This window comes from Oncorhynchus kisutch, linkage group LG4, assembly GCF_002021735.2.
Source record: "Oncorhynchus kisutch isolate 150728-3 linkage group LG4, Okis_V2, whole genome shotgun sequence".
Taxonomy (NCBI): Eukaryota; Metazoa; Chordata; class Actinopteri; order Salmoniformes; family Salmonidae; genus Oncorhynchus; species Oncorhynchus kisutch.
The window spans coordinates 24388734-24491346 of NC_034177.2; the positions used below are offsets into that span (position 1 = coordinate 24388734).

At 41.4% G+C, this 102613-nt stretch overlaps 3 protein-coding genes across 7 annotated transcripts; 1 reads left to right on the forward strand and 2 right to left on the reverse strand.

Annotated features, from left to right (window-relative positions):
- Window positions 1-667: 667 nt before the first annotated feature.
- Window positions 668-20459, forward strand: LOC109889294 (1-phosphatidylinositol 4,5-bisphosphate phosphodiesterase gamma-2). The gene is made up of 32 exons (XM_020480622.2): window positions 668-1049; window positions 8244-8441; window positions 8617-8766; window positions 8928-9021; window positions 9136-9183; window positions 9320-9404; window positions 10101-10181; window positions 10457-10500; window positions 10635-10707; window positions 10849-10950; window positions 11044-11162; window positions 12517-12602; window positions 12724-12841; window positions 12982-13150; window positions 13759-13854; window positions 14058-14138; window positions 14281-14450; window positions 14545-14745; window positions 14863-15163; window positions 15339-15407; window positions 15558-15667; window positions 15752-15848; window positions 15998-16064; window positions 16424-16599; window positions 17322-17424; window positions 17672-17875; window positions 18757-18896; window positions 19013-19124; window positions 19246-19413; window positions 19494-19582; window positions 19671-19867; window positions 20019-20459. The coding sequence occupies exons 2-32, from the start codon at window positions 8252-8254 to the stop codon at window positions 20059-20061; spliced, it is 3783 nt and encodes a 1260-aa protein (XP_020336211.1). The 5' UTR covers window positions 668-1049; window positions 8244-8251; the 3' UTR covers window positions 20062-20459.
- Window positions 20460-20551: 92 nt separating this feature from the next.
- Window positions 20552-61900, reverse strand: LOC109888562 (C-Maf-inducing protein). Its single transcript, XM_031822696.1, has 21 exons — window positions 60896-61900; window positions 40275-40400; window positions 40134-40184; window positions 39392-39553; window positions 39037-39078; window positions 38227-38289; window positions 37344-37424; window positions 37079-37182; window positions 36679-36783; window positions 35765-36166; window positions 32032-32097; window positions 29706-29732; window positions 29542-29590; window positions 29347-29454; window positions 29137-29253; window positions 28882-29022; window positions 28462-28509; window positions 28098-28244; window positions 26327-26432; window positions 25554-25624; window positions 20552-25454 (listed from the first exon to the last, which is right to left on the reverse strand). The coding sequence occupies exons 1-21, from the start codon at window positions 61220-61222 to the stop codon at window positions 25401-25403; spliced, it is 2397 nt and encodes a 798-aa protein (XP_031678556.1). The 5' UTR covers window positions 61223-61900; the 3' UTR covers window positions 20552-25400.
- Window positions 61901-68200: 6300 nt separating this feature from the next.
- LOC109889295 (gigaxonin-like) lies at window positions 68201-90687 on the reverse strand. Of its 5 annotated transcripts, XM_031822697.1 has the most exons (18): window positions 90096-90687; window positions 89483-89533; window positions 88937-88981; window positions 88794-88852; window positions 88471-88678; window positions 88309-88369; window positions 86270-88109; window positions 85713-85910; window positions 85442-85556; window positions 84813-85163; window positions 84195-84415; window positions 82481-82602; window positions 82195-82307; window positions 81660-81809; window positions 81407-81543; window positions 69462-69596; window positions 69163-69272; window positions 68201-68959 (listed from the first exon to the last, which is right to left on the reverse strand). In XM_031822697.1, exons 8-18 carry the CDS (start codon window positions 85901-85903, stop codon window positions 68778-68780), a joined length of 1827 nt encoding a protein of 608 aa, XP_031678557.1. In that variant the 5' UTR covers window positions 85904-85910; window positions 86270-88109; window positions 88309-88369; window positions 88471-88678; window positions 88794-88852; window positions 88937-88981; window positions 89483-89533; window positions 90096-90687; the 3' UTR covers window positions 68201-68777. The 5 variants fall into 5 exon arrangements, with proteins under 5 accessions (XP_031678557.1, XP_020336212.2, XP_031678558.1 ...); XM_020480623.2 differs by lacking the exon at window positions 89483-89533 and having other exon boundaries at window positions 88937-88962; XM_031822698.1 differs by lacking the exon at window positions 88309-88369 and having other exon boundaries at window positions 88621-88678.
- Window positions 90688-102613: the final 11926 nt, after the last annotated feature.

A 102613-nucleotide genomic window follows, 5' to 3' on the forward strand; every position in this document is an offset into this window, starting at 1 on the left:
AAGCAAGGGGAAATAATGTGCGAGTTGAGATGAATACAAAATATTATTCGGACAGCAACATGAACATGATATTCTTATAGAGGTGCATTGATCATTTCACATGGAACTTTCAGCAGGCATCGAGTTCCTGTGATGGCAAATACAGCTTGGAACGCTGCTAGTCCAATTAGCATCCGGGATCCAAACAACCATTTTATCATTCAAAATACATGTGCTGAAGTCATTTTAATTCTTTTTTTCAAATTTCCTAAAAATAGCAACCTTGATTGACACTGGAAATATGATAGATAATGACAATCTTACAATTTAAATGTGGCCTATTTAGACACTTGTACTAACAGTGTTGACATCAAATGTCATGCATGTACACCAAACAGCGTCGTATTTTGATATTGTACTAAATATAGTACAATGACGTGAATGGGTTAATAGTAATGGTTCATTAGTAAATAATATACATTACAATTATCAACAGATTAAACAAACTGTAGTCGACATCTCTCAAATTATCAGCGGAGTGCGATGCAGCGCTGCTGCTCTAAAATATACTCGCTCTCCTGCTTCTCAACAAGCACAGTAGATGGTTTAGATCTTTTCAGCCTATCACTGTAACCAGGAAGGCTGCTTTCACTTAAGAAATAGAGTTTGAGAGAAACATTGCCACCAGTGACCATTATATATATTTACAACAATTTGCCGATGTATAGACAGTCAAAGGACTTTCTATAACTACTTTACAATAGGCCAATAATTTGATTTCACCAAAAAGCTGAAACCTTTCAATGCAGCTGTGTCGCCAAATACTCTTGCGTCCAAGGGGAATTTGCATAGATATGCGTACTTCCGGATCTTTTTATTACTGCTATGCCTATAACGCAAATTAACTTTACTTCCTTATACACATAGAATTGAGGAACTGACCATTTCGCGGCTGGGTTAGGACTGTTTTAAAGACTGTATCATTTTTAGAATCTCAAGCCTAAAAACCATGAATTAATTTATACAAGAGGCTACTTTACAGCTATAACATTGATTGTTTCATTTATTGGGTAAGTCTTAAAACTTTTCCGTTTTTTTTGTGGGTGTGCAAATGTAGAGCAAAGTGAGAGCAGAGTGACAATGGGGAAATCCGCTTTTAGTTTCAAGTGGAGCGTTGATGGTGATGGATCTTCTGCGCCCGTAATGGTCTGTGGCAGGGGTCTTGTGGGGTGTGATTGTGTGAACCTTCCTAATATAATTTTTAGTCTAGACAGAACACCTGTTGTGCATCCAAATGTCGATCTAATTTTCACCAATCCATTAGAATATGCATTTCCAAAGAACCCGTTATGTTATAGACCCTCCATTCATTTTAACACTTGGAGTAACTGTCCAGCAAACGGTATCTATTTTCATGATAATTAAATTGTGGATAGTAAACACCATTAACCTAAAAAAAAGTGGGGATTTGAATCTATTATGTGCCTAATGTAACCAGGGTTACTTTACATCATGTTTTGACATACCCGTATTGCATTGTCTCTCATATGGTACATCAAGACCTGGGGAGTGCCACAGTGTTGATTGGTTTCACATTTGGTTTACGCTACAATGGATACATCTTTTACAGAAGGAAGTAGTGGACCATCAGTTATGCTTATAATTTATGTGTGTGTTATTGACTATGTTCTTGTGGTGTACCAGGAAACTAATTTGTGTACATTTTGTGGATAGCCCTTTAAGGGGACGGCACCGGTTGAGAGCAAAGGTTTCCTCAGGAAAGATATTGAAATAGTTCTGGGTTAATACTTCACTTCTCTCTCTGGGTCCATCCATCCACTGCGCCTGCTGCTCATTTGCAATGTAAATAATGAGTGCTACATGGAATCAGGTCTGACACACTCATATAATATTACCCCTCAGTATTCCTGCACAAAGTTTGCTTCCATTTGTACACAACCACCATACCATGAAGCCTAAAAACGTAGAGGTGCAAATAACTTTCCCTCCCTCACACTCAGAGACCGCCGGGTTAACAGAAAAAAGAAAAAGATTGGTTGTTTAATGTTGTGGTTTGGAAAGTAGACCACATAGCTGTTAGAGCTGTTGCTCTTGGTTGAAATGTACAGTGCATTCGGAAAGTATTCAGACCCCTTCCTTTTTTCCACATTTTGTTACATTACAGCCTTATTCTAAAATGGATTTAAAAATAAATAAATCCTCATCAATCTACACACAATACACCATAATGACAAAGCAGGTTTTTTGACATTTTTACAAATTTATTAAAAAGATGAAACAGAAATACCTTATTTACATGAGACTCAAAATTGAGCTCAGGTGCATCCTGTTTCCATTGATCATCCTTGAGATGTTTCTACAACTTGATTGGAATCTGTCTGTGGTACATTCAATTGATTGGACATGATTTAGAAAGTCACACACTTGTCTATATAAGGTCCCACAGTTGAAAGTGCATGTCAAAGCAAAAACTAAGCCATGAGGTCAAAGGAATTGTCCGTAGAGCTCAGTGAAAGGATTGTGTCGAGGCACAGATCTGGGGAAGGGTACCAAAGCATTTCTGCAGCATTGAAGGTCAACAAGAGTGCACTGACCTCCATCATTCTTAAATGGAGAAGTTTGGAACCACCAAGACTCTTCCTAGAGCTGGCCACCCGGCCAAACTGAGCAATCGGGGGAGGTGACCAAGAATCCAACGGTCACTCTGACAGAGCTCCAGAGTTCCTCTGTGGAGATGGGAGAACCTTCCAGAAGGACAACCATCTCTGCAGCATTCCACCAATCAGGCCTTTATGGTAGAGTGGCCAGATGGAAGCCACTTCTCAGTAAAAGGCACATGACAGCCTGCTTGGAGTTTCCCAAAAGGCACCGAAAGGACTCTCAGACCTTGAGAAACAAGATTCTCTCATCTGATGAAACAAAGATTGAACACTTTGGCCTGAATTCCAAGCGTCACGTCTGGAGGAAACCAGGCACAATCCCTACAGTGAAGCATGGTTGTGGCAGCGTCATACTGTGGGGATGTTTTTCAGCGGCAGGGACCTGGAGGCTAGTCAGGATCGAGGGAAAGATGAGCAGAGTACAGAGAGATCCTTGAAGAAAACCTCCTCCAGAGAGCTCAGGACCTCAGACTGGGGCCAAGGTTCACCTTCCAACAGGACAACAACCCTAAGCACACAGCCAAGACAATGCAGGAGTGGCTTCAGGACAAGTCTCTGAATGTCCTTGAGCGGCGAGAGACCTGAAAATAGCTGTGCAGCGACACTCCCCATCCAACCTGACAGAGCTTGAGAGGCTCTGCAGAGACGAATGGGAGAAACTCCCCAAATACAGGTGTGCCAAGCTTGTAGCGTCATACCCAAGAAGACTTGAGGTAGTAATCGCTGCCAAAGGTACTTCAACAAAGTACTGAGTAAAGGGTCTGAATACTTATGTAAATGTGATATTTCAGTTTTTTTTATACATGTGCAAAAATGTTTTTTTTTAAACTGTTTTTACTTTGTCATTATGGGGTATTGTTTCTAGATTTGATGAGGGAAAAAAAACTATTTAATACATTCTAGAAGATGGCTGTAACAGCATTTTGAAATAAGTAAAGGGGTCTTGAGTACTTTCTGAATGCACTGTAGGTGTATTGATTAAACCTCTACAGGTTTAATCAACGCATGTTTTTCTTTCAAATGGTATCAATAATATGCATGTCCTTGCTTCAGGTCCTAAGCTACTGTCAGGTAGATTTGGGTATGTAATTTTAGGTGAAAATTGAAAGGCACAAGAGGCAGTGCTGTATCATGAATACAGTCACAGGTAACACAGTTGGGTCATTCCTACTGGCTTTCAGAAAAACATATTAGTCAAGCTCAGGCAATTATATATATTTTTTAATGTACATATTCCAACCTGTTATGTGCATAATCCTAACAGGTCAGAACCTAACAGCGTGGAAATTTGGAGCCTAAATTAGCCAGAGCTCTGTGAGTGAGAAAGATTGAGCTAGCATAATGGTGAACACTTGAACAGGATTTTAACTTCTCTTTAAAACATATTTTAACTAAATGAAATGTGGTTTATTTTCTCTATAATTTAGCCTAACAGGGTGGACATTTATGCATGGGACATACCGACTGACAAGATGAAACATGGAAAAATAGATACAATGGAGTGTTTATACACTGAACTAAAATATAAATGCAACATGTAAAGCGTTGGTTTCATGAGCTGAAATAAATGATCCCAGAAATGTTCCAAAAAGCTTATTTCTCTCAAATTGTGTGCACAAATTTGTTTACATCCCTGTTAGCATTCCGCCTTTGCCAAAATAACATGACAGGTGTGTCAAATCAAGAAGCTGATTAAACAGCATGATCATTACACAGGTGCACCTTGTGCTGGGTACAATAAAAGGCCACTCTAAAATGTGCAATTTTGTCACTCAACACAATGCCACAGGTTTTGAGGGAGTGGGCAATTGGCATGCTGACTGCAGGAATGTCCACCAGGTCTGTTGCCAGAGAATTTAATGTTCATATCTCTACCATAAGCCACCTCCAACATAATTTTAAAGAATTTGGCAGTATGTCCAACTGACCTCACAAATGCAGACCAAATATATGGCGTGGTGTGGGCGAGCAGTTTGCTGATGTCAACATTGTGAACAGAGTTCCCCATGGTGGCAGTGGGGTTATGGTATGGGCAGGCATAAGCTACTGACAATGAACACAATTGTGTTTTATCGATGGCAATTTGAATTCATAGAGATACTGTAACGAGTCCCAATGACTTGCCATTGTCGTGCCTTTTTTTTAAGGTATCTGTGACCAACAGATGCATATCTTTATTTCCAGATGTGAAATCCATAGATTAGGACCTAATTTATTTATTTCAATTGACTGATTTCACTAACTGTAACTCAGTAAATTCTTTGAAATTGTTGCATGTTGCATTTATATTTTTGCTTGGTACAGTATATTTTTTACAGTTGAACCATTGTTTTCCAACCAAAGAAGTTATGACATTTCCTGAATGTGGTGTCATTTTAGAAAGGGGTGGTTTTCTTAAATGGAGAATTACAACAAACTAACAGGATGGAAAGTGATATCAGGGACACACAGAACATCTTAAATTAAATAACAATAAATACGATAATCATAAAAACAACATTATGATGAGAGAGAATTTAGCTAGGACTATAAAATAATGAAGAAAGATAATACATTTTTTATTATTTTAAGCCTTATATTTGTCATGGAGGTTGAGGAATAACAACTGGGACATAGCAATAATGTCGACATTCACATCATTTTTTGTCTACAAAATGCATAGAATTCCCTTTCAAGATCAATATTTTTATGCTTTTAGGGTAAATTACACTTTATCATATATGTAAAGCTGTTTGGAATCCACATTTTACACAAAATAAGAAGTGATATATCCTGGGGACAGATAAGGCACTGCACAGTTGGAATGACCCAGTCAACCCATTTACCTGTGGCTGTATTCATGATACAGCATTGCCTCAGTGTGCCTTATTGCTTTTTTATACAAAGATTGGGTCTAATCCTGGATGCTGATTGGTTAAAACCGCAATCCAGCAGGTGTCTATTCCACAAGTTACCATCGGCTAACTGTGATGTTGAAATGGCTCTTTAAACTGTTCCATCTCACTGCACAATCCACTGTCTCATCAGCCCAGCCAGGCAATTTATAAACTTGATCTCCACTATAAAAAGCATCTAGACATTATCTCCCATTTCCTTTAGACTAGCATTTGGTTTTCAACTGCAGAGATTTGTATAAACTCTGTCTGTCTCCGACATTTGCAACATTGTTTCAATATTGAAATTCGATCTCCACTGTCCCATAGAAATTAATGTGTCGGGACGATGCAGACAGCTTTTCTCAGCCGGTCGAAATCATGAATCAGCTGGCATTATTTTTATGGATATATACAAAGAAATGTCAATAGAAAACAGGTAAAACTAGCTTCAGTTTGAAGTGATTGTGTTAGATGTGTTGTTGGCTCGCTCCTCTGAATAATAGTGTCCTGACGAGAGAGCACATTTTTAATGCCAGGTGAAATCGTACATCATTCGCTCATTGTTATGGATGTATCCAAATAAATGTCACTAGAAAACAGCTTAAACACATGCAAATGCAGCTATTTTTCTGTCGGCTGCACTGTTTGACGTGACTGTAAGTTAGCCATAGTTGGCTAGCTAGCGAGCAAGGGATAAGAACATTGCCAGCCAGTTGGGCAATGGAACATTTAGAGAGAACGACTGTCCATAGATACAATATTATTTTAATTAAAATATGTCAATGATTATTTGAATATGTTGGTAACCCGTTGTTTTAAATCCCTCAAAGCTGGTGTTTGGAGGGTATATCGACTTTGTCTCGGGCCTATCAACCCTTTGTGCCAATATATCCTCCAAACACCGGTTTCTCTGGCATTATCACTTAAATACAGTGGTGTAAAAATACTTTTAAGTACTGAAGTCGTTTTTGGGGGTATCTGTCCTTTACTATTTATATTTTTGACTACTTTTACTTCACTACATTCCTAAAGAAAATGATGTACTTTTTACTCCAAACATTTTCCCTGACACCCAAAAGTACTAGTTACAATTTGAATGCTTAGCAGTACAGGAAAAAGATCAAATACACACACTTATCAAGAAAACGTCCCTGGTCATCCCTACTGCCTCTGATCTGGTGTACTCACTAAATGCACTACATAAATGCTTCCCTTGTAAATTATGTTGGAGTGTTGGAGTGTACCCTTGGCTGTCAAAAAAAGTTATAAAAAAGGAAATTGTGCCGTCAGGTTTGCTAAATATAAAGAATTTGATGTATAGCATTTACTTCTACTTTGTACTTTGACTCAAGTAAGACAATTTAGTGTTTTTTCCACCACTGTACATTTAAAATCTGATCCTTTTACTCAAGTAATATTTTACTGGGTTACTTTCACTTTTACTTGAGTCATTTTATATTAAGGTACCTTTACTTTTACTCAAGTATGACAATTGAGTACTTTTTCCATCTCTGCTTAAATAGAACTGTTACCAACATATTAAAATAACAATGAATTACATATTTTCATTAAAACATTATTTTGATAAGTCAATTAATACAATGTCATTCTTCCACCAGAAGATAGGCTATAGTCCGGACAAAAATCTGGTTGTTAGTTATTTTGTTCATGTTGCTAAAGGACCCAACCCAGTCATTAATAATTGTTGGTTAGTAGCTATGTGAAAGGACTGGTCGTCAGTTCTTAACAAACGGGTTGCTTTCCAGGCTGGAAAGTTTTCTTGTCACTTGCTAGGTAGCAAGCCAAGTTCAGCTAACTCCGTGACGTCATACATTGAACCTGATTACAATACACGAGCTACATTTCCGTTTGTTTGAGCTTTTTTCTATTGGCATTTACTTGTATATGTCCATGATAATGACGTTGATGCGGGATTTCGACTGGCTCAGAAAAAGTTGTCTCGTATGGGCACATTATACTTTATGTATGGTAGTACTAGAGATTGAAATTCACAGGTGAAACATTGTTTCCGATGTTGAACAGACAGACAGCAAGGTTTATATTAACCCCCGCTGTACCAAAGTAAATGCTAGGCTGGAAGCAAAGGGAAACAATTTGAGATTAGATAAAGAAATATATGAGATAAATATAAGACATGATTCGGACACCAACTTGAACATGATATTCTTATGGAGGCACAGTGATAATTTTCAGATAGAAATGTTAGCAGACATCGGTGTGTCTGTTTCCCGCCAAGACAGCATGGCTTGGAACACTGCTCGTCCAATCAGCATCCACGATCCAAACAACCAGTTTTATAATTGAAAATAAATAAGCTAATATACAATGCAAAGTAGAGTTGTTATAAGTTACATATCTGTTATCAAGCAAATAAAATAAAACATGTTTCCATGTTATAAACCTAGACATTCCTAAAAAGTCATCAATGCAAATGAACATAATATACTGCCACTGTACACTATGCACCTCCTGAAATATTTAAAGTGGTCAAATAAAAGCATGCTTTATAACTGTGCAGGCCTGTAGTTGCTTCCTCGTCCTTTGTTTGACATGATGAAACCATGAATCCTGAAACAGCTTTATGGAGAGGCTATGAGGTAGGGGTTTAATGAGTCACTTAACAAAACCGTGGACCTAGTGAACCATTGCATCCCTACTATAAGTAGAGTATGGGCCCATTCCACAGGGCCAGAAATGGCGGGGCCGGGGCGAAGCCAGCAGGGAGAGCTGACGGAGTACAAGAAGAGTCTGATCAAGAGGGACCTGGAGATGGGCATCGTCATGACTGTGTTCCGCCAGAAGGTAGAGCGCCTTACTGTGCAGGTCATCATGGAGACCAGGCAGGTGGCCTGGACCCGAACAGCAGACAAGAATGATGGTGTCTGTGAGTATACCTGAATCTAAGTCTAATTCAAATCCAACCCTAACACTGAAACAATGAGAAGAGAAGGGCTGTGAGTACATTAAGAGATGTGGTGTGTGGATAGGGTGTGTGAGGGAAAGTGTAAAAGCTGTTGAGTATGTGAGAGAGTGAGTAACAATGATGAGTACGGTTTCAGTGGATCTGTCTGAGATACGGGAGATTCGCCCAGGGAGGAACTCAAAAGACTTTGAGAGGTTCAGAGATGGCAGGGACAAACATGATGACAATACCTGCTTCACCATCTTCTATGGGTCCCAATTTGTTCTTAACACCATAAGCCTTGGCGGTAAGTGTGTGTGGGAGGGTGCAGAGTATGTCCACTTTTCTGTGTTTATTTGATGCCATACAACCACATTTAGTTGATGATAGCCTACTGATTAAATATGGATGGTTTATCTTAGGTTATATTGGATAATATAGCTTGTAATAGTCTGTGTTGATTGACAGCTGACACTGTGGATGATGCGGATAAATGGCTGACAGGCCTGGAGTTACTGAGACAGGAGACACTGGTGGCCCCCACACCAGACATCATAGAGAGGTGAACACACACACACACACGTGAAAAGACCACAAACCTAAACCCATATACTGTACACACACATTATATGGACGATAACTGACAATTACAGATCATATTGTTTGTTGTTTCCAGCTGGTTGAGGAAACAGATGTATTCTATCAATCAGACTAAAAAGAACCGGTAAGAACAGTTTCAACCCTCAAAAATGTATTTAATCCTCAACTTAATTATACCACTTTTTGTGCCAAATTCCCATTCTGCCCCTTTAGTAATTTCCACAATTCAATCCATTGATCTTTTAATTTGTTCTCCTCAGTATCACCTTGAAGGAGGTGAAGTCTCTTCTGCCACAGCTCAACTACAAGGTCCCCGGCACACGTTCCCTGAAGGAAAAGTTCTCGGTACTCATCCCCTTTTCATCCATATTCACACCCTCATCCTCACTGCTGCCAAAACTTTAATGAGTTGTAGAACCAAGGAGCTGAAGTTTCTCTCCCTCCTTGGCCAAATAAAAACTTGGGCAGTAGAATTAATTCTATTCATGAGTTATTTTAGATGATAATAAGTGGTCTTGGGCACTCAAGTGATTTCTCAATTGTAATAGAATTGAACTATGTATGTAATAAAATAAATTGTAGTATTCTGAACCAAGGGCACTACAGACCCGGGTTTGATACCAGGCTGTGTCACAGCCGGCCGTGACCGGGAGACCCAAGAGGCGGCTCACAATTGGCCCAGTGTCGTCCGGGTTAGGGGAGGGTTTGGCGGCCAGGATTTCCTTGTCCCATCACGCTCTAGCAACTCCTTGTGGTTGGCCGGGCGCCTGCAAGCTGACACCGACACATTGGTGCGGCTTCCTTCCGGGTTAAGCGAGCAGTGTGTCAAGAAGCAGTGAGGCTTGGCAGGGTCATGTTTCGGAGGACGCATGGCTCTTGATCTTCGCCTCTCCCGAGTCTGTAGGGGAGTTGCAGTCATGGGACAAGACTGTAACTACCAATTGGATATCACGAATTTGGGGAGAAAAAGGGGGTAAACAAATAACAAATATAAAAAACTTTTCTGAACCAAACATTGTCCATCTCCTTCTTTTGTTCCAGGAAATTGGAGCAAGGAAAGATGTCTTGAACTTTGAGCAGTTTCATAAATTCTACAATATTCTAATGTTTGATCAGAAAGATGTGAGTCATAATTTTACTGCACTACTACACTCTCTAAGTAGAAAATGCTGAACAGATACCATAAATTACCGATAATTTAACTTCTCTTACAGTATGTATTGATATGTGTGTTTACATCGGAAGTGTTAGCTAGCATATCACATTTAGCATGTTAAATATGATTAGACAGACACTGGCTGTCAACCAGTGTGTGTGTGTGTGTGTGTGTGTGTGTGTGTGTGTGTGACTGTGACTATGTATTGACTTGTAACTGGTGTGTGGATATGTTTCATCAGATTCTCGAGGAGTTCAAAAGGGAGTCATGTGCTTTCATCATGGGGTGGGTCTTTCTCTTTCATTGAAAGATGTAGTTCAACAATCACAAATAATCATTTACTCAGCTTTATTATACCGGTAAACTTGAATTCTTGTTGACGGTATGTTGGTGGGTGATGTGGTTTTTCCCTACTGTAGTAGTACAGATAAACCTGATGCTTCTGCAGTTCTTCTCCATGATTTCCAACGATTTCTTCTGTACCAGCAGAAGGTATGATCAAGCTATCTATCAATTATGAAATTGGTAAAACTGGGTCTGTATCTGTCAGTGTTTAACCTGCTACCTGTTATCATTACCTTTATTGTAATTTGTATCTATATTTTCCTCACTCTCTACGTTTCTCCTTCTCAGGAGTCATGGGCCAATGACCTGAACCAGGTTCGAGAGCTGATGACCACCTTTATAGATGACACCATGAGGAAGACCAACGATCCAGAGTTCACCGTCAGCGAGGTGGGACACAGTGTTTGATGTGTGTGTGAATGGGGAGTGGAGAACAATGTTTTATGTTTGTCAAAGCGCTCTCTCTCTCTTCTCTCACTTTAGTTCCTCAGTTTCCTCTTCTCTAAGGAGAACTCGATTTGGGATGAGAAATACTCAGAGATGTGCAACCTGGATATGAACAACCCATTGTCCCACTACTGGATCAATTCCTCACACAACACGTCAGTACCGCCACATAACACAAAAATACAACACAGCACTATGAAATGAACACTACTTAACTTTTTTAAATGAAATATATCGATGCAATGCGTTTAAAAAAGTGTCAAGGTGCTGCTTTTTAGACAGATTTGCCTCATGATTTGTCAACTCCCGTACAATTTCGCTGTCCATCAAATCGGAGTGCTGCTGCAGGCTCTTTGCACGTCTTGACCAATCAGATTTGCGGAAATCGCAGGTCGCGTGGGCGGGGCGCAAAGCACAAAGCTCAAAGCGGGATCTCCAATTTCCTCCTGTATTTACTAAGCAACCGTGATAGCACATCACTCCCAATAGACACGAGCAAAAGCTCTTACATAAATGCAGCAGCCTATAGAGCTAAACATTAGCGATAAGACTTGCTGTATTGCATGGAAACGAGACTATTTTTCAGTCTGATCAATTGTAGGCTACTAACAACAGCAGCTGAATAGTCTTAGCCTATGTGCTCTTGTCACTCTGGCCAGGGTAAACAAAAATGATATGTGTATTTATAGCCCATTTGTTTGTGAGAAAATTTGAATGGGATAAAATGTGGTTTATATTCAAACTTGGGCTGACTAGGCTACCTAGACTTTGTCAAACCAAAACTGGAATTAATCAATAGGCCTAAACACAATAGCTGACATAGACTGTGAGTACATGTTTTATTAGGCCTACAATTGCATAGGGCCAGAACTACACGATGCAAACCTGCATAAAGCAAGCTCAGCCCAGTTAGTTTTATTGTCCAATCATGTTGCTTTCTCCGTGTCTGTGTATAGGAAACACCTCTAGTCCTTAAAATATAATGAATATGAACAATTAATCCTCAATAATCGAGTTATTGTCCAAATGATCCAATTATTAGTTGTCTGCTGCTACTACAGTTAGCTAGTAACGTTAGCAAACCTGTTGTTGAGTTTTTGAAGCCCAAAAAATAATGCCTATTGCTAGGAACTTGATTTTCCAGAGTGGTTTGGTTAAATAAAATATAATTAATATGAACAAGTACAGGGTTGAGGCAATTTGATAGGATTTTCATCCTCACCAAGACCAGGAGTTTTTCCATAATAAAAAAAAAACGTGACCCATATTAAACCTTTTTACAACAGATTAATCACATCATACCGTATACGGTCTGGAGTTTTACCTGGTTAGTTTACCACATCAGGAAAAGCTACGGACCCAGAATGTTTTTTCACCAGACCGCTCTGGGATCTGTGGTGCCACCTCTGAATAGGCTATGACTCATATAATAATAAACACACAAATGCTCTTTATGACTTGTTTGCATGTTGTATTTCTTGTTATGATGTTGTTATGTGTTTCCATCAGGTACTTGACTGGAGACCAGCTGCGGAGCGAGTCGTCCACCGAGGCCTACATTCGCTGCCTGCGTCTGGGATGCCGCTGTGTTGAGTGTTAGTTGTACACCTTAAACCTCACTGAAACAGTCCCTGACATATTTTACTTTGCCCTCGTTACATTATCCATTTACTTCTATAGTTGGGAAGGATTATTTTGTGTTGTGTGGCCCTGTAGTGGACTGCTGGGAAGGGCCAGGTGAGCCCATCATATACCATGGCTGGACCAGGACCACCAAGATCAAGTTTGAGGACGTGGTGAAGGCCATCAATGACCATGCCTTTGTCACATCTGAGTGAGTCTGAATCTGTCTGAGAAAACTTACCCAAACTAATAAACATACCCACACCTGAGGTGCTTTACAACTGAGGATTGTAACTGTTTCTAGAACATTCTGCCTGTGTTGACTGAGCATTGTGGTTCTGTTGTTGTCAGATACCCTGTGGTTCTCTCCATTGAGGAGCACTGTCCCATAGAGCAACAGAGGCAGATGGCTCGTATCTTCAGAGAAGTATTCCAGGACAAGCTGCTGATGGAGCCTGTGGAGCTGATGGCTGAACAGCTGCCATCCCCCACACAGCTCAAGGGCAAGATCATCCTCAAGGTGAGGGCCAGTCCAGAGGATACAATGGGGAAGGTGGTATGATATCATCCTCAAGGTGAGGGCTAGCCCAGAGGATACAATGGGGGTGGTGGTATGATATCATCCTCAAGGTGAGGGCCAGCCCAGAGGATACAATGGGGGTGGTGGTATGATATCATCCTCAAGGTGAGGGCCAGCCCAGAGGATACAATGGGGGTGGTGGTATGATATCATCCTCAAGGTGAGGGCCAGCCCAGAGGATACAATGGGGGTGGTGGTATGATATCATCCTCAAGGTGAGGGCCAGCCCAGAGGATACAATGGGGGTGGTGGTATGATATCATCCTCAAGGTGAGGGCCAGCCCAGAGGATACAATGGGGGTGGTGGTATGATATCATCCTCAAGGTGAGGGCCAGCCCAGAGGATACAATGAGCATGGTGGTGGGAGGGAATAATGTGAAGAATTGGGTCACAGGGCAAAACGGTTTCCGATGTAGTATGTGGTACAGCATGTTATAGTAAAGTGATTCATCATCATGATATGATGGGCTTTTCAGATGACAGTCAGTTATTACCTGCGTGGTGCGTCTGTGGTGGTCCAACACCCCTCCCCTCCTCTCCCCTACAGCACAAGAAACTGAGTGTGGAGGGAGGCATCAGCGGAAAGGACTTCCGGAAGGGAGAGAAGCAAGGAGACCTGCATATCTGGGATCCAGTGGACCAGGTAACTTAGAGACCACCTGTCCTGTTAACATGATATGGTTCCAAGCTAGTTCCTTAGAAGTCTGTAGGCCTATTTGGTTCAGGAAGTGTGTTGTATATTATTGTATTTGTTTCATAGTCATAGCATTGTTAGTGTATATTTTGTTGTTGTGATGGTTGCCGCTGTCAACTATTCTGACATTGTGCCTGTTTGTCTGCCTGTAGCGATGGAACAAGCACTACTGTGTGATTTCAGATGACACGCTCTATTACGCAGAGGAGGAGGAGGAGGATGAGCTCAGGAAGGTAAACGACAGAGAATAGTTCATTTATAATTGTAGGAGAAACAAATGACCATTGTCACAGTATTTAATTATTACATAATTCTGACTGTTTTTTACCGCCCTGCCTCCCTGCCTGCCTCCGTCCCCCTCCCTCTATGCTGTAGTCCCCAGAGCTCCACACGTCTGAGCCTTGGTTCCATGGGAGGATGAGTGAAGGGAGGCAGACAGCAGAGAGGCTGCTTCAGGAGTTCTGTGCTGAGTCGGGAGGCAGGGATGGCACCTTCCTGGTCCGAGAAAGTGACACCTTTGTGACAGACTTCACCCTCTCGTTCTGGTACGCCAGCTTGTCTTCAGCTCTACTGCCAGTACGTGTCCTGTGTTTAGATCTCTGCTGTGCTGATGCCTGTTTTCTGTGTGTTATACTGTAGGCGCAGTGGGAGGGTCCAGCACTGTCGTATCCGCTCTGGCTCAGAGGGAGGACATACTTTCTACTTCCTGACTGACAACTTGCACTTCCCCAGTGTGTACTCACTGATTCAGCACTATCGCGACATGCCCCTCCGCTGCCACGACTTTGACCTGCGCCTCACTGAGGCTGTGCCTCGACCCAACCCACACCTACTGGAAGGGTGAGTTACATAGGGTCATCTGACATAGAGTATGTCTGAATTTAAACATGCACACAGGTACGCAAGAATGCACACACTTAACACGTAGATTCCCTCTCTGTGTGCTGTGGTGGTCAGGTGGTTCTATAGTAACCTGAGCAGGGGGGAGGCAGAGGACTATCTGTTGAGAATCCCCCGGGACGGAGCCTTCCTCATCAGACAGAGAGAGGAGAGCGACTCCTACGCTATCACCTTCAGAGGTGATGGCAAGGTGAAGCACTGTCGGATCCAGAAGGATGGCTCTATGTACGTGCTGGGAACCACCACTGAGTTCGAGAGCCTGGTGGAGCTGGTCAACTACTTCCGTAAGAAGCCTCTGTATCGCAAGATCAAACTACGCTACCCTGTCACACTGGAACTGGTCAGCCGCTTCAGCACGGTAAGAGAGAGGGACGGGAGAGACTGGAGGCAGAAAAGAAAGGATGGGAGAGAGATATAATGGGGATGAGAGGAGGGCAGAGGGAGGGAGAAGGGGGGGCAGAGACTGGACTGCTGGGAGAGGAAAGGTTAAGTACTGTTTACTGATAAGTGTTTTCAATGGTTTGTCTGTGTAGGAGACAGACTGCGCCTCACTCTATGATATTAAGATGTATGTGGAGCCAAATGAAATCGAGCCGTCACTGGTATGTTCACATATTATGTTAACTTGTTTCCCTTCATTGAAATTATGTTTATAGATTTTCTCAGGCAATGTCAATGTAGTGTGTGTATCTATGTTTGTATGTGTATTAATGTATGTACCTGTTGATGTACTGTATATTTAACCCCATCAGCCGAAGAGTACTGTTAAAGCTCTGTACGACTACAGACCCATGAGACCGGATGAACTGAACTTCTGCAAGGGGGCTCTGATCCACAGTGTGTCAAAAGACAGCGATGGATGGTGAGGCCTCAGAACACAGACACACACAATTTGATCCCAGGTCAGATTAGGAACATACTAACCTCTCTCTGCTGCTCCCTATAGGTGGAAAGGGGACTATGGGGGAAAGCTGCAGCTATTTTTCCCTGCCAACTATGTTGAGGAAGTGTCCAACAATATCAAAGCTGAGTCACAGGATCAGGTAGGAGGAGTGATTAGTATTTTGCATGGTGTTACTGTATTACTGGTGTGGGGTCAGTCTGTCAATGACATTGTGCATTTGTGCTGTATATTTCTTGTGTGGTAAGAGTGCATTTTTAGAGATCTACAGTGTACACATTTGTCTCACAGGTCATGGAGGACAATCCTCTGGGGGATATGTGTAAAGGAGTTGTTGACATTTCCAAGTGTAATGTTGGTGAGTACAGTCATTCTGTTACATCTGTTTTACATGCTGTCCAAACATACTATCGTCACATGATTAACACACTAAATACCAAACCCCCAGTCCTTCCACACAGCACATGCTCATTAGACCGACTGCTCTTAAAACATACCCCATATCAACAGTACACACAACTACATACATTTCTAAATGGATCGTTTTAGACCATGACACCTTACACAGGATAAATATACAATTGACGGTACATAACGTGTAGACACAGTCTAGTTCTGTACCCAAACACAACAGTGTATTATATATACAGTACATTACACGTAATAAATATTTGACATTCTCTTCCCCATGCTCCCTCCATCCCGCTCTCTTCTCAGTGAGATCTGCAAAGAATGGGAAGTCCCATGTCATGACACTTCAGATGAGTGATTATGACAGTAAGATTCATTTTGACTTTGCGGCAGAGTCACTGGAAGATCTGTTTGAGTGGTACCAGGTGGCCTGGGACATCACCCAGAGAGAGATCACCAAGCAGCACAACAAGCAGTTAGAGGCTAGTATCATGATATAATTCCATTTATAAACTGAGTGGTTCGAGCCCTGAATGCTGATTGGCTGACAGCCGTGGTATATCAGACCGTATACCACAGGTATGACAAAATATTTATTTTTACTGAGCTAATTAACAAGTTTACAATAGCAATAAGGCACATCGGGGTTTGTGGTACACGGCTACGGGCTGTGTCCAGGCACCCCGCGATACGTTGTGCATAAGAACAGCCCTTAACTATGGTATATAGGCCATATACCACACCCCTTCGTGCCTTATTTCTTAAATAACCCAACGGCATCTATACGTAAGAGGCTAGTATGATATCTTTATATCTACCACTCCAAAGATGTATAGCCCAAAGTATATTTTGATGTCATGCTGAGAGGAAGCTGCTACACAGCCAGGCGTCTTTAGTGATATCATACTGATAAATCAAATCAAATTGTATTTTTCACATGCGTAGAATACAACAACCTTACCTTGAAATGCTTGAAATGCTTACTAACAAGCCCTTAACCAACAATGCCGTTTTCAGAAAATAAAGTTATTTACTAAATAAAATATCAATAATGAGGCTATATACAGGGGGTACCGGTACTGAGTCAATGTGCGGGGCACAGATTAGGGACAGGAAGCTGTCTTCAATGATGTCATGCTGACAGGAAGCTGTCTTCAGTGATGTCATGCTGACAGGAAGCTGCTGTGTGTTTTCTGTCCTCCAGATCAAGCAGCAGGAGGAGGTGGAGAAGAGTGAAGAGGTTGCCATGGAGATGTCTGACCTGGTGGTGTACTGCCAGCCTCGCAGCAAGGAGAAGGACCGCTTTGGTATGATCCCCAGCCCTACCACCCTTAACACCCACATAAGGCATTCATCCTATGACATGCACTGCAATACACATTAGAGATTTCAACTGTGGGTTTTCAAATTAAATTCAATCCACCCTTTACTCACACTCATATTATTACTACCAGAATATGTCACCCTCCACCACAGTCAGATGTGGTAGACTCTCTCCTCTCAGTATTGTTCTGATCAAACTTAGTCTGCCCATTACCAATCATGCCCCCACAGTGAACTACTGCTACAAAGAGATCCGCTCCTTTGTGGAGAACAAGATCCCGGCCAAGAACAAAACTCCAGACTTCCTGAAGTACAACCGCAAGTCCCTGAGCCGCACCTACCCCAAGGGCCAACGTGTAGACTCATCAAACTACGACCCTTACCCTCTGTGGGCCTGTGGCTGCCACATGGTGGCGCTCAACTTCCAGACTGCAGGTGGGTTTGATGAGCATGTGTTAAAGATGGAGGCGGAATGAAAATCTGTCCATGTGCCCAGTGGTGTAAAGTACTTAAGTAAAACTACTTTAAGGTACTACTTAAGTAGTTTTTTAGGGTATCAGTACTTTACTTTACTATTTATATTTTTGACTACTTTTGCTTTTACTTCACTACATTCCTTAAGAAAATAATGTATTTTTTACTCCATGCATTTTCCCTGATACCCAAAAGTACTCTTTACATTTTGAATGCTTAGCAGAACAGAAAATGGTCCAGTTCACACATATCATCCCTACTGCCTCTGATCTGGCGGACTCACAAAACACAAATGCTTCATTTGTACATTATGTCTGAGTGTTGGAGTGTGCCCCTGGCTATCCGTACATTTTTTTAAATAAGAAAATTGTGCCCACTGGTCCTTAATATAAGGAATTTTAAAGGATTCATACTTTTACTTTTGATACTTAAGAGGTTTTAAAGTATATTTAAAACCAAATACTTTTCCTCAAGTAGTATTTTACTGGGTGGCTTTCACTTTTCACTCCTTTCCTATTAAGGTATCTATACTTTTACGATTCAATCCTTTTTCCACGTGCCCTTGGTAGAGCAAGACACAACATTTTAGGATGTGCATACATTTTTATACTTTTTAAGTACTGATCCCACATGAGAACCCACAACCCAGGTGTTGCAAGAACCATGTTTTACCAACTGAGCTACACTAATTTGCACCAGACACTCTACTACTATGGCTGATCTTGTCAAACAACACATTTCACTGCACCTATCCAGTGTATGTGACAACAAAAACATGTGTTCACAGAGATTAGGAAATTGCTCGGTGTCCAAGTGATGTTCATGTTTGTTTATGTCCCCAGATAAGTACACTCAACTCAACAGTGCCCTCTTCAGCCTTAACGGACATACAGGCTACGTGCTACAGCCAGAGATGATGCGCTCAGACAGCTATGATCCACATCTGGAGAAGAGGAAAGTCAAGTTCACACTTACTGTCAGGGTATGGTTCTGCTCATTGTCCAAATGTATTTATTTACACTGACATTTCCCTGCTAATCTTTCATATGGTAAACTGGTTACTGTTGAGCACTGAGTTTGCTGTGCTTCCCCCTGTAGGTGATTGCTGCCAGACACCTGCCTAAGCCAGGCCGTAGCATTGCTAGCCCTTTTGTGGAGACGGAGCTGTGTGGACACACAGAAGATAACAAGTTTAAGACCGTCGTCTATCGTAAGGAGTGGATAGAATTACATTCTTCCCACAATGCCGTCCAGCTAATTAAAGAATATCAGCTTGTGTGTGTTGTTTTAAAGATGGGAGGATGTTGGTAATGGGGCTTATATTTGTTCAGGTGACAATGGGCTGAACCCGGTGTGGAAGGCTCCTCCAGAGCCGGTGACGTTCCCAGTCCATGAGCCAGAACTCACCTTCCTGCGCTTTGTGGTGAATGAGGAGGACATGTTCTCAGACCCTAACTTCCTGGCTCAGGCTACCTTCCCTGTGAAGGGCATCCGCTCAGGTAGGACACACAACCACGAATATGTGGTGCATGAACCCTTAAGCCCCTCATTTACACACTTCTACACTGTTTCATCTTAGGGTACCGTTCTGTTCCTCTGAAAAATGGCTTCAATGAGAGCATAGAGCTGGCGTCTTTACTGGTCTACATCGATGTGCAGCAGGTGGAGGTGAGACACGCTGCATGTTGACAGCCTTTGGTGTTAGTGGTGGTGTTTGTGCATCTGGATGGTGAGCATGTGTCTGTCTGCTAATCAGAAAGCAGAGGAGGAGCTGTACTCGTCGTCCAACCAACTGCGGAGGCGGCAGGCTGAGATAAACAACGAGATCTTCCTGTACGACACCCACACCAGCCTGCAGCGTTCCGCCCCCCCACAGCTCCGTGACGACCTCATGAGAGAGTTCAGCACCAATGAGACACAGTTACAGAAGATCCAAGATACCTGCAAACAGAAGTAAGCTGGAGTTGTGCAACCAATAAATCAACATTTATTGGTTGCGTACACAGATTTGCAGATGTTATCACAGGTGCAGCGAAATGCTTATATGAAAATTGTGAACAGAAATGTCATGATGATACATTCATTTTATCTTATCTGGTCCTAGGATAAAGGAAAAGAAAATCAACAACAGTAAATTTTATTCCTGAGGGCAGCTCATCCTGAGCCTGCGTGGTTGCATCCCAAACTTCAGTCTTACAAAGCCAAGGCCAACAGAGAGAAAATGTGTGATGTGTTTAACATTAGCATAATTTGGAGTGTTAATGGGTTATTAAGATGAAAGGTGCACTTAGCAGCATCATACTGATAATTTCTCTGGAGTTTTTGAAGAATACATTAAGTCATGTTACCAGTGTATTGCTTGTTTCTTTTTTGTTCTCAACAAATGCATTCTTTAACTACTGATATATTGTAGACATACAGGGCTATTTGCAGGTGAAACTGTTGCTTAGAGCACATTGTTGCTTTGATAATCCTTCTGTTTATATTTTCTTTTATGGTTCCTCTGCGTAATTTCAGTCAATAAAACATGACCTCTTCTGCTGACTATCTTCGCTTCATTTGATCAGATTAAACTACGGCATTTGAAAACAGTGAAACTTACACAGAACGTATAAATAACTATGCAGCACTCACATTTTAAACATATTCACAGACAGTTTATTTTGATTGAAATGATTTCACATCATAGTATTTTATTTTCCCGTAGAAGGTCTTGTATTTGTATTACAACAGCCACAGAGCAGTAGTAGCCCAGCTGTAGAAGCAGATAACGCAGATGAGAGGAAATGAGGGGAACATAAACTAGATTTATGTCCATCACTGCGTTAGCAGGGGTGCTACAGCAGCAGGCGCCCCGCTGTCAACCACATTAAGACTCAAGCCGCGGTCACAATTCAAATTATAGAAATCTTTACAAATTCAGAAAAATGAGTACAGGTTGTAATATGACCTCTGAAAAGAGAGGAATGAGGAGAGAAGAGAGAGTTCGAGGAGACATAAACCAAAGCAAAGCACAGTGAGCTCCACAGGAAAGTGATATAACAAATGGATTTGTTTTTGTCACAATTTCCTCTACAGTACTAAAACCCTCCACATTCCAACCTCTGTCTCCCTCTTTAGCCAGCTGCAGATATACATTTCAATGTTAAAAACTAGAGGAACATCAGGGCTACAAAAGAAATCCTCAGGTCAGGTTCCCACATACATACATACTATGTTCATATCATTACACACAGTATGTCACCAGTGTACAACCGGTACAGTAACCAGTACACTCACTGGCATACATACTATGTTCATATCATTACACAGTATTTTGTGCACGAGCTAATGTGTCCAGCAATACAAAGGTCTGTAATCACACACCAAGGTGATTAAATCGCTGGTTTATGACATGTACTGCTTATCATTGAGCTTCGATCAGAACATTGTGGTAACCCATGGACAAAGGGTGTAGGTTGACTTCAGAGCTAGTGATCTGACCCTTTTCATATTCAAATCTTTAAAATAAAGTTACAAAATAAAAAAAACATCAGCTGATGCAAAATGTACATGCCAAAAAAAAGTCAGGTGACAAACTGATAACGTGATCAAATCAAATAAACAGTTGACAAACAAATCATTAAAAGATACTAACCATGAAAACACGACAGATTACAGTGCACTTTGTGTGAAAATAAAAAGTTAATGACCACACGCACATGTCCTTAAGATGAAGGCAATGACAGCCTCCCTAACAGGGAGACTAAGAAGCACAGAGGGAAGGGAGACAGAAAATGATATACACGTACGTACGCGTGTGTGTGATATATATATATATATATATATATATATATATATATATATATATATATATATATATATATATATATACACACACACACACACAGGAAGTGACAGCATGAGGTCCTAAGCCAGACCAAAGATGCCCATACACAATGAAATGTAGTGCCAGTAACCGTAATGGCACTCAAAATAAACATAGCATTGAACTCTTATTGGACGGTGTCCAACTCTGTGTTCTTTAAGTTCTGCCAAAACTGAAAAAACAAGAAGTGGATGGGACCAGAGAAGGGCAGTCAAAAGAAGGATCTGATTGTGTAAGACACCCTGAAAGGGCACAGAGAAGGGACAGATTGATCAAAGCCACCTACAGCAGAAGAGAAGCGACACAGAGGACAACACTGTTCTGCTGTTTGTGTGGGCAAAGTCACATACCTGAATGCTGAAATAACATTCCTTGGTAACAACATGGCAAATCAATTCAAAACAGGTGGTTTTAAAAAAATGGACTTGTCCACAGAAAGTGTTCTTAGGATTTCAAATAAAGATTGAATGCAAAACATTTTAACTGAGATACATGTACTACTTTCATGGGCGAGGATGCTCCAAACAGTGCCCTCTCTCCATGCTTGATGGGGATGATTAGCACATTAGAATCCACCGTTATGTCACGTTTAAGACAGTACTGATGTTTGATGCAATAGTTTCTTTTTTGAAGTACAGTATGGCAAACAATTGTGAATTAAAATCTTAGTCTAGACACTTTGGGCAGTTAATGTGCCCCTTTTTTAAAATCAGGGTCATCTACACACCATGCTGTTGCCTTTACGGAGCCTCTTCACTCCTGACAATGACAAAATATTCCTATCCGATTAAGGATGTCCATGGCCTGTATATCTACATCCACTAGCAAAAAGTGTCTAATATTCATCTCTATAAAAACATGCCCCATCATGCCAAAAAGGCAACATTGAGAGGTTGATGCAAGGTGCACATGGGGCCTCTGTTGAAGCCACAACATGGATTATGGATAAATTGCCTAGAAAGTGAAAAAAAAAGTATATGACAAAATTAGGTGAGGCAGAAAAACGGGATATGAAGAGAGAAATCATAAATACAAGGCAGTCCCAGACCACCTACTGCACAACCATTCTATTAAAAATGGGAGTTATGTACAAACATGTTTTCCTTTTAATGGATGTTGCAACCGCAGAGCAGAGCTCCTGAAATGTCTGCTTTTAAAATGTCAACAGGGAATATATATATATAAATAAATAAAACATACATACATACACACAGTACCAGTCAGAAATTGACACACCTACTCAAAGGTTTTTCTTTATTTTTACTATTTTCTACATTGTATAATAATAGTGAAGACATCAAAACTATGAAATAACACATATGGAATCATGTATTAACCAAAAAAAAGTGTTAAACAAATCAAAATATTTTTTTGATTCTTGAAAGTAGCCACCATTTACCTTGACAGCTTTGCACACGTTTGGCATTCTCTCAACCAACTTCATGAGGTTGTCACCTGGAATGCATTTCAATTAACAGGTGTGCCTTGTCAAAAGTTATTTGTGGAATTTCTTTCCTTCTTAATGCGTTTTAGCCAATCAGTTGTGTTGTGACAAGGTAGGGGTGGTATACAGAAGATAGACCAAGTCCATATTATGGCAAGTAAGCAAAGAGAAAAGACAGTCCATCATTACTTTAAGACATGAAGGTCAGTCAATCCGTAAAATTTCAAGAACTTTGAAAGTTTCTTCAAGAGCAGTCGCAAAAACCATCAAGCGCTATGATGAAACTGGCTCTCATGAGGACCGCCACAGGAAAGGAAGACCCAGAGTTACCTCTGCTGCAGAGGACAAATTCATTAGAGTTACCAGCCACAGAAATTGCAGCCCAAATAAATGCATCACAGAGTTCAAGTAACGGACACATCTCAACATCAACTGTTCAGAGGAGACTGCGTGAATCAGGCCTTTGTGGTCAAATTGCTACAAAGAAACCACTACTAAAGGACACCAATAAGAAGACACTTGCTTGGGCCAAGAAACATCGATCAACAGACATTAGACCGGTGGAAATATGTCCCTTGGTCTGATGAGTCCAAATTTGAGATTTGTGGTTGCAAACGCCGTGTCTTTGTGAGACGCAGAGTAGGTGAACAGATGATCTCCGAATGTGTGGTTCCCACTGTGATGCATGGAGGAGGTGCGATGGTGCTTTGCTGGTGACACTGTCAGTGATTTATTTAGAATTCAAGGCACACTTAACCAGCATGGCTACCACAGCATTCTTCAGAGATAGTCCCACTAACTGCAAACCAGATGGGATATCATTTGTTTTACAACAGGAGAACGACGCAACTCACCTCCAGGTTGTGTAAGGGCTATTTGACCCAGAAGGAGAGTGATGGCAGTGCTGCATCAGATGACCTGGCCTCCACAATCACCCGGCCTGAACCCAAATGATATGGTTTAGGATGAGTTGGACTGCAGAGTGAACGAAAAGCAGCCAACAAATGCTCAGTATATGTGGGAATTCCTTCAAGACTGTTGGAAAATAATTCCAGGTGAAGCTGGTTGAGAGAGTGTGCAAAATCGTGCAAAGCTGTCATCAAGGCAAAGGGTGGCTACTTTGAAGAAATCTAAAAAATATTTTGATTTGATAACACTTTTTTGGTTACTACATGATTCCATATGTGTTATTTCATCATTTTTATGTCTTCACTATTACTCTACAATGTAGACAATAGTAAAAATAAAGAAAAAGCCCTGAAAGAGTAGGTGAGTCCAAACTTTTGCCTGGTACTGTGTGATATATATATATATATATATATAAACAATATGTGAAAGCAGAGATATCTGGAAAAATACGTTCATTCAAGTTGATAAAAATTGATTGAGAGTGAACGTGTTATACAAGGCATTAGGCACAGTCTTGCAACTTTTATTTTTTTGAGGTAGCACCTCATTCCCAATGAAGGACTGGAAAGGCCCGACTCTTAACCTGAAAGAACCCAAACAAAACAACAAGACCAAAATGACAGTTGAATAGTCTTTTAAAGCTACATTTGGATTGACTAGAGGCAATATCAAAAAAAATGTACTGGAATGTGACCTGGTTATCCAGCCTTCATCAGACAAGGGTAGAATAGCTCCCAGTAAATGGAGGGAAGAGAGGTAATTTAAACTCAAAGGTCCTTAGAGAGAGCAGGAGAGGGATAGGGGGGAAAGGGGCAAGATCCACCATTTGTTAACTTTGTTCTGTGTACATATGACACAACACAGAGGAAATCTATGACGAGTCTATTGAGGGCAAATAGGATGTGGACAGGGACTGAGTGAGCAACAACACATGAGAGAGAATGAGAGCAAGAGAGGGTCCCTTATGTCACAAGAAAGTGGGTCCTTGCATTTTGATGATGTCACTAAAAAGGAGGTCCTTGCATGTTGATTTCACAAGAAAGAACAGGTCCTTGCATTTTGATGATGTCACTAGAAAGATAGTAATTTTCCATGGACATGTTACTAGAGAGGTCGTGGCGTTTTGATGTCATCTCCAGATAAAAGTGTCCTCATCTAGAGATGGGAAAGGATCCCCTTATTGTTGATGTAAGAGAGGCTATGTGTTCCGATGATGTTTCGATGATGTGGGAGTTGGTGTTCTAGTGATGTCATACAGGATGTGTTCACCAGGCCTCGGTGTAGCGGACGTCCACCTCCTTCAGATTGGGGAGTTTTGCCTGACAGGGACAGAAAGAAGATAAGAGACCAAAACAAATATGATATTTGTTGATATACTAACATGGTCTTGTCAGAGAGGGAATGAAGGTTCATCTTACCTTTAAGTCATCATATGTGTCTGCTGTGAGCTTGGTGCTGTTCATGTTCAAACTGCACAGGCTCTTCATGGCTGGAAGAGACACGCATAAATAAGTCACCGTTCAGGCACTGAGTCTACAAAATATTAGGAACAGTTTCCTAATATTGAGTTGCACCCCCCTTTTGCCCTCAGAACTGCCTCAATTTGTCGAAGCATGGACTCTACAAGGTGTTGAAACGTTCCACAGGGATGTTGGCCCACGTTGACTCCAATGATTACCACAGTTGTGTTAAGTTGGGTATATGTCCTTTGGGTGGTGGACCATTCTTGATACACACGGGAAACTGTTAAGCGTGAAAAACCCTGCAGTATGAGAGTTCTAGACAAAAAAAGTGTGCCTGGCACCTACTACAATACCCCGTTCAAAGGCATCTTTTGTTTTTTGACCATTCACCCTCTGAATGGCACACATACGCAATCCATGCCTCAATTGTCTCGAAGGCCCAAAAAAATCCTTCATTAACAGGTCTCCTCCCCTTCATCTACACTGACTGAAGTGAATTTAGCAGTTGACCTCAATAAGGGATCATAGCTTTCACCTGGATTCACCTGGTCAGTTTGTCATGGAAAGAGTTAGTGTTCCTAATGTTTTGTTTTATATAGAGTTAGAATATAGAGTTAGAATATTGTGTGGGAAGCCTGATCTATACTGAATGCATGAGGTCGTGTGGCAGGCCAGAAGTATACGGTATGCGAGAAGTATATAGTTAAATGATTGAGACAAGTTCTTACAGCTGAGGGACAGCAGGCCGGCGTCAGTCACGGGTGTCTCACACAGATTTAACACCTGCAGACACGCCAAGTGTTCAGACAGCAACCGCAATCCTGTATCTCCAAACTGAAGAAAAGACAACAGGAAGAATGTCTTTCAAAATCATGCACAGTATTACTTATCCAATTCAAATAACAACTAAATGTGTCGCTGGTTCGAATCCTTGAGCAGACAAGGTGAAAAATCTGCCGATGTGTCCTTGAGCAAGGTACACAATCTTAATTGCTCCTGAAAGTTGCTCTGGATAAGAGCGTCTGCTAAATGGCTAAAATGTTAAATATAAACTGAACAAAAATATAAATGCAACATGTAAAGTGTTGGTTCCATGAGCTGAAATAAGATATGCACAAAAAGATTATTTAAAAAAACACACATTTGTTTACATCCCTGTTAGTGAGCATTTCTCCTTTGCCAAGATAATCCATCTACCTGACAAGTGTGGCATATCAAGAAGCTGATTTAACAGGATGATCATTACAAGGTGCACCTTGTGCTGGTGACAATAAAAGGCCACTCCACTATACTTACACATGCAATGCCACAATGCCACAGACATCTCAAGTTAAGGGAGCGTCCGTTCAATTGGCATGCTGACTGCAGGAATGTCCACCAGAGCTTTTGCCAGATAATTGAATGTTTATTTCTGTACCATAAGCCCCCTCCAACGGTATTTTAGAGAATTTAGCAGCACGTCCAACTGACCTCATGACTGCAGACCGTGTGTGTGAGTGACCACGCCAGCCCAGGACATCCACATCCGGCTTCTTTACCTGAGGGATCGTCTGAGACCAGCCACCCAGACAGCTGATGAAACTGTGGGTTTGCACAACCAAAGAATTTCTGCACAAACTGTCAGAAACCATCTCAGGGAAGCTCATCTGAGTGTTTGCCGTCCTCACGGACTGCAGTCCGACATCGTAACAGACTTCAGTGATCAAATACTCATATTCGATGGTCACTGGCACGCTGGACAAGTGTGCTCTTAACGGATGAATCCCGGTTTTAACTGTACCGGCGTGTATGGCGTCATGTGGGTTAGCAGTTTGCTGATGTCAACATAGTGCCCCATGGTGGCGGTGGGGTTATGGTATGGGCAGGCATAAGCTACAGACAACAAACACAATTGCATTTTATTGATGGCAATTTGAATGCACACATACCATGACAGGACCTGATTGTCGTGACATTCATCCGCCTGCCATCACCTCATGTTTCAGCATGATAATGCACGGCCCATGTCGCAAGGATCTGTACACAATTCCTGGAAGCTGAAAATGACCCAGTTCTTCCATGGCCTGCATAGCACCAGACATATCACCCATTGAGCATGTTAGGGATGCTCTGGATCGAAGTGTGCGACAGCGTGTTCCAGTTCCCACCAATATACAGCAACTTTGCACAGCTATTGAAGAGGAGTGGGACAATATTCTACTGGGGAGATGGAGATGTGTCGCACTGTATAAAGCAAATGGTGGTCACACCAGATACTGACTGGTTTTCTGATCCACACCCCTACTATTTTTTTTAAAGGTATCTGTGACCAACAGATGCATATCTGTATTCCCAGTCATGTGAAATCCATAGATTAGGGTCTAATGAATGTATTTCAATTGATTGATTTCCTTATATGAACTGCAACACAGTAAAATCTTTGAAATTGTTGTTGCAGTTTATATTTTTGTTCAATGTACGTGTGTGTGAATACTTGCGATTGTGAGTGTGTGTTCTGACCTGGGTGGACCACAGGTTGAGCTGTTTGAGAGAGGGCAGCTTGATGAGCTGTTCAGCACAGGCACTGGTGACGTTGGTAAAGGCAAGACTCAGGTTCTCCAGGTTCCCAAAGGAGCCAGAGCTCAGTAGCCTTGCAAGGTCTGCATCCTACAGAGAGACAGAAAGACATGGTCGGATACAGAGGCAGCGAGAGACATAATAAATCTGTTTGAGTTTAATTGAAACGGAGGGTCTGGGAGAGACATGAAGAAAAAAGAAACCAAATCCTACCAAATTTGAACATTTAGTTAATCATATGTTCATATGAAAGAAAAACAAAGAACCTTTAAGGGAATGGAAGTAGCATAATAAAAGCCAATCTCACCGTAGACTTGGAGGGCAGAGTAAGTCGGGTTGGGCCTCCTTTTCTTTGCTGAGGGAGAAAGGGAAACAAAAATGTTGACTGATTACAGCAGGCATTGCAGTTCCTCATTCAGACAGCAGGTGGTGTCTGTGAACAATGTGCCACCGATGACATATATGAGGTATTTTAAATTAGATAACGGGTTAATATTTCCATGAAGTAACAGAGAAAGATTAGGTAACACAGAAGAATGAATAGATATCTCTAGCTGTGTCGACGGTGTAGAGTAGTAACAGTTTTAACTGAGCAGATACCACAGCTGTCCTCTGATGAACCAGATATCTAGTTTATTTTGCAGAAACATTGCAGACTAATTGTGAACGCGGTGCGAGGTTGAGCGTGTGGTGTTTGAGCCTTTGTTGGTTTACAGTAGTAACTCACCAGCTCTTTGAGCTCCCTCTGCCTGTCACACAGCTGCTCGTACATGTGAAGGCCCACCGGAGTGCTCTCCAGGGTGGAGATGATCTGCAGCTGGGTGTCCTTGTTCTCCATGATGTTGTACTCCAGCATCAGACACAGGATCTGAAACACACACACTTGGGTCACTTCTCCTTCCTGTACACTTATACCTCTCTGCCACACACTCACACACTAATAAAAACCGGTCAGCTCTGTGCTACGGGTGCACACACACACCTCAACCATGGTTTGGTTCCCACGCAGAGCCAGGAGCATGCAGGGTCCAAGCTTGTTTTCAGCCAGGGACAGGAGGAACTTCTTCGTTTTGTAGCAGGAACCCATAAGGATGTGGACCTGGAGGAGAGGATCAAAGGTCAAGTCCAGCCTATTAGAACAGAAGGTGGCATGAAGGTTAGGATTATTAGGGTAAGAACACCAAACACTCACCATGCTGGCAAAGAGCTCCCCATCATCATCACAGGCCACACCCCCTGGACTGTAGAGCTGGAACCAACCGTCCTTTCCAGAGCGCACACTGAGCAGACAGGAGTGGACCTGCAACAAGCACACAACCATGAGTACCACACACCCCAACCTAGCACAGAACAAGTGTGAAACAGTGATTAATAGAGCCACACTCACTTCCTGTCTGGGGTCTTCTGCAAACCTCTGAATAACATATTTCAGCTCTCTGTTCAAACAAACAGACAGGTCAGGCACAATCCTCAAGCTTTCCTTACAGATTCATCTGGACGGTAACTGAATGTAACATTTGTTAAATAAACGTAATGGCTGTAGATACTTACTTTGTGAACTTGGCATGTGCAAGGGCCCTAAAGAGGAGAGAGGTAAGAATAATCATTAAAACATGTAATACACTAATGAAAAATAACACATTTAAACACTTCTACCATGTTTACACTCAAACATACAGTAAGGTGTTGAACAGATAGCAACTGGATTGCATAGGAAATACAGACCGTTTTTGTTGTTGGTTTGAACGTATCTTCAAAACACACAAATAAATACATGTCCATGTGAAGCTCTTAGGGTGTGTGTGGGGGTTCTGTCTGACTCATTCATTCTGGGAGTTGTGTCGGAGTGTTTTGCCCTTTCTAACGACGCCTGAATGCTTAGATTAGGCTCTGGTGCGCAGGTGAGCAGCAGGTGAGTCTCCCGGCTGTGACAACAACAGTCCTCTTTAGGTGAGTGGTAATGAGGGCCAGGGCTGAGGAGCCAATTACAGCAGCAAGCCCAGAGCCCATCCCATCCCCCAGCAGGGCCCCTCAGCAGCACACCCACGTCAACACCAATCCCAGGATCCTACACCTCAGAGAGAGGCTGGGACTGTGGGTGAGGGCGAACTTATGGGCGATTCACAATATATACTGTGTATAATTTTTATCTAAATAAGTTTTGTTGTACAATTCAGGGGCAATCGCCATACCCTAGCTCAAGACCAAAAATGTAAAAGGCCATTAAAAAAAGAAGTACGCTATAAAAATTGTTGACAAAAAAAAGTTGACTAAAATCATTCCAATCACAATTAAAATGCAACAACAGTTAAGCGTATTGTGAGCTGCCTTTAGGACCATGCGGAGTGTCGCTCTGAGAAGCTGCCAGCCTACATGCTTTTCTCTCACTAAGAAAGTAGAAACTGTGTCAGACAGTTTGCTTTGCCGGTCTGCCGTTAAGGCAGTGCGCCGATGGCTCTGAATTTAATGTCGGCATTTGAACTAGGCCTTGGAAGTCTCACGGCCAGCTGTTTTATTCACCGGTTACTTTCACATTGATGTCAACATAGGCGATAGGCTTGGGGAAGTTAAGCTTCACAAAAATTGCTATATAAAATGACTTGTGCATATACATAAAAATACAAATGAAAAATACTACACCAAAGAAGATCATTAGCATGTTTTAAAACGAGCCTACCAGATAACTGATTGTTGTGTTGCAGCGGTCAATGGAAAACCGTTAAATATGCCTAGGCAAATTACAATATTTAAAAATACAATTGTAGGAAAAACAGCTTAGAAAGCAATGGCTATTAATGAAATGAGAAAACAAAGAAAAGACTAAATCTGTTTCCAGTTATCAAAATGATCAACTCCCAATGAAGCAAACAGTAGCCTATCTTATTGGAACCAGCGGAGAGCATGGGCCATATCGATATCGCTGACCTCAACAAACACCTTTGGGATGAATTGTGACGCCTACTGCGAACCAGACCTAATCGGCCAATATCAGTGCCCGACCTCACTAATGTTTGTGTCTGAACCGAAGCAAGTCCCCGCAGCAACGTTCCAACATCTAGTGGAAAGCCTTTCCAGAAGAGTGGAGGCTGTTATAGCAGCAAAGGGGGGACCAACTTCATATTAATGCCCAAGATTTTGGTATGAGATATTCAACGAGCTGGTGTCATACTTTTAGCCATGTAGTGTATATAACGTCATATTGGTTGCAAGAATTCTGTATAATAATTTAAATTACACTGAGTATCAGTTCATAAACCAAGTGCAATGGAGTCGGTACATCGAAAATCTCTTCCCAACTATTTTGGCATCTGTATGGCACAGCTGTCAATTTTTGGATCCTTAAAATAAACTGGTATACTTTTTTATTCATTACAATTTTCTTCAACCAATTTTGGTCTTTAATGCTGGGCCAACAGACAAGTTCCTTACTTTCTCCCCCTTCGATGTTTGCAGTAATGCTGCAATTAGTTGGTTGTAATTTTGGAAAGAGCAGACATGTACATATTATTTTGCTAGCTGCATGTGTGATACAACTCCACCAGTCATAATTATGACATAATTTACAAAGATTATACTTTTCATTTGATCAATTAGTATATTTGAGTTTAACCATAATATTTGTTCTGTCTTTTCTGGTTAAACTGAAATTGCAACCAACTTTCTTGTTTTAAAAATAGCGATATTGTGGAGATGATTTCATTTTCAAATAACTGAAAGTGAGAGGTTGTAATCTGAATGAAGGGAAAAAGGTCATGGTTGAACACAGGGTCAGCAATTCTTATTAATCTGCTAGAGAACAAGTTTGGATTTAAGTTTAGCTTCTGTATGACTGAAGAATTTAGTGAGAGGTCTAATGCTTTAAGGGCAGTATGCTTACTCTTTGGGGAAGGGGATGGGCTGCAGCAGACTGGCCAGGGCTGGTCTCCAGTCATCGTAGTCAGACCTGAATGGTTGGAGAGAGAAAGTGAATGATAGAAAGAGGTACACAACAGAAAGGGGTACACCGAATGAGAGCAAAGGGCTGGTCACCAAGGGAATCACAAGAGATAACCTGAGTATAGTCCCATGATTCCAAAAAATCCATTAATTCAAATGGTACGAGGATCAGATTCATGTCTGTTAAGTAACAGTGTCATTGTTACAGACACACTATTTAGTTCATTCCCCCTATTCCCACACACATAATATAACATCTTGCTCGACAGCGTCACATCCATATCATCCATCCATTCAGAGAGACACACTAAGCAGCACTCCCTCCTTTTGAATTATTCCCCAGTAGGACAGAGGCAGCAGCTGTGTCCAGCTGCTCAGCACAGCCCACACAGATAGCACCACATATTCATTCTTGTTTACACTTAGGGCTTTTTCACAAAATTTTGTTTGCAGGGATTTTTCTGATATTGAAATCCTTGGACGGGCAGGGCCTATGCATTTTCTTTGGGCCACATATGCTCATAACAGTGACAAATAGAGAGAGAAAAATAAATATATTTATATATACAGTGCCCTCTATAATTATTGGGACAGTGAAACCTTTTCTCTTTTTTTGGCTCTATACTTAACTTGATTTGGAATCAAACAATGACTATAACGGTAAATTGCAAACTGTCAGCTTTAATTTGAGTGTATTTCCATCCATATCGGGTGAATTGTTAAGAAATTACAGTACTTATTGTACATCCATATTAGGGGAGAAAAAGTATTGGGACAAATTCACTTGCATATTAAAGTATTAAAAAGTGATGTATTTGGTCCTATATTCATAGCACTCAATGACTACGTCAAGTTTGTTACTTTCTGTAATAAACTGTATACATGTATTAAATACATTATCGGGATCGAAAAATGCTTTCAGTGTCAATTTAAAAGACTAAAAGAGAAAGTATGTAGGGAAGATAATGGGCCTACAATACCAGTCAAAAGTTTGGACACAGCCACTCATTCCAGGTTCTTTTTGGGCTCCCGAGTGGCGCAGTGGTCTAAGGCACTACATCTCAGTGCTAGAGACGTCACTACAGACACCCTGGTTCGAATCCAGGCTGTATCACAACCGGCCATGATTGCTAATCCCATAGGGCGGCACACAATAGCTGTAAAACAAAATGTTGAGTAAGTCAAGGGGTATGAATACTTTCTAAAGGGACTCTACATTGTAGGAAAACAGCAAAAATGTCTTGGCTCCTTGGAGAAATGTGTACAATTGCAGGAAAATGGTCTGCAAGTCTTAAGTGCCTTCTGGAAGGTTCTCCCATCTCTTCAGAGGAGCTCTGTCAGAGTCACCATGTGGTCACCTCCCTGACCAAGGCCCTTCTCCCCCAATGCTCAGTTTGGCCAGGCGGACAGCTCTAGGAAAAGTCTGGTTCCATACTTCTTCTATTTAAGTTAAGAATGATGGAGGCCATTGTGTTCCTGGGGACCTTCAATGCTTTGGTACCCTTCTCCAGATCTGTAACTCAACAAAATCCTGTCTCGGAGCTCTATGGACAATTCCTTCGACTTCATGGCTTGGTTTTTGCTCTGACATGCACTGTCAACTGTGGGACCTTATATAGACAAGAGTGTGCCTTTCCAAATCATGTCCAATCAATTGAATTTATCACAGGTGGACTCCAATCAAGTTGTAAAAACATCTCAAGGATGATCAATGGAAACAGGATAAATCGGAGCTACATTTTGAGTCCTATAGCAAAAGGTTTGAATACTTATGTAAATAAGGTATTTCTGCTTTTTATATTAAATACATTTGCAAAAAATTCTAAAAACCTGCTTTCAATTTGTCATTATGGGTTATTGTGTGTAGATTGCTGAGGATTGTATTTTTTAAAATCCATTTAGAATAAGGCTGTAACATAACAAAATGTGGAAAAAGTCAAAGGGTCTGAATATTTCCCGAAGGCACTGTAGGCCTATCAGACTGGTCTACCATAAAAGACAATGGAGAAAATGCCTCCCATAACATTTTAACATGGAAATAAATGTTCTACCATTTAGCCTACAGTAGCAGCCAATGTGTGGTGTTCAATGTAGGACTACATTCAATGAGACTTGAGAAAAAAAAACATGTAGGGATTGACATTAACCTGTTTATCCACTTGTCCTTCAGACAAATGAGGTGACTGAAAATGTTGTGTTGTTTGATGCAAGAAACCAGTTTACAAAATGTAATTAATTATTCCCATAAAATTATAACAGCTAATCAGACACATTATGCTACTCTCTGCCTATTGGCTACTTAGCTAATTTAAGCCTGTATGAAAATACAACAATGCCCCTTTCAGACAGAAAAAAAATGCTCTTTTCCTGACTCGCTTTCAAAGATATCTAGTAATGTACATGTTTTGTGCTCTTGTAGGAAGCAATCACTCCCCCATTGCTAATAACTCACTTACTAGGAAAGAATATGAAGAAATGTACACACCTGGCTACATGCAGCTCTTGCTTTGATCTCAAAACAAGTGCATCTACTCGCCACCAGTCATGCTGTAAACACAGTCCAGTTCAAAGTGAATGGCACAGATCCATATATGGCAATGGTCTATTTGCTTATAGGTATACTGCAGCTCTGATTGGTTATGGTGCACCAGTCTGTGTATAGGCCTGATTATTGCCTGTCAATGCAATAGAATCCTACTCCAATGCACTCTGCCGACAAGAAAATATTTTGCTTAGTTTGTTTTGTTTTCGATATGTTACATTGAAAGTGTCTAATATTGAGTTTATTCGATCACAAGTCACACAAAGGGAAACATTGATAGTGTTAACTAAAGGGGAAAACTAGAAAGATGAGAAGTTCAATCTCGCACTTCTCTGCGCGGTTTGATACTTCTGCGTGGCAGTCCTGGGGGAGCTGCATGCCCGCGCGCAGCTTAGAGGGAACATTGGCCCCAACCTTCATATTACTTCCGCTTTGTAACATGTGTGAGGAAACTGTGACATGCAGCCAACAAAGGAGACATGACTCTGCATCAGATGCGCTCATAAATGCACACCGCTAATCACAAAACGTTTCAGAGATATCAAGTTACAATATTGCATGCATTTAATCAAATGCTCGCAGTCAAACAACCGATAATACTGCGCACCTCTGATTCTTTTCCTGTGTTTAGACCAGACTATGTTTTCACCTGCAGCGAACTGCACCACAGAATGGAATGGGACCGAGACCACCCTATTTGAACAAACCACAGTGTGTTGTCACCAGAGTGCAGATTGTGTTCTGTCCAAACAAACCGAATGTAGTGGGTAATAGTACCAGAGTAAGAAAAAAACCCTGCTTAAAACAAACTTGGTGTGAAAGCCCCCTTAGACACACACAGACATAGTAAGGCAGGCAGTAAGGGAGAAGCATTACAGGGCCGAGACGATACTCGTTAATATCAGGCAAGGAAACAAAACATGAAGCAGATTTAACTTCTTTAGAAAAAGCCCTGATGTTGGAAACAGAGTCACATGTATTTATTTTCCAAGCTATAGCACAATATTTTACATACAGCAGGTTTTTAAAGGACCAAAAAGTTTGTTCTGCTTTGTGTTTTCATTTTTTCCAAGGAAAAAGTATTGCGATACTGGTATCGTCACAGCCCTAAGTAACAGTGGTGGTAACTCACAGCATTTTGAGGATGAGTGCGAAGCAGCCCAACACGCGGTCGGCCTGGGCAGGCAGCTGGATTGACAGGGCGTTGAGGGCGGGGCTGACCAGCAAACAGTCGATCAGGTTGGGCTCACTGTCGCTTCCCGCTGGGCCCTTCCGCCTGGCGTTGGCAGTGTTGTTGTTGCGTTCCAACTCCACCAGGATCTCACTGGAGTTGACGATGGAGGGCGGGGGAGAGAGGGGCAGTGTGGGAGAAGGGGAGAGGGGAGCTGAGGGGGGAGGGGAGAGGGGCAGCAGGGACGTTGGTGGAGGTGTGGGGGGCTCTGGGCGCAGAAGGCGGAGGGGCAGGGGGGGTTTACGCTCATTCTGTTGCTGGCAGCCGTTCCTGATCTCCTTCAGACTTGGGGAGTTGTCCCGGCTAGACAGCGAGAGAGTGGGCAAGAGGAGAGAGAGATATTGATGGAGAGTGGGCAAGAGGAGAGAGAGATATTGATGGAGAGGGGGCAATATTGTGTAAGAGAGGAATGGAGAAAGTCACTGTATCACACATTGAATAGTAATTTCAAGACTACAACATTGAGGTCCATAGTAAGAATGCATGTCATTCTGTTGGGGTTGTATGTCTCTGTTACAACCCCTGTGTATTTAGAGGGAGAGTGAGGAGAGCCATGTATCCGAGCGATGATTCTCTGGGGTGACAATGTCACGGAAATTTAGCAAATGTCCTCTCACAGGGGCTGAGGACCCAGTGGCTCAGGGTGATGATGTTATGATAACCAATTAGATGACTCATTACTCAAGTCAACATCTAATTTAAAATGTTTAAAGGAGAGGAGAATAGCCTATGCTAACCTGGGAGGTTTATTTGGCCATTGAGTCTAGTCTGTGTGGAGGTTCTACAGAACACTACAGTAACAGTACATCACTCACCTGTTGATTAACTCCTCGTAGCAGGAGTAGATGGCAGCCAGGCACACTGCCACCAGGTTGGGCAGGACGCGGGGGTGAGGGCATTGCCCGGAGGGACCATGCATGCTGAAACACAGCCACACACACAATTAGCATTCAATACCCTAAACACCCTCCATCGAACGTGGAGAAAACACAAAATAAACAAGGGGGTGCTGTTGATATATCTAGGTCCTGAGTTTTGGGTTGGTGGAGAAAACACAAAATAAACAAGGGGGTGCTGTTGATATATCTAGGTCCTGAGTTTTGGGTTGGTGGAGAAAACACAAAATAAACAAGGGGGTGCTGTTGATATATCTAGGTCCTGAGTTGAGTTGGTGGAGAAAATTCCAGTCCTAAAAACATGTTGTCACTGACTCACCTGTGAATGAATTTCTTCACAACCTCCATCCCAGCGTTGAGCTCATTTAGAGCTAAGATGTACTCTTGAGTGAAGAGACGCAGTCTGGGGCATTTCCCAAAGTCCTGACAGAGAGAGGAGGCAGAGAAATAAACATGGGGATAGAGAGGACAAGAGGCAGTATAGTGAGCTTTGACTCACTCCAATATATGACCACAGAAGAAAACAGACATAAACAAACTGAGCGTGACCCTTGACAGGAAATAAGATGGAAAACTCAGCTCACCATGTTGTGTTTAAGGATTCTCTGGACCACAGGGGTGAACACTTCAATCACAACCATCGACCGCGGACGCTCCCGACAGTGCTGCACAAACACACAAACACCATTTAACAGTAGCTAGATGTCCATCCAATTTGCGACAAATTCTCATGTCAATATTCTAAAATCCACATAAACAAAAATATGCACATTTTCCCATCATAAGTTTTAATCTAAAACCTAATAAACTGCATGGTTTCCCAAGTCGTACTGGGAGGACCACACATTCCATGTCATCGCGTGACTCCAATTTTACTTCGATATGATGGTTATTATATCAATATTTGCACATAAAGGCGTTTCGACCGCCATTTCTCGGGTAATTGATTTTACTGGCATAAAAAGATCACACCATATCAAACTAACAAATGATCTGTCGGCATTTATAAAATTGTACCGAAACGCAGTTTCCATCTCAGCCGTCTAAATGTTCTATTAACTAGGCCCGGAAAAACTAACTGTGCTGTTAATGATAGCCATGGTTGTAAAGAGTTTAAATCCTCTGCTCCAACAATGGCCCTAGGGTGAGGGACGTCAGTGTGTTTGATTCCTCAAGTCCTACCGGGCCTAGATCTCGGATCCTCTGTCTCGCAAAAACACACAAGACCGCCCTCTTGACAATGCCTAAAGGCCTCTACACACTTCATGCAAACTACGCTCCGTCGCTCTGTTTGCATAGGGTGTAGGGCCCTTCAGCCAGCTACGCCCCCGAAAAGCTAGCAATTGTATGGGGCGGGTGGAGGCATTTCAAGCTGAATAGTGAGATTACCACTAGCACTAACTAAGGGCCAAGACAGTTATGATTTTGACAACAGGTTGAGGTGAAATGTTTGGGCCCCATCTTTACCTTGCAGAAGAACTCACACAGGTCCGGTGGTGGGTGGTTCTTTTCCAGGAGAGGAGCAATGGCCTAGGGACACACAGAGATACCAGAGACAGGACTGATCAATACAACTTCACAATTTCCCCAGCCATGCTATCTTGTATTTACAATGGCCCCTTGCCAGCAACCTGTCATGGGCCAATAAACTCTGCTATCCTAGTATAATTCCCAAGAGTTACTGCAGAAGTCAACTTAAAAGTACACAGCTGTCTCTATTATCCTCTAGGGCTGTATTATCTTAGCTCTCAATTCGCCTCAAGACAGGTAAATAAGGTGAGCAGCTGTTCGTATGCAACAAGTGTAGATTTAACTGTATCGCGTGTGCTGCAACAGTTTAATAATGCAATCATCCTATGATTCAAGTGGCCAGGGTCCATGGGGGTATGGACACAAACACATCCAGATGAATACACCATTACACTGTAACAATAGTAAGTGGGCATAATCTGACTAGCATCCACACGAACACCAGTGGGTGCCGCTGCTAAGGAGTAGCTGTCCATCATCAAAGCTGCTATCCAGGGGCCTATTGCTAACCTGCTCGACACGCCTTCTGAGCTGCAATAATAGGCAAAAAAATGTGCAGTCTCAGCAGTTTGACCAGGTTTTACCTGTCGAACAGATCACTTTCACTAAACTTCGCCATTGCTAAACTACAAAATTGTTTCTGTCCAGTCATTGACGTAATAATATGAACAAAGAAAGCATGGCTATTTACAGTTACAGGAAGCTGGCGTTCTAGAAGCTAGTGCTTCCATTCCCCTTTAAACTCACCACAATGATGTTCTCATGGTCCTGAGAGCTGAGGTTGGTGTTCTGGGGAGGCAGAGGGGACAACAGAAGTGGGACAGGTATGATCAGAGAGCGAAAGCAGACAAACAAATTGAATAGAGCCACTCCCAAACTGAAGAACAGTTCTGACTCTGCCAAACAGCAGGCATCTGTGTGTTTTGAGCTGAGCTCCCAGCAGCAGGTGTGTGTATTGTAGTGTGTGTATTGTAGTGTGTGTGTGTGTGTGTGTGTGTGTGTGTGTGTGTGTGTGTGTGTGTGTGTGTGTGTGTGTGTGTGTGTGTGTGTGTGTGTGTGTGTGTGATGACTGCGGGCGTGCGAGGCCAGCAGATGGGCATACCTCGGCCAGCAGGGTGGAGATGATTTGCAGCGGGGCCTGGTGAATGGACTCGTCCTGCAGGGGAGAGGTCAAGGCCATGTCCACCAGTGATCTGATCTCCTTCAGAACCACCTCCCAGCGACTCGGGTTGTTCAGAACCTTACGGTACTTATAGATCTTTTTCTGGTTAGAAAATAGAGGCACACGCATAACCACATACAGATTAACTACAATAGGCTTCAAGCCTTTGGGACACAATATGTTGCTTTATAGGCTTATCAAACCAATGCAAAGATACATGAGGGAAATGCATGCATTACAGGACGAATGCATCAGAGGCCCATGGGCATCGACCTCCGAGGGTGCCCCAAATAAGAAAACAATTATTTGAATTAATAATATTTAAATAAAAAGTAACTTTCAAAACATTTGTGCAGTTTTATAATGCTATTCTACACATTTTGTAATGAGGCCAAGAGAAAAATGTTTCAGTTTTAAGGCAAGTTTCCTGCTATTCTACACATTTAGCCAAGAAGTTATGAGAACATTTTGGAATTGTAAAGCAGATTTGCTTTAATTCTACACATTTTCCTATCATATGCTATTTGGGGAGCCTCCGACCTCCAGTGGGACCCCTTCCCACGTGCCCTGCCCATGCAGCTCTCTGTGTAGCCTACAAATAAAATCTCGGTGCAAAGTACTGTGAGTCTTGTTGAACCCCCATGAACACAAACCAATGAATACTTCATCATAGTAATCCTACCTTCCACTGCAGGGAATGAAACCACTGGTCCCGAAGATAGCTGTTGGCTGCCTGTTAGGGCACACAGAACATCAGGTAACAGATCGAAAGCACACATGCATGTCATGTTACATGAAGAGGGAGAGAGGGTACAGGGCATACCTGCAGGAAGACGGTGCCCCCGGGGAAGCTGAGCTGCACACAATATTTGGGGGCATTATCCCAGGAGAGCAGCTGCAGGTCCTCTATGGTACTGTAGGACAGGGCAGCCTCCATGTACCCCGTGGGCTAGAGACCATGAGAGAAATAATGTCAACCACTCATTCGTACATGCTACACACGCAGGCTGCACATTTGTATAGACAAATACAAGGCCAACAGACAGGCTATCACAGTGTTCCAAACAATTTCTCATTGGGAAGTCATAATGATCACTGTACTGATGACCAATGTTTCCTCAAAGCTGCGCACAGAAGAAATATCAGAGCGGGCAGAGAAGCACGAGATTGAGCGTCACTCAACTTTATTGAGGTTTCCACTCTTAACACTATCAACCTTTCTCTTTACTGTGGGAATTGTGATCGAATCAACACAATATTAGCCATTTTCAATGCAACATACCAAAACAAAACAAACTACTATGCAAGGCTTAATATGTAAAACAAATTATGTAAGAGATTTTGTTGTGGGCAGAACGCACGTAGGATTCTATCTTTGAAAAGCGAGTCAGGTAAAGAGCTTTTTTTAATGTAAGGGGCAGTTGGGTTTTGAGACAGGCTTGAATAAGCTAAGTAGCCAATAGCCATAATGGTAATGTAATAATGATGCATTCAAACTGTTTTTTTTGCATCAAACACCACAACAACATTTTTAGTCACCTTGTCTGAAGGACAAGTGGATGAACAGGTTAATGTCCAGCCCTGCATGTTTTTTTCAAAAAAGTCTATTGGAATGTAATCCTACATCGAACACAACACACAGGCTGAACAATAGAACAGCTATTGCCATGTTAAAATGTTATTGGATGCATTTTCTTCATTGTTTTTGATGGTAGGCTACTCTGTTAGGACTACATTATGATCAAATAGCCCCAGAAGCCTACTTGACCACTGTTAAAACTAACTTAAAGCAGGTACAGCCTCAGTGTTCACAGTAAACGTGCGTCGGAAGTTGCACAGAATTTTCACAACATTCAAGTTTGCGCTCAGCAGACCTGAAATTTGCCCAGTGATGGAAATAATTAGAAGAGGCATTGCTGACGACACCCAACATAGCTGTCCATAGAGCACAGGGATGGGCAACTTTGATGGGGGTGGGGGCATATTTTTATGTTCAAACGTTTAAAAAAAATAAGTGTTTTAACATTTAACGTCAATTATCTAAAAACACGTCAACTCTGATTTATTTCATATTTTCACATATATGTTGTAGCTTAAATCCTAATTTCCATCATCTGAGGTTTTTGTGTTGTGCCCACCATCGGTTGAGACACAACATGCTCTTGAATACAGGGTGGGTGTCATTTCAGTCAAACAAAGAAATGGACCGATCACTAAAAAAACACTGCAATTTAGTTGGTACAGGTACACTATTGAAATTTATTTTAAATTTTTACTTCTAATTACTACTACAAATATGGCCCACGGTCCACCCACTGCTGAATGTCAACTTAAAAGTGGTCATGACTATTCTATTATATATATATTTCTGTGATTTCAATGGGTTTCCTATGGAAGATTGAAAGCATAATTTAAAAGAGATATTCCCATTCAAGTCAACATTCTCTGATGTACATTTACTAGACAAAAAATGACACCCACCCTGTATTTAAAACCATGTTGTGTCTCTAAAGTAGGGTCTAAGCTAGAACATATACACAAATCTTTCTATCTATATAGTAACAGTCAAAGGTTCAGACAAGCCTACACTTTCAAGGGTTTTTCTTAATTTTTTACTATTTTCTACATTGTAGAATAATAGTGAAGACATCAAAACTATGAAATAACACATGAAATCATGTCATAACCAAAACAGTGTTATCAAATCAAAATATATTTTATATTTGAGATTCTTCAAATAGCCACCCTTTGCCTTGATGACAGCTTTGCACACTCTCTCAACCAGCTTAATGAGGGGGTCACCTGGAATGCATTTCAATTAACAGGTATACCTTGTTAATTTGTGGAATTAGAACAGCTCAAATAAGCAAAGAGAAACAACAGTCCATCATTACTTTCAGACATGAAGGTCAGTCAATACGGAGAATTTGAAGAACTTTGAAAGTTTCTTCAAGTGCAGCCGCAAAAACCATCAAGCACTATGATGAAACTGGCTCTCATGAGGACCGCCACAGGAAAGGAAGACCCATAGTTATCGCTGCTGCAGAGGACAAATTCATTAGTTACCATCTACAGAAATTGCAGCCCAAATAAATGCTTCAAAGCTCAAGTAACAGACACATCTGAACATCAACTGTTCAGAGGAGTGAGTGAATCAGGCTTTCATGGTCAAATTGCTGCAAAGAAACCACTACTAAAGGACACCAATAAGAACAGATTCTTCCTTTGGCCAAGAAACACGATCAATGGATATTAAACTTGTGGAAATTTGTCCTTTGGTCTGGAGTCAAAATGTGACATTTTTGGCTCCAACCTCTGTGTCTTTGTGAGATGCGGTGTGGGTGAACGGATGATCTCCACATGTGTATTTCCCACCGTAAAGTATGGAGGAGGAAGTGTTATGGTGTGGGGATGCTTTGCTAGTGACACGGTCTGTGATTTATTTAGAATTCAAGGCAAACTTAACCAGCATGGCTACCACAGCAATACTCCATCCCATCAGGGTTGGGCTTAGTGAGACTATCATTTGTTTCTCAACAGGACAATGACCCAACACACATCTAGGCTGTGTAAGGGCTATTTTACCAAGAAGGAGAGTAATGGAGTGCTGCGTCAGATGACCTGGCCTCCACAATCCCCCGACCTCAAGCAATTTGAAATGGTTTGGGATGAGTCGGACCGCAGAGTGAAGGAAAAGCAGCAAACAAGTGCTCAGAATATGTGGGAACTCCTTCAAGACTGTTGGAACGCTGCTGAGGGGACTTGCTTCCATTCAGCCACAAAGGCATTAGTGAGGTCAGGCACGGATGTTGGGCGATTAGGCCTGGCTCGCAGTCTGCATCACAATTCATCCCAAAAGTGTTTGTTGGGGTTGAGGTCAGGGCTCTGTGCAGGCCAGTCAAGTTATTCCAGACCGATCTCGACAAACCATTTCTGTATGGACCTTGCTTTGTGCACGGGTGCATTGTCATGCTGATACAGGAAAGGGTCTTCCCCAAACTGTTGGAAGCACAGAATAGTCTAGAATGTTATTGTATGCTGCAGTTTAAAGATTTCCCTTCACTGCAACTAAAGATCCTGAACCATGAAAAAACAGCCCCAGACCATTATTCCACCTCCACCAGACTTTACAGTTGGCACTATGCATTGGAGCACGTAACTTTCTCCTGGCATCCGCCAAACCCAGATTCGTCCATCAGACTGCCAGATGGTGAAGCGTGATTCATTACGACTGGACTGCCGACGTGATCACACGATTTGGTGTCAACAGGCTATTCTGTTACGATGTCACCGAAGAACCATCTGCTAGCCCCAGCCCACTAGCTTTCTGAACGCTGTGTCCCCTGCTCACCTAGCGTAATAGTGACTACCGAACGGCACCCTGACTCACCTATTGCTGCTCTTTTGACCCAATGATCACTCGGCTACACAGCTGATGCCCCCTGGACGGTTTCAATAACACGGTACTTCATTTTGGTTACATGTCTGCCCCAGCCTCGAACTCAAGTCCTGTATGTACATAACTGACCCGCTTTGCCCATTTATCGCCATTTACCCGTTGTTGTCTTAGCTCTCCTGAACAACACCTGTGATTACTTATTGCCTCTCTCTAATGTCAATATGCCTTGTCTACTGCTGTCTTGGCTAGTTCTTATTGTTTAATTTCACTGTAGAGCCCTCAGTCCTGCTCAACATGCATTAGAGATCTCTTTTGTCCCACCCCACACACATGCAGAGACCTCACCTGGCTTAACTGGTTCCTCAAGAGACTAAACCTCTCTTATCTTCACTCAACGCATAGGTTTACCTCCACTGTACTCACATCCTACCATACCCATACATTGTGCCCTGAATCTATTCTACCACGCCCAGAAATCTGCTCCTTTTACTCTCTGTTCCCAATGCAGTTGACAACCAGTTCTTATAGCCTTTAGCTGCACTCTTATCCTACTCCTCTGTTCATCTGGTGATGTAGAGGTTAACCCAGGCCCTGTAGCCCCCAGATCCACTCCTATTCCCTAGGCGCTATCATTTGTTGACTTCTGTAACTGTAAAAGCAATGGTTTCATGCATGTTAACATCAGAAGCCTCCTCCCTAAGTTTGTTTTATTCACTGCTTTAGCACACTCCGCCAACCCTGATGTCCTAGGCGTGTCTGAATCCTGGCTTAGGAAGGCCACAAAAAAATCTGAAATTTCCATCCCCAACTACAACATTTTCTGTCAAGATAGAACTGCCAAAGGGGGTGGAGTTGCAATCTACTGCATGCTACCCAGGTCTGTGCCCAAACAGTTTGAGCTTCTACATTTACAAATCCACCTTTCCAGAAATAAGTCTCTCACTGTTGGCACTTGTTATAGACCCCCTCAGCCCCCAGCTGTGCCCTGGACACCATATGTGAATTAATTGCCCCCCATTTATCTTCAGAGTTCGTACTGTTTGGTGATCTAAACTGGGATATGCTTAACACCCCGGTTGTCATACAATCAAAGTTAGATGCCCTCAATCTCTCACACAAATTATCAAGGAACCTGCCAGGTACAATCCTAAATCCGTAAACACGGGTACCCTCATATATATCATCGTGACCATCCTGCCCTCTAAATACACCTCCGCAGTCTTCAACCAGGATCTCAGCGATCACTGCCTTATTGCCTGCATCCAATATGGGTCTGCGGTCAAACGACCACCCCTCATCACTGTCAAACGCTCCCTAAAACACTTCAGCGAGCAGGCCTTTCTAAATCGACCTATATCGACCATTCCGTCAGTAGAGGATGCCTGGTTATTCTTTAAAAAGTGTTTTCCTCACCATCTTAAATAAGCATGCGCCATTCAAAAAATCTAGAACTAAGAACAGACATAGCCCTTGGTTCACTCCAGACCTGACTGCCCTTGACCAGCACAAAAACATCCTGTGGTGTACTGCATTAGCACCGAATAGCCCCCGCGAAGTTGAGAACCAATATACACTGTCAGTTAGGAAAGCAAAGGCTAGCTTTTTCACAGAAATTTGCATCATATAGCACAAACTCCAAAAAGTTCTGGGACACTGTAAAATCCATGGAGAATAAGAGCACCTCCTCCCAGCTGCCCACTGCACTAAGGCTAGGAAACACACCAATAAATCTATGATAATCGAGAATTTCAATAAGCATTTCTCTACAGCTGGCCATGCCTTCCACCTGGCTACCCCTACACCGGTCAACAGCTCTGCACCCCCCACAGCAACTTGCCCAAGCCTCTCCCACTTCTCCTTCACCCAAATAGCTGATGTTCTGAAAGAGCTGCAAAATCTGGAACCCAACAAATCAGCTGGGCTAGACAATCTGGACCTTTCTTTCAAAAATTATCTGCTGCAATTGTTGCAACCCTTATTACTAACCTGTTCAACCTCTCTTTCGTATCGTCTGAAATCCCTAAAGATTTGAAAGCTTCACTGGTCATCCCCCTCTAGAAAGGCAGGGTAGAATAGATATAGGTCTGGAACAGTTTGGGTCTAAAGTCTTTGAAAGCCAAGTTAACAAAACAGATCCCCAACCATTTCGAATCCCACCGTACACTCTCCACTATGCAATCTGATTTCCGAGCTTGTCATGGGTGCACCTCAGCCATGCTCATGAACGATACCATAACCACCATCGATAAAAGACAGTACTGGGCAACCGGCTTCATCGACCTGGCCAAGGCTTTTGACTCTGTCAATCACCACATTCTTATTGGCAGACTCAACAGCCTTGGTTTCTCAAATGACTGCCTTGCCTGGTTCACCAACTACTTCTCAGATAGAGTTCAGCATGTCAAATCGGAGGGCCTGTTGTCCAGACCTCTGGCAGCTTCTATGGGGGTGCCTCAGGGTTCAATTCTCAGGCCGACTCTTTTCTCTGCATACATCAATGAGGTTGCTCTTGCCACCTCTACGCAGACGACACCATTCTGTATACTTCTGGCACATCTTTGGACACTGTGTTAACCAACCTCCAGATGAGCTTCAATGCCGTACAACACTAATTCCGTGGCCTCCAACTGCTCTTAAATGCTAGTAAAACTAAATGCATGCTCTTCAACCGATCGCTGCACGCAACCGCCTGCCCGACTAGCATCACTACTCTGGACGGTCCTGACTTAGAATATGAGGACAACTACAAATACCTAGGTGTCTGGTTAGACTGTAAACTCTCCTTCCAGAATCACATTAAGCATCTCCAATCAAAAATGAAATATACTATTGGCTTCCTATTTTGCAACAAAGCCTCCTTCACTCATGATGCTAAACATACCCTTGTAAAACTGACTATCCTACCGATCCTTGACTTCGGCGATGTCATTTACAAAATAGCCTCCAACACTCTACTCACCAAACTGGATGCAGTCTATCACAGTGTCATCCGTTTTGTCACCAAAGCCCCATATACAGTAGGCCCAAAAAGTATTTAGTCAGCCACCAATTGTGCAAATTCTCCCACTTAAAAAGATGAGAGGCATGTAATTTTCATCATAGTTGAAGTGTACCTATGACAGACAAGATTAGAAAAAAAAAAAAAAAAGAAAATCACATTGTAGGATTTTTTATGAATTTATTTGCAAATTATTGTGGAAAACAAGTATTTGGTCAATAACAAAAGTTTCTCAATACTTTGTTATATACCCTTTGTTGGCCATGACAGAGGTCAAACGTTTTCTGTAAGTCTTCACAAGGTTTTCACACACTGTTGCTGGTATTTTGGCCCATTCCACCATGCAGATATCCTCTAGAGCAGTGATGTTTTGGGGCTGTTGCTGGGCAACATGGACTTTCAACTCTCTCCAAAGATGTTCTATGGGGTTAAAGATCTGGAGACTGGCTAGGCCAATCCAGGACCTTGAAATGCTTCTTACGAAGCCACTCCTTCCTTGCCCGGGCAGTGTGTTTGGGATCATTGTCATGCTGAAAGACCCAGCCACGTTTCATCTTCAATGCCCTTGCTGATGGAAGGAGGTTTTCACTCAAAATCTCACGATACATGGCCCCATTCGTTCTTTCCTTTACACGGATCAGTCGTCCTGGTCCCTTTTCAGAAAAACAGCCCCAAAACATGATGTTTCCATCCCCATGCTTCACAGTAGGTATGGTGTTCTTTGGATGCAACTCAGCATTCTTTGTCCTCCAAACACAACGAGTTGAGTTTTTACCGAAGAGTTATATTTTGGTTTCATCTGACCATATGACATTCTCCCAATCTTCTTCTGGATCATCCAAATTCTCTCTAGCAAACTTCAGACGGGCCTGGACATGTACTGGCTTAAGCAGGGCGACACGTCTGGCACTGCAGGATTTGAGTCCCTGGCGGCGTAGTGTGTTACTGATGGTAGGCTTTGTTACTTTGGTCCCAGCTCTCTGCAGGTCATTCACTAGGTCCCCCCGTGTGGTTCTGGGATTTTTGCTCACCGTTCTTGTGATCAGTTTGACCCCACGGGGTGAGATCTTGCGTGGAGCCCCAGATCGAGGGAGATTATCAGTGGTCTTGTATGTCTTCCATTTCCTAATAATTGCTCCCACAGTTGATTTCTTCAAACCAAGCTGCTTACCTATTGCAGATTCAGTCTTCCCAGCCTGGTGCAGGTCTACAATTTTGTTTCTGGTGTCCTTTGACAGCTCTTTGGTCTTGGCCATAGTGGAGTTTGGAGTGTGACTGTTTGAGGTTGTGGACAGGTGTCTTTTATACTGATAACAAGTTCAAACAGGTTCCATTAATACAGGTAACGAGTGGAAGACAGAGGAGCTGTGAGAGCCAGAAACGTTTGACCCAAGTTAAACAATTTATAGGCAATGCTACCAAATACTAATTGAGTGTATGTAAACTTCGGACCCACTGAAAATGTGATGAAAGAAATAAAAGCTGAAATATATCATTCCTTCTACTATTATTCTGACACTTCACATTCTTAAAATAAAGTGGTGATCTAACAGACCTAAGACAGGGAATTTTTACTCTGATTAAATGTCAGGAATTGTGAAAAACTGAGTTTAAATGTATTTGGCTAACGTGTAAACTTCCTACTTCAACTGTATATTTTCTATTGTGTTATTGACTGTGTTTGTTTATCCCAAGTGTAACTCTGTGTTGTTTGTGTCGCACTGCTTTGCTTTACCTTGGCCAGGTCGCAGTTGTAAATGAGAACTTGTTCTCAACTGACCTACCTGGTTAAATGAAGATGAAATAAAATAAACTCCAGGGAACGTGTTTCCACTGCTCCAGAGTCCAATGACAGGGAGCTTTACACCACTTCAGCCAACGCTTGGCATTGCGCATGGTGATCTTAGGTTTGCGTGCCCTGCTCGGCTATGGAAACCTATTTCATGAAGCTCCGGACGAACAGTTCTTGTGCTGACGTTGCTTCCAGAGACAGTTTTGAACTTGGTAGTGAGTGTGGCAACCGAGGACGCGCTACAGCACTCGGTGGTCGCATTCTGTGAGCTTGTGTGGCCAATCACTTTGTGGCTGAGCTGTTGTTGCTCCTAGAAGTTTCCTCTTCACAATAACAGCACTTACAGTTGACCGGGGCAGCTCTAGCAGGGCAGAAATTTGATTAACTGACTTGTTGGAAAGGTGGCATCCTATCCCATTATTTTTATTTCTACTTTGCACATTCTTCCACTGCAAATCTACCATTCCAGTGTTTTACTTGCTATATTGTATTTACTTTGCCACCATGGCCTTTTTTTACCTTTACCTCCCTTATCTCACCTCATTTGCTCACATAGTATATAGACTTGTTTATACTGTATGTTTGTTTTACTCCATGTGTAACTCTGTGTCGAACTGCTTTGCTTTATCTTGGCCATGTCGCAATTGTAAATGAGAACTTGTTCTCAACTTGCCTACCTGGTTAAATAAAGGTGAAATAAAAATATATTTAAAAAATGACGTTACCACATTGAAAGTCACTAAGCTCTTCAGTACAGGACATTCTACTACCAATGTTTATCTATGGAGATTGCATGGGTGTGTGCTTGATTTAATACACCTGTCAGTGGATTCTGCTATTTCAGCCACACCCGTTGCTAATTTGAAGGGGTGTCCACATACTTTTGTATATACACAAAAAAAAAAATGTATGCATTTTTTGATCTTAGACATTAAAAGGTTAAAAAAATATTTTTATTTAAAAAATGTTATACAAAATTAAATACATTTCACAACCCTGTTTGTAATAGAATGGGCATTTGAAATAGTTTCACTATTTTTAATAATAACATGATATTTATTTAGGTATCCAGGTCGTTGGGGCGGCAGGTAGCCTCGTGGTTAGAGCATTGTGCCAGCAACCGAAATCCGAGCTAACAAAAACATGTGTCGGTCATTGTAAATAAGAATTTGTTCTGACATGACAAGTTAAATAAAGGCTACACTTTTTTTTTTAACTGTCTTAAATAGTAGAAAACACGTTTTTTTTTTACTTCAAATGGAGTCTCCCAGCCGAAACAGTTCGGAAGAGTTCGTGCATATATTATGACAACTTTTGTGAAGTTTTGGACATCCGGCTGTTCGGACACACCTTTTTTTTCTTGAGGTCGCTGGAGTCGACGCCCCTTCGTCGGTGTTTGGTCAACAGTAGAGATTCTTCAATCAAATCTGTTGTCATTCAACGAGAACTCCTATTCATGCAAAATATTTTAAATGAAAATATTGCACTAAACATCTTAGATGTAAAATTGCGCGACTAATAAACATGAAAGATTTCTAGAGTTCTTAGATTTCTTAGATTAATTCGGACTATTTTGAGGAAGTGTATACTGGATACAGCACTATTGCCGCCTTTGTCAATACTTTTTCCTAACAAAAAGCTATTTTGGGAGTTTGCGAGCACACTCCTTCGGTTCGCCGCCCGCCGAACTGAAGTAAGCAGACGCCTTTACTCACGAGACTCAAGAGCGAGGGTGCGGGCGAGGGAGGCGCAGCGACCAGTGTGTGTGACAGTCCGTGTGGAAAGGAGCGAGAGAGCGATAGACAAACTTGGTATGATAAATAGCATATGGCTGCAACATCTGGTCGTGCCTGTCTTGACTGCATCAATTTGTTGTAAAGAAGCTAGCTAAAAGTATTAAGGCACTGTCTATTTTGCTGCGCTCCCTGTATGTCTACAACAACTCCATTCATATGAAACAGCCTATAGTACCTGTTCGTCGATCATTGTAACATACTCCTAATTTAGCCAATTTAATTCCGTAATTTTCATTATTTTGCGTTGACTAGAAATGGAGCCTGGGACAGTTGAGCAGCTTTGATTGACGGACAATAAACAATGTGTGTGTGTAACGTGTATAGACTAGTAGTGCGTCTTTTTGTATGGGTAGCTCATAACTTGTTTTATAAAAATGTAGAATGTAATGGTCTATCCTTGTAGTCTATGTAGCAACGTTACATAGATCATTTACTTTGACAAAGCTTTATTATTATTTTTCTTCTCGGAAATGAATACGCTTCCAAGTAATCGAATACTACCATCCGTTCGGGTTATTTGAATAACCATGCCCATCCCTAGTTTAAGCTTTTAAAATGATATATTTTCCAGTGATTAAGACATGTCTTATGGTCTGATGGGGTTTGCAAAATAGGTTAACTTTGAGCACCTTTATCTCTTGAATGTTTTACCATTCAGATCCACTTTCTGAGCTACAATGGGCACATATGTATGGAAGGTTGTATGGTAAAAAAAAAAAAGTGTTGTCAAAAAGTGATTTGATTCAAATGGATTTACAGTTAGACTTAGACATCTATCCTTGGATATTTGGGAATTGATACTGGTAAAGTAAATGGTATACACAGAAAGCAATAAACTACTGGTAATAGACGTTTTTCAGCTGCATGACTGACTGTTTATGGTCACATGGCCCAAAAAGTCAACAGGCTGTGCTGTGTCTTCATCTCTCTACAATATAGGAGACCAGAGCTGTTCTGTTTTGTGTGACACCCTCCCATCAGTCAAACCAACAGGCTCTTCCTTTTACTTCTGATACCCTCCCTTTGCATTAACACACCGGAGCCATCTCTTTATTTGTGACGTTTTTCCTTGTAAATTCAAACACAGTTCCTTATTTAATGTCGCCCTCAGTCAAGCCAACAGGTTGTTCCTTTATTTGCATCTCTCCCACTCCCCTGTGTGATAGAACAAACAAGCAGTTGCTCCATGTGTCTCCCTCCCCCTGCAAAAGAACAAACAGGCAATTCCTTTATTTAAATCTCCCTCCCTGGTTGATAGAGCAAACTGGCGGTTCAACGTCTCCCTCGCTCTGAGATAGAGATCAAATCAAATTGTCACATGCGCCGAATACAAGGTGTAGACCTTAACGTGAAATGCTTACTTACAAGCCCTTAACCAACAGTGCAGTTCAAGAAGAGTTAAGAAAATATTTACCAAATAAAGTAAAAAATAATAAAATGTAACAACGAGGCTATATACAAGGGGTACCGAGTCAGTGTGTGGGGGTACAGGTTAGAGGTAATTTGTCCATGTAGGTAGGGGTGAAGTGACTATGCATAGATAATAAAACAGTGAGTAGCAGCAGTGTACAAAACAAATGGAGGGGGGAGGTTAATGTAATAGTCCAGTGGCCATTTGATTAGTTGTTCAGCAGTCTTATGGCTTGGGGGTAGAAGCTGTTAAGGAGCCTTTTGGTCCTAGACTTGGCACTCCGGTACTGCTTGCCGTGTTGTAGCAGAGAGAACAGTCCATGACTAGGGTGACTGGAGTCTGACAATTTTATGGGCTTTCCTCTGACACCACCTATTATATTGATCCTGGATTGCAGGAAGCTTGGCCCCAGTGATGTACTGGGCCGTACGCACCACTCTCTGTAGCGCCTTACGGTCAGATACCCTGCAGTTGCCATACCAAGCGGTAATGAAACCGGTCAGGATGCTCTCGATGATGCAGCTGTAGAACTTTTTGAGGATCTGGGGACCCATGCCAAATCTTTCCGTCTCCCGAGGGGGAAAAGGCTGTGTTGTGCCCTCTATTCGACTGTCTTGGTGTGTTTGGAACATGATAGATCGTTGGTGATGTGGACACCAAGGAACTTGAAACTCTCAACCCGCTCCCCTACAGCCCTGTTTCCTGTAGTCCACGATCAGATCCTTTGTCTTGCTCACATTGAGGGAGAGGTGGTTGTCCTGGCACCACACTGCCAGTTCTCTGACCTCCTTATAGGCTGGTCTCATCGTTGTCGGGGATCAGGCCTACCACTGTTGTTGTCAGCAAACTTAATGATGGTGTTGGAGTCATGTTTGGCCACGCAGTCGTGGGTGAACAGGGAGTACAGGAGGGGCCCCAGTGTTGAGGATCAGCACGGCAGACGTGTTGTTGCCTACCTTAACCACCTGGGGTCAGCCCATAAGGAAGTCCAGGATCCAGTTCCAGAGGGAAGTATTTAGTCCCAGGGTCCTTAGCTTAGTGATGAGCTTTGAGGGCACTATGATGTTGAATGCTGAGCTGTAGTCAATGAACAGCATTCTCACATAGGTGTTCCTTTTGTCCAGGTGGGAAAGTGCAGTGTGGAGTGCAATAGAGATTGCGTCATCTGTGGATCTGTTGAGGCAGTATGCGAATTGGAGTGGGTCTAGAGTATCCGGGAGGATGCTGTTGTTTGACCTGCCGTAGCCATATTGTGAAATCAGGAGTGATTTGCATTACACCATCCCTATATCAAAAATAGATTTTTTTGTCTAAGAACAAAATACATTTTACAGTGCCTTCAGAGAGTATTCATACTCCTCGGCTTATTCCACATTTTATATTACAGCTCGAATTCAAAATGGATTAAATAGATGTTCTCCCTCACCTGTCTAAGCACACACAATACCCCACAATGAAAGTGAAAACATGTGTTTAGACATTTCAGCAAATTTATTGAAAATGAAAATACCTAATTTACAGGTATTCAAAGCCCTTTGGCAGCGATTACAGCTGTGAGTCTTTCTGGGTAAGTCCCTAAGAGCTTTGCACACTGGGATGGTATAAGATTTTCCCATTATTCTTTTCAAAATTCTTCAAACTCTGTCAAATTATTTGGTGATCATTGCTAGACAACCATTTCCAAGTCTTGCCAGAGATTTTAATGCAGATTTAAGTCAAAACTAACTCCAGTGTAGGTTTGGCCTTATTGTTTTAGGTTATTATCCTGCTAAAAGGTAAATTAATCTACCAGTGTCTGGTGGAAGGCAGACAGAACCAGGTTTTCCTCTAGGATTTTGCCTGTGCTTAGCTCCATTCAGCTTTTTTTTAAATCCTGAAATATTCCACAGTCTTTAATGATTACAAGCATACCCATAACATGATGCAGCCACCACTATCCTTGACAAATTGGAGTGGTACTCAGTAATGTGTTGTATTGGATTTACCCCAAACATAACACTTTGTATTTAAGACAAAAAGTACAATTACTTTGTCACATTTTTTGCAGTATTACTTTAGTGCCTTGTTGCAAACGGGATGCATGTCTTGGAATATTTGTATTCTGTACAAGCTTTTCACCCTGTCAATTAAGTTTGTATTGTAGAGTAACTACAATGTTGTTGATCAGTTTTCTATCTCGTAAATCCCTGAGCCGTTTCCTTCCTCCCCGTCAACGGCGTTTGGAAGGATGCCTATATCTTTGTAGTGACTGGGTGTATCGATACACCATCCAAAGTGTAATTAATACACATTGCTCAAAGGGAAATTCAATGTCTTTAAAAATTTTTTTTTAGCCATCAACCAAATGTGCCCTTCTTTGCGAGGCATTGTAAAACATCCCTGGTCTTTGTGGTTGAAATGTACTGCTCGACTGAGGGACCTTGCAGGTAATTGTGTGGGGTGAATGAAGTCATTCAAAAATCATGTTAACTATTATTGCATACAGTGTGTCCATGAAATTTACGTGACACATTTTTACTCCTGAACTCATTTAGGCTAGCCATAACAAAGGAGTTGAATACTTACTCAAGACATTAACTTTCATTTGTAAAAATTTCAATATAATTTGACTTTAACATTGTGTTTAGGCCAGTGGCCTAAAAAAATCTCAATTTAAATTCAGGCTGTAACAACAAAATGTGGGAAAAGTTGGGGTATGAATACTTAAGGCACTGTCCAATACCATTTTTTATTTAACTTATTGTGCATGTATCTGGACACAGGTGCATGCACAAATGCACCACATATGCATGCATGCACACAAATAGCAACGCAAGACAAAAAACTAAAGTCACTTGAGAAGTGGAACCTTGCATCTCTGAGAAATTCAAATGAAAAAGTCTATATATTACAGGAGCAAACAGATAGGGTTAATTGAATCCCCTAGAGCACAAGACGTTGAAAAGCAGTCTTTCAACCAATTTTGCTCACTGGGAACTACCATAAATTGTCAAAGATGCAATATCCTGCACAAGAGCTTGCTGTGGTAACTTGCATCAATCTATCTTCATCCCTCATGTTGTTTTCTTCACTTTTGCTTATGGTCTTTCTTCATCTAATTTTGTCTGTTTTTATTCAGCTTTTCTTCCTTGAGGAGAAGTGGAGTACAGCTCTTCTCACCAACACAGCTATGTTGCCATGGAAACAAGGAGGTGAAATGGAGACATGTTTTTGTTGTTTCCAGGGAGAACCAGGTGGAAAGCATCTCTGTATTCAGGTGCACTGGCAAACTGATCATATGAACGATGAAGACAATCAATGTTGATCTTGCTCATGATATAGTCTAACAATCATAGCAGGTTTCAGTGGTCAGTGTTCAATGATTCATTATTTAGCTCTAGTAATGAACACAATTAATTTACCAACACTGTGCTCACCTTATTCAATTATACCCCATGTCTCTTTATAGGATGTTTATATCAACTAAATTTGAGGCTGAATGTATTTTGGCAGCAAAAATGTATCACACCAAAAAAAGATGGTAAAAAGCATTCATTGTAAATTAATTTGAATGTATAGAAGGTACACAAATACTGCCAGGCGCTTCTACATACCGATGCAAATAAAATATGAAAACAGCTATTCACAAAATGCAGCATCAAATCTCTCCTTCCATTGTATAGGCATTATGGGTATTGCTAGCCAAGTACTCTCCACCATTTTCTCATTTGCACATGTTATGAACATCAGAGACCAGTAGATGGCAGTTGCCTCTGGACAGCTTGTATGAAGGATATCCAATTAATGAGACTTCAATGGCAGCCTGAAACTATGAGTGATTAGAGAAACAGAGAACACAGTGGTTTGAAAGGTACATTAGGCTACTTTGTAACACAGCATCAGTTTGCAGAAGGTGAGGTATGGAGGATTATTAATCAGGCATGACCTAGTGGACCTGAGGTTAATCAAGTCAAGCCATGACGCATTGGGGGATTCTGACTGGTGTATGTGGACAACTCCATATAGTGATTGTGACCTGCACAATATGGCTTGATCTAATAAGAGACAGACTGCAGTGGACGTGCATGTAATAGCAACCATTACCCCGTTTTCTTCAAACAAAAACACACATTTGACAAGCTGTGGTTTTTCTTTTTGTCAATAGCTTGATAAACTTTATACTGGTTTTTGTAATGTTATACTAGCCGAGTACTTTACGCATTCACATCTGGTCCGGCAGGCATGAAGGCTTCCAGTGTGAAAGATGGTCAAATAAAAGTGAAATGGATTATGGGAGACAGTGCAAATAGGGTGTAAGCATTTCATCATACAATGATGGAACATACTATTATGTAACTCACAGAAATATGTCTCTTGGCTTAGATTCAATAATGAAAAATAAACAATACAATTGTGCCAACATGCCTTCCCAAATATCATGCAAATGGCCAGTTTTCTATGTGTCAAAATGAATGATACAGTAAATCGGCTTTATGTGCAGCAAGTTGTAACAAAACGGGTTATTATTACTGTAACTGCATAATAAGGAACCAACCAGTAGGTTGTAAATTACCAACCAGGCTGCTGTCTGATAAACAAGCTCTAGTGTAAGTGTGAAGGACTTTGAATACCTGAGCCGACAAGGTGAAAAAATCTGTCTGTGCCCTTGAGCAAGGCACTTAAACCTAATTTGCTCCAGAGGTACTGTACTACTATGGCTGACCCTGTAAAACAACACATTTCACTGCACCCATTCGTGTGACAAAATATATATTTTTTAAATGTACTGGGATTTCACTATGAACATGGCAAAACAAACAAAATACATTAAAGGTATTACTTTGGGAAATGCACTGTGAGAGCTGAGACAATCACACTGTGAGAGCTGAGACAATCACACTGTGAGAGCTGAGACAATCACACTGTGAGAGCTGAGACAATCACACTGTGAGAGCTGAGACAATCACACTGTGAGAGCTGAGACAATCACACTGTGAGAGCTGAGACAATCACACTGTGAGAGCTGAGACAATCACACTGTGCCACTGACAAAATAGAGCCCAGCCAGGACCTCGCCACAGCAGAGGTTCCAAAGGTTCTCATATGATGAACCATGTAAGGGAGGGGGATAATCTAGTTCTGATGCCACATGACCAGCTCACTGCCCTTCCTTTCACCACTCTGTTACTCCCTCCTGAACTGCCAAGGATCCCATGTACTGTATACCGTGTCTGAGTACTGGGCTACACAAATGTTTATACTTGATAGCACCTGTTCCACTGTTACTGTACAGATTGGGTTACAACAAAGGTGGCAAACTTATGGTAGTTTAGTACCACTTCAGTTAGAAAATCTATAACATTTGCTGTAACATCTGTATTTGATTTAAAGGGATTTCTGATTAACAACACCCATTGGTCAAATGCACACAAGAGCTAAAACCACTGCTCATCATAGTTATGGCATACAGCGGGCTACTGTACACTTTTATAATAAGGCCTAAAACGTATTTACTGGGTAGGTGACAAATAGGCCTGAGTCTATATGTCTAAAATTATGATAAAATGACATTTCTTTCATTATTGCACACATGTTCTCTTTATTTCTCCCTCTACTGAATGTTCTGGAAAAGGGGAAAGTCACATTTAGGTTAATAATAAGAAACCATATGTCAGGGTACTACAGCTTAATTCCAGACAATAATTCAAATATTCTCTTAATGGGTGATTATCCCAACAAAAGGAGGATGATCCTGTATTTGAATGTGAACACATTTGTCTGCCAAGAGGTTCTCTGAGGCGTCTGTGTGTGTCACAACTGCGTATTAGAAATGTCTTCACTTCATTTTGCGCTACAATAATAGCTATAATGAAGTATGATGTGAAAAATAGTTTGGTTTTTCAGTCTGACTTTCAATGTTTAGATTGTATTTTTTATTTATTTAACCAGGAAGGGCTCATTGAGATTTGAAATCTCTTTTTCAAGAGCGTCCTGACCAAGATAGCCTGCACCAAGTCAATACACAATTACAGACATGAACAACTACAGGTAATCTAGTAAAAAAACTGAATTCACAAGATCATAAAACAACAAATTAAATAAAACATTGACAGGTCAGGGAATCCCGCCTCAAAATCCTTAATCAATGATTTAAAAATCACCAATTCCAGTTTAAAAGTATTTTGTAAGGCTTTCCAAGCCGATGGCGCAGAGTACATAAAAGCCCTTTTACCAAATTCAGTTCAGACATTTGAAACAGTTAGCAGGATAAAGTCCTGTGAACAAAGAGTACCCACCACATTTCTGAACAACAAAAATGCCCAAATAAAAAAAGGTAGTAAACCCAAAATGGCTTTGTAAATAAAAGTATACCAGTGACTGAGCCTATGATTGACTAGAGAAGGCCAGGCAACCCCTGTATGTAAAGTGTAGATAGAAAGTTGCCTCATCTTGTTTTCAGTTGCTTGCTGATAGTAAGGTATCTCTGTCTAATCTGAGCTCTTTGGGGAGTAGTATGGCCTAACCCTGCTCAACCTCATGTTCTTAGTTTCTGTCTGTTCGTATTCGCTTCAAGACATAATAGGACCCTTGAGATATCAGAACTGCAAGCTAATCTGTAGGCCTTTGTGAAGGAGGCGTGACAGGAAGTTCTTGTAATGGGTTGGTGTTACGCAAATATGATGCAGGTTCTCAATAGTGACTGGCCTATGCTTAAGAAGAAGAATGATTCACATTTCTCATATCAGGCCCTCATCTATTTATACAGTAGCCTACCTCATTTGTTGAAACTGAAGCATCCACATGGCTTGGGGTTTTGTCCTAATGTAAATTATGACAGGAAAGGAGTAAGTCTGATAGGAGAAAATGCACCTGAACTTGTGTGGCATGGCTCAAGTTTCCGTCACAGTTTGGTGATCCAATACACAAAGGAAACATAATTCAAGTTGTTTTTAGTACAGAACAACAACAGTTCTGCACTCGATAATTTGCGATTGAACTAGTTATAGACCTGACTTGTCTGACATATAGTCAAACTGTGGAATTACAATGTATGGGGGAGAAATAATTTCCTTGGGGCTTTAATGTGCAATTTATTGAGAACAGTACCTTATTATGAATACTATATTGACACATCAAACAATACATGTAATGGCTCACTTCTAAAGACAGACAGACATTACAGATTTAAAAGTAAGACACTGACTGTGGCCCAAAGAGACCATTAGCCACAGACAACTACACTTCCATTAGTGACGCTCCGCCAGACACTGAGCACCTGTTGGACACCTATTAGTGACCCTGTTGCTGAGAGGGAATGTTATTGATAATGGGGTGAGGTGGTTAGTCAGCACCTTACTCTTCACATCTGATAGAATGAGCTGTGAAGGAAGACATAACTTTTTTGTAAAGTTATGTAGTCTACCATATTTTAGGGATATATATATATATATATATATATATGTCTATACTCATCAACAACTAGGTCAAGCCACAAAATACTGTCTAATTTGTCATGATGTCTGACAAAGACATCTTGTCTGGGAGTGTTTGACACTTGTAACTGTACTGTGCTTTTCATTGAAGCACTGCGGCATTAGTGTGATTATCCACAAGTTAAGATGAGCTATAAGAATAGATTTGACAGTATGTCTTCGTAAATTGTAATGCAGTCTACCAAGACAAAACATTTGTGAACAGCCCCATGGGTGACTTGCCAATTGTACTGCAATTAAATTATATCTTGTGCATAAGTGTAATACATTCAAAACACACTGTATGTTCATATTCTTATTAAAGTAACTTATTAAATACAGAATTAAATATCCCCACCATTGTTTACTATATGAAGTCTTTTCATAATAAAATCTGAAAAATATCAAATGTGGCATTATTAGCTTACTGCATGCAGCATGGGTGAAATTGTTCAAATGGGTGAAAATGTAAAACAAAAAAAACAATGTCCTCTTAGAAAACCTGTTGATAAAACAATGCCCTAACCCTTATGACAACTGTCCCACTGCCACCAGTAAACAACAGTAACAATAATAATAGCCTAACAGTGATCATGATCATGATCATATTTTTTTCAACCATTTTAGATGCATTTAACCAGGAAGTCTCTTAATAAGGTGTGAACCTTTTTAAGAGATGAGGCACTTGTAACTATAGGAAGAGTAATATTAATACTATTTGTTCGGTTTAAAAACTCATATTTCGTATGGCATTCCTGTTGAAAACAGTTTTAATCTATGAGCTATGGCATCATACAAGGTTTACACAGCAGATCAGAGTCCAATGAGTACAGTACATTTTACATCACAGTTAGGATCAATTCAGGAAGTGCATTGAAATTAAATATGATAAATGCCTATTGTTTGCTTCTTGAATTCACTTCATTAAAAACTGAATTGATCCCTGCCCTGGCCTGGGCCAACAGTATTTAATGTGATACAAATCCATAGGAGGCAGCTGTTGGGAGATTAACATTAGGCCCAATTCAGCTTTCATAGACTACAGAAAATGTCATCCAATACATTTGTGAGCATGTCATCACTCACTGCCCACAAAACAATGCTTTAATACAGAAATAACACGTCAGTCCGTGCCTATGTATCCAACGTCAGGACAACAGTAGGCCTAGGCCGCCGAGGACTGATAAACCATATCAACAGCCATACATGTTTGATGAACCAATAGTCCTAGAGATTATCAAATGTTATAATGATATGAAAATCGTAGCCAACTAAAATAAAAGCGTAGCAAATAGGAGTCCACTGCACAGTCGTCAGAGGATGTGTGTAGGTGTAGCGACAATAGTGTCACCGAAGGGGGAAATAAAACAACAATGTTGCGATCTAATTATCAGCTGAGCAAATGGAACTTGGAAGGTAACAAAGGAAACTGATAGGCTACATTTTCTGCTGTTAATCACAGAAAATGCGTCAATCGTCGTGTTTAAACGGATTATTACAAGTGATAACAAAACCCACATTTAAAAAAAAGACAGCATGGGGGGGGGGTATAAACATTGTACGTGCACACAATGTTGCAACAACAGTAGCAACTCACCGTCGCAGACGCCAGGCTGCAGTCTGTCAAGGTGAGGTGGTGCGGTTCCCATCTCCGTAAGAATTTTGAGGTTAGAATTTTGCTGAGGAAGGTCCGAGGGTGTTTGACCACACACACCTGGATGTCCCCCTCCTGTAGTAGTTTATATCGCATCCCGCTGCTGCAATGGAGAAGGGTTCTCTTGCACGGCCCGGCGCCTAACTTAATATTATTCCCCTCCGGTGGCGTCGGCGCAGACATCTCCCCCAGCAAAGGCTTGCTCTCCTCAGATTGATAGAATTGTTTATTATGTAGCTCGTTACCCCCGCCGCTGCTGTTAAAATCCATATTCAACTAGTCGCAAAAATATCCTATAGGTAACAATGTAGGCCTATCTAATATTAGTTTAAATATATATATTTCAAAAGAAAAGCCGATTGGATTGGATTGTAAAACCTTGGGAGCAAAGCTACCGCGATACGACCTCAATTGTTAAAAGAGTGTTGTGGGCGAAAAACAGACACGGCGGAGCCACTGATAGAAAAGCCATGAAAGAGTCTTTGATGGGGGTATTTCAGAACGGAAAAGTAAAAGAGCAGTTATTGGATAGGCAAATAATCATATATCCACACCATTCCCACTGTAATGTCTATCCTGTTCGCGTTTAGCACCCCCAACGAGCTACTCAATATGTTCGGGCCATGTCCATTCTGCCAGCTCCGGTCCAGATAACATCTTCCACAGATTGAACTCATTCAAGTCACGTAGCTTTGATAGAAAACACCCAAATCCAAAGGCGACGTGTTTCTTCGTGTTTCTTGATCTTTAAACGGTCATTGGCATGGTTCCTTTTTACTGTCTTTTTCTTCTATCTTCGTGAAAGAACCCAAGCACTTCGATAGAGCCACTTGGATTGGTCCCTTCTCGTTCATGTGATACCAAAGTGACGTCAATGGGGAGGCAAGCGGATGCGCTGTGCGTCTTTTAGCTCCACTGTCTGCTGCCTACTATGTGATAGGAGGGTGTACAGTTTCCTCAACACAAAAATGGAGGGCGCACGACCTACATGTCAATTTTCTCGTCTAGCAGTGTTGTCTCTATTTTTGTTATAGAAGACTGCGTTTGACACGGAAATCAATCATTCTACTTAATAAATGTTGCTGGAATCACGGGCGTTATGAATCATAAGAAGACCCGATAGGATACTGAGGGAAACATATGGCAATATTTAATATGAGGATATCCGCCTAATTGTCGGTAGGCTACTGTTTCAATTACAAACCGAAAACGGTTTTATTGCAAATTCTTTAGCGTTTTGATTCACATTATAATAAACATGAATCACTGACAGTTTCCCTTTAACTGTGAGCTCAATGTTGATACTTCATTCCCAGAATTGATTGATTAGCATCCACACGGTCTGTGATGGGGGACTGCACAACACATACCCATTAAAACTGTTCCAGCAATGGGTCAGAGACTCCCAGTCCCATTCTTGACCCACAGTGACAGTATGTATTGATGTTTCCAGATTAAATCTAAGAAAACAGTTGTCACAAACCTACTGTATGTAACAGCCTTTGTTGACAATACGGTATGGGCATGCTGAAGGGTATACTGAGTAGGATAAGTATTGCAGAGATTTAAGAGGGACCTCTAATGCTGCGTTCATAACCAAGTGGGAAGTGGGAATTTACCACATATGACTGGCAAAAATCCTCTTGAACCGACCTCCAATTACAAGTGGGAACTCATATCATCATGAGCTCTGACGTCACCTTGCTAACAGCATTTTCGGTAGTTAAATGCAACAAAACATTTATAAAAAGCAATCTATTAATATGGTTTTTGAATGGAGTAACTTATTTACAAGCATGATAGCTGTACTTTTAATTTATGGTTTCTGCAGCTTGTTGGCCATTAGCCAATCAGCGTTTGTAAATGAATTCAATGCATGTGAATGCATCCAACTGGTATTTACGGCATCACAACTGGTAAATTCCTACCTCCCACTTGGTTACGAATGCAGCATTGTCTTAAGTAATTGTGCTGGTTCTTTTCATTAACATTTGGAAATTATGTTTTGTTTGTAGGGAGGGACACAGCAGGTAGACCAGAGTTAAGCAATAAGGCCTGAGGAGGTGTGGTATATGGCCAATACACCACGGCTAACAGCTGTTGTTAGGCACGACGCAACACGGAGTGCCTGCATACAGCCCTTAGCCGTGGTATATTGGCCATGTATCACAAACCCTGAGGAGCCTTATTGCTATTATAAACTGGTTTCCAACATAATTAGAGCACTACAACTAAATGTTTTGTCAAATCCGTGGTATACAGTCTGTTATAAAATGGGTGGTTTGAGCCCTGAATGCTGATTGGCTTACAGCCGTGGTATATCAGTCTGTATACCACAGGTATGATAAAACATATATTTTTATATGTTTATCGGCGATGCCTCATGCGTAAGAACAGCCCTTAGCCATGGTATATTGGTCAAATACCACACCCCCTCATGCATTATTGCTTAAATATACCATGGCTTTCAGCCAATCTGAATTCAGGGCTCAATCCGCCCAGTTTATAATGTGAAATATACAGTACCTTGGACACTAAACTCATGGGTCACACTGTCAAAAACAAGCAGCTCTCCAAAGATGCACAATGCAGAAACCGCTCCGCCATTTCCGGGTTGCTAAATTCTAATAGTTTGCCCAATTTCATTTGGTAATTAGAAATTTGGTCAGGTCATCCAAAAAGTTACATATTGCTTCGTCTCTCCACTAAGGTCTAGATGCTCCCACTGGGAGCTGAACACATTTCTCTGAATGCTTTTACAATTCCACCCACTCCCATTACGCAACTTGACCACAACATTGCAGAGATAGCACTCTTACCAATTGTGCTCCATATTTGCATCACACAATAGCAAGCCTTGGTCTGTCATGCCTGAACGCTTAGGAAAGCTGAAAGTGAAAGACAATGTGACTGTCATTATGCAGTTTAGACATTTCAGATATAAGAGGAAGTTAAATAACCCCCTATGTAGTCTGTTCTTTAAATGATAAACCACATTCAAATGCAACAAACATAAGGAGGTCCCAATACCTTAGGGCATAACAGATAGTTTCCTAATTTTTCCTAATTTCTGATTAATTCATTCCTTTACAATCAGCATTAATATTTAAACATTGATTACACTCAACATAAATCTCAAAACAGGTTTTGTCAAAGCAATGAGTGCTGGTGGCTTTCTGTTATGCTTCCCTTCACATGTCACTGGTGGACATGAACAAGTCTCATCAAGTTGTCCGGCAGCACAGTCTCTCAGGTCTCAGTTTAACATTAGCTACTCATCAGTTTCCCAAGTCACAAGATCTCTTGTTAAATAATGAGGACGTAATGAGAGCAGCTTGGTTTAAATTAATTAACTCCATCCTGATTATCTTCAGTAATCCTGTTGTGTTAAAGGGAAACTCCACTCAAAAACGATTTGGCAATTTTTTATAAAAAATGAGTCCACAGCAGTCAAGTTTTAAAGATATTGGTCTTTCAAGAAGCAAAGAGTCACCATCCACATCATCATCATTTAAAATGCACCATATGGCTGTTTTCTTTTGCTTCTTGAAAGTCCAATATCTTAACTTGACTGATGACATGAGAAACATTTTTGGACTGTATCTGACATACACACACTTCTGGAGTGGATTCTCTTGGTTAACTACTGTTTCCCAAAAAAAATCAACAATAACCAAAATATAATGGATTATTTGGGGAAATAACTCCTCAGTAACCCCTGAATATAAAAATATTTAAAAAACATCCTGAATGCTACTTGATTTAAACCACTTCAAGCAGGGCTGAAGTCACAGAGGAATAACTACCCAGTTGACCACAGTCGTGTTTAATCCATTTTGTTAAACCAAAAGACACTCATGATTGAGCTCATTCCATGACACCTTCCTTGCTACTCCACAGAATCGAATACAATATACAAATAAATTCAAAGCTATGTTCCTCTCAAATCCCTATTTTGGTTAACAACCACTTGATGGTACTATTGCAGAATTCCCAGAAGAACAGTGCTTAAGTGCATCAAAGTGTTTTGATAGCTACACAATGGGTGAATGTTTTGTGAAAGCACTGTTTCGACCACTGAATGTGGATAGTGTTTTAACTGTGTGAGGGACACTGGAATGTTGAGTATCTCTCAGTAATACACTGTAACATGCTGCAAGTAAACAGTGTTAAGTGGAGATTGTGATACAGTATAATATGTGTTCTTGGTGCTTTTCAGAAGTGTCCTGAGCTCTGTTGGCTGCATTAATAAGGCATTAAGTGTGTGTGTGTGTGAATGCATTTTCTCTAATACTGTATGTGTCTGTGAGTGCATAGGTGATGAGTTGCCCTTCTATTGAGACGGAACGCAACAGCTGTAACTCACACAGAACAAATGGGGTCAACAGATGCCAAATTTGTCCACTGACTGAAAAGCTAGTTCAAAGGTCATCAGCCAATTACACCCAGCAACTTAAAATCCAATTTATGCTTGATCCAAAAATGTGGTCCGAGTCTCCCTAATGGAGGGTGCGACGCAATTGCAGAGCCTCCGGAGGCATAAAGATGCCAAATTGAGATCTGTACCACATCGCCATGGACCTCCCAAATTTTGTAACAATGCAGAGGGCTCCATATACAGTTGAAGTCAGAAGTTTACATACACTTAGGTTGGAGTCATTAAAACTTGTTTTTCAACCACTCCACAAATTTCTTGTTAACAAAAGATAGTTTGGCAAGTTGGTTAGGACATCTATTTTTACGTAATTTTTCCAACAATTGTTTACAGATTATAATTCACTGTATCACAATTCCAGTGGGTCAGAAGTTTACATACACCAAGTCAACTGTGCATTTAAACAGCTTGTAAAATTCCAGAAAATGTCATGGCTTTAGAAGCTTCTGATAGTCTAATTGACATAATTGGAGTGAATTGGAGGTGTACCTGTGGATGTATTTCAAGACCTACCTTCAAACTCAGTGCCTCTTTGCTTGACATCATGGAAAAATCTATAGAAATCAGCCAAGACCTCAGAAAAAAAATTGGAGACCTCCACAAGTCTGGTTCATCCTTGGAAGAAATTTCCAAATGCCTGAAGGTACCACCTTCAACTGTACAAACAATAGTATGCAAGTATAAACACCATGGGACCACGCAGCCGTCGTACCGCTCAGGAAGGAGACGCGTTCTGTCTCCTAGAAATTAACGTACTTTGGTGCGTTAAAAGTACAAATCAATCCCAGAACAACAGCAAAGGACCTTGTGAAGATGCTGGAGGAAACAGGAACAAAAGTATCTATATCCACAGTAAAACAAGTCCTAAATCGACATAACCTGAAAAGCCGCTCAGCAAGGAAGAAGCCACTGCTCCAAAACAGCCATAAAAAAGCCAGACTACGGTTTGCAACTGCACATGGGGACAAAGATCAGACTTTTTGGAGAAATGTCCTCTGGTCTGATGAAACAAAAATATAACTGTTAATGTTTGGAGGAAAAGGGGGAGGTTTGCATCCCGAAGAACACCATCCCAACCGTGAGGCACGGGGGTGGCTGCATCATGTTGTGGGGGTGCTTTGCTGCAGGAAGGACTGGTGCACTTCACAAAATAAATGGCATCATGAGGATGGAAAATGATATGGATATATTGAAGCAACATCAAGACATCAGTTAAAGTTTGGTTGCAAATGGGTCTTCCAAATGGACAATGACCCCAAGCATACTTCAAAAGTTGTGGCAAAGTGGCTTAAGGACAACAAAGTCAAGGTATTGGAGTGGCCATCACAAAGCCGGGACCTCAATCCTATAGAAAATGTGTGGGCAGAACTGAAAAAGCGTGTGCAAGCAAGGAGACCTACAAACCTGACTCAGTTACACCAGCTATGTCAGGAGGAATGGGCCAAGATTCACCCAACTTATTGTGGGAAGCTTGTGGAATGCTACCTGAAACGTTTGACCCAAGTTAAACAATTTAAAGGCAATGCTACCAAATACGAATTGAGTGTATGGAAACTTCTGACCCACTGGGAATGTGATGAAAGAAATAAAAGCTGAAATAATTCTCTCTACTATTATTCTGACATTTCACATTCTTAAAATAAAGTGGTCATCCTAACTGATCTAAGACCGAGAATTTTAACGAGGATTAAATGTCAGGAAAGGTGAAAAACTTGGCTAAAGTGTATGTAAACTTCCGACTTAAACTGTAGCTCCGCATTTACATGATTGGTTGACGGTAGGTGGGTCCTGTATAAACAAACGCACTTACTTGACAACAGCTCTGCGAAGCGCAAGAAGTATGGATGCCCGTACTTCTACAGAGGCCGTATCACTGTAAATGCTGCATGGCCAATGCAGATGTTGGATTGACCATGCAGCAACATTAAGAGCGACAGTGCGACAGCACTGCAGGAAAATGCTTAACTCAGCCTTACATTCATGTCATGAAGAGATTTCACTTAGGATACAGTACCGTTTATATATACACACAGTGCACAAAACATTAGGAACACCTAATATTGAGTTGCACCCCCTTTTGCCTTCAGAACATCCTCAATTCATCAGGGCATGAACTACAAGGTGTGGAAAGCATTTCACAGAGACCCTGGCACATGTTGACGCCAATGCTTCCCACAGTTGTGTCAAGTTGGCTGGTGGTCGACCATTCTTGATAGGCTGGAAACGGTTGAGTGTGAAAAACCCAGCAGTGTTGCAGTTCTCGACCCACTCAAACCGGTGTGCCTGGCACCTACTACCATACCCTGTTCAAAAGCACTTAAAGCCTTTGTCTTGCCCATTCACCCTCTGAATGGCACACATACACAATCCATGTCTCAATTGTCTCAAAGCTTGAAAATCCTTCTTTAACCTGTCTCCTCCCCTTCATCTACACTTATTGAAGTGGATTTAACAGGTGACATCAATAAGGGATCATAGCTTTCACCTGGTCAGTCTGTCGTGGAAAGAGCAGGTGTTCCTAATGTTTTATACACTCAGTGTATACAGTATATCACCAGTAACCATTGAAATATGTGCTATGCTCCAGCTTTTGGCATTAAGCACTATAAACTGTCTATTTAGAAAGTCTATTTTGAGTAAAAATTATTTTATAGGCCACAAGTCCCTTAGCTAAGGGAATAACTAAAACCACATGTTATTTTCTAAGTCTCCTTGTGTATCTCTAGTTGTCATAGGCCAAAAACAGCATTTGTCCTTTTGTGAATCTAGTTATGCATTTCTAGTTGACATTCACTGACTCATAACAAAAAAAATACAGTGTTAGACATGGGTCTAGATTTTCCTTAAAAATTACAGGCTAGGTGACAAATTACAGTACTACTAGGCGGCAGGGAGCCTAGTGGTTAAGTGAAAGGTTGCTGGTTTAAATTCCCGAGCCGACTAGGTGAAACATTTGTAGATGTGCCCTTGAACAAGGCACTTTAATCTAATTGCTCCTGTAAGTGGCTCTGGATAAGCGTGTCTGCTAAAATGTAATTCTTCCTTTTCACCCCTTAAAAATAGTGTTACATTCTCTAAAACCCACCAAGCAGCAGCAAAAATGTAGTAAACATAAAAAGCAAATGGGGAATGTCAGTAAAATGTTTTTACAAATCATTCCCACTGTTAAATTGCAATGAAATAAGGCCATGTTTAAAAAGTGATCCCTCTTCAAGCAAGATCGCACATACAATAATACCCTCATGAACCCTAATAAAGTCAGCAAAATATGCAGATAAATACTCCAAACATCCCCATTGGAGGGTCCCTTCTTCAACCTCCATTCTTATGTCCCATTGCTGTGCCCATAGCCAAAAGATGTGGAGACAATGCCACTCCTTTAGGTGCTTTCTATGACGATGGGACCCTGTGTCTAAACAGGCCCTGCTTCAGCTGCAGACGGAACAGTTTGCAGTTAGCGATGCGCAGGGCTGCACAGCCCGTCTTGCACAGATCAGATGTCAGCATGGGCTTGGTGCGGTGCCACGTCCCCGAGCTACGACGGAATTCCCTCACATAGTCATAGGTTGTACCTACGCAGAGGGAGGAAAATATATATTGATATTGCCCTCAGGGGATTGCCAGCTGTGTACCCCCCCCCCCCCCCCTTTAGAGAATGTATACACACAGTAACTTGTATTTGCAAATGCTTGCCAAGTTGTTATAATATGCTTCAGGAGTCCATTTCATAACATATCATAATATTTACATTCTATTGGCACAGCCTTTAACTCACCAGTGTCTAGGTCTCCCACCACATAAATGCTGACTCCAATGGGGACAGCTCCATATACAAAGGAGGAACTGGTCTGAACACAGAGATTCTGGTCATCCAGGTATATCCATCTGGACACAGTGTGGTTGGGCAAAAAAAAAAAAAAAAGATGATTGAAAGATGTTGATAATCTACAAACACAGTAAATATAAGGTCTCTTCGTCTTTAGGTAACAAGGATACACCCAGTCTATAACCGTTCTGGCTAAAGCATGAATGAAAATAAGGATGTATTTGATCAAAGTAAGCCCTATTATTGACCTTTTCATCTCATCATGGAAAAACTCGGACTTGCAGGTGGTCATGGTGCTGGATTCTGGGTTGTCTGAGTCACGGCTCCTCACGCCTCCAAACACATAGAGCTCCTGACCCACACCACACGCCACTGAGCCAAACCTGCAGGCAGAGACATCCCCACCGTAATATCAGGTCAGGGGTCACTCATCAAAAGCATAACAATAATAACACCAACATTAAACAAATCCACCACAGGAGACTTTGTGTAACATTCATCTTCTGTGGTCTTTGAAGGGTTGAAAAATATACTTTAAAAATACGAGTTCATCTGGGGACGCAGCTATGCTTCTGACCTTATTCTCCACCTCTTGGGTGGAAATACAATAGACAGAATGCAGTTATGTAATCTAACCTAATATATAGTCAGTATAATAAGTGCATGCAATTGTTCACTGTTAGTTTTTTAATCACTTTGGTGCAATTTTTACAAGTATGTGGAACTGCTCCACAACTCTTAGTTCAAATAAAATGTTATTTGTCACATGCTTCGTAGACAACAGGTGAAAATGTTTACTTACGGGTCCTTTTCCAACAATGCAGAGTTAAAGATAAGATAGAAAATCAAATAAAAAAATAAACACGAGGAATAAATACACAGTGAATAATAAAATGAGTAAAAATACCGTGGTTATATACAGAGTAGAAAATGCCATGGTTATATACAGAGTAGAAAATACCGTGGCTATATACAGAGTAGAAAATACCGTGGCTATATACAGAGTGGAAAATACCGTGGCTATATACAGAGTGGAAAATACCGTGGCTATATACAGAGTGGAAAATACCGTGGCTATATACAGAGTGGAAAATACCGTGGCTATATACAGAGTGGAAAATACCGTGGCTATATACAGAGTGGAAAATACCGTGGCTATATACAGAGTGGAAAATACCGTGGCTATATACAGAGTGGAAAATACCGTGGCTATATACAGAGTGGAAAATACCGTGGCTATATACAGAGTGGAAAATACCGTGGCTATATACAGAGTGGAAAATACCGTGGCTATATACAGAGTGGAAAATACCGTGGCTATATACAGTGGCTATATACAGAGTGGAAAATACCGTGCCTATATACAGAGTGGAAAATACCGTGGCTATATACAGAGTAGAAAATACCGTGGCTATATACAGAGTGGAAAATACCGTGGCTATATACAGAGTGGAAAATACCGTGGCTATATACAGAGTGGAAAATACCGTGGCTATATACAGAGTGGAAAATACCGTGGCTATATACAGAGTAGAAAATACCGTGGCTATATACAGAGTAGAAAATACCGTGGCTATATACAGAGTGGAAAATACCGTGGCTATATACAGAGTGGAAAATACCGTGGCTATATACAGAGTAGAAAATACCATGGCTATATACAGAGTGGAAAATACCGTGGCTATATACAGAGTAGAAAATACCGTGGCTATATACAGAGTAGAAAATACCGTGGCTATATACAGAGTAGAAAATACCGTGGCTATATACAGAGTAGAAAATACCATGGTTATATACACTGAGTGTACAAAACAGAAACACCCTCCTAATATTGAGTTGAACCCCCTTTTGACCTCAGAACAGCTTCAATTCGTCAGAGCATGGACTCTGGTGTCGAAAGCATTCTACAGGGATGCTGTCCCATGTTGACTCCAATGCTTCCCACAGTTGTGTCAAGTTGGCTGGATGTCCTTTGGGTGGTGGACCATTCTTGATATACACAGGAAACTGCTGAGCATGAAAAATCCAGCAGGGTTGCAGTTCCTGACACACTCAAACCTGTGCGCCTGGCACCTACGAACATACCCTGTTCAAAGGCACTTACATTTTTGTCTTGCCCATTCATCCTCTGAATGGCCCACATACATAATCTATGTCTCAAGGCGTAAAATCCCGTCTTTAATCCATCTCCTCCTCTTCATCTACAGTGATTGAAGTGAATTTAGCAAGTGACATCAATAGGGGATCATAGACTGGCCAGGTGAAAGCTATGTGATGGAAAGAGCAGATGCTCCTAATGTTTTGTACACTCAGTATACAAGGAGTACCAGTACCGAGTCGATGTGCAGGGGTACGAGGTAATTTAAGTAGCGACGTACTGTACATATAGGTAGGGGTAAAGTGGCTAGACAACAGGATAGTTAATAGACAGTTGTTGCAGCTTATGTGGTGAGTGTGAACGTGTGTGTGTTGAGGTGTCAGTGTAAGTATGTATGAGTGTGTGGGTAAAGTCCAGTGTGGGTGCATAGAGTTAGTTAGTGCAAGAGAGTTAGTGCAAAAAAAGGGTCAATGCAGGTAGTCAGAGTAGCAATTTGATTAGATATTTGGCAATGTTGTTTAGAAGTCTTATGGCTTGGGGGGGGGTTAGAAGCTGTTCAGAGTCATGTTGGTTCCAGACTTGGTGCACTGTTACCACTTTCTATGCGGCAAAAATGTATTCATGAAAATGTACAGTATCAGTCAAAAGTTTGGACACACCTACTAATTCAAGGGTTTTTCTTTATTTTTTGAAAATTTCTACATTGTAGACTAATAGTGAAGACATCAAATCTATGAAATACACATATGGAATCATTTAGTAAGCAACAAAAGTGTTAAACAAATCTAAATATATTTTACATTTGAGATTCTTCAAAGTAGCCGCCCTTTGCTTTGATGACAGCTTTGCACACTCTTGGCATTCTCTCAACCAGCTTCACCTGGAATGCTCTTCCAACAGTCTTGAAGGCATTCCCACATATGCTGAGCACTTGTTGGCTGCTTTTCCTTCACTCTGCGATCAAACTCATCTAAAACCATCTCAATTGGTTTGAGGTCAGGTGATTGTTGAGGCCAGTTGATCTGATGCAGCCCTTCCACTGCCTGGAGGTGTGTTGGGTCATTGTTCTGTTGAAAAACAAATGATAGTGGGACTATGCGCAATCCAGATGGAATGGCGTATCGCTGCAGAATGCTGGAGTAGCCATGCTGGTTAAGTGTGCCTTGAATTCTAAATAAATCACAGACAGTGTCACCAGAATAGCACACCCACACCTCCTCCTCCTTGCTTCATAGTGGGAACCACACATGCCGAGATCATCCGTTCATCTTCTCTACGTCTCACAAAGACATGGCGGTTGGAACAAAAAATCTCAAATGTTGACTCATCAGACCAAAGGACAGATTTCCACCGGTCTAATATCCATTGCTTGTGTTTCTTGGCCCAAGCAAGTCTCTTCTTACTATTGGTGTCCTTTAGTAGTGGTTTCTTTGTAGCAATTCGACCATGAATGCCTGATTCACGCAGTCTCCTCTGAACAGTTGATGTTGAGATGTGTCTGTTGCTTGAACTCCGTGAAGCATTTATTTGGGCTGCAATCTGAGGTTCAGTTAACTATAATGAACTTATCCACTGCAGCAGAGGTAACTCGGAGTCTTCCTTTCCTGAGAGCCAGTTTCATCATACGCTTAATGGTTTTTGTGACTGCAATTAATGAAACGTTCAAAGTTCTTTAAAATAATCCAGACTGACTGACCTTCATGTCTTACAGTAATTATGGACTGTCGTTTCTCTTTGTTTATTTAAGCTGCTCTTGCCATAATATGGACTTGGTCTTTCACCAAATAGGGCCATCTTCTGTATACCACCCCTACCTTGTCACAACACAACAAATTGGCCCAAACGCATCAAGGAAAGAAATTCCACAAATTAACAAGGCACACCTGTTAATTTAAATGCATTCCAGATAACGACCTCATGAAGCTGGATGAGAGAATGCCAAGAATGTGCAAAGCTGTCATCAGGGCAAAGCGTGGCTACTTTGAAGAATCTAAAATATATTTTGATTTGTTTAACACTTTTTTGGTTACTACATGATTAAATGTGTTATTTCATAATTTGTCTTCACTATTATGCTACAAAAAAAAAAAGTAAAAATAAAGAAAAACTCTGGAATGAGTAGGAGTGTCCAAACTTTTGACTAGTTCTGTATGTCTGAAGTATAAACATAAAAAGTACAATATATACTCGAATGTACTACTATGATGACTATTGTAAACTTGCCACAGCAAGTAAAATCATATCTGACAAGATCAGACATGTACAGATTAGCAGGTGTTACAGCAGCTGCAGCGAAATGCTTGTGTTTCTGTCACTACAATTTCAAATAATCCAGAAAGTCCAAAACAAGAAATAAATGCATCCCCTATACAGTAAACATGTATCCAAAAGGCCATGGATGAGGCATGGAATGATTTCAATCCAGACCTACAGTGCATGTCAGGTTTGGACTCGCCATGCCAAAAGGGTTTTCCCCAGGTGCATGAACAATGAGGATATTTACTGCAATTTCAATGAGAGAACCTTTGGCCAAATGCTCAAGACAGGCTTGCTGCAAACTAGTGCCTGCTAAACATGTTTCTTTAATTTGATTACATTGCTTTTTGCCATTCTCAGTGCAGGTGGTACATAAATCCCTGAACTCCTTAGATCAGAGAAAGCCTGCAGGTCCTGATCTTCTGGATCCCTGCTTTTTAAATCTGACAGCTGATTTCATAGCTGAACCACTTACACATCTGTTCAATCTAACCCTGGAATGTAATGCTGATTTGCAGATCTTTGGATTGTTTTTGGGCCTACCACTTTTAAAAAGGCGGAGATCAAACTATTTAAAATAATTATAGGCCAATCGCAAAGCTGTCACCCCTGGTGAAAATACTTGAAACCCTTGTAAGTGAACAGCTAAAATAGTTTTTATATACTAACTCTATTTTATTAATGTATCAATCGGGCTTCAGGAAGAGGCATAGCACAGCAGCCATGAAGGTTTTAAATGATTTCACTGAAGCCCTTGACAAAAAACAGCACTGTGTCTCACTTTTTATTGATCTCTCTAAGGCTTTTGATACAGTTGATCATGCTACAGCATAGATTATCGAGTGTAGGTCTTTCAGAGCATGCAGTTGCATGGTTTGCTAACTATCTGTCTGATAGAACTCAGTGCACTCAATTTGATGGGCTCATGTCTGTTAAATTGTCTGTCTAATGGTGTGCCCCAAGGCTCTGTACTTGGTCCTCTCTTATTCACTATTTATATAAATAATTTAGACAAAATTGTTCAAAATGCACAACTTAATTTTTATGCTGATGATACTGTTATGCCTAGTCTCTTACAAAAGCATTCCAGAACTTGTAAACTGCTTTTTATACTGTTCAACATACCTAGTGTCAATTGAAGCTTATCCTCAATACTGACAAAACTAAAACTAATGGTGTTTTCTAAAGCAAGATATAGACCTCTGAACTTTTCACCTATTATTACCTGTCAGGGCAATGAGATTGAGACTAACCTCATATAAATATCTTGGAATTTTAATTGATGACGGCCTCTTTTAAATTGCATATTCAACCATTTACAAAAAAAATGGAAGCTGAAATTGGGATTTTATTTTAGGAATAAGGCCTGTTTTTCTTTTGAAGCCAGGAGGAGGCTAGTATCAGCTACATTTATGCCCTTACTAGACTGGGAATATTTTATATATGAATGCTTCCGCTCAGTGTTTGAGATCAATTGATGCCCTTTACCATTGCACTTTGAGATTTATTTTAAAACTGCAAAACCATTACGCACCACTGCACTTTGTATACCAGGGTTGGCTGGCCGTCTCTAGTCAAATCGTAGGCTCAGTCACTGGTATACTTTTATTTACAAAGCCATTTTGGGTTCATTACCTTTTTATTTGGGCATTTTAATGTTCAGAAATGTGGTGGGTACTCTCTTCGGTCGCTGGACATTATCCTGCTAACTGTTCCAAATGTCCGAACTGAATTTGTTAAAAGGGCTTTTATGTACTCTGCGCCATCGGCTTGGAACACCTTGCAAAATACTTTTAAAAACTGGAAGAACTTTTTAAATCACTGATGAATGATCTTGAGACGGATTCCCTGACCTGTCAATGTTTTCAATTTGCTGTTTTTGATTTTGTTATACTCCTGTGAATTCTATGGTTTTTACTAGATTACTTGTAGTTTTTCATGTTGTTTGTCTGTAATGTTTGTAATGACTTGGTTCTGCCTATCTTGGCCAGGACGCTCTTGAAAAAGAGATTTTAAATCTCAATGAGCCCTTCCTGGTTAAATAAAGGTTCAATCAAAATAAAATCAAAATTGTGAAAGATGATCACACATGGGATAGAGATGATGGAAATGTGATGTTCAGTAGTGCAAGTGTATTGCCTAATGTGAAAACAGTGTAATGTACTGTAATTTACAGGACTGTAGCATGCTACATTACATGTTTTGCTATTGGATTAACTGGTTGTTAAAAATAACTAAATTGAGAAGATATCATTATGTTGTGTTTGTGATTAAACCAATGTACTCATTATATTTCACAGTAAACTCATATTTTGAATCAATGGTTGTGTGGTGAAAGATGTCTACAAACAAAATTAATGCACGATGAAAGGTTTTGAATGTAAGAATGGTTGCGTTACAAGTTACCAGTTTGGAGTTTCGTACTAAGAGTTTAGAAAATAGTACAAAAGCAATAAAATAAACTGTATTACAATGTATAAATGTGTTACTTGGAAAATAGCCTTTGGCTTCACCTCTCATCTAAATGTGGACAATAAAGTTTAATCATTTCTGAAGTAAAACCTGACATCTGACAGGTAAAATATACACACACAGTGGGGTCATAAATTGACACCCTTGATAAATATTAGCAATAATGACTGTATAAAATAAATAATTCAAATACTGAGCTGTATTGTATGCAAAAGAAACTGGTAAGTTATTTTTTTATACTAATACAATTGCTCAAAGATAATTACTTCGTTTAACAAGTAATATTTATTTTTCTCAAAAACATAGGGGTCAAAATTACTGACACCCGTTTTCACCTTGCGAGGATAACGGCACTGAGCCGTTTTGTAAAATATTTTATGAGTGGTAGAACACATTGGATGGGATCTTAGACTATTCCTCCATACAGAATCCTTCCAGATCCTTGATATCCTTCCTCTGTACTTATGGATTGCCCTCTTCAATTCAAACCACAGGTTTTCAAATGGGGTTTCAAGTCCGGAGACAGATGGCCATTGCAAAATGTTGATTTTGTGGCCAAATGAACTATTTCTTTGTGGATTTGTATGTGTACTTGCAGAAATAGTCTTGCTGGAAGATCCATTTGCAGCCAAGTTTCAGCCTCCTGGCAGAGGCAACCAGGTTTTTGCCTAACAGGAAGTTTCAGTACAATTTCATAGACGCAGACAGATAATTGGTTCGTTCAACAATGAGATTTTTTTGGTCTGTAAAATAAATTATGCATGAAATGGTGATGGAAACCAAGTGCAAATAGTGATATAATAACCATCATATCGATGTGATTTTGTAGTCACGCAATGATATGGTGTGTGCTCCTCCCACTACGACTCGGGAAACCATGCAGTTTAAATTAGGCTACAGATGAAATAAGTTCATATGAACTTCACAGGGTGGTGAAAGTGCATGGTATGAAGTTGATGCTCCTTTACAACAAATGTTGAGAATCTTATTCTGGTGAACAATGACAAATTTTGACAAATAAAAACGGTTTTGCACTTATCCATAATCTCATCATGTAGACAAGCTTACCACCACTGTATCTGCGAGCTGTTGGCTAGAGTGCACATGCCAAGACCAGAGTAGGCATATTTGCTATTTAATGCAACAAATTGTGACAAAACTACTGGTAGAGTTGAAAATGCAATAGAAACACTGATCCAGTGGCAACCCGTCATTCAGGACAGGTGGGGCAGAGAACCAATAATACGTGTCACATATTAGTTTGCAAACAATGTAAAAAAAAATATATACACATCATTGAGTTAATAGAGCAGCATACAAACATGGTCTCTTTTTTGTTTTCTTGAGTAAGGCAGCTCCAAAATGCAGGCATTTCAGCCTAGCTCAGTGCATTCAGGGTCTTGTTGGGGCAAGCCAGCAGAAAATATGGAGCATTGAGCAGTGATTGGCTCGGTGTTCTGTCACTCATGGGGACACTACGTCAGAGCCTAGTCTAAGGGTAGACCTCGAAAATTCTCACCCGTTGGGTGCTGCATTAGAAGTGCCCATTTAAGAAGGCTCAAGGTCTTTGGCCACATAAAATTGTCAAATCACGTTATATCTACAGTAGCTTAGATTTTTTTTTTTTTACCTTTATTTAACTAGGCAAGTCAGTTAAGAACAAATTCTTATTTCCAATGACGGACTAGGAACAGTGGGTTAACTGCCTGTTCAGGGGCAGAACGACAGATTTGTACCTTGTCAGCTCGGGGATTTGAACTTGCAACCTTCCAGTTACTAGCCCAACGCTCTAACCACTAGGCTACCCTGCCGCCGATTGGACTGATCATGTCAACATCATACTTACACAATCTTAGCTAGCAGTCATCATGAATTAAGCCCACAATCTACTGGCAAATCCTTTAGAATCCTTGTCATATGCTCATCGACCATGGAGATAAACATTACACAAGTTAGAAATCGCAAATTTAACAATGAGTGGTTTGGAAGGAATCAGTGGCTAACTGCAAGCATTGCAAAGCAATCATTAGCCTGCTATTCAGTGGAATGGCTATGTGGTCTCAAGTCCCCCCCTTGGGTTGTGCCGTGGCGGAGATCTTTGTGGGCTATACTCAGCCGTGTCTCAGGATGGTTAGTTGGTGGTTGAAGATATCCCTGTGGTGTGGTGTGGGGGCTGTGCTTTGGCAAAGTGGGTGGGGTTATATCCTTCCTGTTTAGTCCTGTCCGGGGGTGTCCTCGGATGGGGCCAGTGTCTCCTGACCCCTCCTGTCTCAGCCTCCAGTATTTATGCTGCAGTAGTTTGTGTCGGGGGGCTAGGGTCAGTTTGTTATATCTGGAGTACTTCTCCTGTCCTATTCGGTGTCCTGTGTGAATTTAATTCTCTCTTTCTCTCTTTCTTGGAGGACCTGAGCCCTAGGACCATGCCTCAGGACTACCTGGCCTGATGACTCCTTGCTGTCCCCAGTCCACCTGGTTGTGCTGCTGCTCCAGTTTCAACTGTTATAATCTCCACCCGGCACAGCCAGAAGAGGACTGGCCACCCCACATATCCTGGTTCCTCTCTAGGTTTCTTCCTAGGTTTTGGCCTTTCTAGGGAGTTTTTCCTAGCCACCGTGCTTCTACACCTGCATTGCTTGCTGTTTGGGGTTTTAGGCTGGGTTTCTGTACAGCACTTTGAGATATCAGCTGATGTATGAAGGGCTATATAAATACATTTGATTTGATTTGAAGTCTAAGGGTCTCTTTTCCTAGTTTAAAATGATACAAATTCTACTTTGGCCATGCGGTCAATGAAGCATGATTTGTGCCGCGCTCAAAACAACTGTTAACTCTGAACTGCAAAATCTGACTTTAGGGAGTTCAAGGCAACTGGGAACTCGGGAAAAACTAGCTAAGACTGTGAAAATAAGTTTAGAATTTTCATCCAACTCGGAATTGTAAATCCGGAACTCAAGCCTTTTTCTAGAGCCACGACCTGAAGATCACTGACATCGTCATGATTCAACTTTTTTTTCTTTCTTTGAGTTCCCAGTTGTCTTGAAAGCACCATAAATCCAGAGAATGGCAGACTGAAGACAGAGTTTGATGACAAAATTTGCCCACCAAGGACCAAGTTTGTACAATTAATGTATTGTTTAGTGGCTTTGCTGGCATGCAGCCCATTTAATGTTTTTTTCTCCCACCAAGATTTACATGCTAAAACAAAGATCCACCACCATATTTTACAGTAGGTATGGGGTTATTTTCTACTTGTGCATTCTCATTTCGGCACCAAACCCACCACTGGTGTGCGTGGCCAAAGAGCTCTATTTGAATGTCATCTGACCAAAGCACTAGTTCCAATCCAAGTGTCCATGTCGTTTAACAAACTCCAGGCATTTACATGTGTTGGATGAAATGAAAATTGAGCACTTTGACCATGCACACCAGTTGACGAAGGACATCAAGGATCTGGAAGGATTCTGTATGGAGGAATGGTCTATGATCCTCCTAATGTGTTCTCGAACTCATAAAACATTTTAGAAAAAAGGTCAGTGCTGTTATCCTCACAAAGTGAGATATTGAAAGTAATTGAAAACGGGAGAGAAAATCCTACATTACTTGTTAAACAAAATACATTTCTCTGAGCAATTGTATTAGTATAAAATACTTTTTTTGGCATACAATATAGCTCAGTACTAATTTTATATAGTCATTTCTTCTCATTTTTAATCAAGGGTTTCAATTTCCAACCCCACTACATACAGTGGGGCAAAAAAGTATTTAGTCAGCCACCAATTGTGCAAGTTCTCCCACTTAAAAAGATGAGGCCTGTAATTTTCATCATAGGTACACTTCAACTATGACAGACAAAATGAGAAGGAAAAAAATTCAGAAAATCACATTGTAGGATTTTTTTATTGAATTTATTTGCAAATTAATGGTGGAAAATAAGTATTTGGTCAATAAAAGTTTCTCAATACTTCGTTATATACCCTTTGTTGGCAATGACAGAGGTCAAACATTTTCTGTAAGTCTTCACACACTGTTGCTGGTATTTTGGCCCATTCCTCCATGCAGATCTCCTCTAGAGCAGTGATGTTTTGGGGCTGTTGCTGGGCATCACGGACTTTCAACTCCCTCCAAAGATTTTATATGGGGGTGAGATCTGGAGACTGGCTAGGCCACTCCAGGACCTTGATATGCTTCTTACGAAGCCACTCCTTCGTTGCCCGGGCGGTGTGTTTGGGATCATTGTCATGCTGAAAGACCCAGCCACGTTTCATCTTCAATGCCCTTGCTGATGGAAGGATGTTTTCACTCAAAATCTCACGATACATGGCCCCATTCATTCTTTCCTTTACACGGATCAGTCGTCCTGGTCCCTTTGCAGAAAAACTTCCCCAAAGCATGACGTTTCCACCCCCATGCTTCACAGTAGGTATGGTGTTCTTTGGATGCAACTCAGCATTCTTTGTCCTCCAAACACAACGAGTTGAGTTTTTACCGAAGAGTTATATTTTGGTTTCATCTGACCATATGACATTCTCCCAATCTTCTTCTGGATCATCCAAATGCTCTCTAGCAAACTTCAGACGGGCCTGGACATGTACTGGCTTAAGCAGGGGGACACGTCTGGCACTGCAGGATTTGAGTCCCTGGCGGCGTAGTGTTACTGACCGTAGGCTTTGTTACTTTGGTCCCAGCTCTCTGCAGGTCATTCACTAGGTCCCCCCGTGTGGTTCTGGGATTTTTGCTCACCGTTCTTGTGATCATTTTGACCCCACGGGGTGAGATCTTACGTGGAGCCCCAGATCGAGGGAGATTATCAGTGGTCTTGTATGTATTCCATTTCCTAATAATTGCTCCCACAGTTGATTTCTTCAAACCAAGCTGCTTACCTATTGCAGATTCAGTCTTCCCAGCCTGGTGCAGGTCTACAATTTTGTTTCTGGTGTCCTTTGACAGGTCTTTAGTCTTGGCCATAGTGGAGTTTGGAGTGTGACTGTTTGAGGTTGTGGACAGGTGTCTTTTACACTGATAACAAGTTCAAACAGGTGCCATTAATACAGGTAACGAGTGGAGGACAGAGGAGCCTCTTAAAGAAGTTGTTACAGGTCTGTGAGAGCCAGAAATCTTGCTTGTTTGTAGGTGACCAAATACTTATTTTCCACCATAATTTGCAAATAAATTCATTAACAATCCTACAATTGGATTTTTTGGAGAAGAAAAAATCTAATTTTGTCTGTCATAGTTGAAGTGTACCTATGATGAAAATTACAGGCCTCATCTTTTTAAGTGGGAGAACTTGCACAATTGGTGCCTGACTAAATACTTTTTTTGCCCCACTGTATACTGTATATTCAAACTACTGACTTGATTATGTACCTTCTCTCTTTCAAAGGGCAGATTGCAGTCCACTGCTGGGTCTTTGGATCATAAGATTCTACTGAGTCGTACAGCTTTCCATATGACCCACCACCCATGGCATAGATCTTCTTTTTCATGGTGGCATAGCAGCCAACCTGAGGAGAGGAGAGATCGTTGGGCAAGTGGTGAGAGATTTGGAAAGGATGCAATTTGTGAATGTGTTTGTTATACATTTCAGTTGGAAACCGGAAATGTTCATGTCATGTCACACCTTGCGGACCATGGTCATGCTGGTTTGGGTTGTCCAGGTGTTATAGTGAGGGTCGAACACCTCCACAGTCAGGAGCTCCATGTCCTCTTCCTCTCCTCCCAACACATAGATCATCCCATCCAGCTCAGCAACACCAAAGTTCTGCCTCGCCTGACCAAACAAATGGCAGAAGCCTTAATAATAATGAGAAACATTGACCCCTAGTGGCATCACTTGGAACAATAACACACTTTAGGAGGTTAGAGAAGAAGAAAACAAATGGCTACCAGTGGGAGTATACAAGTAAAAAGGACAGATGGAACATTTGATAGATTAAATAAATTGTCATGTATGTACATACCACAATATTCACTTTAGTTCAGTGGAAGACATTTATTTTGTCTACATAACCAATTGAAGTGAGAACTTCAGATGATACCACTTGAAATGTCTATGAACCAAGCGGGTTGAATGGTGCTAATGAAAAGGTTGAAAGGATTGCAAAGAAAAAAACGTTGCAGTTTTTAATGTTGTGTGGAGTAGTACTGTAGAATACCTGTTTCATGGAAGGAATGGGGGTCCAAGTGTTTGTGTTTGGGTCATATTTCTCTCCACTGCTCAGGACTGTCTTGGTTTCATCCATGCCACCCATCACAAAGAGATGGCCCTCTGAGAGGACAAAGAATGGGGTTAATCTATTGTTGATTACTAAGACTAGGTTGGGTTTGCCTTACATGAGAATTGTTGGAGCCATCAACTAATCATTAGCTGCCATGAAGACTGCACAGTGTATAAGTATGTGCATATGTAACAGTAAAACTGTGTCTGGATCCAATACCAACCTGCTGCCAGCACCCCATGCCCTATTCGCCCAATGCTCATCGGTTCCAGCTCGATCCACAGCTGGCGGTTTGGGTCATAGAGTGGACACATGCAGCGTATCATGGCTGACGGCTTCCTCGTTCTAAACAGGAACCAAATAACAGGACGTCAATTGTGGTAGGTCCTGTTGGTTTTTATCTCTGACACACTGGCTCCTTCTCTAACCTCATCCGCTGTCTATGTGTCACCAGAACACCCCTTCAACTTTCCTTACTTGTCTAGAGTCTCCTCAATCACTATGTGCTCTATCAGTAGATCAACCACACACTATTCTCAGTTTTTCCCCTTCCTGTCCTTAATACATTCTCTTCTTGCAGATATCTAAATGTTTTGCATGAATTTCCATTAAACTGTTTATCTATCAAGCATGTGCACAAAACCACAGCATATCGCAAAATGAGAATCCATGTGTTATGACCACATTGTATGAGTCATATACAATACCTTCAGAAAATATTCACACACTTGACTTTTTCCACATTTCGTTGTGTTACAGCCTGAACTTAAAATTGATTAAATTTCTATTTCAATTTGTTTTGTCACTGTCCTACACACACACACAATACCCCATAATGTCAAAGTATAATGATGTTTTTGGAAACTTTTATAAATTCATTTAAAATGTGAAGCTGAAATTTCAACCCCTATGTTATGGCAAGTCTAAGTTCAGGAGTAAAAATGTTCTTAACAAGTGACAGACAAGGAAGGTTGTCCAATGCACCCATTGGTAGATAAAATTTAAAAAAGGACTTTGAATATCCCTTTGAGCATTGTGAAGTTATTAATTACACTTTACATGGTGTATCAATACACCCACTCACAACAAAGATACAGGCATCCTTCCTAACTCAGTTGGCAGAGGGGAAGGAAACCACTCAGGGATTTCACCATGAGGCCAATGGTGACTTTTAAACAGTTAGAGATTAATGGCTGTGAAAGGAAAAAAAACTGAGGACGGATCAACATTGTAGTTACTCCACAATATTAACCTAATTGACAGAGTGAAAAGGAGGAAGCGTGTACATAATACAAATATTCCAAAACATGCATCACTAAAGTAACACTACAAAAAATGTGGCAAAGCAATTCACTTTTTTCTCTGAAAACAACGTGTTAGGAGTACCACTCTCCATATTTACAAGCATAGTGATGGCTGCATCATGTTATGGGTATGCTTATAATTGTTAAGGACTGGGGAGTTAATCAGGATAAAAAAAAATAAACAGAATGGAGCTAAGCACAGGCAAAATCCTAGAGGAAAACCTGGTTCAGTCTGCTTTCCACCAGACACTGGGAGATGAATTTGACAGAGTTTAAATAATGTTGATAAAGAATAATGGCAATCCAGGTGTGGAAAGCTCTTAGAGACTTACCCAGAAAGACTCACAGCTGTAATCGCTGCCGAAGGTGCTTCTAAAAAATGATTGACGATTTCTGTATTCATTTTCCATGAACTTGCTAACATTTCTAAAAACATGTTGTTTTCACTTTGTCATTATTATGGGGTATTGTGTGTAGATGGGTGAGAGAAAAAAGTTATCTATTTTGAATTTAGGCTGTAACACAACAAAATGTGGAATAAGTTAAGGGGTATTAATACTTTCTGAAGGCACTGTACACATTCAACAGCATAGACATTTATGTCTGGACATCGTCCCAGAGTAAGAGACTCACACTCTCTCCTCCCCCCCTACAGTGACAATGCACTCAGAGTAGCCACGAGGTTTGAAGGCGGCTAAAAGAGCCTCGCCCTGCAGTGTTGCGCCCCCCAGTGGAGCGTTGCAGTACTCCCGGATCACCTCCCTCATCAAGGGCTCTCCTAACATCTGCTCCCTCAGGTAACCCTGGTCCAGCCCCTGGATCCACACCGATGACATCACCTCTTTCATGTGTACCTGGAAGGGAGGGGGGGGGGGGGGGGGGGGGGGGCACACCAAGAAGATGTTACTCAGGGGATAAGCTAAAAGGCCAATAGTAATGCATAGGCAAATTGTGTGCGAAAAACACATTCCTTCAAATTATTTAGTAGTCTTCGACCATAATTGTAGTAATTCTACAGCCATGCTTTAGGCAGACGTTTGTATCACATCCGGCTGTATCACATCCGGCCGTGATTGGGAGTCCCATAGGGCGGCGCACAATTGGCCCAGCGTCGTCTGGGTTTGCCCAGGGTAGGCCTTTTTTGTAAAGAAGAATTTGTTCTTAACTGACTTGTCTAGTTAAATAAATAACACAAGCAGACAGAAATAAGGGCAGGACCACCACCACCCTAGCAGTAGAACAGGCCCTCACCCTCCGTTCCTCCAGGTCATGGTCAAGCCAGCGCACCACAGCCTCCAGGACATGTTTCTCATTGCCCACGTTGAGCTTGTCCATCGACAGGATCTCGCACAGCCGGTCTGGAGGTAACTCCCTAAACTCCTCCGTGACGGCCACATCACAGAAATGTGTCTGAAGGAAGTCTGTGGCAGCATGGTGAACATGGTGAAGGCAGTAATGTAGAGAGAAAAGCCGGATCCCAATGCAGTTCTCTGCAGCAATGCAGCTCTCCAGGAACTGGCAGCACAGGGACTTCAGGTCTGTCAAGAGCAGCAGGTCAGCGGCCTGGACCATGTCCTGAATGGTGTCCTCACTCAGACTGATCTACACACAGACAACAAGGAGCGGGATGGAAGGAGAAGTGTAACATCAGGATTGTTCTTAGTATCATAATATGTTTTTGAATATTATACAATTCTGAAATAGATATGAATATGGATTCTCTCAAAAGAGTTAGGCATATAACCTACTGGACAATATCAGTACTGGCAATTTAAAAACCAGTATAAGAATCACACATACTGGTCAGTTTTAAGTAATCTGACCCATCCCACTTGTGTTCACTTTACTGTAGGCCTACTACAGATTTGCATACTGCTTACCTCCCCACTAAAGATGTAGTCCAATATCTGCTTCATGATAGTGACAGAGATTCCCTGGAGCTCAATGGTGTACATGGATCCATCTTCCTTTGGAGGGTTGTAGTTCAGCTTTGTTCTATGGGATGTCAGAATACTGTATCAGAATGACAGGAAAGGGCACTGACAGTCTGCAAGCACAGAGTGGGACACACCCTTGACAGCTGGAAAACTATGTTACATAACTAGCCCTGTCAATTTTTTTTAAAACCATGGCATGTCAAAAGCTGATTACCTGATATATGGACTAGCCGCAGCCAAAATGTTTTTCTGGACTGGAATCTTTTCCCCTTCCAGTACTAACACTGCGTCTTGGAAGCATTGTTCTATCCAGAATGAGCGAAGGGCCTTGAGAAGTTTCTGAGAGTGTTGAGGGTCCGATACCACCGAACCTGCAGCGCTAACCACTGGATCAGAGGTGGACATTGTGTACCTACAGATGAAAAACCCGTTATTATTAACACAGCTGCCCGGATGAGGGCACAGAGAATAAATCAATTTAACCGGCCAGTGTTAGTTTCACACAGGATTAGCCTACGTAGGCTATGCTAACGTCAGCATAATAAATGAGTTACTGTAGCAATAAGTAATGACTGAACTGAATTGTTGGCTGAATATTAAAAGTGACATCGTTACACTTGGTAGGGTCACACACATTTCAATAAAAACCGACAGGTTTCGGCGACATGCATAGCTAACTAACGTTATAATAGTAACATACTTTACCGCTAGCTAGCTAGCTAGACAGACAAAAAACAGGGTGCGTCCCAATTCACAGTAGCATTACGTTACCTTGCATGGATCACCACAAATCAGAGGCAGACGGTGAGTTTCTGTAAAGTAGGCGTGAAGAAGCTTTCAGCAGGCTCCAATGACAAACGTTTAATGTCCTTCCTTTTGAGCAAACCATACATTAATTGGAGCAATCACAGACCTGCGAGATATATATGTTGAATCCTTCCTTTCACCTTTCCGCTTTCAAACAGATTCGTGTGTGCACCATTGATTTACATTATATATGAAGATGTAAACCTCGAGGAAGAAAGGTTGGATACATCTTCAAAGTAATCGAACAGAGCCAAAATGTACTGCATTTTGGATCCGCCCATGTTACGCCCACAAAAAAAGCACTAGTGTTTTCACACAAATGGTCCAAGCGCATGTGTCAGAGGCAATAATGCTGCATTCATAACCAAAAGGAAAGGTAGTAATTACCAGTGGTGAAGTCGTAAATACATTCATATGCTTTGAACGCGTTGAGAAACGCCGATTGGCTGATGGCCAACAAGCTGTGTCAACCATTAACTAAAAGTATGTCTATTGTGCTTGTAAACAACTGGTAGTGTTCAAAAACCCTATTAATAGATTGCTTTTTATGTATATAGAATGTCTTGCTGTTACATTTAACTGCCGAAAATGCTGTTATTGAGGTAATTTCCTTAGTAGGTGACATGAGGTCAGCATGTGGGAGAAGTCGGAAGGATGACGCAGCAATTTTCAGGTTAGAAAGAGGCCCGATTTCCCCGAGTAGGGTGACCGTTCAAATTGATCTCTCCCAGCCGGAGCTCGTTTTTCCCCCAGAGTTCCCAGTTGTTTTGAACTCACTAAAGTCGGAAGTCAGAGATTTCCGAGTTCCCAGTTGTTTTGAACGTGACATGATATACGAGTTTCCCCACTATTAATTACGAGTTGGATGCGCATCGTGTATTTTCTCAGTCGTTTGTGGTAAATACCATCTCCCACTTGGTTGGAACGCAGCATTCGAGCTGCGCATATTTCTCCAGTACCCCTGACTGCAGTGTGCAAATCGAGGCCCGGCTCCATACGGGCGGAGTCAAAAGCTTGACCCCACCCACCTTTTTTTGTCCATCTGAAGTTTGGCAGTCACACTGAATACAAACACACACGTTTGCACAAGGCACATGTTCAATACAAACGTAATTCATTTTTAAAGATCTTAAGAAATATTATTTAAAGTGGTACCAGCAGATGTGTTGTAACACTTTTTGCTTCATGCTATATTTGAGACAAGCTACTGATATTGTTGCAGTGAACAGACTTGTTATGTATGTCATATACTGTTAAAATTGCGTTGATAAGTGTTATAACTTTGTAATTATATTATTGAACACACACACACACACACACTACCTATCTGGATGCTATTTACTTTCCTCATGAGAATGGAGACAGACTATACCATATAGACAAGCTGAATGTGCTTTGTACATTAAGTTATACCAGCTCCAGTAAAGAGATCAGAGACTCGGGTGACTTCTACGTCATCTTTACCAAACCACATAACACAATTAAAACAGCAGACAAAAACAAGGTTTGACCACTCCTCAAAAATGGCTTCACTCCTGCTCCTCAAGAGGCAAAGACAGTAATTTTCTTGTTGTCAACTGCCTCCACATAGAACATCTCATAATCTCTCTGTAACATGAATGGTTCCTTGAGGAGAATATTTTCCTCTTCATCCTGGCCATCATACAACCGTAGTTCTTTAAGGGTTGTAATGCGGTCTTCCCCGTCCATCCCAATTACACTATGGAAGGAAACAATGCCTTTATATGTTGAGTTCGCACCACCTTGCTGCCTCTAGGGTGCCCCTTAGAAGAGCATCTGCTTCCTTGAAGAAAAAGGAAGAATAAATATTAAGAGTAGTGCCTCATTGGGTGATGAAGACAAATTACAACCCACTTTCACAATACCACCATGCAAACAAAAACCACTATTACTAAAGGGGTGTTCAGTGATATCTATAACTACTCAACAAGTCATCACAACTATTATATCGTGCCATGCATCAAGCCTTCAGCATTACATACAGTAGACTACATAGCCAGTTCACAGCTCCCAGTTGTCCGTGCATTTTGTTTTCAGTATCATCTAGAAAGAAAACAGATTGTGGTCATTAAGTAATGTAAGGGAACCTCTAGGGATGCGTGTACAAGAATGCATCTTACTTTAGCTAATAGCCAATACAGTACCTGATCCTGTAGAGCTGGATGCTGATGTGACATGCTTGGGGGGGGGGGGGGGGGGGGACATCTTCTACATCAACCTGAAATATATTGGAGGGAGGGTTTAAGACGTTAAACATTGGTTTAAGACTATACCACTCATCATATGACACCTACCTGTAATGTGTTTTGTTTCCACCACCTTTTTCAATCTTTCAACCTCTCTTCTTCAGACCTTAGTGAGTGAATGACATACATTCAATATGAAAATATATTCAGGTCAGTCTGGCTAGTGAAACAAGTGATTTTAAGGATGCAAATTAAACGTTTTTATAATGTTCAAGACTTACGACATGGGAAAGTTCTGCAGAACAAGGCACCACCGTCGCATAATTTGCTGCATGTTTTCCTTTGAAAAAGAAAATCACATCGTCGGATGGGGATCCCAAAAAACATATCCACTAGTGATGAGAATTTCATAATTTACACATACCTCAGTGAAATCACACTGTGCTTCCACTGCAATGTACAGAGCATACTGTAAGTTAAGAAAGAGTAGGTTGTTAAGTTTGATAGTTATAACAACAATAATGATAATAGTAAATAATAATACCACCACCCCCCAGGAATATATTTCAGGATGTAGAAGACACCCCACCCCCCCAAGAAGTCACAGTATGTCACATCAGCATCCAGCTCTGCAGGAGTTTGATGTATGAATTGTATGTCGTGTAAAAACTGTAGGAAATAGGTCAAAAAAAGTGTCAAGAATAATAAAGAAGAAGTAGTATGAGAAATAACAAGTGTGCTTTGCATGCTACAAGCACATAAATAATCATATATTTTCATGTTATAACAGAAAATAGGACTAATATAATATACTGAATATCCAGGTTCTTCCCATCAAAACAAACACCCCACAGTTGTTTGAGAAACCTTGCTTTGGTAGATCCTGTGGTGTGAAGAAGGTACAATTTTCAATAAAGGAATGACAATCAAATGGTACAGTTCAGTGGAATCATTTAAAGGAATATCTAACCTGATCATCCACACCAAAAGTTCTCCAAGGTCCAAGATCCGAGCAATGTTTCTGTGAACAGTGTATGTGGAAGTAAAGAAAAAGTACAATTCAACAGCTTTTTATGCTCCAGCATGCATAACATTTTTGAACACAGCTGGAACTGAATTATCCCAAGTATTTTTCACATCATTATGGGTGTTGTTGGACCAGAAAATGTATTTTCGACTGCAAACACCATTTCTCAAATCAATACACTCCAAAAATATTTCCTTGGACACTGTTTCAAAGCAATGTGAATGCTTTCTTCGTAAAATAAATAATTATTGTACATATTATGTAGACTTGCTGTGTACCTAAGGGAATGGCATCAACGACACACATTTAGAGCCAAACACAATAAGGCATACATTGAAGAAACACAGAAAATCAACGATCATATCGATTACATAACTGTACATGTAAAACTTGACCAAATAAGATTCCCTCATTGTGAGCAATTAGCTAGCTCACGTGCAAATGGGTGCTAATTAACTCTATGCTAACATCGGTGTGGTAGTTGGTCATATACAAATATATCACTGCACTGGTATAACATGAATATTACAAAGTGCATAATGCCAGTCTCACTTACTTCCATGGTTGATATTTATATCCATGTAGGTTAGGTTCGATTAATATTTGCTGACGTTGATGCCTTCAACATTTACCTCAACTTGGGTGATCTTGAAAGAGACGGGAAGGGTTCGGGTTAAACGCGTTTGACTCCGCCCACATTGAGCACGGCCCGGAACTGCACACTGCAGTCAGAGACTTCTCTATTCATCCTGCTCATGCGCGTGGACCAGAGAAATACCACATCATGATCATTACATATGTACACCTTGTGCTGGGGACAATAAAAGGTCACACAGGCAGCTTTGCCACACATCACAATGCCACAGATGTCTCAAGTTTTGAGGGAGTTTGCAATTGGCATGCTGACTGCATCCACCAGAACTGTTACCATAGAATGTAATGTTCATTTCTCTACCATAAGCTGCCTCCAATGTCTTTTTAGAGATTTTGGCATTACATCAAACCAGCCTCACAACTGCAGAGGTGGGTGCTGAGGAGTATTTCTGTCTGTAATAAAGCCCTTTATTGATAAAACCTATCTTGTTCGAGAGAGAATTACACTGTTATCAAAACATCACGCCAATGTAAGCCTACACCAAACACACAGTTAATTTGAAGTGTTTGTAAAATTCACGATGTGAAAGATGAATGGCGAAAAACCATAGGAACCATTTCCATGTTGTTATGGGTACTGTGGCGGACTATATGGCAGACAAGTGGCTTCAAAGCCTCTCATCAGCTATCCAGGGTTTTTATTTTTTATTTTTTATTTCACCTTTATTTAACCAGGTAGGCTAGTTGAGAACAAGTTCTCATTTGCAACTGCGACCTGGCCAAGATAAAGCATAGCAGTGTGAACAGACAACACAGAGTTACACATGGGGTAAACAATTAACAAGTCAATAACACAGTAGAAAAAAAAGGGGAGTCTATATACATTGTGTGCAAAAGGCATGAGGAGGTAGGCGAATAATTACAATTTTGCAGATTAACACTGGAGTGATAAATGATCAGATGGTCATGTACAGGTAGAGATATTGGTGTGCAAAAGAGCATAAAATAAAATAAATAAAAACAGTATGGGGATGAGGTAGGTAAAAATGGGTGGGCTATTTACCGATAGACTATGTACAGCTGCAGCGATCGGTTAGCTGCTCAGATAGCAGATGTTTGAAGTTGGTGAGGGAGATAAAAGTCTCCAACTTCAGCGATTTTTGCAATTCGTTCCAGTCACAGGCAGCAGAGAACTGGAACGAAAGGCGGCCAAATGAGGTGTTGGCTTTAGGGATGATCAGTGAGATACACCTGCTGGAGCGTGTGCTACGGATGGGTGTTGCCATCGTGACCAGTGAACTGAGATAAGGCGGAGCTTTACCTAGCATGGACTTGTAGATGACCTGGAGCCAGTGGGTCTGGCGACGAATATGTAGCGAGGGCCAGCCGACTAGAGCATACAAGTCGCAGTGGTGGGTGGTATAAGGTGCTTTAGTGACAAAACGGATGGCACTGTGATAAACTGCATCCAGTTTGCTGAGTAGAGTGTTGGAAGCAATTCTGTAGATGACATCGCCAAAGTCGAGGATCGGTAGGATAGTCAGTTTTACTAGGGTAAGTTTGGTGGCGTGAGTGAAGGAGGCTTTGTTGCGGAATAGAATGCCGACTCTTGATTTGATTTTCGATTGGAGATGTTTGATATGAGTCTGGAAGGAGAGTTTACAGTCTAGCCAGACACCTAGGTACTTATAGATGTCCACATATTCAAGGTCGGAACCATCCAGGGTGGTGATGCTGGTCAGGCGTGCGGGTGCAGGCAGCGAACGGTTGAAAAGCATGCATTTGGTTTTACTAGCGTTTAAGAGCAGTTGGAGGCCACGGAAGGAGTGTTGTATGGCATTGAAGCTCGTTTGGAGGTTAGATAGCACAGTGTCCAAGGACGGGCCGGAAGTATATAGAATGGTGTCGTCTGCGTAGAGGTGGATCAGGGAATCGCCCGCAGCAAGAGCAACATCATTGATATATACAGAGAAAAGAGTCGGCCCGAGGATTGAACCCTGTGGCACCCCCATAGAGACTGCCAGAGGACCAGACAGCATGCCCTCCGATTTGACACACTGAACTCTGTCTGCAAAGTAATTGGTGAACCAGGCAAGGCAGTCATCCGAAAAACCGAGACTACTGAGTCTGCCTATAAGAATATGGTGATTGACAGAGTCGAAAGCCTTGGCAAGGTCGATGAAGACGGCTGCACAGTACTGTCTTTTATCGATGGCGGTTATGATATTGTTTAGTACCTTGAGCGTGGCTGAGGTGCACCCGTGACCGGCTCGGAAACCAGATTGCACAGCGGAGAAGGTACGGTGGGATTCGAGATGGTCAGTGACCTGTTTGTTGACTTGGCTTTCAAAGACCTTAGATAGGCTTAAATACATCATTGGTCAATGACATTCAATTCAGCATTGGAAAAAAGCATGTTTACATTTGTTCTACCTGAGCAAGTCTGACCACAAGTCAAAGACCACTATGATGACACACCAAATGTGTTTGATGGATCCTCCAAAACTAACGGAAAGTAATCAGATTACATTACTGAGTTTGGGTAATCCAAAAGTTACATTACTGATGAAAATGTTGTAGAGGTAACTAGTAACTGTTACATTTAGAAAGTTACCTACCCAACACTTTTGGTTTAATCAGTCTATAGACAATGTATGACAGCAATCAATGCTTTGGTTTTGTTTCCCTGGCACTGTTTCCACATGCTAACATTTTAACATGCCAAATCATGGGAATGATTTTAACATTGTTCGTGCGTCATGTCCAAATAATCCCTAAGTACAATATCTGAAATTGATTGTGAAGCTCAACAAAGTCACTTATAGATGATTTGAACATAATGCGCAAAAAAATGCTAATATTTGAATTGGATTTGTGCCACAAATGCTCAAACGTTATTTTGTGGAAACAGTTCCAGGTAAACTAAACCAAAGCATCGATTGCTGTCATACCTTGTCCATAGACTGCTTACAGGTTAAGGAAACCAATATCTCATTTTGAAATTGCATCTTAAATTAGGAATTTAAAAAGAGAGAAGGTATAGCCTATACTTTACTTATTTAATTCTCAGACCTGCTGTTAATATACACGGCTTTTATTTAATTTATTACTATACATAAAAATATACTTCAGGTATTGTTTTATAATGGGAACATATCCCTCTGCTATGCCTGATTTTTTTTTAAATACAGCGTTTTAACTGTTTTATCAACAGACGAGTGAGAAAGCAGTCAACCACTGCCATAAAAGGACAACTTGGCAGGATGTCAAAGTAAACTGTATTATTTGTGCATGATGCTTTATATTATGTATTTTCCTGTTTATAAAACGGAAGAGGATTATAACAACTTTACAAGTGCACACAGCTGGCCGGTGCTTACATTACAAGTTTGGAGGTTTCAGCATCTAAACTACTGAGTTTTCCTGAGTTTGTCTTTTTTCCTCGCCTCACAGATGATGATTCCTGAAATAGGCCAACCAGTTTGATCTACTGCTCTGCTAACTAGCTAGCTAAAGTGTAGTTAGTGGCTAGCAAAGACAGAGAAAGGGGAGGTCACTTTTTTCAATTAATTTCAATACAGCACATGGATTCATCATGGATTGGGCACAGAAGTTCTCTCATCGCACTGGTGAATGGTAGCTGAAAGTGTGGGCTAGAAATTATGTACAGGAGCTTCCTGCAGTAATATGTAGTCTTGCTGAGGTCTTCTCTATGACTAATTTCATTTTTTTTTTGTAAATTGAGGGGAATATATTGATAAAACTCACCTTGTCGGAGAGATAATTACACACACGCCAAGGTAAGCCTACACCAAACACATACTTAATTTGAAGTGTTTGTAAAATTCACTGTGTGAAAAATTAATGGTGGAAATGCGATTGGAACCATTTCCGTGTTTGACCACTAGGTTTTATGGGTATTATGACACGTCCACTGTGGGGGACTATAACCACCTAATCAAGGAGCCCTGTGGCTGCAATGATCTCAATGCACTCGTGGGGCATTTAAGTCTTGAACGATGCCTGACAGGCAGTCCTTTCTCCCAGGCTGCGCTATCTACCAGGCTGCGTGCCCACTCCTAAGACCACAGCCAATCAAATGCACGGAATAACGCAGCAAAAGTTAGTTAGGTAGTCTTCTGTTATTTATGCTAGTTATCAGCTTGCATAACTGATATGTATATAATTATAAGGGACACTTAATGTTTTGTGGATAATATTTCAATTTACAGTGGGTGAGCTCCATTCCTGACAGGCTGATCAGATTCAATCGCAGCATCAGAGACTGACAAATCAGGAGACTGCTTTGTAGGCTCTTTCACATGTAAGGTTCCTTGCAGTCAGCCTACAAGGCAGCATGCTGACTTATCAGCCTCTGAGGTTGTTATTGAATCTGATCAGCCTGCCAGGAATGCACCCACATTTAATCGTAATCATAATGCACTTTCTGCTAATCTGCCTGCAAGCAGCTTTACCTATGAAACATGCTACAAGACAAAATCCTGATTTATCAGCTTTGAGGCTGAAATCTTATTTGATCAAGTCAAATCAAACTTTATTTGTCACATGCGCCAAATACATCAAGTGTAGACCTTACCATGAAATGCTTACTTACAAGCCCTTAATAACCAACAGTGCTGTTCAAAAAGAGTTAAGAAAATATTTAACAAATAAACAAAATAAATAAATAAAAATAATAATGAGGCTATATACAGGGGGTACCGGTATCGAGTCAGTGTGCAGGGGTACAGGTTAGTTGAGGTAATTTGTACATGTAGGTAGGGGTGAAGTGGCTATGCATTGGTAATGAACAGCGAGTAGCAGCAGTGTACAAAACAAATAGAGGGGGGGTCAATGTAAATAGTCTGGTGGCCATCTGATTAATTGTTCAGCAGTCTTATGGCTTGGGGGTAGAAGCTGTTAAAAGGAGACTTTTGGTCCTAGACTTGGCGCTCCGGTACCTCCTGCCGTGCGACAGAAGAGAAAACAGTCTATGACTTGGGTGACTGGAGTCTGACAATTTAATGGGCTTTCCTCTGACACCGCCTATTATATACAGTTGAAGTCGGAAGTTTACATACACCGTAGCCAAATACATTTAAACTCAGTTTTTCACAGTTCCTGACATTTAATCCTAGTTAAAATTCCCTGTCTTAGGTCAGTTAGGATCACCACTTTATTTTAAGAATGTGAAATGTCAGAATAATGGTAGAGAGAATGATTTATTTCAGATTTTATTTATATTATCATATTCCCAGTGGGTCAGAAGTTTACATACCAAATGCTAATTTAGTGTAGCATTGCCTTTAAATTCTTCAACTTGGGTCAAACATTTCAGGTAGCCTTCCACAAGCTTCCCATAATAACTTGGGTGAATCTTGACCCATTCCTCCTGGCAGAGCTGTTGTAACTGAGTCAGGTTTGTAGGCCTCTTTGCCACGCATTTTCAGGTCTGTCCACAAATTTTATATGGGATTGAGGTCAGGGCTTTATGATGGCCACTCCAATACCTTGACTTTGTTGTCCTTAAGCTATTTTGCTACAACTTTGGAAGTATGCTTGGGGTCACTGTCTATTTGGAAGAACCATTTGCAACCAAGCTTTAACTTCCTGACTGATGTTTTGAGATGTTGCTTCAATATATCCACATAATTTTCTTTCCTCATGATGCCACCTATTTTGTGAAGTGCACCAGTCCCTCCTGCAGCAAAGCACCCCCACAACATGATGCAGCCACCCCCGTGCTTCACGGTTGGGATGGTGTTCTTCGGATTGCAAGCCTCCGCATTTTTCCTCCAAACATAAAGATGGTAATTATGGCAAAACAGTTCTATTTTTGTTTCATCAGACCAGAGGACATTTCTCCAAAAAGTCTGATCTTTGTCCCCATGTGCAGTTGCAAACCGTAGTCTGGCTTTTTTAAATCACGGTTTTGGAGCAGTGTCTTCTTCCTTGCTGAGCGGGCTTTCAGGTTATGTCGATATAGGACTCGTTTAACTATGGATATAGATACTTTTGTACCTGTTTCCTTCAGCATCTTCAGAAGGTCCTTTGCTGTTGTTCTGGGATTGATTTGCACCTTTCACACCAAAGTACTTTCATCTCTAGGAGACAGAACGAGTCTCCTTCCTGAGCGGTACGACGGCTGAGGGGTCCCATGGTGTTTATACTTGCGTACTATTGTTTGTACAGATGAACGTGGTACCTTCAGGCATTTGAAAATTGATCACAAGGATGAACCAGACTTGTGGAGGTCTACAATTTTTTTTCTGAGGTCTTGGCTGCTTTCTCTTGATTTTGCCATGATGTCAAGCAAAGGGGCACTGATTTTGAAGGTAGGCCTTGAAATACATCCACAGGTACACCTCCAATTGACTAAAATGATGTAAATTAGCCAGAAGCTTCTAAAGCCATGACATCATTTTCTGGAATTTTCCAAGCTGTTTAAAGGCACAGTCAACTTAGTGTATGTAACTTCTGACCCACTGGAACTGTGATACAGTGAATTATAAGTGAAATAATCTATCTGTAAACAATTGTTAGAAAAATTATTTGTGTCATGCACAAAGTAGATGGCCTAACCGACTTGCCAAAACTATAGTTTGCTAACAAGACATTTGTGGAGTGTTGGAAAAACTAGTTTTAATGATTCCAACCTAAGTATATGTAAACTTTCAACTTCAACTGTAGGTCCTTGATGGCAGGAAGCTTGGCCCCAGTGATGTACTGGGCCGTACGCACAACCCTCTGTAGTGCCTTGCGGTCAGATGCCAAGCAGTTGCCATAACAGGCGGTGATGCAACCGGTCAGGATGCCCTCGATAGTGCAGCTGTATAACTTTTTGAAGATCCGGGGACCCATGCCAAATCTTTTCAGTCTCCTGAGGGGGAAAAGGTTTTGTCGTGCCCTCTTCTCCGCGGTCTTGGTGTGTTTGGACCATGATAGTTTGTTGGTGATGTGGACACCAAGGAACATGAAACTCTCGACCTGCTCCACTACAGCCCCGTCGATGTTAATGGGGGCCTTTTCAGCCTGCCTTTTCCTGTAGTCCACGATCAGCTTCTTTGTCTTTGTCACTGCCAGTTCTCTGACCTCCTCCCTATATGCCGCCTTATTGTTGTCGGTGATCAGGCCTACCACTGTTGTGTCGTCACCAAACTTAATGATGTTGCTGGAGTCGTGTCTGGCCACGCAGTCGCTGGTGAACAGAGAGTACAGGCGGGGAATAAGTACACACCCCTGAGGGGCCACAGTGTTGAGGACCAGTGTGTCTAATGTGTTGTTGCCTACACTTACCACCTGGGGGCAGCCCATCAGGAAGTCCAGGATCCAGTTGCAGAGGGAGGTGTTTAGTCCCAGGGTCTTTAGCTTAGTGACAAGCTTTTTGGGCACTATGGTGCTGAACGCTGAGCTGTAGTCAATGAACAGCATTCTCACATAGTATGTTCCATTTGTCCAGGTGGGAAAGGGCAGTGTGGAGTGCAATAGAGATAGCATCGTCTGTGGATCTGTTGGGGCGGTATGCGAATTTGAGTGGGTCTAGGGTATCCGGGATGATGCTGTTGATGTGAGCCAAGACCAGTCTTTCAAAGCACTTCATGGCTATGGACGTGAGTGCTACAGGGCGTTAATCATTCAGGTAGGTTACCTTCACTTCCTTATGCACAGGGACTATGGTGGTCTACTTGAAACATGTAGCTATTACAGACTCGGTCAAGGAGAGGTTGAAAATATCAGTGAAGACACTTGCCAGTTGGTCCGCGCATGCTTGAGTACACGTCCAGGTAATCTGTCTGGCCCCGCGGCTTTGTGAATGTTGACCTGTTTAAAGGTCTTGCCCACATCGGCTACCGAGAGCGTTATCACACAGTCATCCAGAACAGCTGGTGCTCCTGTGCATGCTTCAGTGTTGTTTGCATCGAAGCGAGCATAAAAGGCGTTTAGCTCGTCTGTTAGACTCGCAGGACTGGGCAGCTCGCGTCTGGGTTTCCCTTTGTAGTCCGTAATAGTTTTCAAGCCCTACCACATCCGACGAGCGTCAGAGCCGGTGTAGTAGGATTCAATCTTAATCCTTTATTAATGTTTTGCTTGTTTGATGGTTCATCTGAGGGCATAGCGGTTTTTCTTATAAGCGTCCAGAATACTGTCCCGCTCCTTGAAAGCGGCAGCTCTACCCTTTAGCTCGATGCGGATGTTGCCTGTAATCCATGGCTTCTGGTTGGGATATGTACATATGGTCACTGTGGGGACGATGCCGTCGATGCACGTATTGATGAAGCCGATGACTGAGGTGGTAAACTCCTCAATGCAATTGTATGAATCCCGGAACATATTCCAGTGTGTGTTAGCAAAACAGTCCTGTAGCGTAGCATCCGTGTCATCTAACCACTTCTGTATTGAGCTGGTACTAGTACTTCCTGCTTTAGTTTTTGCTTGTATGCAGGAATCAGGAGGATAGAATTATGGACAGATTTGCCAAATGGAGGGCGGGGGAGAGCTTTGTATGCATCTCTGTATGTGGAGTAAAGGTGATCTAGAGTCCCCGGTCACTAGAGGCGCCGCTTCTGCATGAGCATTTTCTTGTTTGCTTATGGCCTTATAGAGTTGGTTGAGTGCTGTCTTTGTGTCAGCATCGGACTGTGGTGGTAAATCGACGGCTACGAATAATATAGATGAGTACTCGCTTGGTAGATATTGTGGTCTACAGCTTCTCATAAGGTACTCTACCTCAGGCGAGCAATACCTCGAGACTTCTTGAATATTAGACATTGCGCACCAGTTGTTATTGACAAATAGACACACACCCTTAGGCCTCCCGAGTGGCGCAGTGGTCTACGGCACTGTATCGCACGAGAGATCTTGGTTTGAGTCCAGGCTCTGTCGCAGCCGGCTGCGACCATGAGAACCATGGGGCAGTACACAATTAGCTCAGCGCCGTCCGGGTTAGGGGAGGGTTTGGCCGGCAGGGATGTTCTTGTCCCATCGCGCACTAGCAACTCCTGTGGCGGGCCGGGCGCAATGCCCACTGACATGGTCACCAGGTGTATGGTGTTTCCTCTGACACATTGGTGCGGCTGGCTTCCGGGTTAAGCGGGCAATGTGTCAAGAAGCAGTGCGGCTTGGCTGGGTTGTGTTTCGGAGGACGCGCAGCTCTTGGTCTTCACCTCTCCAGAGTCCGTTTGGGAGTTGCAGCAATGGGACAAGACTGTAACTACCAATTGGATACCACGAAATTGGGGAGAAAAAAATCAATATAATATAAATATGTATATATATATTTTAATAAAAGACACACCCCCACCCCTCGTCTTACCAGACACAGCTTCTCTGTTCTGCCGGTGCATGGAAAATCCCGCCAGCTCTATATTATCTGTGTCGTCGTCAGCCATGACTCTGTGAAACATAAGATATTAGAGTTTTAATGTCCCGTTGGTAGGATAATTTTAATCGTAGGTCATCAATTGTATTTTCCAATGATTGTATGTGGCTCACTCGCCTAGGGATTCTCAGAAGGCAGCCCGACCTGCGCCCCCTTTTCCTCCATCTTTTCTTCACGCAAATTATCGGGATTTGGGCCTGTTCCCGGGAAAGCAGTATATCCTTCTCTTCAGACTTGCTAAAGTAAAAAACTTCTTCCAGTTTAAGGTAAGTAATCACTGTTCTGATGTCCAGAAGTTATTTTCGATCATAAGAGACGGTAGCAGCAACATTATGTACAAAAACTAGTTACAAACTAACAAAATAGCCATCAACTTTGGTGCCATCAGATGCACGATAACCACCTCATCAAAGAGCCCTGTGGCTGTGTTGATAACAATGTGCTTGTAGGGCATTTAAGCAAATATTATCCATAAAACATGAAGTGTCCCTTACAATTATACACATATCAGTTACGCAATCTAAAAAAAAGCATTGACAATAAACATGCTAGTTAGCTATCTAGGTAACACTACTACCTACCTAACTAGCTAACTAGCTGGCTCACTCACAAGACTAGCCAAGTTAGCTGCATTGCTTGCATGCGATTGGCTGTGGTCTTGGGGGTGGCACACAGCCTGGGAGACAGAGATGCCTGTCAGGCATCGTTCGGGGCTTAAATTCCCCACCAGGTCTTACTTAGCTCTTTCACAAGCTCTTAGCTCAGGGTAAGGACATTTAGCTTGCAAACATTCTAACTTATAAACCGATAATGAGCTCCAAACACAAATTAAAGCATGATGTTAGCATGAAATGTGCCATCCCTTAGCGTAGCAATAATAAAATCACTCCTATTTATAGGGTGTTTCGATTGTGTGCAAGTTAGATTGAACAGTGTTTGTCAGGTACAGGGGAAGTGCACTAAGACCAATCATTAGAAGTCTTGAGTAAAATCAAATACTTTTTGCGATTTTTCTTTGAATAAAATTTATGTTTTTAATCTCGACATTACAACTTTTGTTATGTCTTGACCGTGAGAAAATTATATTGTGATCACGAGAAAACAACTTTTGTTATGTTGTGATCTTTTTTATTCATGTCTGTTCTGGACTTCCGTATTAAAGTGTGTGTGAATAAGTAAACTATTTAAAAATTATATAATTCACAAGTCAGGCAAAAAAAAGCACACGATTCTCTTTCTCACCATTAGGTGTTGCCAAATGTCTTTATTTTGTTCCTGGGAAAGCCAGGTCCATAGGCCAGGGTTTGACATACTGTATGATACTATCTTTAACCAAATCTGGAACCCTTCTTGTCAGGGTTGCTCTGACCTCTTTTGGAGGTAAAATATTTATATAGTGTCTAACACTGTCCCTGTCGATGCAATATTTATATAATTCAAAGGGTGACCTCTGTAGCCCATTTCTCTATCAAATGTAAATGTTTTGGTACTCAATTGATTGTTTAAAATATAAATACTTCTTATTGATTACACTATAATTGTCTAAGAGCCATCTCCCCACTAACCAAACCAACAGAGTAGTGTAGGACAAGTTTTTGATGTCCACAAAACAACCTAGAAAAAATAGCCTACTGTAGGTAGACTATATGCTCATTGACTGCATTATTTCCATTTTTGCATTTACCCCAGCTATTATATTTAAATGTAAAATATTTGTCACTTATAGCGGGTTTTATGTCTATATATTTTGTCTGGGGCGCAACTTTGGTTTTAAAGGTGGAGGGGACATAATATTCAAAATAAATGTTTATCCAGTCGGATAAACACTCCAAACACCGTCCTCATGGTCCTGAAGCACACCGTCGCCTCATTTTGTATCACATTCCAATGATAAAACTGGGGGGGGGGGGGGGGGGGACAAAAATGCAATTTCAGAATGTGGGGGGGACATATTCCCACCGTCCCTACTGAAAGTTGTGCCTCCGTATTTTGTTATTGGTCAATTAACGGAATGGGCTGCAATAGCACCCTCCAATATCAGATGAGTGTATGGGATAAACACTTGAGAGAGACTACATAGCCTCAAGGTTAGAGCATTAGACCAGTAACTGAAAGGTCACTGGTTCAGATCCCAGAGCTGACAAGGTGAAAACCTGTCACGGTGCCCTTGAGCAAGGCACTTAACACAAATTTCTCCAGAGACACTGGACAATGGTGACCCTGGTCGTGATCCCACTCCCTGTGGGTGTCTCAGGGGGAGTTGGGATACACAAAAAAACACATTGTACAAGTGTGTAACAGGACAAATATGAGCACCCCCCATGTTATTATTATTACCTAGGCTATAGGCTGCTTTTGGACACGATGGCCTCTCAGGAGGTTGGTGGCACCTTAATTGGGGAGGACGGGCTCGTGGTAATGGCTGGCGCGGAATCAGTGGAATCGTATCAAATAAATCAATCATATGCTTTCCATGTGTTTGATGCCATTCCATTCGCTCAATTCCAACTATTATTATCAGCCATCCTCCCCTCAGCAGCCTCCACTGGTTGGCTGATTTCTTAATGAATCATCATCTGTGAGGCGAGGAAAAAAGACAAACTCAGTAGTTTAGATGCTGAAACCTCCAAACTTGTAATGTAAGCACCGGCCAGCTGTGTGCACTTGTAAAGTTGTTATAATCCTCTTCCGTTTTATAAACAGGAAAATACATAATATAAAGCATCATGCACAAATAATACAGTTTACTTTGACGTCCTGCCAAGTTGTCCTTTTATGGCAGTGGTTGACTGCTTTCTCACTCATCTGTTGATAAAACAGTTAAAACGCTGTATTTAAAAAAGAATCTAACATAGCAGAGGGATATGTTCCATTATAAAACAATACCTGAAGTATATTTTTATGTATAGTAATAAATTAAATAAAAACAGCAGGTCTGGGAATTAAGTAAGTAAAGTATAGGCTATACCTTCTCTCTTTTTAAATTCCTAAATTAAGATGGAAGGGGGATCTGCACAACATGAGTTAAAGGGATAGTTCACCCAAATAAAAAAATGAAATATTGGTTTCCTTAACCTGTAAGCAGTCTATGGACAAGGTAT

Coding starts and splice junctions, on each gene's coding strand:
- LOC109889294 (XM_020480622.2), top strand. CDS start 8,252: ATGGCGGGGCCGGGGCGAAGCCAGCAGGGAGAGCTGACGGAGTACAAG. Junction 10,951..11,043: donor CAGAGTTCACCGTCAGCGAG/GTGGGACACAGT, acceptor CTCTCACTTTAG/TTCCTCAGTTTCCTCTTCTC. Junction 11,163..12,516: donor ATCAATTCCTCACACAACAC/GTCAGTACCGCC, acceptor TGTTTCCATCAG/GTACTTGACTGGAGACCAGC.
- LOC109888562 (XM_031822696.1), bottom strand. CDS start 61,222: ATGGATTTTAACAGCAGCGGCGGGGGTAACGAGCTACATAATAAACAA. Junction 39,554..40,133: donor TTCATTCCCTGCAGTGGAAG/GTAGGATTACTA, acceptor TTTTCTAACCAG/AAAAAGATCTATAAGTACCG. Junction 29,023..29,136: donor GGAACCAAACCATGGTTGAG/GTGTGTGTGTGC, acceptor TGTGTGTTTCAG/ATCCTGTGTCTGATGCTGGA.
- LOC109889295 (XM_020480623.2), bottom strand. CDS start 85,903: ATGTCCACCTCTGATCCAGTGGTTAGCGCTGCAGGTTCGGTGGTATCG. Junction 82,603..84,194: donor GTAGGGGGGGAGGAGAGAGT/GTGAGTCTCTTA, acceptor GTTCCTGTTTAG/AACGAGGAAGCCGTCAGCCA. Junction 69,597..81,406: donor TGCCCTTTGAAAGAGAGAAG/GTACATAATCAA, acceptor CTCTGCCTGCAG/GTTTGGCTCAGTGGCGTGTG.